Here is a 139,686-nt window from a genome sequence, read left to right as displayed (position 1 = left end):
TAGCATGTGCATCTTGAGCCTAAAGCTCTAGCAGGATTCGAACTCTCAACCTAACAAACACCAGCACTAGGCATTATCCCACTCAGCCACTGACAATCATACACATTGAGCGGTCACATTCAAATGGTGAAAATGTGTGTTGGCAAACACACAACATCAAGAAAATTCCTAGCATACATTTGACAATAGAATTAAGGGCTTTATAAAAAAGAGTACAGATCTGAAAATGTGCACTGTTAATGGTATCCACCTAATGATGGTTGTATGGTTGTTATCCAAGAAAAAAAAAATTACTCATATAGGAATATAGGTGATATAGGAGAAATGGGCTGAGTGGTCGAACTTTATTGGCCTATATCTCTGAAATGGAACAACGTATCCAAATTATTTTGATAGCTTTTGTGAGGCTTTGTCTAAACATTGTCTGTGAGAATTTTGGTGAAGATTTGATAATTTTTGAAGCCTGTGAAACTTTTTATGATGTTTGGCTTTTCTCTGAAATTGTGGCAAAAGTAAACATTTTTAGAGCATAAGACCAGGGTGAAAAAGATGCATCTGAATGTAGAGATTAATATGATGAAAGAATTTTGAGTCTAGGTCAATCTGGTAAGGAGAAATAAGCGTTTTTGACAAGAGCGCCACCTTTGGGTGCAGTACCCCAAATTTGGGTTATGGGTAGTGGGGGGTACTGGTAACAATACTTGAAAATGTCAAGTTTCTAGGACTTACGGTTTATAGGAATATAGGTGATCTAGGAAAAAAGGCCTAAATGGTCTAACTTTATTGGCCTATATCTCTGAAATGGAACAAAATATCAAAATTCTGAGCGATAACTTTTGTGAGGCTTGGTCTAAACATTGTCTGTGAGAATTTTGGTGAAGATTTGATTATTTTTGAAGAGTGTGAAACTTTTTATAATGTTTGGCTTTTCCATGAAATTGTGGAAAAAGTAAACATTTGTAGACCATAAGACCAGGGCCAAAAAGATGCATCTGAGTTTAGAGATTAATATTCTGAAAGAATTTTGAGTCTAGGTGAATCTGGTAAGGAGAAATAAGCATAATTAACTTTTTTTTTCAATAGCGCCACCTTTGGGTGCAGTACCCCAAATTTTGGGTTATGGGTAGAGGGGGGTACTGGTAACCATACCTGAAAATTTCAAGAGTTTTGGAGTTACGGTTTAGGCTGCAGTATGACTTTTACAGAATTTTGGCAAAAAAATGAACGGTACAGAAACAATAGGGTTCCTGCAGCTACGCTGCTCGGACCCCTAAATATAGCTGCAAGCAGCAATGAGGGGGCCAAGCAGAATAGGCCGGAGTAGCCACGGCGACAAGATTCAATTCAGCAGATACCCGCCATCAACACTTTCAACAAGTTTCACATCAAAACATAATTGATTTTGTAGGGCTGAAACAGGGCTGAGTATTGTCACTGCCTCCGCCAGCCAGCCCCCCATCTAATCACCCCTGCCCGTCCCATCCCATCCTGCCCCACCCCGCCCTTGCACGAACGCATTAGAATTAACTGGATGGAACATGTTGTCATCAGTTTCAAATCAAAAAATAAAAGATTTATAAAAACACATCAGCAACTACAGATCAAAATGCAATATTGCTCATTACAGCGCCCCCTACAGGTCAAAGGTCACCAAACGTGTTGTGCGTCCTCCTAATGGGGTCATGAATCTATGTAGTAAGTTTGGTTATGATACATGGCAGGGTTGCTGAGATATGAGCTCACTTCCTGTTTGGCGGCTTCGCCACCAATTTCAATTGGCTGTTACGGAAGAATACTTTTGTCAATTGTTCCAGAAAGCAATATATTGATAGGTTATGGTCTGAAGATGGTCTGTGCCAATTTTGGTGAAGATTAGATGAAATTTGTGACCTGTGAAAACTTTTTGATGTTTTTGATTAAATCCAATATGGCGGCCGAATCAATTATGATGACATCACAAGTTGGCCTGGGTTGGCCTAAGGACCTCCAACAGTATTACCTGAAACCACTAGTGCATTTGAATTCTAAGCACAACAGCAGCTACAGGCCAAAGGCATGTTTCTTAATTACAGCGCCCCCTAGAGGTCAAATGTCACCAGATTTCTTGAGCGTCCCCCTGATTGGGTCCTGAGTCCATGGACTAAGTTTGGTTATGATAGATGAATGGGTTACTGAGATATGAGCTCACTTCCTGTTTGGCGGCTTCGCCGCAAGTTTCGATTGGCTGTTACAGCCGAATGCTTCTGTCAATTGTTCCAGAAAGCAATGCACTGATAAGGCATGGGCTGAAGATGGTATCTGCCAATTTTGGTGCAGATCCGCTGAAATTTGTGACCTGCGAAAACTTGTACGTGTTTTTGATTAAATCCAATATGGCGGCCGAATCAATTACGATGACATCACAAGTTTGCTTTGGTCGGACTAAGGACCTCCAACAGTATTATCAGACACCACTAGTGTGTTTTAATTCTAAGCACAACAGCAGCTACAGGCCAAAAGGCATGTTTCTTAATTACAGCGCCCCCTAGAGGTCAAAGGTCACCAGATTTCTTGAGCGTCCCCCTGATCGGGTCCTGAGTCAATGAACTAAGTTTGGTTATGATAGATGAATAGGTTGTTGAGATATGAGCTCACTTCCTGTTTTGCGGCTTCGCCGCAAATTTCGATTGGCTGTTATGCGCGAACGGTTTTAGTTCCGAAGACAAAATGCAATGCATTAATGAGGCATGTTCTGTAGATGATATCTGTGAAGTTTGGTGTCGATCGGACAAAATTTGTGACCTCTGATACGTTTTAAGTGATTTTGATGAAATCCAAAATGGCGGAAAATCCATCATGGCGGAAAATGACGTCATAGGGTGCGTTGAACTCGGCTTGGTCCAAGGATTCCAATGATACCTCATTTTTGACAATCGGGTCAACGGGTCAAAAGTTACGTGCGTGAACGCACGTCCAACTTTGGCCTGTTGGTGGCGCTAGAGCGCTAGAGCTGCCGGTATGAAACTTAGTGAAATTAATCATTGTACTGTCCCCAATCAGTGTGCCAAATTTCACAACTTTTTACCAGACGGTTCTATGGGCTGCCATAGACTTCCATGGCGGAATAATAATAAATATAGCTGCAAGCAGCAATGAGGGGGCCAAGCAGAATAGGCCGGAGAAGCCACGGCGACAAGATAGAACTCAGCAGACACCCGTGATCAACACTTTCAACAAGTGTCACATCAAAACATAGCTGATTTTGTAGGGCTGAAACAGGGCTGAGTATTGCAACGCCTCCGCCAGCAAGCCCCCCACCTAATCACCCCAGCCCGTCCCACCCCGTCCTGCCCCGCTCCGCCCTTGCACGCACGCACGCATTAGAATGAACTGGATGGAACATGTTGTCATCAGTTTCACATCAAAAAATAAAAGATCAATAAAACACATCAGCAACTACAGATCAAAATGCAATATTGCTAATTGCAGCACCCCCTACAGGTCAAAGGTCACCAAAGTTTTTGAGCATCCTCCTAATGGGGTCATGAATATATGTAGTAAGTTTGGTTATGGTACATGGCAGGGTTGCTGAGATATGAGCTCACTTCCTGTTTGGTGGCTTCGCCACAAATTTCGATAGGCTGTTACAGACCAATGCTTTTGTCAATTGTTCCAGAAAAAAATACACTGATAAGGCATGGTCTGAAGATGGTCTCTGCCAATTTTGGTGAGGATCCGCTGAAATTTGTGACCTGCGAAAAATTGTACGTGTTTTTCATTAAATCCAATATGGCGGCCGAATCAATTACGATGACATCACAAGTTGGCTTGGGTTGGCCTAAGGACCTTCAAAAGTAGTACCAGACACCACTAGTGTGTTTTAATTCTAAGCACAACTGCTGCTACAGGCCAAAAGGCATGTTTCGTAATTACAGCGCCCCCTAGAGGTCAAAGGTCACCAGATTTCTTGAGCGTCCCCCTGATTGGGTCCTGAGTCCATGCACTAAGTTTGGTTATGATATATGAATGGGTTGCTGAGATATGAGCTCACTTCCTGTTTGGCGGCTTCGCCGCAAATTTCGATTGGCTGTTACGCGCGAACGGTTTTATTTCCGAAGACAAAAAGCAATGCATTAATGAGGCATAGTCTGTAGATGATATCTGTGAAGTTTGGTGTCAATCAGACAAAATTTGTGACCTCTGATACGTTTTAAGTGATTTTGATGAAATCCAAAATGGCGGAAAATCCATCATGGCGGAAAATGACGTCATAGGGTGCGTTGAACTTGGCTTGGTCCAAGGATTCTAACAATACCTCATTTTTGACAATCGGGTCAACGGGTCAAAAGTTACGTGCCTGAACGCAAGTCCAACTTTGGCCTGTTGGTGGCGCTAGAGCGCTCAAGGTGCCGGTATGAAAGTTGGTGAAATTAATCATGAGACTGTCCCCAATCAGTGTGCCAAATTTCACAACTTTTCACCAGACGGTTCTATGGGCTGCCATTGACTTCCATGGCGGAAGAAAGTATAAATATAGCTGCAAGCAGCAATGAGGGGGCCAAGCAGTATAGGCCGGAGTAGCCACGGTGACAAGATAGAACTCAGCAGACACCCGGGATCAACAGGGCTGAAACAGGGCTGAGTATTGCCACCGCCACCGCCTCCGCCAGCCATCCCCCCCCACCTAATCACCCCAGCCCGTCCCACCCCGTCCTGCCCTGCCCTGCTCTTGTACGCACGCATTAGAATTAACTCGATGGAACATGTTGTCATCAGTTTCACATCAAAAAATAAAAGATTGATAAAACACATCAGCAACTACACATCAAAATGCAATATTGCTAATTGCAGCACCCCCTACAGGTCAAAGGTCACCAGATTTCTTGAGCGTCCCCCTGATTGGGTCCTGAGTCCATGTACTAAGTTTGGTTATGATAGGTGAATGGGTTGCTGAGATATGAGCTCACTTCCTGTTTGGCGGCTTCGCCGCATATTTCGATTGGCTGTTACAGCCGAATGCTTTTGTCAATTGTTCCAGAGAGCAATATATTAATAGGTTATGGTCTGAAGATGGTCTGTGCCAATTTTGGTGAGGATCTGCTGAAATTTGTGACCTGCGAAAATTTGTACGTGTTTTTGATTAAATCCAATATGGCGGCCGAATCAATTACGATGACATCACAAGTTGACTTGGGTCGGCCTAAGGACCTCCAACAGTATTACCAGACACCACTAGTGCGTTTTAATTCTAAGCACAACTGCAGCTACAGGCCAAAAGGCATGTTTCTTAATTACAGCGCCCCCTAGAGGTCAAAGGTCACCAGATTTCTTGAGCGTCCCCCTGATTGGGTCCTGAGTCCATGTACTAAGTTTGGTTATGATAGGTGAATGGGTTGCTGAGATATGAGCTCACTTCCTGTTTGGCGGCTTCGCCGCATATTTTGATTGGCTGTTACGGGAAAACGGTTTGAGTTCCGAAGACGAAAAGGAATAACTTTTGTGCGGCTTCATCTGAAGATCAAGTGTGTCAGTTTTGGTGTCGATCAGACAAAATTTGTGACCTGTGAAGACTTTTAAGTGATTTTGATGAAATCCAAAATGGCGGAAAATCCATCATGGCGGAAAATGACGTCATAGGGTGCGTTGAACTCGGCTTGGTCCAAGGATTCCAACGATACCTCATTTTTGACAATCGGCCATACGGGTCAAAAGTTACGTGCGTGAACGCAAGTCCAACTTTGGCCTGTTGGTGGCGCTAGAGTGCTTGAGGTGCCATCATGAAACTTGGTGACATTAATCATGGGACTGTCCCTAATCAGTGTGCCAAATTTCACAACTTTTCACCAGACGGTTCTATGGGCTGCCATTGACTTCAATGGCGGAATAATAATAATAAATATAGCTGCAAGCAGCAATGTGGGGGCCAAGCAGTTGAGCAGGAGTTGTCATGGCAACCCAATGTTGCTACATTATACACACACCCAATTAACCACCCGTCCCACACACACACATATACAAAGATAAACTTCCTCTCCCACACACCCCAATAACCCCCCATACATATGCATACCTCAAACATCACCAAATGTATTGTGCATAGTCAGGTTGTAGTCACAAGTCCACATACCAAGTTTGGTGTCGATACGAGAAAGTGTTGATAATTATAGCACCCCTAGTGGTCAAAAGTCACCACATTTATTGTGCGTCCTCAGGTTGTAGTCACGAGTCCATATACCAAGTTTGGTGTTGATACGAGAAAGTGTTGCAAATTATAGCACCCCTAGTGGTCAAAGGTCGCTAAAATTATTGTATGTCCTCAGGATGTGGTCCCGAGTCAATGAGCCAAGTTTGGTTTCGATACGTGAAAGCATTGCAGAAATATGAGCCCACTTCCTGTGATTATAGCGCCACATAGTGGTCAAAATTTACCACATTTCTTGAGTGTCCTCCTGATTGAGTCCTGAACCTATATACCTAGTTTGGTTTTGATATGTGAAAGCATTGCTGAGATATCACTTCACTTCCTGTTTGGCGGCTTCGCCGCCAAACTTGATTGGTTGTCACGGGCAACAGGTTTTGAATATGGTTCCAGAAAGCAATGCATTTATGAGACATGGTCTGACGATCATCTGCGTCAAGTTTCGTGAAAATCGGAGAAACTTTGTGACCTTTGATGCCTTTTAAGTGTTTTTGATGACATCCAATATGGCGGTTGGATCATTTATGTTGACGTCACATGTTGGCATGTGGCGGCCTAAGGACCTCTCAAGGTATTAACAGATATCACTAATATGCTTTAATTCCAAACACATGACCCGTTACAGGCTAAAACGTAATTTTGGTAATTATAGCGCCACCTATAGGTCAAAAGTCACCAAATTTATTGAGCCTCCTCCTAATTGGGTCCTGAGACCCTGTACTGAGTTTGGTGTTGATACGCGAAAGCCTTGCTGAGATCACTTCAATTCCTGTTTGGCGGCTTCGCCGCCAAACTTGATTGGTCACGACGGGCGATGGGTTTTGAATATGGCTCCGAAAAGCAATAACATTTGTGAGTCATAGTCTGAAGATCATCTGCGTCAAGTTTCGTGAAAATCGGACAAACTTTGCGAACTTTGATGCCTTTTAGGTGTTTTTGATTAAATCCAATATGGCAGCCTGATCAATTACGTTTACCCCATAAATTGACATCTGCGTTGAGTTCGGTCTCATCCAAGGATTCCAAATATACCTTAATGTTCAAAATGTGGTGTACCATTCAAACGTTATGTGCATAGATGTAATAAAAAATTTGAAATGTTGGTGGCGCTAGAGCACTCAAAGTGCAGACTTGAAACTTTGATAAATTAAAGATATGACTGAACCGAATCAATGTGCCGAATATCCCAACTTTTTACTGTATGGTTTAATGGCAAATTAGCGTTTCGTTATAATAATAATAATAATAAGAATACGTAGAATCACTATGGGTTGCCTCGCAGCTTCGCTGCTTGGCCCCCAATAAGAATACGTAGAATCACTATGGGTTGCCTCGCAGCTTCGCTGCTTGGCCCCCAATAATAAGAAAAGGTAGAATCACTAAGGGTTGCCGCGCAGCTTCGCTGCTTGGCCCCCAAATATAGCTGCAAGCAGCAATGAGGGGGCCAAGCAGAATAGGCCGGAGTAGCCACGGTGACAAGATAGAACTCAGCAGACACTCGGGATCAACAGGGCTGAAACAGGGCTGAGAATTGCCACCGCCTCCGCCAGCCAGCCCCCCCCACCTAATCACCCCAGCCCGTCCCACCCCATCCTGCCCTGCCCTGCCCTTGCACGCAAGAATTAGAATTAACTGGATGGAACATGTTGTCATCAGTTTCACATCAAAAAATAAAAGATTGCTAAAACATCAGCAACTACAGATCAAAATACAATATTGCTAATTGCAGCATCCCCTACAGGTCAAAGGTCACCAAATTTTTTGAGCGTCCTCCTAATGGGGTCACAAATATATGTAGTAAGTTTGGTTATGATACATGGCAGGGTTGCTGAGATATGAGCTCACTTCCTGTTTGGCGGCTTCGCCACCAATTTCGATTGGCTGTTACGGGCGAATGCTTTTGTCAATTGTTCCAGAGAGCAATATATTGAAAGGTTATGGTGTGAAGATGGTCTCTGCCAATTTTGGTGAGGATCCGCTGAAATTTGTGACCTGCGAACACTTGTATGTATTTTTGATTAAATCCAATATGGCGGCCGAATCAATTACGATGACATCACAAGTTGGCTTGGGTCAGCCTAAGGACCTCCAACAGTATTACCAGACACCACTAGTGCATTTTAATTCTAAGCACAACTTCAGCTACAGGCCAAAAGGCATGTTTCTTAATTAGAGCGCCCCCTAGAGGTCAAAGGTCACCAGATTTCTTGAGTGTCTCCCTGATTGGGTCCTGAGGCCATGCACCAAGTTTGGCTTTGATACATGCAAGGGTTGCTGAGATATGAGCTCACTTCCTGTTTGGCAGCTTCGCCGCAAGATTCGATTGGCTGTTACAGCCGAATGCTTCTGTCAATTGTTCCAGAAATCAAAGCACTGATAATGCATGGTCTGAAGATGATGTCTGCCAATTTTGGTGAGGATCCACTGAAATTTCTGACCTGCGAAAATTTTTTACGTGTTTTTGATTAAATCCAATATGGCGGCCGAATCAATTACGATGACATCACAAATTGGCTTGGGTCGGCCTAAGGACCTCCAACAGTATTACCAGACACCACTAGTGCATTTTAATTCTAAGCACAACTGCAGCTACAGGCCAAAAGGCATGTTTCTTAATTACAGCGCCCCCTAGAGGTCAAAGTTCACCAGATTTCTTGAGCGTCCCCCTGATTGGGTCCTGAGTCAATGTACCAAGTTTGGCTTTGATACATGCAAGGGTTGTTGAGATATGAGCTCACTTCCTGTTTGGCGGCTTCGCCGCAAACTTTAATTGGCTGTTACGGGAGAACGGGTTTAGTTCCGAAAACAAAAAGGAATAACTTTTGTGAGGCTTGGTCTGAAGATTATGTGTGTCAGGTTTGGTTTTGATCGGACAAAATTTGTGACCTGTGAAGACTTTTAAGTGTTTTTGATGAAATCCAAAATGGCGGAAAATCCATCATGGCGGAAAATGACGTCACAGGGTGCGTTGAACTCGGCTTGGTCCAAGGATTCTAACAATACCTAATTTTTGACAATCAGATCAACGGGTCAAAAGTTACGTGCGTGAACGCACATCCAACTTTGGCCTGTTGGTGGCGCTAGAGCGCTCAAGGTGCCGGTATGAAACTTGGTGAAATTAATCATGAGACTGTCTTTAATCAGTGTGCCAAATTTCAGAACTTTTCACCAGACGGTTCTATGGGCTGCCATTGACTTCAATGACGGAAGCGTAATAATAATAATAATAATAATAAGAAAACATAGAAACACAATGGGTGCCTTCGCAGCTTCGCTGCTTGGCCCCCAATAATAATAAGAACAAATAGAAACACAATGGGTGCCTTCGCAGCTTCGCTGCTTGGCCCCCAAATATAACCGCAAGCGGTGATTTACGGGGTCCGAGCAAAACGAACATGATGGCATAGCTTTTTAGTTTTACATATGCTTTGATTGTTTGGGCACAATTGTTCAAAAGAAACGTGATCGGATTTCGGTTATCGGATTTCAGTTACCGGATTTCAGCTATCGGATTGGATCAAATCTTGAAAATGGGTTGTTCAAAGGGAAACAAGGATCCTGAAATTGGATTAGATCACATAATCTATTGATGGTTTTGATCTGGATAAAACCTTCACTTTGTGTCGTTCCAAACTTTTGAGTTGGATTAGAATAAATTTGATGCATAAAATTAGGATTACCCTGTGCTGTAACATTATAGTGTGCTTACCTCCACAACCCAACAGTATTCTAACAATACTTGATTCTACAGGACTATTTATTTGTTGTGGATAAGATGAAGGGTTTGATAATGGAAGGCAGTGTTTCCCACAGAATTGAATTGTATTTGTGGCGGTGGGTTCTGTGTCGGAGTCAATAAGATAAACAGCGTATAATTATACAGTTATACTTGCCTTGCACTACAAGTCCATATTGACAAGTAGCTGTAATGCTGTAATGTTATAGTGTGCTAACCTCCACAACCCAACAGCATTCTATTCTAGTATGCTAACCTCCACAACCCAACAGTATTTTAACACTAATGCTTCAGGTGGGATTTGAACACTCAACATAAGGATGACCAGTACAAGGCATTATCCCACTAAGCCACTGTCAATCCTACATCTTTGCCAGTCACATTCACATGGTGAAAATGTGTATTGGTAAACACACAAGAAAAACTCCAAGTATACATTTGACAATAAAATGAAGGGCTTTCCTGAAAGAGAACACCTGAAAACGTTTGGAAATTCTGGGACAATTAGACATTTGTAGAGAAGAACAGTAATGGATGAAATATAAATATGATAGACTTAATGATGAAGGAAAAATAGTAAACAAAGAAGTTCCCCTATATGTCTTCGAGTGTGTCGGCATTCTGATTCTTGGCAACTAATGAGTGTGAATGTTGATTGCCTGATGTCATTCAGGTGCTGTTCAATGGTGTGACTCTTCAATAACCAATAGCATGTGCATCTTGAGCCTAAAGCTCTAGCAGGATTCGAACTCTCAACCTAACAAACACCAGCACTAGGCATTATCCCTCTGAGCCACTAACAATCCGACATATTAGGCAGTCACATTCACATGGTGAAAATGTGTTGGTAAACACACAAGAAAAACTCCAAGTATACATTTGACAATAAAATGAAGGGCTTTCCTGAAAGAGTACACCTGAAAACTTTTGGATATTCTGGGGCAATTAGACATTTATAGAGAAGAACAGTAATGGATGAAATATAAATATGATAGACTTAATGATGAAGGAAAAATAGTAAACAAAGAAGTTCCCCTATATGTCATAGAGTGTGTCGGCATTCTGATTCTTGGCAACTAATGAGTGTGAATGTTAATTGCCTGATGTCATTCAGGTGCTGTTCAATGGTGTCAATCTTCAATAACCAATAGCATGTGCATCTTGAGCTTCAAGCTCTAGCAGGATTCGAACTCTCAACCTAACAAACACCAGCAGTGTGTAATGAGTGTGAATGTTAATTGCCTGATGTCATTCAGGTGCTGTTCAATGGTGTGACTCAGAAGGCTCAAGGGTATGGAGTGATGACACGGAGATGGCAGGTTTCGGTGCAACACAAGTTAACTTTATTTGAGTTTCAATTCATCTGTTCTTTTGTTCTTTACTTGTATGTGTGCTGCATCAAAGAGGAAACAAACAGAAAATGGAGTAATCAGTGAAATGGGGTAAATCAGTACAGATCCCAACTCACAAACAAACCAATTGACATTTGAACAATAAACTGAAATCATATGGCTATATAAGGTACAACTAAACAATACTTGACATCCCAAGTCAACCAACATCACCTAATCATCTCTCACATGGGACTCCAACACACCAAACCAACAAACAAAGACCTTAACTTTACACATGATGGCAGAGCTACTCTACAAACTGATAAACATCACAAAAGTCATAGTGAGGGTGATTAAAGTGATGACTTACGTTAACTCAAAGACGCACACAGAGCAGGACACACTGGAGTGCTGGGTTGAGATGAACAAAAGAGCGAACTGAGGGCGAGCAAACAATTTATCCTGGTCTGAGCCCCTGCTCCGGAGCTACAGGGTTTCCCAGCGGGTAAACTTTGGAAAGATTTGCAAAGATTTGGAAAAGATTTTTGAAAGACTACAGTCTCAGACCCTCTCACATCTAAAGACAAGTAGTAGAGTTTTAAGTCACAGACTATGATTTTGCAATGACTAGGGATCTTGCAGGGTCACTATTTACAAGACTGCAACATGATTCCTTTAAATTATTACCCATTGTGCAATAGATAAACAGGAACTGAAAATTATAGCCTACTAAACTCAAAGTCGTATTTTCATGTTTCTGCAGCATTGTTTCATGCGTGACATCCTTAACCGATATAGAGTTGTTCTGTCAAGTGGAAGAGCCGACTAAATATGTATAAGAAATGACAAATATTATAAGAATAACAAATAATTATAGGCTACAGCTTATAATTATACAGTAATACTTGCCTTACAAGTCCATATTGACAAGTAGCTGTAATGTTATAGTGTGTTATCCTCCACAACCCAACAGCATTCTATTGTAGTATGCTAACATCCACAACTCACTAATGCTTCAAGTGGGATTTGAACTCTCAACCTAAGGATCACCAGTACAAGGCATTATCCCACTGAGCCACTGTCAATCCTACATGTTGGCCAGTCACATTCACATGGTGAAAATGTGTATTGGTAAACACACAAGAAAAACTCCAAGCATGGAGGGGCGATTAGACATTTGTAGAGATGAACACTAATAGATTAAATATAGATATGATAGACTTAATGATGAAGGAAAAATAGTAAACAAAGAAGTTCCCCTGAATGTCATAGAGTGTCTCGGCATTCTGATTCTTGGCAACTGATGAGTGTGAATGTTGATTGCCTGATGTCATTCAGGTGCTGTTCAATGGTGTGAATCTTCAATAACCAATAGTATTCGAGCTAGAGCCTAAAGCACTACCGGGGATTCGAACCCTCAACCTAACAAACACCAGCACCAGGCATTATCCCACTGAGCCACTGACAATCCTACATATTGGGTAGTCACATTCACATGGTGAAAATGTGTGTTGGTAAACACACAAGAAAAACTCCAAGTATATATTTGACAATAAAATGAAGGGCTTTCCTGAAAAAATACACCTGAAAACTTTTGGATATTCTGGGGCAATTAGACATTTATAGAGAAGAACAGTAATGGATGAAATATAAATATGATAGACTTAATGATGAAGGAAAAATAGTAAACAAAGAAGTTCCCCTATATGTCATAGAGTGTGTCGGCATTCTGATTCTTGGCAACTAATGAGTGTGAATGTTAATTGTCTGATGTCATTCAGGTGCTGTTCAATAGTGTGAATCTTCAATAACCAATAGCATGTGCATCTTGAGCCTAAAGCTCTAGCAGGATTCAAACTCTCAACCTAACAAACACCAGCACTAGACATTATCCCACTCTGCCACTGACAATCATACACATTCAGCAGTCACATTCAAATGGTGAAAATGTGTGTTGGTAAACACACAAGAAAAACTCCAAGTATACATTTGACAATAAAATGAAGGGCTTTCCTGAAAGAGTACACCTGAAAACTTTTGGATATTCTGGGGCAATTAGACATTTATAGAGAAGAACAGTAATGGATGAAATATAAATATGATAGCACAGCTATTATTGTTTGCAAGTGTCATGCTTATTTAGTGACCCATTGTGGAAATTTGAAACAAATTTCCCTGTGCTTAGTTATTTTGGCCACAATGGTGACTGTAATTCTTCAGGAAGAAAGATGGTTGACTAACGTTATTTCTGTTGAGGTTATTCAAAACGGAGGTAACTAACTTTAGCAGCTAGCCACCATGTGCTCAGCAGGCTAGATTCTCTGTTCAGGCAAATGCCTTTCAAAGTCTAGAGAAGGTTATGCATGGAATTATGTTTATCTAGTCCTGTACTGGAAATCAGGTTAGGTCGTTTTTCTTAAGTTTGTTTTGTCTGTAATCCCACCTTCCAGGCAAACGGACAATGTTGGTCAAAGTCAAGTTCAGAGGCAACCAGAAATTCATAAGCATTTCTGAAGCCAAGTTCAGTGAACTGCTTGAGTGTGGTAAGTCCAACTTTAATTTAAATGATTTTGTAAGTCATCTTAAATGAACTGATATTTGGTATTTTTTAATGTATGACCAGTGTATGAGTGACTTTCCCCCTAAAATCATATTTGAAGTTCGTTTTTTATTCATATTCAAATATTTTTAGGGCCCGAGCACCGACGGTGCGCGAGGCCGGGACGGCCTTGCGCACCGAGAGGTGCGAAGCCCTATTGTTTTTGAAAGGATTATTATTATTATTATTATTATTATTTGTTCACCTTTTTGCTATTTTTGAGGTGGTTAACATGTATGAAAAGTCTTGGAATTTGGCACACACATCTGGTATCACACTGGCTACACAGGCATAAAGGCTTGGCCCCGGGCGTGGCCCAGTGACTCAGTAGCGCCCCCTTAGGTGATTGATCCAGTGGTTGGCACATACTTTCAGCTAGACACACCAAATTCGGTAGGTGTGTGTATCTCCCCAAGATGAACAACTTTCGTATGTACGATGCATTAGCCACGCCCAACAGGAAGTGAGGTATTTGGGATTTTGTGCGGACTAAAATGTGATGAATTGTGATGCCAAAAGAGGATCTTCCCATCGGTGAAAACGCATGAAATTTGGCACACACGTCAAGAGGTACCATGAATATACAGGGGAAAAGCCTTGGCACTGGGCGTTGCCCAGGAACTCCATAGCGCCCCCTTATGTCACTGTGACTTGTGGTTGGCATATAGTTTTAGATACACACACCAAATTTGGTGGGTGCATGTAACTCCCAAAAACAATCAACTTTTGTATTAACATGCCATTAGCCACGCCCACAGGAAGTGAGGTAATTGGGATTTTGTGCGTTGTGGACATGACCAATTTTAATGTACTCCTCCTAGACGGTTGATCCGATTCATGTGAAAGTCGGTATACATAATGCCAATATGCTTCTGATTCTAAATTGTGAAGCTTTTTTTGATATATTGTAATTTAACAAAATGGCGAAACTATGAATTGTAATACCCTTCCACATAAACAATAAATGTGTCTTAATTCACCATGCATGGCTTGAAATGTTTTAAATTTCACAGGTTATTGAATACCATGGTAATGACAATATTCACAAGCCCATAATCCATATTTCGCATAGCGCCACCCACTGGCAACAAAAAGAATGACAAGAACACTGATGCCACATGATAGATTTGAACGTACTCCTCCTAGACGGTTTGTCAGATTCATGTGAAATTTGGCAAATATGATGGCAAGATAACGCTGATGTTAAATTGTGAAGGGATTTTTGATATGTTGTAATATGTTATGATTATAATATCTTGCACATAAACAGGAAATGTGTCATAAAGTCAAAGTGCATTGAATGAACAGTCTGAAACTTCTCAGGTTCATAGATATTAAGATTATGAGAATAATCAGAAACCCTATTGGCCTGCCTGGCATAGCGCCACCACCTGGCCAAACAGGAAATGTGTTGGAATGGGCAATTCCTTAACTGATTTATTTGAAACCTAGTAGGTATACAATATTGGAAATCATTATTGTGATGATGTGCACATATGTCATTCAGATGGCTAGCATAGCGCCACCATCTGGCCAAGCATGAAATGTGCCAGAAATGTTCTATGCTTTGAATGAATGGTCTGAAACTTAACAGGTTAATAGATATTATGATTATGATGATATCCAGACACCTAATGGGCCTGCCTGGCATAGCGCCACCACCTGGCCAAGGGAGAAATGTGCCAGAAATGGGCAATGCCTTAACTGTTTGATCTCAAACTTGATAAAATATTGGATATCAATATTCTGATGATGTTCACTTGTGTAATTCCCATGCCTAGCATTGCGCCACCATCTGGACAAGCAGGAAGTGTGTCAGAAATGTTCTATGCTTTGAATGAATGGTTTGAAACTTCTCAGGTTAATAAATAATATGATTATGATGACATACAGACACCCAATGGGCCTGCCTGGCATAGCGCCCCCACCTGGCCAAGCAAGAAAATGTGCCAGAAAATAACATGCAACTACAAATAGCACACACATCAAATATGTACATTACACAAACGCACCGTGTCAGTGCTTTGTTGGATTCCGAAATGTCACAGGTTGCGGACCGGAGGTGCTCGGGCCCGCCATTGCCGCTTGCGGCTATATTTAGGGCCCGAGCACCCGAAGGGCGCAAGGCCCTATTGTTTTTGTAAGGATTATTATTATTATTATTATTGTTATTCCACTTTTTTGCTTTCCTGTTTTTGAGGTGGTTAACATGGTCGAAACCTCTTGAAATTTGGCACACACGTCAGGTGTCATGCATCGCAGTTAGGTACAAGAGCTTGACCCCGGGCGTGGCCCAGGGACTCGCTAGCGCCCCCTTAGGTGACTGATCCCGTGGTTGGCAAATATTTTGAGGTGGTTAACATAATCGAAAACGCATGAAATTTAGCACACACATCAAGTGGTACAGTGAATAGACAGGAATAAAAGCTTGGCACCGGGCGTTGCCCAGGAACTCCATAGCGCCCCCTTACGTCACAGTGACTTGTGGTTGGCATATAGTTTTAGATACACACACCAAATTTGGTGGGTGTATGTAACTCCCAAAAACAAACAACTTTTGTATTAACATGCCATTAGCCACGCCCACAGGAAGTGAGGTAATTGAGATTTTGTGCGTTGTGGACATGATCAATTTTAACGTACTCCTCCTAGACGGTTGATCCGATTCATGTCAAAGTTGGTATACATGATGCCGAGATGATCCTGATTATAAATTGTGAAGCTTTTTTTTGATATGTTGTAATTTGACGAAATGGCGAAATTATTAATTTTAATACCCTTCCACATAAACAATAAATGTGTCATAATTCACCATGCATGGCTTGAAATGTTTTACATTTCACAGGTCATTGAAGACCATGTTAATGATAATATTCACATGCCCATAATGCATGTTTGGCATAGCGCCACCAACTGGCAACAGAAAGAATGACAATTATACTGATGTCACATGATCAATTTGAACATACTCCTCCTAGACGGTTTGTCAGATTCATTTGAAATTTGGCAAACATTATGCCAAGATGTCACTGATGTTAAATTGTGAATGGATTTTTGAATATTGTAATATATTTGATTTGATTTTAATATCTCACCACATAAACAGGAAATGTGTCATAAATCACAGTGCATTAAATGAATGGTCTGAAACTTCTCAGGTTAATAGATATCATGATTATGATGATATCCAGACACCCAATGGGCCTGCCTGGCATAGCGCCACCACCTGGCCAAGCAGGAAATGTGCCAGAAATAGACAATACCTTAAGTGATTGATCTGAAACTTTATAAAATATTGGATATCATTATTGTGATGATATTCACATGCGTAATTCACAGGCCTAGCATAGCGCCACCTTTTGGCCAAGCAGGAAATGTGCCAGAAATGCTCTATGCTTTGAATAAATGGTCTGAAACTTTTCAGGTTAATAGATATTATGATTATGATGATATCCAGACACCCAATGGGCCTGCCTGGCATAGCGCCACCACCTGCTCAAGCAGTAAATGTGCCAGAAATGGACAATGCTTTAAGTGATTGATCTGAAAGTTTACAAACATTTTGGATATCATTATTGTGATGATATTCACATGTGTAATTTTCATGTCTAACATAGCGCCACCATCTGGCCAACCAAAAAGTGTATCAGAAATGTTCTTTGCTTAAAATGAATGGTCTGAAATTTCTCAGGTTAATATATATTATGATTATGATGACACCCAGTGGGCCTGCCTTGCATTACGCCCCCACCTGGCCAAGCGAGTAAATGTGGCAGAAAATAAAATACAAAAACAAATAGCACACGCATCAAATATGTACATTTCACAAACGCACCACGTCGGTGCTTTGTTGGATTCCGACATGTCACGGGTTGCGGCCCGCAGGTGCTCGGGCCCGCCATTGCCGCTTGCGGCTATATTTATTAATAATATTGTAACCATTAAATAGCTTCAGTAATACCTATACATGGGTTTCTCGGCGACGGCACTATACGATGCGCGGGTCACAGGGGCAGAAAGCAGTTTAGATCCCACACGAATTTAAAACTAAAGTGATAATTAAGTGTACCCATTTTCTGAGTATGCAGTATGCACTTTATCCTGTCTTCTTTTTCATAAAATAGTCTAATGTGGATCTTGTTCTACATGACCCTTGGTATAGGGGTGTTAACTCTATGATAACTAATGCTGAGAAAATGTGCTCATTATGTTTGTATTCCCAGCATTCCAGAAGTTTGGCATCTCCCTCAGCCAATTGCCTGATGCGAAGCTCTTTGATGACTCCAACACTGAGGTTGACGAGGAGGTGTTTGGAGAAGTGATAGGTGCAAATACTGGTGTTTATGAGCTATCCATTGATGTTGTCTCTGAAGGTTTGTATTGTCTAATCAATGTCATGTTTGTTTGTTTTTAACAGGCTGATAGCTATTGAATTATTTTTCCATGTTGACAACTCAATGTGGGGAAACAGAATTATACTTTGTATTAAGAATGTCAATTATCTAAATAGGACATGGGTGTAGAACAGATGATGCAACCTGTATGTCCTTGGGTTGGATTTTTAGGAGACCTTTTTTACCTGTTATAAAAATGGTTGTCAAGCTTAACGTAAAATATTGCTATGCAGGTTTTGTTTCTGAGGGACCAGCTGTTGGCCAGCCGACACTAGATGCAAGTCGAGATGACTCTGATACGGACTCCACTGTCATTCTGAGCGATGAAAGTCCCCAGCGGAAACGGTCCAGACTAAATAGGTCTGATGCCCATGCTGTAAGTATCCTTTTTGTGGCATATTAGCTCCAAATTATTCAACCTTGTCCTAGCTAATTGAGACATTTTTCTCAGTACAACAAAATACCTAGAGTAAGTTCCCAAATGAAAGATAATTCATGCCCTGTTGCCAGCTGGAAATCCACAACCCTGCTTGCCCCCTGCAAAGTTCAATTTGCCTTACATGTGCTCACAAATAAGCATTTATTAGCAAGTCCTCCATCCTGCTGTCTTGAGTTTTGCTGAAAAGACGTTGAAGCTAAACAAATTTGCATGTGTGTGGTAGTCATGTGCAATGACTGCCGCAGGCTAAAATAAGAGCTCTCTATCTCATTGTTGTTTTCCTAGTTGGTTGACGAAATTCTTCGCAAGAAACCTGGTGGTGATAATGTCATTAGGGAGTATGACAGAACAAAAACGTTGTCAGACGCCACACGGCGGAAAATGGTGAACATTCTAGTAGCTGAGATGGTGGAGAAGCATGGGTGAGTGTCATGAGTGATGAACACATAATCTCCTCTTATGCTATGCATGTATGTAATTAATTAAACAAAATGTTTGTTTCCTCAGAAAAATGCCATCACGCAATATACGAGAAATGTATGCGAGGGGAATTATTGAGCTCTTTCCATACCTGAGGGATCCCCAAACCAAACATGGCTATGTAAGTTGTTTGACATTTGTACACCCCCAACACACACACACACTCGTCCATACATGATACTCACTTGTTGACCCTTCACCTATTTGCAGCTATGAACAGCCTTTTAAACTTTTGTTTCACCGATAGGAACATTACTATGATTCCCAGAGTGGCCATGGTTACCTCAGTTGGCGAATAAAGACAGTCCAGAGAAACAGCTCGGACAGGAAATCAGGAAAAGTCCAGACATTTGATGGAGGTCCAACGGCACAAAGACAAGTTGCAGGCACTTCACAACACTCTGATGAAGACTGCATCAATGCAATCTCCCTGATGAAGCATAGTGCCGATGAAGAAATAGTCAAGCAGAAAATGAAGAGTACCTTTCGGTATCGAAGGAATATGATTGAAGATCCAGACAGATGTGGCGATGTCCTGGCAGAATTCTCACGTTTCAAAGATGTGAAAGGCCTAGTAAGTAATTATTTTCAGGTGGATACATGCATCTATGGTTTAATTTGGGTAACGTTGACATTTCACAGTGGCCAAACTTTAAAATACAGTGGACATATTTTGAGAATCAAGTTTGCATTGATAGTTTTATTGTCTCAAAAACAACTCTCTTTTTCCATCCAAGATTGAACAGGACTTTGTGGAGCTGTTTGGAGCTGCAACAAGCAACAAATTTAAGGAGAGATGGCCCACCGCCTTCAAAGACAAAATCATCGCCCAAAGCAAGGGACTACACCGCACAGCTGAGCTCCAAGAACTCATTGATGTTGCTGAATCATCTGACCTTGCCAATAGTGATCATGAAGATAGTGGTAAGGATTTATACATGTATTGTTTAGTCTAAACTGCACCAACATTCTTTGGTTCAACCAGCCTATTGGTCATATTGTTTTGTGTGTGTCTGTTTGTGTTTTAGGATGGGACAGTGACATGTCTGCAATCCTCCTCCTCCTGTATCTATTTCCACCTTCAGCACAGGGACGCAAGCGACCTGGCAAAATTTCGGCGGCTCGAGCGGAGAAGCTTCTTGTGGTGTTTCAGAAGGTTAGCCCAACAGTGAATCAATGTTACATCCAGCAGTAAAACTATTGCATTAGAAATCCAGCCTGCACTACAGACATAATTCATTATAATGCTAATATGTTGGTTTTTTCAAAGCTATAGGTCTCTTCTACCAGGCCTACAATCAGCCATATTTAATATTTATTGCACCACCATCACTATCATAGAGCACCTCAGCACATCTATCTATCTATCTATCTCACTCTCTCTCTCTCTCTCTCTCTCTCTCTCGGAAGCTTAATATACTATTTTACATGGTCTGATCCCATATACAGGATATTTACATTGTACATAGATTATTTAGGATGAGAACTATGTAAATAAATTGTATATTACAGACTGTTCGACTGTACTAAATCAATTATGTATTGAACCATGTAAAATAGTGTTACATTGGATTTTTATGTTTTATGATTATTTATTTGAGATTGTGAGGCTCAGTAATGAGCAGCGCTATGCTTTTCAGGCTGCTCATTAATCAATTAAAACATCCAGATTGACCTGAAATTGAACAAATGTCTTTTGTTTCTGTGTCATCGACAGACAGGAACCAGCATACAACAACACCTTGATTCTATCGAAGAGAGAAGACAGCCATATCTTCTTGCCATCGGTACCAAGAAAAGTCGCATCCATGCCTACTACATCATACTGGACAAGCAAGCCATGGCGTGTCAGGCTGTGAGTGCTGTTGGAGCATTTGATGAACTTTTCAAAGCTCACTTTGTATTTGGCACATCCTACAACAAAGCACTGTACAAAATTTACACTTTCATTCAGACCACAATTTTTGAAATAGACATAGGGAAGGTTAGAGAGACTCCTCGGGTCGCTGAACTCAGAGCAAGATTGCTCCACTAAATTAGCTGTTGAGTACTACTAATCTATAAGCTAGGTGGTCTGTAATATGTGGATTCAAAAAACAACTGAACATTTTTAAAAATGTAACTAAGACTCTAGCAAAGTTGATTATTTGCAGTGGTGTTGACAATGATCTTCCTACGTTTTGTGAAATTAGAGACATTTTTGTACAAGATTAAATGGTTCTTTTAATCTGTGTTGTGTTACAGACATGTTGTTTTGATGAACATTTTCATTCATTTCAAGTCAGTTTCAAAGAGGTTAAGGAATGGAAAATTATCAGAGTAAATGAACTTGTGTACCATAAAACATTCGACTTGCAGATGACATATGGCACACAGGATGATTTCAAATATATTGTGCTGAATTGTGTCTTCATTTAGAAGTCATGTAAACCTCCAATAAAAACTGAAACTGAAATATTGAACACGTGTTTTATTATAATTTGACACTTGCCAGTGAAAAGTGTGACTCAATAAGTGTTATTTTTTACACCTATTGTTGAAAAGTGTGACTCAATAAGTGTTATTTTTTTACACCTATTGTTGTTAAATATACACTGGTGAATTAACACTGGTGTTAGAGTAAACTTGACACTATCGGGAATGGGACCATATGTTATCTTTAACAGTGTTAAAATCAACTCTATAGGAGTCAATTTAACACTATTAAATTTACTGTGTACACAAAGTGCATGTTTTGGACAGGGTCTTGGCCAGGTTCATATGTTTCTTACCTTGGTCCCTCCATAGAGACATGACTGCGTTTTGACAATTTCGGTAGACCTAGTGTTGCCAACTTTCTAATATGAAAATAAGGAAATGGGGGGGGGTATACACTTGGATGGTACCATTTGCTAAATTTTGTCAAAAGGATGCACTAAAATGAGCGCATAACATACTACATATATGCACAATGAGACAATTTGGTCAAATAAGCTCACATTCTCACGATATACAAAAAAATCTTGCAATGACGTCTCCAGGGCTCTGTATTGAATTAATATATAGCCTAGCTTAATAACACTTAAAGGAACCGTATGTAAAAAAAAAAAAAAAAAAATAATCATAAAATGGCCCTGATATGTCACTAGACATTAAGAAATCATGTTCATTTCAAATACTTATATCACTGACAACAGTAGTCCAGCCAGGATATTGTCATTTAAATAGTGAAGTTGCAGCCCTCAACTGATGTTGATGTTGTGTTTTGTCATGTCATGTTGTGTTTTGGCCTGATGCGCCACCCTTTCCCTATCTACTAATCACAAAGTCAGTAGTGTTTCGGCATCCAGGTTTGCAACCTCGAGTCAGCCGGGAGGGGGAGGGGACCGCTCTACAGTAATTTGAAAGTGATTGCAGTATCAGTGTTGGCCACAATCTTACATATGGTTCCTTTAATAAAGAAATAACTGTAGCCTACACTGAAAGAAAAATAACCGCTGGATTTACTTGAACACTGTAAAAAAGGAAAAGTCAGGGCTGTCCAATTTATCAAACTATATTATGTTACAATTACATAAAACAGTAGTTTTGAGTGAAACACAACCTTATTGTCTTTCCAATTCAGTAGGCCTAATCCATTTTTCTAATTGAATCACGTAAGGTTACAAGCATAGGCCTAATGGGACCAAAAGGAAAAGAGGCTTTGTCACAGTTAATTAAACAAATTCATGTTTTTCTTTCAGACACAATGTCATTAAGTTGAACTGAGATATTTTGCCACAGCAATGAATTTATCCAACAGAATCATCTAATGTGAAGCACCTAAGTCAAAGATTCTATAGTTAACTTTATCAACCGTCTCTGCCTAAGTGCTGAAATAAGGCAAACTAGAAAATGTAATGCCAGAGGAATTAACATAGTGGATGGAAAGCTGCTGGCTTATAATGTTGGTAGGGAGATTCCTGAAAAAAAAAAACACTGAATCACTTAATCTTTGAGTTCATACTAACCCTCGTACCAAACAAACTTGTGTGTCAAAGCGTTCTTGAGATATAACACTCAAGGTGTTTTTCACATTGACCTTTGACCTCCAACATCAACTCACTTAATATTTGAGTCCATACAAACACTTGTACCAAATTTGAAGCATCAAGCCGTTCTGGAGATATAATGCGCTAAGAATGAGATATGGCTGTGACTTTTATTTTGACAGACAGGAAACACTTAAACAGGATCTGTAGTTTTAGAGAGCGCCAGATTGAATGCATTAGAAGCTGAGACTGTTGAAATCACAGGTGACACCTGTGCCAGTGTTCTAATTAGCCCGGGAACTTCTCTGGGAGCTTAACTCATTGAGTGCCTTTTCCTTCCCATATGCGTTGAGTGCCAAAAACGTAATATTACGTTTTTAGCTTTTTTTTTTTAATTACGAAACTAGATACTCTAACACACCTTATATGTGATTTTGGGAACTCTGTGATGAATGGAAATGAAATATATGACGATCGTGAAACTAATGAAAACGCACAATCTGGACATTTTATCTGGACATTTTAGCATAACTCGGTTGCCGCTTTGGGTCGAATCAGTGACGCATGCACGTCAGGTCAAAACCAGGCCATTTCCGTGGGTCTATCACTAGGTGGCAGTCTTGCCAGGTCTCGCTGATCACTTCCCGGAAAGTTTACCAAGTAAGTAACAGGCAACACTTCATATTTCATGAAAGACGTTATATCTCCATTTCTAGAAAAAACAGCAATTTAGATGAAAACTAGCCACTGTTTAGCTTGGGATTTCTCAGGAACAGAGGCGTGTAGAAATACACGGTTTGCACCCACCGAGAGCTTAAAGTCTCACCTTTTATTCGAGCTATTGTAAGTGTTCATAGCTATAACAGAGAATATGCTGTGGCTGTACAAAAATCATCAACAATGGTCTAGATTGCTGGCACTCTAGGACAAAGCTCCTGAAAACAGCTTGGCATTCAATGAGTTAAAGAGTGCAGCTGGATTTAGGCCATTATGACATCACAGCCATACAAGTCTAAGGGGGGAAAATGAGCTTTTTGACATTTTTAATCCCCTATTTCTCAAAAACTATAACATTTTAAGAAAATCTGAAAAAGTAACTCTCTTGTCCAACTCCAGACCTACAAAACGGTTATTTCAACATGTCTGTACGTTAAGCGGTTAGAGTCGCATTTATTCTTGAAAAGGTAAAAAGAAAAAAGGTTATAAGAAGAAGCCAGGAGATTTCAAGATAGTGGATTCCATCCACTATAATGAACGGGATGCCTTGGTGTCGTGTCACCCATTTCATTATGTTCCCATGAGCCTTTGCAAGAACACTGAGACCATCACACAGCTAACAGTGTTGCTAAAAGTTTTCACATGGGTTTTCTTAAACAGGGTTATGCTAAAGACCAGTAACTTTTGGAGCTGAGTTGTAGCTTATGTTATGCTTTGAGATGAACTATGCTTTGTTCTCACCATTGAGTGGGTTAGGTATTAGGCATGCACAGTAATAGGCTATGTTGTCATCTACAATGAATACGTCTAGCCTACTTCTAATTCTGATTCTGAATCCGACTTGAAGTCTTTAATATCAAAGTTATCTTCCTTGAACATTGATGTTGAAACTTTAAGTGCATCTGCATATAGCCTACTCTCAGTACATGTTACCTGTATAACTCAATGACTTTGAAATTACATTAATATTTTGTGTAAACTTAATTTAAACAATTTCACTGGAATTACTTGATCAAATTGGGTAACGTACGGCATGAATCATTTTTTTTTAAACCGAAAGATAAATGCTGGACTAATTTCATTCATGTGCAACTGATGTAGCCTACACAATAAATTCAAAACTGAGCAAAAGCATCTCACTATCACCGTAACGAACTATCTGTGATGACAGACAAACGGGATAAATGACAGCAGCAAGGTTTCCCTTATCTCATACAAATCGTGCATTCTTCGTTCAATAGTCTAACTTATTATACGGATTTGTCAAGGATTTGCACTGAATTGATTCTCAATAATACGGAACACATCTTTCCCCTTTCTAATACGGGACGATTCCGTATTTCCGTATTTTACGGAACGGTTGGCAACCCTACGCTACTCGAGAGTAACGTAGTCATGCGTTGGCTATGCAGAGACCCACGAAATGCTGGATTAACCTGTTCTGCAAGACCAAGGAGTATAGTCTACAGAATGGCAGAGCAGAAAGAACGCTCGGACAGCATCTATAGCTACTGTCTGTGGGAAGTTTTAAACCAATGCCTGTGTAGCATGTTCATCTCAGTCTTTTCACTAGCCGTGCATTCGGATCAAGATACCTTTAGGACTATCTTTGCCATACAGTTTGCTGCTGTGATTTAATCTGGACACGGCTGAAAGTTTGATTTTCAAATGCGAAAAGTAGATGAGCAGGCTGCGCCATAAGAATCCTGACCTAAAGAGTCACCCGAGGTGCATTCTTCAGATAAGGTAGTGTCCTCGCTCAACGACATCGCCTAGATTTACCTACTCGGTCGACGTCGTCAGGTGTTCAAGTAATTTGGTTTATGTAGCCTAATATTTGGTTTGATAGCTTACTTTATTACACAGGGGAACACTAGTCTACTCTAACCAAAGGGTAGCTAAACATGGATTGTTTTTAAGGGACCTTTTCTGTAAAATAAAGAACCGACTTGGTTGGCTATATCAAGACCTGCACAGTGAGATCTGAGAATTTAAGTGAGTAGCTTTAAGTGACAATACCATTTATTGATTGTGTTGGACTAAAAACAACGAAAGATTACATTACATTTGCCACTCTAGCTGTGCCTATATAGGCTACGTGTATCGTTAGGCCAATTAGTTAGTAGGCTAAACTATGAATTGTTAATAATTTCTGATTATTTTCAGCCATGGGGGGTTGTTGGAGATGGTGTCAACGGAGCTGTGTGTGTTTCCTCACCGAAGAGGAAAGACGGGCCATCTTTATAGACATGGAAATTCAAAAAATCCTCAAAGACCAGAAAAAGCGAGAACGCAAAGAAATAAAAGTACTACTTCTTGGTATGTAGCCTATTTTACAGTTTTACCCCAGTACAGCTGTTGGTCATGTTTTGATAACTTCCGCATATGAGCTGTAGGCAGTCATTGTGACTGCACCTTTCAAAATAGTCTGGCTATTTATAAATCATAGCGTTTAAGAGGGTAGCAGTCATTAAAGATCTTTGATTGTAGCCTACGCCTACCTACACGTTAACATTTTTAAAAATATAAGAATTAGCATAGCCTATGTATGATAGCTGGAGTAGGCTAACGGGGTCAATGCCCATCACTAAATTTCCTTCAAAACAATAATTTTATTCTATCGAGGGCCTTGTCAATCAGTGCAAGCTGGCCTAGCTAAATGTAATGATTCAGTTATACCGAGAACATCCATCCTACAAAGTTTGGACAAGCGACCGGACTAATTCTTTGCTCTTAATGAACCTAATTCCAGGTAGCCAAAAGTTTTTTTCCCTTAAACAAAAAAAAAAAAAAAAAAAAAAAAAAATCAAAGATCAGAGTCCTTTGTTACCTAAGGCCTAGACAAACTTTGAGCAAAATATGAGTTGGTGCTGCGACAATTTTCCTGGATTCTGCTTGGTTTGACATGGATCCCAAAAATGTATCTTTTTATGGGATGTTTTCCTATTTATGTATTGCACCATGCAGTTGCTTGGCATTAGAACGTTCAGGATGTTCTATGAGAGGGTGGAAGTAGGCTAACAAAATGTAAACAATTAATAATGAAGTGATGAATATGGATGCAAACTGTAAAGTAGAGGTAAAAGGGTTGTGAATTTAAAAAAAAATATTGTGATAAATCATCAAGCGATTTTATTAAGTTAAGGCGATTTGATGAAAACAGCTGCATGATAAATTGCCATCATCATTTATTATTAACAACACAAAACGGTCATTTATCATTCAAAGGAAGCATTCTCATGGGTGGATGTAACATAAATTGAATGCTAAACGTGGAGGTGTTCAAAAAAGCACAATGCGAATTGACTAAGGAATGTAGAAATTAATGTTAATTGTAAAACATTACCATAAACTGACAAGTGATTTGATTAACTAACGCCTACTATTTATCATTGACAATGTCTAACTGCATTTATCGTTAAATGGCCAACTACATTTATCGTTTACAGCAAGCAAATTCACAATTTAAAATTAAAATTCACCACCAAAATATATTACTTCCACCTTGTACCTGGTGCACATGACATGATGACAGTACCTCAATTCTCCTTAAACATGCACATCAGCTAACATCACATAAGTATACTTATTCACCATTGCATACTTATATAACAGTAGCACTTATCATACATTTGTTCTTTTTGTGTCAAATATTCAATCTACATTAACCATAGATCAGGGGTCTTCAACCTTTTTCAGCCCAAGGACCCCTTGGCTGAGAGAGACAGTGAGCATGGACGTTTTGAGCGAGGGAAAGAGGCTTCTTATATTTTTTTACTCCACTAAGTGTTTATGTTGAAACCCAAAATAGACATTTTACTTCACCAAATGCTTAAAAAACCAACTAACATCTATTTTTATGTGCTAAGGTTGTTAAGAAGACATCGTCGGCTGACTGCAGTACAATGCTGTACATCCCCATGTATTTTAATGGCCAAGTAGCCAACTTTACGTGTTACTTTTCTCAGAACTAGCTTTGCATCTACAACTTTTCATTTGAAAAAATAGTTTTCCAGGTGCTCCAATACACACAATTTTTCTTTTGTCAGAGACATTTTTTTAATGTTATTTTAACAAATCTAAAAGGGTGTGGTTACGGTACATCTCTGATTGACAGCTCTTGCTGCAGACACGACCTGACATCTCGCCCCGTTAGCGTAATGTCAGCTGAGAGTTAATAGCGTTCATACAATCTAACCTAAATTAGTGTAGCTGTTATTATTATGACCGCCACACTAGCTAAGTGGTGGTCATATAGGCCTATAGACTCTATATATATATATATATATATACTCAGGTATATATATGGTAACTTGGGGACAAAAGACAAGTGTTATGCAAAGTCGACTTTTTGTAGAACATTACGCATTAAGTCCAATTAATTTTCATTTCAAAGTACAGCGGGGAAAATAAGTATTGAACACGTCAACATTTTTTTCAGTAAGTATACTTCCAATGAAGCTATTTGCTTGAAATTTTCACCAGACATTAGTATTACCTCAGATAATCCACCCATATAAAAAAGTCCATAGGTAGAGTGGAATGACACAGGAAAAAAGTACTGAACACGCCTGCTGAAATGTCTTACTTTGTGTAATACTTTGTGGAAAAGCCCTTATTCGTAATGACAGCTTCAAGGCATTTCCTATATGACGAAACTAATCAGTCACAGTATTCTGGTGTGAGTTTGGCCCATTCTTTTAAACAGATAGTCCTTTAATATTGAAGATCCCAGGGGTCCCTCTTGTGAATCCTGATCTTTTTGAAGTCAGGGCCTTGATTTCCTTTCTCTGAAACCAATTGAGAGTTTCCTTTGCTGAATGGTTTGGATCATTGTCCTGCTGGAAGGTCAAGCCATGTCTCATCCTCATCATCCTGGTGGATGTAAAGATTCTCCCGGAACAAAATGACTCCATTCATCATTCCTTCAACTGTATGAAGTCTGCTAGTACCATGAGATGAAAACAGCCCACACCATGATGCCACCACCTCCAAACCTCACTGTTGGTAGGGTATTTTAGGGTGATGCATAGTGCCATTTCTTCTCCAAATATGGTGTGTAGTATGACATCTGAAAAGTTCAATTTTGCTCTCACCTGACCAGAATACATTCTCTCAGTATTTCATAGGATTGTCCAAATGTTGTGTAGCAAACTTTCAACACGCTTCGACATGATTTTCTTCAGCAATAAAGTAATGCGGGATGAGCGTGCATAGAGGCCATGGCGGTGGAATGCATTACCTATGATTTTCTCTGTAACAATTGTACCTGCTGCCTCCAAGTCTTTCTGGAGCTTTCTCCGAGTGGTCCTTGGCTCTTGGGCTACTCTTCTGACTATCCTTCTGACTTCCTGGTCAGAAAATCTTGCAAGGAGATCCTGTGCATGGCCAGTTGATGATGCAGTGATGTTCCTTCCACTTGCAGATAATGGCTCCAATACTGCTTGCTGGATGATTCTGAAGTTTTGAAGTGCATCTGTAACTAGTTCCATTGATATGTTTTGCAACAATAAGGTTGCAAAGATCTTGGGAGAGCTCTTTGCTTTTACCCATCATGAAATGTTTCTTGTGTGACCCCTTGGCAACAAAAAAACTTTTTATAGCCCACCAGTATGCCCAGCTTATATCAATTTGCACAGATAGGAGGGATAATTTATCTCAACCATACAACCATCATTAGGTGGATACCATTAACAGTGCAAATGTTCAGATCTGTACTCTTTTTCAAAAGCTCTTAATTCTCTTGTGAAATGTTAAATTGGAGTTTTCTTGTTGTGTGTTTACCAAACTCAGTGGGATAATGCCTTGTACTGGTGATCCTTAGGTTGAGAGTTTGAATCCCAGCTAGAGCATTATGATCAAGCTGCACATGCTGTTGGTCATCAAGATTCACATTGAACAGCACCTGAATGACATCAGGCAATTAACATTCACGCTCATCAGTTTCCAAGAATCTCAATGCCGAGACACAGAGCTTCTTTGTTAACCATTTCTCCTCATAATTCACTCTGTCATATTTATATTTCTTACATTAGTGTTTAATGTCTTTAATTTCCCCAAAATTTCAAAGATTACTCAGATGTACCCTTTTAGGAAAATTCTATTGTGAAATTTGGGCTTGGAGCTTTCTTGATGTTGTGTGCTTATCAATACACATTTTTACCATGTGAATGTAACTTTCCAAAGTTTAGGATTGGCTGTAGCTCAGTGGGATTATGCCTTGTACTGGGGATCCATTAGCTACAGCATTATGATCTAGCTACACATGACATTCTACTATTGCTCATTTAAGATTCACATCATTGAACAGCACCTGAATGACATCAGACAATCAACATTCACGCCAAAGATGGTTGATTACGAAGATACTTCATGAGAGGCCATTTCCTGTCCCTGGAAATTTATGCAAATAGGGTAGCAGTACACGCCCCCGCACATTTATGCAGTGATCGGGCTCTCTTTTTAACATTGAGGTCTATGGCAGAATCCAAGAATTTCCCAGAATTTGTCAAAGCCTTATTTTTCTGAGCAATGGATGCACATTTCGGACACGGTATCATGATCTCCAAACCCTCCTCCCTATTTCAGTAGAATGTTGTGATAGTATGACCCTCCAGTTGGGAGAAAATCAACATTAATGAAGGTGTACACCAAGTTTATTTTGTACTCTGGCTTGCCTGGCGTGGAACCGAGGCGTTCAAACGTAAGTCATACGTCAGTGACACGCCCCTGTGCAGGCGGGAACTGAACCAGAGCCCGTCTCTGGCTGAACTCCACTTTGCCCTCATAGACATGAACTAGGACGACCCATCTTGCTACGCATTCATTATCTTTGTTCACGCTCATCAGTTTCCAAGAATCTCAAACAGGAAGTCAACTTTTATCTCAGCAAAGCTTTCACGTATCAAAACCAAACTCGGTACATGGACTCAGGACCCACTTAGGAGGAGGCTCAAGAAATTTGGTGACCTTTGACCACTAAGGGGGGCGCTATAATCACAGGAAGTAGGCTCATATCTCAGCAACGCTTACACGTATCAAAACCAAACTTGGTACATGAACTTGGGACCCCATCCTGAGGACACACAATCAATTTGGTGACCTTCGACCACTAAGGGGGCGCTAGAGTTACAGGACGTTAGCTCCTATCTCAGCAATGCTTTTACATATCAAAACCAAACTTGGTACATGGACTTGGGACCCCATCCTGAGGACACACAATACATTTGGTGTACTTTGACCACTAAGGGGGGCACTATAATCACAGGAAGTAGGCTCATATCTGAGCAACGCTTACACGTATCAAAACCAAACTTGGTACATGAACTTGGGACCCCATCCTGAGGACACACAATCAATTTGGTGACCTTCGACCACTAAGGGGGCGCTAGAGTTACAGGACGTTAGCTCCTATCTCAGCAATGCTTTTACATATCAAAACCAAACTTGGTACATGGACTTGGGACCCCATCCTGAGGACACACAATACATTTGGTGTACTTTGACCACTAAGGGGGGCACTATAATCACAGGAAGTAGGCTCATATCTGAGCAACGCTTACACGTATCAAAACCAAACTTGGTATAAGAACTTGGGACCCCATCCTGAGGACACACAATCAATTTGGTGACCTTCGACCACTAAGGGGGCGCTAGAGTTACAAGACGTTAGCTCCTATCTCAGCAATGCTTTTACAAACTGCAACCAGGTTCGATACAATGAAAGTAAACAGGCTCTTCGTAGACAGGCTCTGGTTGAGGCCACATACCCCTCGTCTCGTTTACTCATGTAAGTTGTAATCTCACCAGAAGTTGCTGTAGATCTGTAGAACATTTACCTCTGCTACTACATAGGCTACGCCAGTCGTTACTTTTATAAACATGGGCCAGTGCCATGGGCAAACGAGATGTAGCTGAATTCATAAATGACAAAGCCATGAGAAAGGTGATTTTCTTACGTTTCAACAACAAAGAAGCCGATCTGCCATCATTGTGAGAAGTTCCCAAATTTGTCGCTAATCGCTAAAAAGGTTTTCTATCGCTGGGGATGGCCAAACGTCGCTAAATAGGTAACGCTGACAATACAGGAGAACTAGTTTAGCGCTTCAGATCCCTGTTCCAAGATGGCGGCGGTGTTGACGCATGCTGAGAAGCAGAAGGCGACATCTAGTGTATATATTTATGGGTGTGCAACGCATTCATTCATGCAGGCCTGTGGTCATGCATGCGCCCTTAAAATAGCATCTGCATTTTGGCCACAGACTTTAGACCAGGGAATTCCTGGTCTGTGGCGGAATTGTTTTCTGAAACTGCAAAATATCAACAGTGAACGTTTGTGCCGGAACACGCCCCGTCTTTTCGCTGAACCGCCCCCGTAGGCGCAATCGAATTCCCTAATTTGCAGGCATGTAGGCCTACCTGTGGAGGGAAAATTCCAATATGCGCTGACTGCAAAATAGGAAAGACAAACGCGCGAGTATACAAAGTCAATTGCGTTGGGACGGAAGATAGAGCCCTTAACGTTTTTTGTAATTCTATTCTAGCATTTCATCAGCAAGAGGCAAGTGGTTCAAATTGTACAATTGCAGTATTATTTGATATATAAATCATATACTATATACAGTATATGATAGAAGTAATGTGTTGCCTGTTAACAACATTTTGGATAATCTTTCCTTTTTTAGGGACTGGAGAAAGTGGCAAAACAACATTCATCAAACAAATGAGAATCATCCATGGCAAGGGCTACTCTGAGGAGGACAGACGAGCATTTGCTAAGTTGGTTTTTCAGAATGTTTTCACAGCTGTAAAGGCCATGACTGGAGCCATGACCACACTCAGGATTCCCTATGCAAACCCACAGAATGAGGTAGTGTATACATACAGTGGCCTAATTCGTTTCTACAACATGAATCTGGGGATTTCAGTATCACATGAACTGTGAGCATATCTAAGCAATTTGGGTTACTTCTTTATTACATGTCTCTGTCTGCTTTCATTTCAGATGTATGCTAAGTGGGTACAAGATGTGGACATCAGACAGGTCACTCAGTTAGACAGAGGTTATGTGGATGCTATTCAGCATCTGTGGGCAGACACTGGATTCAGGGTCTGCTATAGTCGCCGTCGTGAGTACCAGCTTCTGGACTCCACTGAATAGTAAGTGACACAAAATGTCAGAGACTGCTGACAGTTGTTATCACTTGTGTTAGGAGATGGCCTCGGTCACATGTAATGTCTGTTAATGTTAGATATCCCTGTGGGAATGAGATTTTTCTCATTTTTGTTGTGATCAAATCAATAGAACTCATTAAAGGGGTGGTTCAGGATTTTGGACATAGGAAATTAGGTCCTATGTCCAAAATCCTGAACCACCCCTTTAAGTAAACCAACATTATACATTGAGGCTTTCTTCAAATGTTAAAGGAGAATTCCGTTGATTTTTCACATAGATCTCTGTTTCCTGAGGTCACCGAATACTAGGGGTGTCACGATTTCGATTTTATATCGAAATCGATCAAAATTACATCTCAATCTCGAACTTCGAACTCAAAAGTAGAATTGACGATGCAGCCTCACCCCCAATGTCATGTCCAGCATGTATGCCAAGACACAAACGCACACACACATGCTGATCTGCGGCGTCAACACTCCTCTAATTTTAGGCTGCAGCCAGTTAAAATATACACATCAACCTACCGAAATCGAAGCCCTTCTTGCTACTCTGAAATGGAAGTAATGTGGAAGTATTTTGTCATTCATTCACGTCAATTAACACAAACTTAGCCTACTCAACTTAGCAAGTGAAAAGATGATCGAGTTACAGTCCAAAATTACTTTAAGGCTTAAAATGCACATTGATATTCCATGAACACTAACCTTGGGTCTCTTCGGAGTGTGCTGAAACAATGAAATTATCATTGTGTTGTTTCATTTCACTATGTTCACCTCTGTTTAGCCTAATGTTCTGTTTACATTACAACCTCACGGTTGGAACAGTTTCAAAATAAAAAGCGGTTTCAAAATAAAAGTCGCCCAAAACAGAAAAGGCCAAAAAAAAGTAAATACCATATAAGGAATGCATTAATAGTAATATTAAAAAAAGATCAAAAATCAAATCGAATCGAATCGGCACTTTAAAATCGAAAATTTAATCGAATCAAGGATTTGGAGAATCGTGACACCCCTACCTAGCTCGAGTTGCTGCAGCCATGCGGACATGTTTTCTTCTTTTCCACACCGACAGTACTTGGTGACCTGGAGAAACTGAGATCTATGTGAAACATCGCTGGAGTTCTTCTTTAATGCTTCGGTACTGTTTGGGCCCTAATTTGAATCATGGACAATATGCAATGTCTTGAGTCTAGCTAAAGCTAATTTATTAACTAGGCAAAATCTATTTGCTAGTATAACACCATGAGCAAGACTTTAAGAACAAACACTGATGAGTCAGCTCAATGCTACAAAATGGCTACAAAACAAGTTCATGCACGTGAACTTTGCTTGCTCACAGACTTTGCACTCTGTCAACATTTAGATAAGGGCCCATAATTGTGTCATATTAAGAGTAGACATTTGACAGTAATTGTCACATGTGCAAAGGTTTGGGCACCCATTGAAGTAAGAACTTAATTCAAACGTTTGCATTTCCATAATTGCAGTTAATTACAGTGCATGAAAATGCACTGTACTGTTCTTCCTAGGCAACAACAACTTCTTATTATTATTCCACTTACCACTTTTTCCGTACGCAATTTCTCTTGAACAGTTTAACTTAGAAACTTTGTAACGTAGGTATTCAAACGGACCAAGCTGCTATGTCTTTTTAACTTTGAAACTTTTATACTTTTTAAACTAAAAACTTTTTAAAAATCCCCATAGACTTAACATTGCCGATTGTGACATCATAATACGGCCGTTAAGCAATTAGAATCCTATGGCAGGTGTTCAGGCCACCTGGATCAAATGCCAGTCTCAGGCTTTAAGCATACAAACTGGCCCTATTGACCTCTCCAGAATAAGTCCCGCCTCCGTAACTTCCGTATCCATCCAACTTCCGGGCGTGGATTGTCTATGAGAAATAACATGGCGTTTCGAAATATCATACCGGTAAAACATCTGTAGGTAGCGAAGTTGAAAAAGCTGGTGGGCAGATTGACCTACACACTTCTGCCATAAAGTTTCCACTGGATTTTTTGATTGTCGGTGCCGTTTAAGTAGTATACTATAGACTATACTACTTAAACGGCACCGAAAATCAAAAAATCCAGTGGAAACTAGATGGCAGAAGTGTGTAGGCCAATCTGCCCAGCAGCTTTTTCTACTTTGTCACCTACAGAGTTTGACAGGTACGATCTTTCAAAACGCCATGTTATTTCCCATAGACAATCCACGCCCGGAAGTTGGATGGATACGGAAGTTAGGAGGCGGGATATATTCTGGAGAGGTCTATTAAGACTACACATCCTGTTCAACTGCTTCCTCTACCAAAAACTGTTTCAAAATAAAAGTCCTCACTACAATATTTCACTGTTAAACAATTTAACCCTTTAAACTACTGAACTTTTTAACTGTTCAGCCATTGTAACTGTTACTTGTCATCAACTATGACTCCTACCCACTGTAGCTAGTTAGCATGGTTAGCATGTTAACATTGTTAGCATTTTTAGCAAAACTGCTAAAAATGATTAGCTAAGTTAGCTAAGTAACATGGTTAACATAGTTAGCATGTTAGCATAGTTAACATGCTAGTTAGCATAGTTAGCATAACTGCTAAAAATGATTAGCTAGGTTATAAGTCACATGGTTAGCATAGTTAGCATTGTTAGCATTGCTAGTTAGCATTGCTAAAATAGTTATCATTTTTGACTAAACTATTAGAAAACATTAGCTAAGTTAGCTAAGTAATATGGTTAGCATAGTTAATATTGTTAGATAGATAGATAGATAGATACTTTATTGATCCCTAAGGGAAATTCAAGTTCAGTTATACTAACAATATTTCAATTACACTAACAATACTAACACATTTCAGTTATACTAACAATATTGTTAGTATAACTGCTAAAAATGAATAGCTAAGTCACATGGTTAACATAGTTAACATTGTTAGTATAACTGTTAAAAATGAATAGCTAAGTCACATGGTTAGCATGTTAGCATTCTTGGTATTTTAACATAACTGTTATAAATTATTAGCTAAGTCACATAGTTAGCATTGTTAACATAGTTAACAGCATTAGCATTAACATAAAAAAAAAACATTAGCTAAATTAACTAAGTTAAGTAACTTGGTTAACATTATTATCTTTGTTAACATAGTTAGCATAACTGCTAGAAAACATTAGAGCCATTCCAACTGTCAGTTATCGTCAACTATCTACCTAAATAATTTAACCTTATACTATCTAGCTATTTAACTGTTCAGTCATTCCAACTATATTAAACCTCATCTACCAAGCAACCAATATAGTTTGTTTTTACTCTGTATGATATTTTACATCATATTTTTAGCATTTTCATGCACTGTATTTCCTTCAGGAAATGCTTTTCTAGTTTTCTTTCCAATCTTACATTCATTAAGTAAAAAAAAAATGCACTAACATTGAAGAAATTGAATTTTGAAGGCTGCCAGGCATTGACTAACCCCCTAAAAACTCCAACATATCCAATATGTTCCTCAGAATTACATGTGCATGGCCTTAAAATTGCTTAAAAGTGCAGTCAGTGATTGCCCATGACATCACATTTGTTTATGTTTACAGTATGTCCATGTTTACATTTCTTAGCAGACACTTTTGTCCAAAATGGCATAGATTACAGGGCCTAAATTTCACTGCGGGATTACGGGTATTGCGCATAATTTGTTCAAGTCCCGCAACTTTAGCCATCATAATGCGAGAAATTCCCGCATACACTTGTCTGATGACGTTAATATAATCATGAAGTGGCGTGAATGCGGTGCTATTGACCGGATGGATCAACTATCGAGTTGAATTGAACATAGCCTCATGCATACGCAGACACACATACACACACACACACACACAGAGAGAGAGAGAGAACCACTTTGCGCTTACGCAAATAGGCTACGCAACCATGGCAAACTTTTACATCTGGAAAGAGCTCCTTGGTAACTATCCTGCTAGCTCAGGTCACGTCAACACTTGATCCCAGAAAGATTGTCTTCGACGTGTTAGTGTTTTTGAACATTTATTTTATCTAATGACATAGAAAACATAATGAATTGCATCCACATATCCTTATGCACTATGCACAACTGTTATTCACTAGCGACTAGCCTAAAACCGTCAGGCTGAAGGGAGGCTAATTACTGTCATGTATTTCTTAAAGTGATAGGCACTCAATTACACCTACTCATCACCAATGTGCACTCAATTAGACCTACACATCACATTAAAGATATGCCTAAGTGTAATAGTTTAAACGTCAGTATGAAGCATTCAAATGACTAAATATGTTTAGCTACTAGTAATTACTAGTAAAATACTATACATTAAAAAATACATTATTAACTAAATACACTCTATATGAATTAAATAATATAGAATAGAAACATATCACATAAGCTATCATTTTCAGTGTGTGTTTGTGTGTGTGGAGAGAGTCAAGCAGAATCTAGGATGGCAACTGTTGTGAATGATTCCACTATAACCTAAGGGGGGAATTCCCCCCCATTTTGAAAAATGAATTTTAAGCCCTGGATTATATTTTTACCAAGGACCAAACAAAACACACTCCTCCCTTCAGTATTCCCAAAGAAACCCACTTTGCCCAATTTTCGGAACCTGGGCTGCCAGGTTGGGATGATATAACTTAAAAATGTGACAAAATTTTTTATGCACAGCTCCTTTTCTGCTGTGTTATCAAGATCATAAAGTAACCAGTGAAGCATGAGTCCACTCACTGCCTTCACCTGAAAATAAAGAAATTCAAAGTTGAGAGCTACAGTACGTTGATGGAAGTATTCTACTGTTGGTGTAGGGGGGACTAGCGCAGTGCCCGTTCATGCTATTCCTGTAGAAAACCCGTAGCCCAATTACAAACCCGCATATAGGCCTGCTATACAAATAGGATGATGGGAAAAACATAATTCCAGCTAAGCATTCAATAAGGAATATTTAATATTATTATTATATTATATTATAATTAACATGCAGTAGTCTAAGCAGAATTTAAGCATGGCTGCATTTCACATTTTTAACAGATCTATATGACATAAGCGTAACAGTAGGCCTAACAGCTGTTTTGAGTTAAGACTATGTTTAGCTTAATTGAATAACTTGCTGATAGAGAAGACAAACGGCATTTTGTGGAATGATGCGTCATGAAATTTGCAGTGGTGGGACTTTCACATAAAACAGTCTCTGGTATAAGTGACATCACGCTCTGCCACTCTCATCGTCATGTGTGGTATTCTGAAAATTTGGGAGTTGTCGCTTGTTTCGATTCGGGTCCATGCAGTCCGTTTGTTGAAAGTCCAAAGACAGTCCAAAGTAGGCTTTTCGAAGTGTCTGTTCAATCATGTTTACGTTATTTTTAATAGCCACTGCATACCCATGTGGGTTGGCGTGTTGTTGCTAAATCCACAGAATGATTTTATGCAATCAAACCCCATCCAGATGCAGTCTTTATATTGTTGAAGTCAGACATAATAATCATCCAAACATCTTAGTTAACCTGCTCTACACAGCACTCACTTGACTTTCTACCCGTGTGCACTGATTCAGTGATGCCAAAAGTGTGCTTCAGCCCTCTATGGTGCTGTGCTGTGCTGTGTGAGAGGGGGAGTGGCTACAGTGGCAAAAGCCAATGTGTGCTGCTTTTGAAAAATATTTAACAATATATTTTGCACCTGCAACGTTTGAAATCTAAATCAAAAGAATGGTTTGAGAGATGCGAATAAAACACACACAAACACACACACAGAAAGACAGATAGATGGTAGGGCTGTCAATGTTAAAGCTTGAATCGTGCGTTAATTATGGACCAAGTATAACACGTTCATTTTTTTTTAATTGCAAGATTTTTTTCATTTCGTCATATGTTCTGTTATCAACAATCCCCTTTGGCTGCTACTATTTTGACCCTTTTTCTTGTCCTCAAACTGCCACACTGACACTTCCTAGCAAAGTTCCGCTCTAGAATCTTTGCTTCCTAGTAGGCTTCTGCCTAGCCCTCCTCCTGTAGTCATGAATAAACACCAACGCAGTTCTGAACTCCCGGTCAGCTGAATGGCTCTTTTAAGCGCTGTGGACACGAGTGATATGAGTGCGGCGCACTCCCCTTTTGACATTCAATTCCATTCGATTCTGTTATTCTTCTCAATACAACTCTGTACAACAGCATTGCACTTTGCCACCACCTAAATTATGATTCAGATCTATTTTGCAGGCACCACTCGATAAAATCCATTGTTCATCCAGTGTTTGCCAGTTAAAAACTGATTTAACTCATCTTGGTGCCGGTGTTGGCTCAGTCCACATGGAATTAAAATATCACCGAAGCACTTCAAGTTTAAGCTGTAATCTACTACGAGCTAAACATTGTTTACACTCCTACACTGTTACACGTGAACTGAACATAGTTAAGGGACTAGGCTATTTCTGTTAGCACTTTATTGAAATGTGCAGGCCTACATTTTGCACATGTACTTTTGCATATTTCTCAATATGAAAAGTTCCTTATTTTCAACTGAACTCTAAAGATAATTAATATAGGCTATATGGAGTATGTTTTGTTTGCTATGCCCTTTATGTGTGTACATTTGTGCATGCCCTTCTGCTGTAGCATTTATTTCAGTTTATCAGCTATATTTCTGCGTCGAAGGCAAGATTTTCTTCAGCATCTTGACACGACGACTAACTGAGTTCCTTCGGAAGAACAGTTATATTGACACCTCTGTTCAGAAGGGTGGGATTCCTGGAGTGGCTGGATGCCTGGAACATACAGGAGTGGTAACGCAACTCATCAGAGAGGCTCGTGAAGGGAAAGGAGACTTGACCGTACTGTGGCTGGACCTGGCCAATGCGTACGGCTCCATACCTCACAAGCTTGTTGAAGTTGCCCTGCTGCAACATCACGTTCCCAAAAAAGTCATAGAACTTATCCTGGATTATTACAGCAACTTCAGGCTAAGAGTCACCACCGGATCGGGCACATCGGACTGGCATCGACTTGAGAAGGGCATAATAACAGGCTGCACAATCTGTCATCCTGTTCGCACTCGCCATGAACATGATCGTCAAGTCAGCAGAGGTGGAGTGCAGGGGACCCCTGACAAAATCTGGAGTACGACAGCCCCCTATAAGAGCGTTCATGGACGACCTGACTGTCACCACCACATCTGTCCCGGGCTGCAGATGGATTCTGCAAGGGCTAGATAAGCTCATCACATGGGCAAGGATGAGCTTTAAGCCAGTAAAATCAAGATCTTTGGTGCTCAAGAAGGGAAAGGTGACAGACAGGTACCGCTTCTCTGTGGCTGGAGCCACCATCCCGTCCATTACCGAACAGCCAGTCAAGAGTCTTGGAAAGTTCTTTGATTGCAGCCTCAAAGACTCGTCATCCATCCAGAGAACCAGCAAGGAGCTTGAGGGCTGGTTGAGATGCGTCGACAGATCTGGCTTGCCAGGGAGATTCAAGGCCTGGATTTACCAGCATTCCATCCTGCCCCGCATCCTGTGGCCTCTGCTAGTATACGCAGTACCCATTACAACTGTAGAGGCCATGGAGAGAAAGATCAGCAGCCACTTGCGAAGATGGCTTGGCCTACCCCGAAGTCTGAGCAGTGCTGCCCTGTACGGCAGTAGCAACACCTTGAAGCTTCCATTCAGTGGACTCACTGAACTCGAGAAGCCCTGCAGTACAGGGAATCCAGGGATGAAAAGGTGGCATCGGCTGGCATCCAGGTGCAAACAGGCCGGAAATGGAGGGCAGACGAGGCTCTGGAAGTGGCAGAGTCGCGACTGAGGCAGAAGGTACTGGTGGGGTCCATAGCCTCAGGACGCGCAGGTATTGGCTATTTCCCATCAACCAGGGTGGACAAGGCCCAGGGAAAACAGCGGCAACATCTCATCCAGCAGGAAGTGCAGGCAGGCGTGGAGGAAGAACGAGCCAGCAGGATGGTGGGTATGGGACAGCAGGGAGCTTGGACTAAATGGGAGAATGTTCTGCACGGAAGATCACCTGGCCTAGCTGCCCTAAAGCCCTTGGAGAAGGGCACTACCGTTGGCGCCACGACCAGGTGCTGAAGGCGGTTGCTGAGAGTATAGCCAAGGCCATTACCACCACCAAGAACCACAGCAAGCCTCAGTCAATCAGATTCCACAGAGCTGGAGAGAAGCCCACTATCCAAGCGAGGGTCAGGTCAGGTCTCCTCACTACCGCCACAGACTGGCAGCTAGAAGTGGACCTGGGCAAACAGCTATCCCAGCAAGAATAACAACAACACGGCTCCGACCAGATATGATCATTGTTTCTGATTCCACCAAACAATTGATCATTCTGGAACTGACAGTGCCCTGGGAAGAATGCATGGAGGAGGCTAATGAGCGGAAGCGTGGCAAGTACCAGGAGCTGGTGGAGGAGTGTAGGAGCCAAGGAGGACGAGGGTTGCAGGGAGGTCCCTCTGCAAAGTCCTCACCATGCTGGGCCTCACCGGTGAGGCAAAGAGGAAGGCCATCAGATCTGCAACTGAAGCCGCAGAAAGAGCCACAAGATGGCTTTGGATCAAGAGGGCTGATCCGTGGAAGAATGCTGCTGGGACACAGGCCGGAGTCTGATCAACTCCGGGCGGGTCGCCTGGGCGAGGGTGTCTGATGTTGAAAGACCCGAAACACCCAGTGACCCCAGGTTACATCACTGATGATGTGTTCCAGCGCATCAGCAAGATGTATCTTTCAACTGAAGAATACAATGTGTTGCCACAGGCCCGCTGCACATCTTTTGAAATTGTATTTGAAATAATCAAATGTCTTAACCCTCTAACCGCCCATGTCGCAATATTGCGACAAGCGTCATTACTGAATAAAACAGACGATAGACGCGAGTACAGTGTAAAATCTCATTTGTACTCTTGACCACTAGTCGGCAGACACCCTGAGCTTCGATTCAAGCTCAACCTTTTTTTTCAAAGTTTCCAGGAAGCATGCGAAAACACGCGAGAAACACACGAAGAAGACGTGCATTTCCTCCATAACGCGGAAGCGATGCGGGCCATAGTTTTGCACAAATTGAAGCAGAAATACACCAAATGTTGAAAAAAAAATTCACGTGTGATGAAGTCTTGGATCTGTTATTCACCTATTCTGATTCTGAAGGAGAATATCTGCCTTTTGGAGAATATGATCGATCGTCTATTGACTGATAGTCACGGTGCGTCTGTGAATGGAGGTACGTCTTTGCGACAGTGTCCACTAAGCATACCATACTTATTTCGACCGATTTCGACCCTCTGCCCAACATAGCTGGAGGTGCCAGTGGCAATAGTGATGATAGTGTCCGTAATGGACGTGGTATAGACAGCAGGGGTTGTAAAAATAGGGCTCTGAAGAACTACAAAGTCACCCGCGATATGGAACTGATTTGACCAGGCTACTTTATTGTATAGTAGCATAGGGTTTGTGATTATAGTAATAGTTTACTATTGTTGGTTTACATGTGACTGTATTCCTGTTCATTTGTTATGTCGGTGAAATGACAAAAAAAGAAAGAAAAACTGCTCAAATATGTTCAACATCTAGTATTTACTGAAATGTGCATAATTCACGGTGGTTACCATCCAGTGACGTCATAATATGCTAATTAGATTAGTAAATTTACCCCCTTCATAAACTTCTGTTCATATTAAATGATTTTCACATTTACAGTAGGACTTTATCTCTGACCACTTGCAAGCCATGGCCTTTTAAAAATTTTATGTACAAATCCAATTTATTCTTTTTAAACCCTGGCGGCTAAAGGGTTAACTAAGTTGCTCTCATTTGATTCCCAATCAAGATACACTGGTAAAAATGGCTTTACATTGTTAACATGGACTTCTGGAATGTAATGAAATGTAAAATAATAGAATTTTAATCATGTGATAAAATATGTGATTAATCGAGATTAACTATAGAAATTATGCGATTAATCACTATGAAAAAAATAATAGAAAGATTGCATTTCAAACGGATTAAAAATGTAAGTATCAGAACTGAGAAAACTGGGAAGAATGCAGTTGTAGAAAATAGAAGGTTTTATTGAACAGAAGGCGACTCTAAACACAAAGGGCAAAAGCAGGAGTAGGTTGGACAAGTCCGTAGAGAACTGGTGGGAGAGGGCATCAGGTTTAATGTTTTTGGACCCTGGTCTATAAAATCAAAACGAGTAAAAAAGAGGGCCCATCTGACTTGCCATGGAGTCAGTCTTTTTACATCCTTGATGTACCCCAGGTTTTTATGGTCAGTCCAGATTTGAAACGAATGGAGCGACCCTTACAACCAGTGCCGCCATTCCTCCAAAGCCAGCTTGGCAGCTAGGAGTTCTTGGTTTCCTACAAATGCATCAGTTGATTGATGTATTAAATTGTGTCCAAGCCAACATTGTTTGAGGGCAGGCACCCTCTCCCTTGCACAAAATGGTTCAGTCCGCCTTCCCCTGCTAGGCGCATTTTTGAAGTAACGTTCATTCTGCCGAAGCGGCAATGCAGACGGTCACGGTGTGAAGATGTCTAAGTCTAAGAAAGCTAAATCCGGTCCCCAGAAAAGAAAAGAGAGGCCAAAAAGGGAGAAAAAAAGAAATGAGGGAAAACAAGTGTTAACAGCCTTCTTTCCCAAGAATGGTGAGCCCAATGTGAAAGCAATAGTCTACAAATGAAATGAACTCCTGAAGGTTACAAAACACTTCAATACCACCGCGAATCCGCGATTATCAGTGCTAAAACAGCATTAACACAAAATTAGAAATAACATGATGCCTGATTTATAGCCTACCACAACATTTCAATAGCCTACTAATTCGAAAATTATTATGAGCTAATAGCTTAACTTAGTAGGCTCAATGTTATATAGGTTCATGAGGAAAGGCTGTCAAATTAGTAGCAAAGCTAACTTGTGAAACGCATCACACTCAGTTAGCTATAGATAGCTGTTCTCTCAGCCAAAAGTGTTCAATTTGTATAGATAGCTGTTGTCTCAGCCAAAAGTGTTTTCATTCATTTCATGTTCTAGCTTTTAAACATTCTTCAAATAAAACAGAAATTCAGTGAAGTCTTGGGTAATAAGATTATTTTCTGTTATACAGTACATATAAGAGTTGTTAGATTAATTCAATGTGTGATTAGATAGTAGTTAATTGTGAACCTCATGCTTCATGCTTACAGCCGGTGGTTGGTTGGGGGGGGGGGCCCATGGCCACCATTTGTGCATAGGGCCCAGAATTTGGTGCTACGCCCCTGCTCAAAGCTAACGTTAGAATACTGTTTGGATGTCGAATTTAGGATGCTTAGCCTACTTACAGCTGCTTGTCAATTTCGTTGAAGGGCTCATTTTATTGACTCTGACAATGAATGTTTGCAAAATCCCGATGTAAATGGAAAAGTGTTTTCCAAAATTCAAAAGTGCTTGTCCCAAAGAGAAGTACGAACCTTTTTTTGGATGGATGGATGGGTGGGTGGATGGATGGATAAATGGAGCCTAGTTGTAGGCCTAATGTTTAATGTGAAATAAAATAAGTAGCTTAAAAGGCAACATTCGAAATTAGGAGAAATAAGGCAAGATATGAGTAATTGGGGAGAAAAACTGAGTAACCTTGGCTATTTTTAAGATCTTAACGTGAACTTAAAATAAAATTTGAGCTGAGACAAGGATGGATATTCCACAGCTGGTTCCTTGAACCCCTCAATTAGCCAGTTTAGTTTTATTTTTTTTGTTTTTTTATGTTGAACCGAAATCCTGGAACATCACGTTGTTGGGCAGTGAATGGATGTCATGATGATAACTGCTTATTTCTGCTTATGAAATGTCTTGTTAGGTTGAAGGACGTAAAACTTGCCAATGGTGATACCAAATCTTTTTTATTTCCTTTAATGGTCCTTCCTGTACTAGAATTAACCATTTGCTATCTTTGTGATGGCTTATTTGTTGCAGATACAAGCACATTTCCTTTGATTCTACCCAAAATGTATACTTAAAGGTGCAATCAAGGATTACGCAGGAAGTCGCGTTTGTTTGTATTTAGGTTTATATTTAAATGTATTATTTTGTACAAAGAAACATTATATTTTAACCAAGGACCAAATGAAACATGCCAGAGAGGTATCTCACCCCTTCAGTATTCCCAGAGAAATTTCACGCAGGTTTTCGTTTTTGTTTGGGGGACATGCTACCCCCGCTTTGTTTGTTTCCAGTTTTCTGACCTGGGCTGCCTACAGAGACCAGGGCTTTTTACAGTGTACTCACGGAATGGCAGTTACTGGTCGTGAGGAGATGATTGCTGAATGTGACAAAAAATTTTATGGGCTTGAAATCGAGTAAAATCCCTGACTGCACCTTTAAAGAAATATAGATATACTCTCATGATTAATAAGAAATCATTTCAACTTTGTGTAGATGTGAAATATGCAATTTGACATACAGTAAGACATTTTCTGATTAGAGTAGGTATCATCCTATCTGAAAAGATCTGTGTGATGCTTCTTCTAAAACCCTCTCTCAATAATAAAATTCTTACACTGTTATCTGACAATACTGATGTACCAATAATATTGCGCATCCCTACTTTGTTTACTTCTTTTCACTTGAAAAATTACCATAATATATATTTTGTTCAGGGTTGCCCAACCTTTTGCATACAGTTTGTACATACAGATGTACAAACTCAATTGTTCTAGCCATTGAAACATACATAGAAAGTAAGATAAAGCGGGGGAAATAAGTATTGAAGGCATCAATTTTAGTTTCAGTATGTATTTTTCCAATGAGGCTATTCACATGAAATTACATTAGTATTAACTCCACATTAAATCCACACATGTTAAGGAATCCAAACATTAAAATCCATGAGTTATGTGTAATAAAGTGAAATGAGACAGGAAAAAATATTGAACACACTGAGAAAGAGCACTTCACGAAAGCAAGGAAAGGCCAGGAATGAGCTAAAATCTGTTAATAGTAAGTAATTATACGTCCTATTTGTGCAAATTAATATCAGCTGGGTTAGTATATATTAATGGCCTATAAAAAAAATTGTGTCTCTAAAAAACTGGCAGACTTAAAGGTAAGATGAATGGAGCTAGGGCTGGGACAAAAAATATGTCGACGCAAAATATAAGCGTTGATTCGTCAAGCATAACGTTTGCTGCTAAATTTTTTTAATTTTACACCTTCAGTGTTTTCCATACGTTGACTAATCTGTGGCTGGGCACCACGAAATCAAAACCGGCCACCACACATTGATGTTGTATGTTGTAGGCCTACTATTTAAATTAAAGATAAGATAAAATAATTTCATTGAGCTGCACTTTTTACTCACACAGCCTTTCCTCGCCCCGTCCGCTCTCTCTCGTAACGAGCCCGCTGCTCCTCCTCTGCATATGTGCATTTAACAAAATATTCACGATTGTTAAAGGATTGTTGTTGCCACATAGAAGCACTGCATAGAACACAGTGCGTCCCCTTAGAATTATAAGGTTCTATCTGACATTTTTGTCAAAATTGAGTTATTTACATATTCTTATTCTGTGACACCTTAAGAAGATGAGGTGAGGTGTTTCTTGTAGTTGTATGCATTTTTGGACATTATATCTGAAGAGGTTTGTTCCACTTATCAGTATAAGTCTATGGAATTCTAAGACTTTGAAGCTCAATATCTCAGAACTACTCAGAACGTAGATAGAACCCTATAATTCTAAGGGGACGAGTGGGCTAAATTGCTATTAAATCCGCTTAGCATCATGACCATGCTGTGCAAATTTGTTCAAAACTGCTGCATTAAAGTTAAAGTAAACTCTGCTAAGGTCTTATCACAACATAGTACATTGAGGAGACTAAACTAAGTTAAGTTACAGTATGCAATCAAGCAGTATCTCAAAGCTAACGTTAGAATACTGTTTAAGTTTAGCATGCTTACTTGCAGCTGCTTGTATTCGTTATCATGCAGGGCTCATTTTATTGAATGCAAATTCCCAATGTAAATGGAAAAGTGTTTTCCAAGACTCAAAGGTGCTTGTCCAAAGGAGAAGAACGAACCGTTATTTGAACTAACTACGTTATGAATTGCATCCACACATCAGCATCCTTTTAACTATGTTAATGTTAATTGCAAGGATTCCCACACAAACGTCTTAAAATGACAGGCACTCAATTAGACATACACTACTGAACTTTATTGAATGCTACCTCTGACTAAGAATGCATTACTTTGCACTTGTATAGTCTTTTATTTTGGAATCCTAAGAGCAATAAACATATATTGCCATGTTAAAGAATTAATGTTTTTTCATTCAGATATGCCTAGATAGCCTAAGTTGCTATTAGTGAATTAATGGGGAGATAATCGATAATCGAATCGAAATCGAATCTGACTGAAAAAATGAATCGTTAGATTAATCGATTCATCGAAAAAATAATCGCTAGATTAATCGTTTAAAAAATAATTGTTTATCCCAGCCCTAAATGGAGCCATTATTTTCCAAGAGAATCTTGCCATCCACTAGGAGGATGAGGATGAGACGTGGGTAGACAACGATCCAAAGCAATATACAGCAAAGGAAACTCAATTGGTTTCAGAGAAAGAAAATCAAGGCCCTGACCTAAATCCAACTGAACATTTGAGGAAGGAACTAAAGATCAGTTAAATTTAAAGACTATCTGTTTAGAAGAATAGTCCAAAATCACACCTGAATAATGCGACTGATTAGTTTCTTCATACATGAAATGTCTCGAAGCTATCATTACAAAGCATTTCCACAAAGTATCGAAGACACTTCAGTTGGCACGTTCAGTACTTTTTTCCTGTGTCATTCCACTTTATTACACATAACTTTATTTAAGGACTTTAATGTCTGGATTTCTTTATGTGGATTTCCTGAGGTAATACTAATGTCTGGTGAACTTTTCATGTGACTAGCCTCATTGGAAATATACTTACTGAAAAAAACATTGATGCGTACATGCAAAACGTTCTAGTCACAAATATAACCTCAGTTGTCTGAATGCCTGTGGCTATATTCTAAAACGTAACAGAATTTAATTAAAACAGTTCATTGTAGGACTTCATTTAAAGGGTAACTGAAACATGAACAAGTGGAATTTATATGTCTGTAATGTTTGTAAAGCACACAAATATAATGCAAATCTCTTTGTCTCCACTGATACAGCTTCATGACAAATCTTGAGCGTATAGCTGGCCCTGACTACATCCCTACTGCTCAAGATGTCCTTCGGGTCAGAGTGCCCACTACGGGCATCAATGATTATTCCTTTAGTGTTGAGAGGATAACACTCAGGTAAATAAAAAGCCTTGAAAAACAACTCCAGTCTAAGAACAACCTAGGGTCTATATTTAGATGATAAAGAGTGTTTACTTTCATTTGGAACCAAAACAACATTCATTTGTGCAGTTTTGAGTAGTAAGATCGGAATATTACAACTTGCCTTTGGGGGCAGCTTTGCTATGGGGCCTGCTGGAATGAATGCTATGGTACGCACACAAAACTGTTATATCCATAATAAGTCTTGAATTAGTGAATTAGCTTATAACATTGTGTGCTGATAACCAGCAACTATAGATATGCCTAAAGAAAACAACGTGCGTGCGTATTCTCTCTCCTGCTTAAACAAAAGACGTGTGCATGCATATAGTTCTGCATTAAGTTGATTTTGATAACGTGTTTACAAACTTTACAGAAAATTGTAAATAGCATACTGTCATTCAGTGATGTTACTATGGAGAGGCTCTCTACAGACAATCTTAAGTATTTTTACCTTTGTAAGAAAAAAAACCTTTGTTATAAAAAAAGGACATTTGCCATCTTGCTAGAAGTAGTCAGTACAAGTCGATTACTGTCAACAGACACCAAAAAGACGAGAGTTTGGTAATGGACTTGTGCGGACTTTCTTCTCACAAAATGGCACGAACTGGAATAGTAATAGTTAGTGCACTGACTGCACAAACAGTCCTTTATAAAACTTTTTTCTTTACACTTACAAAGGTAAAAATAGTCCAGTTTGTCTGCAGACACTCTCACTCTTTTTTTTAGCATGCTGTAGATAATGACTTAAAAGAGTGATTTACTTGTATGTGGCAAAGCTGCCCCCAAAGTTTATGCTATAAATTATATAGCTAACATAGCGATTTTTTTGTTGGGGGGGGGGTGTATTTCTTATTCCATTCCACAACTACACCTATGTTTAATGGATTTGTTGAAAATATATACAGCTCCTGAAAAAATTAAGAGACCACTGTACATTGCTAAGGGATATTCAAATGTGTATATATTTACACATATACACACCATGGCGGTAGCTGCTCTTTGGAAGAGGGGAAGCTCTGATAAAAATGGTAAATTATTAAATTAATATTATTAAGGTGCTATATTGTTGTTTAAGGGGAAAAGTTATCCCAAAACCCAGATTAGACCAAACAGTATAGAGTTCAGAGACATTGCAGCTGGCTTGGCTACATTTTGCTAGTTCACTTTGTGGGAAGTTTAAATAGGCTATTTGGGAGCCTACAGTTATTTCTCTGTGACTATTCTGTATGTTCTGTATCTGCCTTGCTGTTTTATTTTGAAGTATAAGTATAAGTATATATACTCTTTTGATCCCGTGAGGGAAATTTGGTCTCTGCATTTATCCCAATCCGTGAATTAGTGAAACACACACAGCACACAGTGTACACACAGTGAGGTGAAGCACACACTAATCGGCGCAGTGAGCTGCCTGCACCAACAGCGGCACTCGGGGAGCAGTGAGGGGTAAGGTGCCTTACTCAAGGGCACTTCAGCCGTGCCTACTGGTCGGGGTTCGAACCGGCAACCCTCCGGTTACAGGTCCGAAGTGCTAACCAGTAGGCCATGGCTGCCCCATCTCCCCTGGTAGGGAAGACTATCAAATTGCTTTTAAAATTCAAATAAACATTAGCATAGCCAGGCTACTTTGTGTGTGGATCACTCTCAGCACCCATTCTAGTAGGTTTGCAATGTGCATGTCTTTAAAATCATTCCCACAATAAATATTATGTTTTTATGAGTAATGAGTGAACTTGTTGATAAAGTGAGTAACTTTTCATTACAAAGATATTGCAAGAAAACAACCACAGTCATTTTTACCTACTCATGCATTGGATTACTTGACCCTTACATTGTGGGTTTAGCAGTAAAAATCAACATTCCAGTTTATTCAGAAGTTGAGATATTACCCTTTTAGGTAACACTTTATAATAACTACACACAATTCAAAGCGGAAAACCACCAGCGATCATCATCTATTTGAGTTCTGTTCATGATAGAGTTCCCAAAATCGTCCTATTTTCGTAATTTAAAAAAAGATAAAAACGCAATTTTGCGTTTTTGGCACTCAACGCATGGGAACAAGAAATGCAATATTGCGTTTTTGGCACTCAATGTGGTAAGTATTAACAATTAATTTATAAACACATTTTAGACATAGGCTTACTTACTATGAACAAACTATAACTGTGTGTACAAATACTTTATTTATGATAATTAACATAGGAGCAATGCTTTACAAATAAGGAACAAATGATTTCATTTATAAGTGGTTGTTTCAATATTTATTAAGTATAAATCATGTACTTACAAACATATTTTTTGGATAGGCTTATGTACTATGAACAAAATGTATAACTCTGTGAACCAATGCTTTACTGATGATAAATTATGTATGAACAAGAAATTACTAATGATGAACAAACTTTTAACTAATAACTAACAAAGGCTTAATAAATTATGAATTGTGTGTAGTTATTATAAAGTGTTACCCAATTTGACATTTTATGGCGGCCATTTTTTAAACTTCAATATGGCTGCCATATAGACATCTGATCAAATGCAAACATTGATTTTCTGACTCCTTATACAATAACCTTTCCAAAAAGGTTTAGTTTACCTAATCCCAAAAAAATTCCCACAAAGGTTTAAATCTGAATATAAGGAACCTGACTATATAAATGCATATTCCGATCTTACTCAAAATTGCAACGTTGTTTTGGTCCCCAACTATCATCCTAAAATAGAACTATACATTTAATGTTACAGATTAAGTAAGCCTATTCCATTTCTCTATCTTATGATAGGAATAGGAAATGCATTGAAAGTATGTTGTAGTATGTTTAACAATTTAGTCAGAATGTAGAGGTCTAAATCACTTAACATACATGCCTCATTTCATCAAATGTATTTATTGACATGTAGCAACAACGTTATTTGATTTAGACTCTTTTTCATGTAACAATATGTCATGATAGCTGTCAATCAGGGTACAATGTGGTGTGTGTTAGGGTGTGGTCACATGGAAGTAGCCAATCATAAGAGGCCAGTGCTTCCCTTAGTTCCCACCCCAAACTGCCTACTGAGGTTGTTTTGTGTGTGCACAACTCTGTGTTGTGTACTCGCAGCTGTGTTGTGTACTCGCAGCTGTTTTTTCCTTGCTCGAAGCTACCTGAACTACCCTTACCTATTACCGTTCATTGTGTTTGAGTGTTTTGGTTGGATTTAAACTCCACACTATTAATGTTAATGCAAGGGTCTTCAACCTTTTTCAGCCCAAGGTGCCCTTGGCTGAGAGAGACACTGAGCACGGCCCCCCATCTCCGCCCTACTCTGTCCTGCCCCAAATTTAGGCCTGAAACTTAGTTTTATATTTGAAACTAAGTGTCAGTCACACACACACACACACACACACACACACATCAACATGTACATTATCTGTATTAGGGGTGATTTATAGAACTTGTTTAAATTTATTCTGTTAATTATTGACATTTTTTCTACCTTACACGGGGCAACTTTTTGCGCAATGTTGCCGGGCAATGTTACTGAGTGACACTTTCCCATTGACATTGGGCAACATAATTTTTATCTGAACGATTTAGATACTAATGGGCAGGCTTGGAATTTCACCATTCTGGGGGCAAGGCCACTTGGCCTTCAGTTGGGCATATTTGGTGGGGGGCACAAAGGCCACATGTCAGGGCACCAAGGCCAAAGTTAACTATACAGTAGTAGGCTATAAAAATAATCAAAGTTTTATTTAGCCTATTCACTGCAGTAGACCTGCATCACTGTATGAAACATTACAAAAACATGAAACATGACATATTACATAGAACTGTAAATCATCTGATCATCTAATATTTACAGATATCTAGGCTATATATAACATTTATTTTATATTTGGCCTGTTATAAAATCATGTATTGAACAATTTAACCACAACTCAGCTTTAAGAAACTCAAATAGCCTAGATGCTTAGAATTTTGTTATCATTAGGCTAAGGCTACTTTCACAAACTCTGATTTACCAATATCTAGGCGATATTTGTAACATTTATTTTGTATTTGGCCCGTTATGAAATCATGTGGAACAATTTAAACACATTGTAAAACTTGAAGCCCAAATTTGGAGACATCCATGCATGCCGAAATTTACTGCAAATTCAAAACTGGATTACTCTGGAACGGCTAACTGTACAGGGGATTGCTTTACACCTTTGTGTTCGGTAAGGTCTGCTGTTTATTCTGATATATGGTTTGTCGTGTGTTAAAAGAAGGGTTCGTGAAGTATTCCACCGAGATGAATGGTTTGGGAGATCATGGGACGCAAAACCTTCAGTAGAATGTATGATTAAATTGAATTATATTATTTACTTTTCTCGCGAACCGTTCAACTCAGCAATTATCGGGTAACATCGTTTAAAAGCTGAGAAAAAGCTCTTTCATGTGATACTTGTGATGTCTGTGTGATGAATAGGCTACTTCGCGAGTAGTTCAACTGAGATGAATGGGTGAATTTGGACGCACTTTCTTTCTTGCGCTGTCACTTTCTCCACAGCCACAGGCTAAATAATATTTAGTATTAGTAGCTATTAGTAGGATGCAAAGCAGAATATTGAAAGAAGGGGGCACCAAGGCCACCGTGGCCTGTAAACCTCTGATTTTCAAAGGGGCCTCACGGCCAACGCAAGGCCATGGCCGTCGTGGCCGCCGTGAAATTCCTACCCTGCTAATGGGCAATATTTTTAGATCATCCAATCAGAGTACTAGCTATGAATCACTTGACCATCTGTGTGCTTCTGAAATTTTCTGAAACAAAGCATCACAACAGTGAAGTGAGGAAAAAGAGAGGCTTCTTATATATTTTTACTCCATTAAGTGTTTATGTTGAAACCCAAACTGGGCATTTACCTCATCAAATGCTTAAAAAAACAACTAGCATCTATTTTGGTGTGCTGAGGTTGTTAAGAAGACATAAACTGGACTTGGACTCCACTACCGTGATTTTACAGAGTTCCTGCCATAATCTAACGCGCGCAACACTGGTACTTACGACTAAAAAATTTGATCTCAAAATGTAAGTTTATAGAGGCCAACTGGAATCAACATGAATAGACACAAAATGAATACAAAATAAAAGTTGAACTCCCTGGACTGACATTAGCATGCATATGCATCTTTTCTGATTTGTTGACAGTTCCATTTCATTCAATTGTGCCTTGTGTGATCCAATTGTGTGATTTGAATTATTGTATTCAGTTTGAGAGAGTGCTCTGAGAGACCGTTATTTACTTCAGTAGTGCATCCATCAAACCTAAATAAACAACAAACTTCACCAAGAATACCAAAGAAAAAAAAACGTAAACCCTGCGTGTCTGTATACACTAGGGTTGGGCACCAAAACCCGGTTCTAGTATGGCACCGGCGCCGACGCAAAGGGTAGTAACGACATCAAATAACAACATGGATTTTGGTGCCTCATTTCGATGCCACTTAAATCTCTGGTGTGATTTTTTTTTAATACGAGGCATCACTGCATGTCATGTGCTGTCATAAAAACACATCCAGATACAGTTAGTTAACAAACGCTAGATGTATAAGCTTAAAGCAGAGGGGTGCACCACATAGGCTAGTGTACAGTGTTTGACAGCTCGCATGAGCCCATACCAAGTAGCCTACTTTAAAGCAATATCACAAGCTCTTGTCAAAATCTATGACAAGAGCTATGAAACAACATCAACAGCATACTTTACACAATAACCTTGCTAATGCACTAATTGACATCTATTTGAAATGTTATCAGTAAACTGAAAACTCACTGTGTGTTTCGAACAACATTTACATGACATTAATCTTTCATGTGCATGAGGCCCATATAGCATCACAATGAATATAAAGATAATGCTAAAAGTTTACTTGCAAAAACATTAATATGTAGCTTACAAACATACCTCTGCATTGATATCCCCAGAGCCCATCTACGGAGAGCCTGGCCACTCCCTATTAAGTTCCATTGTACCGAATTTTGGTTGCAGTTCCACCAGAGTTCCACTGGGGGCGATCACCATAAGTGCAATATGAATGGGAGTCTATGGAGCTAGACGGCTAAATTTGTCTCTTTCACCTGACTGTCGTTGAGAAATCTCAGATTTGATTGTAGTTTTTACAAGTTCAACATGGGTTATAGGTCGAAAGTTGAATGAACGAGTACTTATGTCCTTTCGATTTCTTACAGGTTGGGTCGTTGACGTTGTTGCCCATAACACGCTAGCATTGTGCTATATTATATATATATATATATATTTTGAGGGGTACAGCTCCATAGACCTCCATCCATTCTGCACTCGTGGACGAGCGCCCTCACATGGAACCAGAGAAGGAACTGCAACCAGTTCAGAAACCGGAAGTTTTCCGAGAGTGGAAGTTCTCCCCTTATTAGACATTCTCTGATATCCCTGAGCTGTCAAAGAGACTACGGAACCATCTTCGTATGTTATCACTAATTAAGCTGCTCTGACAGGGGGTAGCCTATGTTAGCGCATAATTGCTGTTAAAATGTGTACTAGCGCTGGGAATCGAGACACCGACATACTGTATAGGCTAACATGTTTAAAACTATTGCCTGTTATGGGAGAAGACATCAAATTTCTTGAAGCATTTGGGAACACACTGAATGAACTTGAAAGCAGTGAGTCCCTTGACGTTGGATTAGGTTACTTGCAAATGCCGTTCTCCATGACCTGCCAATTCCATGGCAAGCCGTTTTAACATACCTTATGGCAAGCTGCCTACAGTACACTGGATAAACTTGAAAGCAGAGCTTACCATTGTGTGTGCATCCATGGCAAGCTGTTTTAACATTTAAATGTATTATGCGTGGAAGCAATGAGATATTGATAGTAAATTGAATATAACTGTTTTACTCTGCCGCACCCACATAACAAATGAACATGAAAACAGTCACATATAAACCAACAATTGTAAACTATTACTATAACCACAAACCCTTTGCTACTATACAATAAAGTAGCCTGGTCAAATCAGTTCCTATCGCTGGTGACTTTATAGTTCTTCAAAGCCCTATTTTTACTACCCCTGCTGTCTGTACCACGTCCATTACGGACACTATCATCACTATTACCACTGGCACCTCTAGCTATGTTGGGCAGAGGGTCGAAATAAGCAGGGTATGCTTAGTGGACACTGTTTTAATCAGTCATGTTGTTTGTCACAATTTTGCAACTTTGGCGGTTAGAGGGTTAACACACAGGTTTGATAGTGAATGTCATGTATCATGGAAGTGTGAAATTTGCTGTTGACTCATGTAGTCATGCATTCTTTTGTTTTAAAAGGTAGTCTGAGACTGGATTTTGAACAAGATTAAACATGTTTTGTAGTGCTTTGGTCTTTCGTGATGTGTCATTTGTATGTTTTTGATGATTCTACTATTAACTCTGAAGTGGCATTTAGGTCTCTAGCAATTCAATGAGGTTAAGGTGAGAAAAGTGCATAATTTTTGTTAAGTAAATGGTAAATGGTTGTGTAAGCAGTGATAATTTCTCTCTTGCTCTGCTTGTGACATAGGATTGTGGATGTGGGTGGACAGAAGTCGGAGCGACGTAAGTGGATCCATTGCTTTGAGAATGTGACGTCCCTCATATTTTTGGCCTCCCTCAGCGAGTATGACCAGCGGTTGGAGGAAAATGATATAGATGTGAGAATCATTTTTATTTTCATATTCCTATGGCTCTTTTTTAATGTCACAGTAACCCTGCCATGTATTGTGGCTATTAGGTAAGGCTAATCTGAGCTGATTTAATTTGCCGTATTAGTTATCCACCTCTTTGTTTTATACACCATTAACAAGCATTAAAGGAATTATCCGGAGTAAAATGCACTTTAGATCGATTTACGGATGATTGGGGGTACATACGTTGAGTTGACATCAAAATCATGTCATTCGGATGTGTTTTGAGAAAGTTTGATGGTACCGTTTTCAGTCACAACTCGTAGCCTGGAAGTCAGCGGGGCATTTCAATTGCGCCGCTACAAAACGATATTTATATACCTCTTCTACAGTTCAAAACAACATAACACTTACGTGGTAGTGAGTAGAGGGTCCTTAAAGCCAAACCGAAGTATCCCAAGGTCTTTATGTGGTCGAATAGAGAGTCCAGAATGAATTTCATCAAGCCAGTACCTTTCCGGAAAGTTTGCCATATTTGCCGCCACCTTCAGGGGAAAGTCCGTAGGAGTCTTATTGCTGAGTGTGTTGTAACACGCTCTGGAAATTCAAAATTTCGTCGCAGTCTTTTTTAAAAAAAAAAAAAACATAGTCCAGTATTTCTTTCGAAATTGAAATGAAGTTGTATGTTTGGACTATTTTTTTTTTTTTTAAACGGCGACGAAATTGTGAATTTCCAGAGCGTGTTACAACACACTCAGCAATAAGACTCCTACAGCAAAGATGGCAACATTTCCGGAAAGGTACTGGCTTGATGAAATTCATTCTGGACTCTCTATTCGACCACATAAAGGCCTCGGGATACTTCGGTTTGGCTTTACTGACCCTCTACTCACTACCACGTAAGTGTTATGTTGTTTGGAACTGTAGAAGAGGTATAAAAATAGCGTTTTGTAGCTGCACAATTGAAATGCCCTGCTGACTTCCAGGCTACGAGTTGTGACTGAAAATGGTACCATCAAACTTTCTCAAAACACATCCGAATGACATGATTTTGATGTCAACTCAACGTATGTACCCCCAATCATCCGTAAATCGATCTAAAGTGCATTTTACTCCGGATAATTCCTTTAACAAGCTGCTTGTTAACTAGAAACAAATATGCTTGTAAGGAACTTTAAAAGGCTGCTTATTAACACTTACAAGCTGCTTATTAACACTTACAAGCTGCATGTTAACTGTTAGTTAATGTTATTAAAGGATAACAACAGTTAACTAACTGTTAGTAATGAATTGTTAACTGCTTATTATGCACTGTTAATACCTAATAAGCACATGTTATTCTAAAGCGTTACCCATTAATTTACCTAGCTGAACTGGTTAAACTTATTTAGCAAATGTAGTGACAGCCTACCAACTACATTTTCAGATACTTTTTTGAAAATTATAATAGAAATAACTTGTAGAAATAAAATGTCCTGTCAAACATGTTTTATATATTCTATGTGCTGTATAAATATATTATGTATACAGCAGTTAGGTCTGGTCAAACTATTGTTTATTTCTGATTGGACTAGAGACATACCATAACTGGCTATATCTCAGGACATCCCCACTCTGACTCACCGCTAGTGATCACTTCACACACTTTGAATTGTCTGACCTGAACATTCCATTCATTCAAAAAGATAGAGCACCAATTTCATAACGTCATTGAGTGAGAAAATGGAGTGAATGAGCAGGGCCATGAAGAGACCTTTGGAGGAATAGGGGCTCAAACTGAAAAAAGGGCACATGGAACAAGCAACAATGAGAGTCTTTGACATAGGCTCCGTCCTCGGTCCAGGGGCCTCATGTACAAAGACTTGCATAGAATTCCTACTAAAACATTGTGTACGCGAAAACCTGGAAAGTAGAGCATGCACAAACAAATTCAGATGTATGAAACTGTGCGTACGCAGGAATCTGCACAACTTTTCTTTGTACATCCCAATTAACATGAAATTAAGCGCACATGCACGAGCATTACACTCCACCCTCTCTCCTCCCTCAACCACTAATTTTAATATGCTAACGAGAAGGCCACTCGTGAGTGCAGACCTCCGCAAAGACAAAATGGCCTATCCAGCAATATTAATAAGAAGGAAAACTAATTTGTGGATCTATCCGTACTCGAACCTAAATGTAATAATTGAAATCAATTTTAAAAAAAAGTTTATTTCCACGAATGCGAGGTAGAAGTGCTCTTATCCGACGAAATGGCAAGAAACTTACGTCTTTATCATCTGTAATTAATCTGTAACAAAAAAACTGTAGTGGCAAAGCGTGGCAGTGGCTACTAGGGTCAGAGACAGTGGCTGATTCATTGGTCAGTCTGCAAGTAGGTGTCAGGGTTCGCATAACGGGGTTTCACTAGTTTGCCCGTCGATATGATTGCAGCGTGTGACGTATGGATAAGGAGTAGGGCTGTAACGATACACCAACCTCACGATTCGGTTTGTATCACGATTTTTGACCGACGGTTCGATACGAATCTCGATTTTTCTTTTTTTTTTTTGGGGGGGGGGGTTATTTTATTAAATAACATTTTAATAGCCTCCCTTCGAACACCAGAGGATTACAATATTTTTCTGAATGACTGATATTTATGACAGCACACTTTATGCAGATTAGCCTATAGCCTAGGCCTGCTGTTTTTTATTACAACTCTACCTCTTTAATTCAGCTGTCTGGTTGAAGCCTGGAAATATTGTAAACAAAGTAGCATAGTTGGCTAGCTTAGCCTATCATAGTCTACTGATTGGACTGTTCAGTTTTCCCATGTGTGTTTAAGTTTCAAGGTAATACTTGTTCTCCTTGGGACAGGCCCTTTTGGGAAACGTTGGTATTGAGATGATCAGTCAACTTCAATGCAAGAGTTTTAAACAAATATGTGCAGCATGCTAATGATGCTAAGCGGATTTAATAATAATTTAGCTAGTCGTCTTCTATGCGTCCTTGCTTTCACGATTGTGAATGTTTTGGAGAGGGAGGGAGAGTGAGAGGAAGGGAGCGCGAGAGAGAGCGGGGCAAGGAGAGGGGGTTTACTTCTATACTGTTTGGTAAAGTTGCACACATAGTCTACAATGAAAGCAAGGAGAGGTATGAAATTATTATTTATTTATTTGTTTGTTTTTGGACAACGTAGGCTACCGATAAGTAAAGCGGGAGATGTGGGTTGCTTTTGCGGCCGCGAAAGATGCAAAGCACTGCGTGAAACACTAGAAAGGTGTGTCGCGATTCTGCCTTTTCACACAGTATCGTTGATAAATGTCGCGATTTCGGTTTTGAATCTTATATCATTACAGCCTTAATAAGGAGGTCAGCTTAAATATCCTGGCGGCGGTAGACAGGTGAGTTAATTGCTGTCAATGATCCCTAAGGGCTCCTCCCGAACTTTGTTTAGAAAACATCATTTCACTAGTTCGCCCGTTGATATGATTGTTATGCTGAGCGTATAAACTATGCACTTGTTTGGCATGGTAGCTGGCCGTGGTCCTGGAATGCCTGAAGCGGAGATCGTGATAGAGCGATGGCCACTTGCACCCCAAAAGCAGAAGCAGAAAAGAAATCACCCGTGTGGAAGTATTTTGTCGTTCATTCACGTCAATTAACACTAACTTAGCCTACTCAAGCAAAAGATGATCTAGGCCTAGTTACAGCCCAAAATTACTTTAAGGCTTAAAATGCACATTGATAAGTACATATTCCATGAACACTAACCTTGGGTCTCTTCGGAGTGTGCTGAAACCAGGTGTTACGGTCTCGTAGACGCTAGGTACACAGGAAAGGGTTTAACTACACTAGTCTAGGGGCTATCAAACCGTCCTAGCATCCGGAGACCCTAACTTAATGCGTGTGATTTAACGTGGAGGTATAAATGTAAGATGCTAAGGGTGTGTGTGTGTGTATATATCCCAGGGGAGAGAAGGCTTACCTCCAGATCAGCACAAGCCTGGCACCAGTGCCAGTCAGCACAAGCGATTGATTGTACGTTCAGGAAGGTGGATGGTAAGATCCTTCAGTTCCCTGTAGGATTCAAGAGACCACGTCCGATGGACACGACGCTGGTTTGGAACTCGCGCCACACGATGCGGGCAGTCGCAAAGAACCACGAGAGTTCCCTCTCCACCCAACTTATAATGACATGCCCTAAACACGCAGCCAGCTCCCCCTGGGGTATGGGATGTGAACTAGGAATTATGTAGTGTCTCAGTGCAGCTCCTAACCTTGAGTTCTGCACTAGCCTACTGTAACACCAGGGGGTCAGGATTTGAAGGGTTAGCTTCAGCCACTTAGCATGACATTTGGGCGCCGACATTTTTGAAAACATTACATGGTTGCAACTTCCGGCACCAGTTTTTACATGCTGATTAGTAGATGACAGCTCATGCACGAGTTTAGTGTTGGGCACGAGCGTCCTCGCACATAATTGGATGTTACTCCCCAAGCCTTGTCTCGTCGTTTCAGCCAGAGCCAGTGGCTTGCTTTCTCCGCTTCCTCAGAGAGCTCTTTGGTGGATCTGCTCAGTGTGGCTCCACGTAGTCCCAGGTCCTTGAGCAGGCGTGATGTAGATCTGCCCACAAAGCCTCTGGCTCCCACCTCACCTCCACCAGGTACAGCCTCGCACTCCATCCACTTTCTCTGCACTCCGTGACTAGGTCTGCATACTCTGCCTTCTCTCTCTCATATGCGGCTTCCAGTCCCTCCTCCCATGGCACTGTCAGCTTGATCAGAATTGCTGACCTCACCGCTGCAGACCACAGCACCACGTCTGGTCTTAATTAGAGGGTGACAATTTTTCGGGACTCCCGCGGGTCACGGGATTCCCGCGGGTTTTCCGCAGTACGGGAGTAAATTTCACTGTTGGTAACGTGATTGGGACGGGACAGGAAATAATAAACGGGAGCTGGCGGGAAGCCAGAGATTAACTTAAAAAAATGACGCTGCAATGCAGTGAGTGCGCCCAAAGACGTGAGGCATTTCGTTTTAGAAAAGAGAACCAATTACAACCCACAATACGTTTGTTGTTGATGTTGGCGATTCTCGTTGAGTTTAATGTGTCATGCAATGTTGGGGCATGGCACCTCGACGATCGTATTCCTCAATATATTTATCGCATAACCCTGGCGGAACACAAAAAATAGTTTTGTTTACCCATATATGCTTCGCTGGTTTAACGTGATGAGAACGGTGCAAACTTAACTGATGGGTTAGCCTACTGCAGATCTACAATTCTGACTATGAAATGATTTAAGCATAGCCTACAGCAAAGTCCTGTAAAATATGTAATTTTAATGTAGCCCAAAATTTAAAGAAAAGTTATACAAGGCTTTCTGCCCTACCAAAATGTATGGTCACCGCACGCTACTGGGTAACAGTCGGATAACTTTAGACATCAACATAGGGAGCGGGAAGGGATTCGGGAGTCTTTCTCTCGGGATTTTGCGGGACAGAATTTTTTTGGGGGGGCTGTCACGTGATCGGATATGACGGGAGTATTTGTGCGGGCTCGGGATGGGACGGGAGTGAAAATTGATTCCCGTGTCACCCTCTAGTCTTAATGTGGTGCTGCATATCTCCTGTGGGAACTGGAGCTGCCTTCCCATTATTAATTAAATAAACTGAACTATAAATATAGTGCAAGGCAGTTCAGTGCAATTGCAATATATTAATAACTATATTGTAATTGTAAGGTTGAAATATACATAAGGTAGATGAGCAAAACAGTGGTGACTGACTTTGTTCAGTGTAAAGGTGGGGGATATTTCTGAGCGTTCAAAAGAGTGACTGCTTGGGAAAAGAAGCTGTCTTTGTGTTGGCTGGTTTTGGTGAACAGTGCCCTGTATCGCCCACCAGAGGGAAGGAGGTTGAACAGTTTGTGACCAGGATATGAGGGGTCTAGTATCCTGAATATCCAAGATATTTAGGCTTCTCCTAAAGTCTACTGTCATCTCCATGGTCTTCTTGGGGTTTAACTCCAGGTGGTTTTGACTGCACCATTGGACCAGCTGTTTCACCTCCTGCTTGTAAGCAGACTCGTCACCGTCCTGGATCAAACCAATTACGGTGGTGTCATCTGCAAACTTCAGGAGTTTTACAAACGGGTTCCTTGAGGTGCAGTCATTAGTGTAGAGGGAGAAGACACGCCCCTGTGGGGCGCCAGTGCTGATGGATCGGGTTTTGGATGCTGCTGCCTGTCAATCAGGAAGCTGATGATCCACTGACAGCTGGTGGCAGGCACTGAGAACTGGGTGAGATTCTGATGTAGGAATGATCAGGAATGATGCCGAGGCCCCAAGTCCACAAACAGGATCCAGGCATACAGTACGTTCCATATTGACGGCATCATCTGCCGACCTGTTTGCCCTTTAGGCAAACTGCAGGGAGTCCAGCAGGGATCCTGTTATGTCCTTCAGGTGGCTTAACATCAATCTTTCAAAGGATTTCATGACCACAGGCATCAGGGCGACGGGCCTGTAGTCATTTAGTCCTGTGATTGAGGGTTTTTTGGGGACTGGGATGATGGTGGAGCATTTGAAGCAGCAGGGCACTTCACACAGCTCCAGGGACTGGTTTAGGATCTGCGTGAAGATTGGCGCCAGCTGTTCAGCACAGACTCGCAGACAGAAGTGGGACACACCATCACCATCCTTCTTGATCTTATGCTTCTGAAAGAGCCAGCACATTCTCACAGATTGTTAGCGCAGGTGGGGGGAGGGGGTTGGGTGTTGAGGGAAAACCGCGTGAGGGGTGTGATAATGGATGCTTTTCAAACCTGCAGTAAAAGTCATTCAGGTCGGCCCCAGCAGTGGCGCGACTGGCTGGGGCACCTGCACCGTACGTCGGCGACCTGGGTTCGATTCCCGCCCCGTGGTCCTTTACGGATCCCACCCCGACTCTCTCTCCCACTCACTTTCTGTCAATCTCCACTATCCTATCTGATTAAAGGCATAAAAAGCCCAAAAAATATACTTAAAAAAAAAAAAGTCATTCAGGTCATCAGCCAGTCTGGGATTTTCTGGGGGGATGGTCTCTAATCCGTGATCGGTTGCAGGCCTTTCCAAACTGATGCAGGGTCATTGGGTGAGAGGCTATTTTTTAGTTTCTCACTGTAGCTTATTTTGGCTACCCTGATCTCCTTTGTCAGCTTGTTCCAGGCCTGCTTATATAAGGCCCCGGTCCCCACTAGTGTAGGCCTCTTCTTTGGCTTGATGCAGCTTACTAAGATTAGGAGTGAACCAAGGTTTGCTGTTGTTGTGCAGAACATCTTGGTTTGTACGCAGATGTCCTCGCAAAAAACTGATGTAAGATGTGTCAGTGAGTTCATTGAGGTCTGTAGCTGTAGCTTCAAAAAACGCTCCAGTTGGTGCAGTCAAAGCAAGCCTGCAACTCTTTGATTCCCTTGTCCATTTCTTTACCGTCTTTGCCACAGGTTTAGACATTTTAGTTTCTGCCTGTAGGTTGGGATGAGATGAAGCAGACAGTGGTCGGAGAGTGCTAGAGTTGCCTGGGAAATGGCGCAATAGGCATCCTTTAAAACTGTGTAACAGTGGTCCATTGTGTTTTTGTCCCTGGTGTGAATCTTGATATGTCTGTATATAGGGAGTTCCTGATTGAGTTTGGCACTGTTAAAAATCCCCAACAATAATGGCGAGACAGTCCGGGTGTTTTTTCTCTATGTCTGTTATGTTGTCGGCTAGCTGTTGTAGCATTTAATAGACTTAATAGGGTTCTGGCTGGCTGCAGCTTCAAATGTAGAATAATCAGAAAAAGTAGTCTACAAGATAGGATGAGTTAACTAAAGGCTCTCTTATACAGGTATGTTTTCAGGTCTTTTTAAAGATATTCACTGAACTACACCTTTCTATCAGGTTTTGCTAAAATTGTACCATTGTAATTGTTGACAGACGCACCACAGTAGCCTATAGTGCAGTAAATGAAAGCTCTTGATAGCGCATACCACTAACATATATAAAAACAATGTTTATGGAATACAACTAGACAGGTACTTCTGATTGGTATTGCTGTTTACTGTTAATCTGTGATGATCTGAGCACCAGTCAGCTACAAAATGAAGAGGAAACACTGCAGAAGAAAGTTAATGTTTTTACAATAAACTAAGCTACATCAACACGTTGCAGCAGCCATTTTTGATGTTTACTGAGTGTAATCTTAGGTAATGTCATATATGAAAACTAGTATTGCCAGGCAATATTACAATGAAGGGTAGTATTGCCGTGGCAATACTGGTGACGGGGGCCATGAGTGGAAAGTTGTCTGACAGACGCATCTAAATCAGACCAGACGCTATCAATGGTTACAACAATGGTATAATCAGATAGTACAGTGTTTATATCTCGCTAGATTTTGACAAATCTAAGTAAAACAATGTCAAACAAGTTATATTTCATCACAATCAGCAGCCGTTGCGAGTGTCATCTGCCATCTTGACATTGTGTATACCATATTTGACATGAATCTGATGAATCTAGTACGTCAAAAGTACTTCAAAAAAGTATGTCAAGTACGTCAAAATTGATCATGTGTCATAACGCACAAAATCCGAAAATATCTCACTTCCTGTTGGGTGAGGCTAATGCAATGTACATATATAAGTTCTTCGACTAGGGGAGTTACACACACCTACCAAATTGTGTCCATGCAGGTGAAACTATATGCCAACCACGAGACTCAAAAACATAAGGGGGCCAAGCCTTTGTCCGCAAGTGTTTTATATGACACCTGTTGGGCATGGCAAATTTCATAGTTTTTGCTCATGGGAACAGCTTCAAAAAACGTAAAGTACAGCAGAAGGAGACAAACTACTATAATAACTCTTCCAAAAACAATGTGGCTTTGCATCTTGGATTTTTTAATGACTCACCTGACTAAATCGAAGTGATTTGATTGCCTGCTTTTACCAACATTTGAGCAATTTTCCAAAAATATGGATTGATCTAAAGGTTATTCTGTAAATGTTATTTTTGCATTGAACATGACATTTTATTCATCATTGTTTCATTTTAACCAGAACCGCATGGAGGAGAGCATGACCCTGTTTTACACCACCATCCACTCACCCTGGTTCATCAGTGCCTCCATTATACTCTTTCTCAACAAGAAGGACATCCTGGCCGAAAAAATCCAGACTTCTGACCTACAAACATACTTTCCAGGGTTTACAGGTACAGTAACTTTAGAAATATTTGCTTATGATTACATACAAATTAAATTCCAAGTCAGCAGGGTTTTATGTGAACTTAATGAAGAGTTAAGATTTTGATTGGCTGAGTGTAATGGAACCGAGCGGGAGTTACCATTAACCAAAGTGGGTGTTGCCAAGGAAGCAGAGGCAGTAGATGAGGATGGACAATAATTTAATGATGTGGCTTGAATACAAAGACCAAGCAATACGCGTCCATAGGAAAACCTACAGGAGGAGGGCTAGGCAGAAGCCTACTAGGAAGCAAAACCGTAAAAAGAAAAAAGATAACAATAATAATCTTCAAGGATTTCAATGAAGCTCTACAGGTGACTATCTTCAATAGGCTAGTGTCAAAATTCTGCTTTAGCCTCTATTCCCAAAATACAGAGGACCCAAGCCCAACACAGAGTCATAGTACTCATGTTACGCATTACATAAACATCAGACTAGACAGAGGGGAAACATATACGTGGCGGCCTGCACCATTAACATAGACAAGTACACAATAAACAGCTAGGGCTGTCAGCATTAACGTGTTAATCGCACATTAATTAAGGACCAAGGACCAACACGTTCAATTTTTTAAATCGCATCCCGCCTAAGTTTTTTTCATTTCGTCATTTGTTCTGTTATCAACAATCCCCTTTGGCTGCTACTATTTTGACCCTTTTTCTTGTCCTCAAACTGCCACAGACACTTCCTAGCAAAGCTCCGCTCTAAGATCTTTGCTTCCTAATAGGCTTCTGCCTAGCCCTCCTCCTGTAGTCATGAATAAACACCAATGCAGTTCTGAACTCCTGGTCGGCTGACGAAGTGGAGATACATTATTTTCATCGGACAGTGAGGATATATTTAATGTATGCATTGGCATAATTTTTTCCTTCCACCATTGCTAAATATTCTGTCCTCCTTTCTTTTCATTAAACCCTACTTCAGGAAGGAGACGTGATGCTCAGGCAGCCATGGACTACATCTGTGGGATGTATAAGCAGCAGGGCAACAGCCGAGAAGACAAGAAGGAACGCAAAAACATCTATTCCCACTTCACCTGTGCCACAGACACTAACAACATCCGTATGGTGTTCAACGATGTGAAGGACACAGTGCTGATCAAATCATTGGCTGAATATGGGGTCATTTGAGGGCTGGGACTTGAGTGTGAATGTCTATTTCTTTTATTCTAAAACCACTTTCCCTGTTTTCCTGTTTTCATACACTGGATATAGATTTAATTAGACAAAGAATATATATATAATGTCTTTGTCAGTGAGCCAACCAAAATAGTAATTGTGCAAACTGAACTGAGGCAATGGATGTTTTACACAAAACTTCTAATGAATTCATTATTTTGTTTCAGTAGGGAGCCCCTATTTTTTTCTTTCTTTTTTATGTTACTGGTGTGCATAAGAAAGTGTCTGGTAATCACTGGAAAAGTTTCTGGTGAGCACAAAAAACATTTTTTTTAATGTTTTGCCTATGACCTCTTAGGGGCTCTGAGTTTTTGGTGAGCACGAGAAAATTCTGGTGCGCATGTGAAAGAAACTGGAAAACATTTTTTTTTGCACATGCCCCTTCAGGGGCGCTGTAGTTTCAGACAAAACGGCTCAAGTATTTAATTCAGTTTTGCAAAGCTGCACATTTTGAACATTGCATATTATAATTATCAGGAAATCTACCTGCTTTATTGGTCACCAAAAAAAACAAAAAATCAATGCTATTGTCATACAGTTCCTACAGTAAACTGAACCTGTTGTAGTGCCTTCCATTGCACTAGGCTACAATATAATATTTTTTTCCTTGGATTTTTAGAATCAAATAAATATTTGGATAACATTATGTGCTACAAAGGTAACATGAATGTATAGGGCCCTCATTTAAATGACAGTCGAAGTGCAAAGTCAGCCAGTGAGTCAAGTATCTCATGCATGGACTAAAGCTATTGTGTGGAATGTCTTGAGCATTTTTTGCATAGGGCCTTGCTCATGATATTAAAGGGGAACTTGGCAACTATTTCAATGTAATAAACCTGTTTAGAAATCATTTGGATGGTTAAATGACCTGTTCCGGTGAAAATGGTGACTTTCCCCGCTGCGCCTAGCGTCCCCAGACGGAAAACCAACCTTGCAACATTGAGACTACCGTCCCGGAAAGAGAAGTGAGAAACAAGAAACTCGTTTTAAATCGTGTTTCTTACCTTGTAACATCCACATAGTTCTGCCAAACTTATGCTAACCGTTCGCTAGCTTGTAAACAAATCCATGTGCTTTATCGTTACCTTTTCCCACAGTTTGAAATAGCATAATGCACAATTTCTCCAGCAGAGGGGGAAATCCTGCCAAGTTTCCCTTTAAATGAGCAAATATGGTTTGCCTGGTTAAAGTGGAAATGAAGCAGTGAGAACTGTGACCATTTTTTGGTTGCTTTTTCATTTTTGGAGATACATGGATTTTCATTAAACCTGAAATTCAAGTAGTTTCACTGGAAAATGACATGTAGATAACGACTTTTGCCACTAGGGTGCGGCCATGTTTTAAAAATGCAGGCGCTGTCATCAGAATGGTTAGCGTTTGTTTGTGGATGTTTTGGCCATTAGCGGACTTTCACTTTATTTCAATATGCCTACGCAAATTCTGTTGATGTTTGTTTTTGTGTTTGTACAAGAACAAGGGCCGCTGTAATGTAGCCTGTAGGCCTATCAGAGACAGTACTTAATTAGATTTAACTTCAGTCGCAATAATGTGTTAACTTGTGGATTACTGCGACCTGAAAAAATGCAGTTGCATCTGAATTGGTGAATAAACTCGGGGGAGCGAACTTCTAATGTGTGAATAAGAGGTTTCTTTTTGTGATTGAGTAGTATCGATGATTGCATTTGTTTCGCTAAAGTAGTAGTGGAAACTATTTGCACAGACTTGTGAACCTGGTGAGAACCTGTTGTGGGTACGCTAGCCTACGTCTGACTTGTGTAGGCTACTCTGTAGTAGCCTAGGGCCCAGTTCCCCGAAAGCATCTTAAGCCTAAGAGCGTTGTTAAGTCCCTCTTACGAACGTCTTAAGATTTGCCGACTGTTTCCCGAAACCATCGTAGCTTACTGAGGTCACCAACAGTACAGAGGAATTACACTTTAGAATACATAATCCAACTTACGTTCCCATTCTTTATTGTGTTTACCTGTATAAAATAGCATAGCCTACATTTAATGGTCATAATAATGTGATGAAAAGCGGACAAAAATGCAATCAAGTTATGAAACAAGACGTTGCCAGAATAGTTTGCCATTATCTTTGCTAAGTGAAGGCTATATTTTATTAGGCCTATGAGGTAAAAGCAGAGAAAGGAACATGTGGTTTAGTCTGTACTGCATCAAAATCTAAGCCTACACATTTCCTCACTTTCTTACTCAACTTCTTTCTTATCTTCAAACGTGTTCTTAAGTGACACTGCGAAAAATTATTGCATGGTGCAACAATCTAATCTTAAATAATTAGGCTACAATTATTTATGTCTGTGTTTGGTATATAACCTACTTGGGATGCTTACATGCAGATGTCAAAGTGTTTCTATTTTCGTATACATGAATTTTTATGCAACGTCACGAAAACATGCGTGCGCAACCAAGAGGCAGAAAGCACCATAGAACAGCATAGAGCAACGCAAAAGAGCAAACGAATAATATGAGTGTTTGTGCTGAAAACTGCAACAATTCGAAATCACGATGGTTAGAGAATGTTAAATATGTTCAATATCCCTAACGGAATGCATGTCTTCGCCAAAAATGACAAAATACGATGTTATATTAATAATGCAAATGAACGTCAAACTTTGAAATATAATCTGAAATGAGATGTTATTATCATTGAGACAACAGGGGTATACAAAAAAATCCGTTTGTAGCTTACAGCAGCTGACTATTTAGGTTAAGTTTATAACGTTGTGGACGGCCACCAAGCGTCTTCTGCCTCACGGCTGCACGCGCATCTAGTTTTGTTGGTAAACGGGAAACCCGTGTAGGCTAGATCCGAAGTTAAACGGTAGGCCTAGAGCTGTGACGTGCAGTCACCTGACATCACCATTAAATTAGAGGATATTTCAGAACTATTAACGTGGACAGCTCCCCTTTCACGCTAAGAGCAGTGTGTCAACAACATCCTCACATGGCCATCGGACCAAAGACAGATCCCCTGTTGGGTGCCATTCCAACATATCCTTTGTTGTGTCAGTGTGCCAGACATCTATGGACGCAGTGCTCGCCAATACAAACTTGATCAAAAGGACCATGACAAAATTATGCCACTGCTTCCACAATTTCTTGGATAATAGTTAAAGACACTATTCAATTCAATTTTCTATTACATTTTATTTGGAGAGTGACAGCGGCAAGGAAAAACTCTTACACTATGTAACATTCTTGTTATTTAGTTCTTTAAAAGTTTGATGGCGGGTCTCTTTCATGGGGGATAAGGGGTTAATCCGTGACAGTCTCAGTATTTAATTGTTTGCCATCACTGAGCATAATAATAAGTTATTTCCACTATTTTCATGCTTTATCATCACTAAATTCTCCCTGATCTACATTCCAGACTTCTGGAAACAATGTCCAAAATGGTGCATTATGAAGAATAAAATTCATATTATGGAGCTTCATAGTCAAAAATGTTATTTCATTAAAAGAAAGAACAAATATGTATCTTTATCTGGTATAAATCCCATTAGGATCATCAAGTGCCCACATGGTCATTTGGGGGTCCAAATATGGGGTTCCAAGAGTCACCTCTGCCGGAGAGGGTTTTTGGACCCCCATAAAACCCCCGCCAGTGGTACCATACCCTTCAAATTCATTTTGGCAAGAGCAAGGTTCCCACATATAACAAATAATCCTGTTTAGAATAAATATGATCAGTAATTGTGGTGCTAAGGCCACCCAAAAAGTGAAAAATCACACATGCCTTCAACATTTTTTAGGACTTTGGTGACCCACATCTCACCCAAACAGTAAGGAATGTTGATTCTGCCTCCAGAATTGTGTAGTACAGACTACAATGAACTACCACACCAGTTTCCTTCTACCACTATTAGAACAGACGTTATGGGCTTCCAAAAATGGCAAAAGATGAAATGTGAAATTCCAATGTGTCAATTACGGCCGTGGCACCCGAAATTCAAATGGACGCCACGAGCAAACTGTTTGAGATATTGACCTGAAACTTCAGATTCCCTCGTTTGGTAACATAAGGCATATTTTCACTGCTTTTCAGCAGTGGCGCAACAGGCTACAGCGCTCATACTATGTACGGGTCCAAGTGCCCACGGGGACCCAGGTTCGAGTCCTGTCCCGATCCCACCCCATCTCTCTCTCCCACTCCTTCCTGTCTATCTTCACTGTTCTATCCGAATAAAGGCAAAAAAAAGCCCCAAAAAATATAAAAATATGCTTAACTCATGAGTGCTTTTCCTTCCCATGCGTTGAGTGCCAAAAACTTAATATTATGTTTTTAGCTTTTTTATTAAATTACGAGACTAGACACTCTAGCACACCTTATATGTGATTTTGGGAACTCTGTGATGAATGGAAATGAAATATATGACGATCGTGAAACTCACAATCTGGACATTTTATCTGGACATTTTATCATAACTCGCGTTGCCGCTTTGGGTCGAATCAGTGACGCATGCACGTCAGGTCAAATCCAGGACATTTTCGTGGGTCTATCACTAGGTGGCAGTCTCGCCAGGTCTCGTTGATCACTTCCCGGAAGGTTTACACAAGTAAGTAACAGGCACTTCATATTTCATGAAAGACGTTATATCTCCATTTCTAGAAAAAAACAGCGATTTTGATGAAAACTAGCCACTGTTTAGCTTGGGATTTCTCAGGAACAGAGGCGTGTAGAAATACACGGTTTGCACCCACCGAGAGTTTAACGTCTCACCTTTTAATCGAGCTATTGTACGTGTTCATAGCTATAACACAGAATATGCTGTGGCTGTACAAAAATCATCAACAATGGTCTAGATTGCTGGCACTCTAGGACAAAGCTCCCGAAAACAGCTTGGTATTCAATGAGTTAAAAAAAACAAAAAACGGCAGAGCTGGGAGGAGATAATTTAATCTAATTTAAAGCATAATCAAGATTATGAAAGCCATCTGTGTATCGGTGTTGCGTTAATCATTTATGTCGTTTGGCCATCCTTTTCAACTCACATCACTATAAAATCCCATAAAAATCACGGTTCCCAATGCATGGAGCCGTGAGCTGAAGTTGACGGAGTGTGTCTTTCTGTGTGGAGACTGAAGTCATATGAAATGTGTACTCAAATTTACCTTAAATTACCCCTGAAAACATACCAAATCAATGGGGGCAGCCGTGGCCTACTGGTTAGCACTTCGGACCTGTAACCGGAGGGTTGCCGGCAGGGGTGCAGCTACCCATTTTTTGAGGGGTATGCAACAACAAATTGGCGCCCCCCCCCCCCAAAAAAAAAAAACACAAACAACTAGTAAAAGTAAAACAAGTAAAACAAAAGGCCAATAATGTATTACATATTATTATTTTTTAAGAAATTCTGCCGATTTGAACTTGAAGTTAAATGTCGCATTGTAACTTTAAGAGAGTCTAAACGGTTCTCATAACGTCCTTTTGCCAGCTGTTGCTCACAAAGGATAAGGCTGATTCAACTGTAGCCTTTGTTTGCGCCACATTGACAGCACAATATTAAGTTATTACAAAGGAGTCTTCATTGTTAGAAAATGGAATCATGTAATGAGTTGTTGCTAGTGTGACATTTCTGTTTGCAGTTTGCCATTAAAACGGCAGTATGAGCATGGTAGCCACCTAGCTATCTGAATGGAATATAGGCTGTTTCAATCGGCATATGCTTAGCAAACGCTAGTTAGTCTGGTAACATGAATAACATGAACATGAAACGAAGCACAGACGTCACACTTTAAATCCTACCTGTTGCTTTTTACCCAGTGGCGCAAAAAGTGGGTATGCGCTAATGCGACGCATAGGGGCGCAGCACCATGGGGGCGCCAAAACGATGGTAAAATAATAATAATAATAATAATACTTATAATATATTTGTATATTCTCTAAGTAGCTACTGTTGTACGTTTCTAAATCATTTCTGCATTTCCTCAATGTTAAATAACATTTTAGATAACTAACAGGCTAGAGTAGGCGCCCTATCTCATAAGATTCTATCACCAGGCCACCTGCACCCTATCAGTTTCTCAGGCTAACCTTTTAAACTATCCAGCTATTTGACTGTTCAGTCAGTCCAACTATATTAAACCTCATCTACCTAGTTCAGTCATTGCAACTATATTAAACCTCATCTACCTAGCAAATAATTTAACCTTTTACACTATCCACCTATTTAACCGTTCAGTCATTCCAACTATATTAAACCTCATCTACCTAGTTCAGTCATTCCTATATTAAACCTCATCTACCTAGTTCAGTCATTCCAACTATATTAAACCTCATCTACCTAGCAAATAATTTAACCATTTGAATCCTATGGCAGGTGTTCGGGCCACCTGCATCAACTGCCAGTCTCAGGCTTTAAGCATACAAACTGGCCCTATTAAGACTACACATCCTGTTCAACTGCTTCCTCTGCCAAAAACTTTTTCAAAATAAAAGTCCTCACTACAATATTTCACTGTTAAACAATTTACCCTTTAAACTACTGAACTTTTTAACGGTTCAGCCATTGTAACTGTTACTTGTCATCAACTATGACTCCTACCCACTGTAGCTAGTTAGCATGGTTACCATTGTTAGCATGCTAGCATGTTAGCATGCTAGTTAGCATTTTTAGCAAAACTGTTAAAAATGATTAGCTAAGTTAGCTAAGTAACATGGTTAGCATAGTTAGCATGTTAGCATGCTAGTTAACATTTTTAGCAAAACTACTAAAAATGATTAGCTAAGTTAGCTAAGTAACATGGTTACCATAGTTAGCATGCTAACATGTTAGCATGCTAGTTAGCATTTTTAGCAAAACTCTTAAAAATGATTAGCTAAGTTAGCTAAGTAACATGGTTAGCATGCTAGCATACTAGTTAGCATAGTTAGCATAACTACTAAAAATTATTAGCTAGGTTAGCTAAGTCACATGGTTAACATAATTAGCATTTTAACATTGTTAGCATGCTAGTTAGCATAGTAACTTGGTTAACATTATTATCTTTGATAATATAGTTACCATAACTGCTAGCAAACATTAGAGCCATTCCAACTGTCAGTTATCGTCAACTATCTACCTAAATAATTTAACCATTTAAACTATTCACCTATTTAACTGTTCAGTCATTCCAAGTATATTAAACCTCATCTACTTAGCAACCAGTATAGTTTGTTTTTACTCTGTATGATATTTTACATCATATTTTTTGCATTTTCATGCACTGTATTTCCTTCAGGAAATGCTTTTCTAGTTAAAGTGCATGAAAATGCACTCTACTGTTCTTCCTAGGCTTCTTCTTCTTATTAGAGTGCATGAAAATGCACTCTACTGTTCTTCCTAGGCTTCTTCTTATTACAGTGCATGAAAATGCACTGTACTGTTCTTCCTAGGCTTCTTATTACAGTGCATGAAAATGCACTGTACTGTTATTCCAAGGCATTTTATTATAGTGCATGAAAATGCACTATACTGTTCTTCCAAAATTTCTTATTATAGTGCATGAAAATGCACTATACTGTTCTTCCAAAATTTCTTATTACAGTGCATGAAAATGCACTGTACTGTTATTCCAAGGCATTTTATTATTATTATTACAGTGCATGAAAATGCACTGTACTGTTCTTCCTAGGCTTCTTATTCTTATTATTCCTCTTCTTCTAACGCAGTTAATGCAGCTTCAACCGTTTAACGTAGAAACTTCATTCAAACATTGACGCGTAGGTCTTAATTAGGACATGTGGGCTTTGTATTTTTCAACTTTGTAACTTTTATACTTTTTAAACTATTAATTAAAAACTATCAAAATTTTCCCATTGACTTAACATTGCCCTTTATGACATCACAGCAATTAGAATCTTATGGCAGGTGTTCAGGCCAGCTGGCCCAACTGCCATTCTCAGGCTTTAAGCATACAAACTGGCCCTATTAAGACTACACATCCTGTTCAATTGCTTCCTCTGCCAAAAACTGTTTCAAAATAAAAGTCCTCACTACAATATTTCACTGTTAAACAATTTAACCCTTTAAACTACTGAACTTTTTAACTGTTCAGCCATTGTAACTGTTACTTGTCATCAACTATGACTCCTACCCACTGTAGCTAGTTAGCTAAGTTAGCTAAGTAACTTGGTTAGCATAGTTAGCATGCTAGCATGTTAGCATGCTAGTTAGCATTTTTAGCAAAACTGCTAAAAACGATTAGCTAAGTTAGCTAAGTCACATGGTTAGCATAGTTAGCATGCTAGCATGTTAACATACTAGTTAGCATTTTTAGCAAAACTGCTAAAAATGATTAGCTAAGTTAGCTAAGTCACATGGTTAGCATAGTTAGCATGCTAGCATGCTAGTTAGCATTTTTTACAAAACTGCTAAAAATGATTAGCTCAGTTAGCTAAGTCACATGGTTAGCATAGTTAGCATGCTAGCATGTTAGCATGCTAGTTAGCATTTTTTACAAAACTGCTAAAAATGATTAGCTAAGTTAGCTAAGTCACATGGTTAGCATAGTTAGCATGCTAGCATTGCTAACATGCTAGTTAGCATAACTACTAAAAATGAAAACATTAGCTAAGTTAACTAAGTTAAGTATTATCCACCTATTTAACCGTTCAATCATTCCAACTATATTAAACCTTATCTACCAAGCAAATCATTTAACCGTATAAACTATCCACCTATTTAACTGTTCAGTCATTCCAACTATATTAAACCTCATCTACCTAGCAACCAATATAGTTTATATAGTATATATTTTTTGCATTTTCATGCACTGTATTTCCTTCAGGAAATGCTTTTCTAGTTAGAGTGCATGAAAATGCACTCTACTGTTCTTCCTAGGCTTCTTCTTCTTCTTCTTCTTATTACAGTGCATGAAAATGCACTGTACTGTTCTTCCTAGGCTTCTTATTACAGTGCATGAAAATGCACTGTACTGTTATTCCAAGGCATTTTATTATTACAGTGCATGAAAATGCACTGTACTGTTATTCCAAGGCATTTTATTATTATTCTTCTTCTAACGCACTTAATGCAGCTTCAACCGTTTAACGTAGAAACTTCATTCAAACTATGTTACGTAGGTCTTACTTAGGACATGTGAGCTTTGTATTTTTCAACTTTGTAACTTTTATACTTTTTAAACTATTAATTAAAAACTAATCAAAATTTCCCCATTGACTTAACATTATGATTATGACATCACAATACAGCCGTTAAGCAATTAGAATCCTATGGCAGGTGTTCGGGCCACCTGTTTCAACTGCCAGTCTCAGGCTTTAAGCATACAAACTGGCCCTATTAAGACTACACATCCTGTTCAACTGCTTCCTCTGCCAGAAACTGTTTCAAAATAAAAGTCCTCACTACAATATTTCACTGTTAAACAATTTAACCCTTTAAACTACTGAACTTTTTAACTGTTCAGCCATTGTAACTGTTACTTGTCATCAACTATGACTCCTACCCACTGTAGCTAGTTAGCATGGTTAACATAGTTAGCATGTTAGCATGCTAACATGTTAGCATGCTAGTTAGCATTTTTTGTAAAACTGCTAAAAATTATTAGCTAAGTTAGCTAAGTCACATGGTTAGCATAGTTAGCATGCTAGCATGTTAGCATGCTAGTTAGCATTTTTTGCAAAATTGCTAAAAATGATTAGCTAGGTTAGCTAAGTCACATGGTTAGCATAGTTAGCATGCTAACATGTTAGCATGCTAGTTAGCATTTTTTATAAAACTGCTAAAAATGATTAGCTAAGTTAGCTAAGTCACATGGTTAGCATAGTTAGCATGCTAGCATGTTAGCATGCTAGTTAGCATTTTTTGCAAAACTACTAAAAATGATTAGCTAAGTTAGCTAAGTCACATGGTTAGCATAGTTAGCATGCTAGCATGTTAGCATGCTAGTTAGCATTTTTAGCAAAACTGCTAAAAATTATTAGCTAAGTTAGCTAAGTAACATGGTTAGCATAGTTAGCATAGTTAGCATGTTAGCATTGCTAACATGCTAGTTAGCATAACTACTAAAAATGAAAACATTAGCTAAGTTAACTAAGTTAAGTATTATCCACCTATTTAACCGTTCTATCATTCCAACTATATTAAACCTTATGTACCAAGCAAATCATTTAACCATATAAACTATCCACCTATTTAACTGTTCAGTCACTCCAACAATAGTTAGCATGCTAGTTAGCATTTTTTATAAAACTGCTAAAAATGATTAGCTAAGTTAGCTAAGTCACATGGTTAGCATAGTTAGCATGCTAACATGTTAGCATGCTAACATGTTAGCATGCTAGTTAGCATTTTTTATAAAACTGTTAAAAATGATTAGCTAAGTTAGCTAAGTCACATGGTTAGCATAGTTAGCATGCTAACATGTTAGCATGCTAGTTAGCATTTTTTATAAAACTGCTAAAAATGATTAGCTAAGTTAGCTAAGTCACATGGTTAGCATAGTTAGCATGCTAACATGTTAGCATGCTAACATGTTAGCATGCTAGTTAGCATTTTTTATAAAACTGTTAAAAATGATTAGCTAAGTTAGCTAAGTCACATGGTTAGCATAGTTAGCATGCTAGCATGTTAGCATGCTAGTTAGCATTTTTTGCAAAACTACTAAAAATGATTAGCGAAGTTAGCTAAGTCACATGGTTAATATAATTAACATGTTAGCATGCTAATTAGCATAGTTATCATAACTAATAAAAATGATTAGCTAGGTTAGCTAAGTCATATGGTTAGCATAGTTAACATTTTAACATTGTTAGCATGCTAGTTAGCATAGTAACTTGGTTAACATTATTATCTTTATTAACATAGTTAGCATAACTACTAGCAAACATTGGAGCCATTCTAACTGTTAGTTATCGTCAACTATCTGCCTAAATAATTTAACCATTTCAATTATTAACCTATTTAACTGTTCAGTCATTCCAACTATATTAAACCTTATCTACCAAGCAAATAATTTAACCATATGAACTCATCATATTTTTGCATTTTCATGCACTGTATTTCCTTCAGGAAATGCTTTTCTAGTTATTATTATTCTTCTTCTAACGCACTTCTACCGTTTAACGTAGAAACTTCATTCAAACTATGTTACGTAGGTCTTACTTAGGACATGTGAGCTTTGTATTTTTCAACTTTGTAACTTTTATACTTTTTAAACTATTAATTAAAAACTGTTCAAAATTTCCCCATAGACTTAACATGGGCTGATGACATCACAATAGAGCCGTTAAGCAATTAGAATCCTATGGCAGGTGTTTCGGCCACCTGTTTCAACTGCCAGTCTCAGGCTTTAAGCATACAAACTGGCCCTATTAAGACTACACATCCTGTTCAACTGCTTCCTCTGCCAAAAACTGTTTCAAAATAAAAGTCATCACTACAATATTTCACTGTTAAACAATTTAACCCTTTAAACTACTGAACTTTTTAACTGTTCAGCCATTGTAACTGTTACTTGTCATCAACTATGACTCCTACCAGAGAATGTCTAATAAGGGGAGAACTGCCACTCTCGGAAAACTTCCGGTTTCTGAACTGGTTGCAGTTCCTTCTGTGGTTCCACATGAGGGCGCTCGTCCACGAGTGCAGAATGCATGGAGGTCTATGGAGCTGTACCCCTCAAAATCCACTTTTCTCTGGATATAATTTTTTCCAAGTAATTTGAATATTGTTTTCGAAAGGGGAGGCAAAGAAAATATACTTGGTTGAGTATTATATTTTTTAAAGTCACTTAATTGTTCTAAAAAGCCTTTCAAACGTGTCAATGACGTCATTCATTAGCACAATGCTAGCGTGTTATGGGCAACAACGACCCAACCTGTAAGAAATCAAAAGGACATAAGTACTCGTTCATTCAACTTTTGACCTATAACCCATGTTGAAGTTATACAAACTACAATCAAATCTGAGATTTGTCAACGACAATCAGGTGAAAGAAGCAAATTTAGCCGTCTAGCTCCATTGACTCCCATTCATTCTGCACTCATGGCGATCGCCCCCAGTGGAAATCTAGTGGAACTGCAACCAAAATTCGGTACAATGGGACTTAATACGGAGTGGCAAGGCTCTCCGTAGACGGGCTCTGCTCCTACCCACTGTAGCTAGTTAGCTAAGTTAGCTAAGTAACTTGGTTAGCATAGTTAGCATGCTAACATGTTAGCATGCTAGTTAGCATTTTTAGCAAAACTGCTAAAAACGATCAGCTAAGTTAGCTAAGTCACATGGTTAGCATAGTTAGCATGTTAGCATGCTAGTTAACATTTTTAGCAAAACTGCTAAAAATGATTAGCTAAGTTAGCTAAGTCACATGGTTAGCATAGTTAGCATGCTAACATGTTAGCATGCTAGTTAGCATTTTTTACAAAACTGCTAAAAATTATTAGCTAAGTTAGCTAAGTCACATGGTTAGCATAGTTAGCATGCTAGTTAGCATTTTTTGCAAAACTACTGCTAAAAATGATTAGCGAAGTTAGCTAAGTCACATGGTTAACATAGTTAGCATGTTAACATGCTAATTAGCATAGTTATCATAACTAATACAAATGATTAGCTAGGTTAGCTAAGTCATATGGTTAACATAGTTAACATTGTTAGCATCCTAGTTAGCATAGTTACTTGGTTAACATTATTATCTTTAACATAGTTAGCATAACTACTAGCAAACATTGGAGCCATTCCAACTGTTAGTTATCGTCAACTATCTGCCTAAATAATTTAACCATTTCAATTATCAATCTATTTAACTGTTCAGTCATTCCAACTATAGTAAACCTTATCTACCAAGCAAATAATTTAACCATATGAACTCATCATATTTTTGCATTTTCATGCACTGTATTTCCTTCAGGAAATGCTTTTCTAGTTATAGTGCATGAAAATGCACTATACTGTTCTTCCAAAATTTCTTATTCTTATTTTTCTTCTTCTAACGCGTTTAATGCAGCTTCAACCGTTAGACGTAGAAACTTCATTCAAACTTTGTTACGTAGGTCTTACTTAGGACATTTGGGCTATGTATTTTTCAACTTTGTAACTTTCATACTTTTTAAACTATTAATTAAAAACTATCAAAATTTCCCCATTGACTTAACATTATGATTATGACATCACAATACGGCCGTTAAGCAATTAGAATCCTATGGCAGGTGTTCGGGCCAGCTGCATCAACTGCCAGTCTCAGGCTTTAAGCATACAAACTGGCCCTATTAAGACTACACATCCTGTTCAACTGCTTCCTCTGCCAAAAACTGTTTCAAAATAAAAGTCCTCACTACAATATTTCACTATTAAACAATTTAACCCTTTAAACTACTGAACTTTTTAACTGTTCAGCCATTGTAACTGTTACTTGTCATCAACTATGACTCCTACCCACTGTAGCTAGTTAGCTAAGTTAGCTAAGTCACATGGTTAGCATAGTTAGCATGCTAACATGTTAGCATGCTAGTTAGCATTTTTAGTAAAACTGCTAAAAACAATTAGCTAAGTTAGCTAAGTCACATGGTTAGCATAGTTAGCATGCTAACATGTTAGCATGCTAGTTAGCATTTTTAGCAAAACTGCTAAAAATGATTAGCTAAGTTAGCTAAGTCACATGGTTAGCATAGTTAGCATGCTAGCATGTTAGCATGCTAGTTAACATTTTTAACAAAACTGCTAAAAACGATTAGCTAAGTTAGCTAAGTAACATGGTTAACATAGTTAGCATGCTAGTTAGCATAACTACTAAATATGAAAACATTAGCTAAGTTAACTAAGTTAAGTAACTTGGTTAACATTATTATCTTTGATAACATAGTTAGCATAACTGCTAGCAAACATTAGAGCCATTCCAACTGTCAGTTATCGTCAATTATCTACCTAAATAATTTAACCATTTAAATTATCCACCTATTTAACTGTTCAATCATTCCAACTATATTAAACCTTATCTACCAAGCAAATCATTTAACCATATAAACTATCCACCTATTTAACTGTTCAGTCACTCCAACTATATTAAACCTCATCTACCTAGCAACCAATATAGTTTGTTTTTACTCTGTATGATATTTTACATCATATTTTTTGCATTTTCATGCACTGTATTTCCTTCAGGAAATGCTTTTCTAGTTACAGTGCATGAAAATGCACTGTACTGTTCTTCCTAGGCTTCTTATTCTTCTTCTAACGCAATTAATGCAGCTTCAACCGCTTAACGTAGAAACTTCATTCAAACTATGTTACGTAGGTCTTACTTAGGACATGGGTGCTTTGTATTTTTCAGCTTTGTAACTTTTATACTTTTTAAACTATTAATTAAAAACTGTTCAAAATTTCCCCATAGACTTAACATGGGCTGATGACATCACAATAGAGCCGTTAAGCAATTAGAATCCTATGGCAGGTGTTCGGGCCAGCTGCATCAACTGCCAGTCTCAGGCTTTAAGCATACAAACTGGCCCTATTAAGACTACACATCCTGTTCAACTGCTTCCTCTGCCAAAAACTGTTTCAAAATAAAAGTCCTCACTACAATATTTCACTGTTAAACAATTTAACCCTTTAAACTACTGAACTTTTATCTGTTCAGCCATTGTAACTGTTACTTGTCATCAACTATGACTCCTACCCACTGTAGCTAGTTAGCTAAGATAACTAAGTAACTTGGTTAGCATAGTTAGCATGCTAGCATGTTAGCATGCTAGTTAGCATGCTAGTTAGCATTTTTAGCAAAACTGTTAAAAACGATTAGCTAAGTTAGCTAAGTCACATGGTTAGCATGCTAGTTAGCATTTTTTACAAAACTGCTAAAAATGATTAGCTAAGTTAGCTAAGTCACATGTTTAGCATAGTTAGCATGCTAACATGTTAGCATGCTAGTTAGCATTTTTTGCAAAACTGCTAAAAATGATTAGCTAAGTTAGCTAAGTCATATGGTTAGCATAGTTAGCATGCTAGCATGTTAGCATGCTAGTTAGCATTTTTTAGCAAAACTGCTAAAAATGATTAGCTAAGTTAGCTAAGTCACATGGTTAGCATGTTAGCATGTTAGCATGTTAGCATGCTAGTTAGCATTACTGTTAAAAATGATAAGCGAAGTTAGCTAAGTCACATGGTTAACATAATTAGCATGTTAGCGTGTTAATTAGCATAGTTATCATAACTAATAAAAATTATTAGCTAGGTTAGCTAAGTCATATGGTTAGCATAGTTAACATTTTAATATTGTTAGCATGCTAGTTAGCATAGTTACTTGGTTACCATTATTATCTTTAACATAGTTAGCATAACTACTAGCAAACATTGGAGCCATTCCAACTGTTAGTTATCGTCAACTATCTGCCTAAATAATTTAACCATTTCAATTATCAACCTATTTAACTGTTCAGTCATTCCAACTATAGTAAACCTTATCTACCAAGCAAATAATTTAACCATATGAACTCATCATATTTTTGCATTTTCATGCACTGTATTTCCTTCAGGAAATGCTTTTCTAGTTAGAGTGCATGAAAATGCACTCTACTGTTCTTCCTAGGCTTCTTCTTCTTCTTCTTCTTATTATTCTTCTTCTTCTAACGCAGTTAATGCAGCTTCAACCGTTTAACGTAGAAACTTCATTCAAACTGCATTGCGTAGGTCTTACTTATGACATGTGGGCTTTGTATTTTTCATCTTTGTAACTTTTATACTTTTTAAACTATTAATTAAAAACTGCTCAAAATTTCCCCATAGACTTAACATGGGCTGATGACATCACAATGGACTAATTAACTTGATTTGCACCTGGTATCATCTTCCAGCTGCTCATCTAGGCCCCATCAAAGAATCAGTTCAACTGATTGCACCTGTATCAACTGCTTTCTACTGAACTAGACCAACTCTCTCTGTCTCTCCATTCTACAAGGATATAAGACACATTTCATCCAACATTTCTATCCATTCATCCTCTTCAAAACATTCACTCATCCACCCATTAAACTATCCATCAACATCCATTAAACAATCTGCCTATCAACATCCATTCAACTTTCTGTCTATCAACATCCATTACACTATCTACATTTAACTTTTAAACTATATACTCTGTCTCAGGCTTTAAGCATACAATATGGCTCTATTAAGACTGCCGTTAAGCAATTAGAATCCTATGGCAGGTGTTCGGGCCAGCTGCATCAACTGCCAGTCTCAGGCTTTAAGCATACAAACTGGCCCTATTAAGACTACACATCCTGTCCAACTGCTTCCTCTGACAAAAACTGTTTCAAAATAAAAGTCCTCACTACAATATTTCACTGTTAAACAATTTAACTTTAACTGTTCAGCCATTGTAACTGTTACTTGTCATCAACTATGACTCCTACCCACTGCAGCTAGTTAGCATGGTTAGCATAGTTAGCATGCTAGCATGTTAGCATGCTAGTTAGCATTTTTAGCAAAACTGCTAAAAATGATTAGCTAAGTTAGCTAAGTCACATGGTTAGCATAGTTAGCATGCTAATATGTTAGCATGCTAATATGTTAGCATGCTAGTTAGCATTTTTTGCAAAACTGCTAAAAATGATTAGCTAAGTTAGCTAAGTCACATGGTTAGCATAGTTAGCATGCTAGCATGTTAACATGCTAGTTAGCATTTTTTGTAAAACTGCTAAAAATGATTAGCTAATTTAGTTAAGTCACATGGTTAGCATAATTAGCATGCTAACATGTTAGCATGCTAGTTAGCATTTTTTGCAAAACTGCTAAAAATGATTAGCTAAGTTAGCTAAGTCACATGGTTAGCATAGTTAGCATGTTAGTTAGCATTTTTTGTAAAACTGCTAAAAATGATTAGCTAAGTTAGCTAAGTCACATGGTTAGTATAGTTAGCATGCTAATATGTTAGCATGCTAGTTAGCATTTTTTACAAAACTGCTAAAAATGATTAGCTAAGTTAGCTAAGTCACATGGTTAGCATAGTTAGCATGCTAGCATGTTAGCATGTTAGTTAGCATTTTTTGTAAAACTGCTAAAAATGATTAGCTAAGTTAGCTAAGTCACATGGTTAGCATAGTTAGCATGATAGTATGTTAGCATGCTAGCTAGCATAGTTAGCATAACTGCTAAAAATTATTAGCTAAGTTAGCTAAGTCACATGGTTAACATAATTAGCATGTTAACATGTTAGTTAGCATAGTTAGCATAACTAATAAAAATGATTAGCTAGGTTAGCTAAGTCATATGGTTAGCATAGTTAACATTGTTAGCATGCTAGTTAGCATAGTTACTTGGTTAACATTATTATCTTTGTTAACATAGTTAGCATAACTACTAGCAAACATTGGAGCCATTCCAACTGTTATTTATCATCAACTATCTGCCTAAAAATTTACCCATTTCAATTATCAACCTAACCATTTAAATTATCAACCTATTTAACTGTTCAGTCATTCCAACTATAGTAAACCTTATCTACCAAGCAAATAATTTAACCATATGAACTCATCATATTTTTGCATTTTCATGCACTGTATTTCCTTCAGGAAATGCTTTTCTAGTTATTATTATTCTTCTAACGCTTTTTGTGCGTTTAATACAGCTTCAACCGTTTAACTTAGAAACTTCATTCAAACTGCGTTGCGTAGGTCTTACTTATGTGACTTCAGCTATGTATTTTTCAACTTTGTAACTTTTATACTTTTTAAACTATTAATTAAAAACTACTAAAATTTCCCCATTGACTTAACATTAGATTATGACATCACAATAGCAATTAGAATCCTATGCCAGGTGTTCAGGCCACCTGGATGGCTCATATATGGCTCTGGCCAGGCCACCTGGATCAACTGAGTTTCTCAGGCTTTATGACATCATAGCAATTAGAATATTGTGCCAGGTGGCCAGGCCACCTTGATCAACTGTCAGTTTCTCAGGCTTTAAGCATACAGTCTCATTCTATGCTATAAGCCTGAGAAACTGTTCAATCATTCCAACTATATTAAACCTCATCTATCTAGCAAATAGTTTAACCTTTTAAAATATCCACCTAATTAACTGTTCAGTCATTCCAACTATATTAAACCTCATCTACCTAGCAAATAATTTAACCATTTAAACTATCCACCTATTTAACTGTTCAGTCATTCCAACTATATTAAACCTCGTCTACCTAGTTCAGTCATTCCAACTATATTAAACATCATCTACCTAGCAAATAATTTAACCATTTAAACTATCCACCTATTTACCTGTTCAGTCATTCCAACTATATTAAACCTCATCTACCTAGTTCAGTCATTCCAACTGTATTAAACATCATCTACCTAGCAAATAATTTAACCTTTTAAACCATCCACCTATTTAACTGTTCAGTCATTCCAACTATATTAAACCTCATCTACCTAGTTCAGTCATTCCAACTATATTAAACATCATCTACCTAGCAAATAATTTAACCTTTTAAACCATTCACCTATTTTAACTGTTCAGTCATTCCAACTATATTAAACCTCTTCTACCTAGTTCAGTCATTCCAACTATATTAAAACTCATCTACCTAGCAAATAATTTAACCATTTAAACTATCCACCTATTTAACTGTTCAGTCATTCCTACTTTATTAAAACTCATCTACCTAGCAAATAATTTAACCTTTTAAACCATCCACCTATATAACTGTTAAGTCAAATGATTAGCTAAGTTAGCTAAATCACATGGTTAGCATATTTAGCATTGTTAGCATTTTTTTCAAAACTGCTAGAAAACATGAGCTAAGTTAGCAAAGTAACTTGGTCAGAATAATTAGCGTTGTTAGCATAACTGCTAGCAAACATTAGAGCCATTCCAACTGTCAGTTATCGTCAACTATCTACCTATATAGAGCCTTTAAACTATTTGTCTATCAACACACATTAAACTATCAGTCTGTCAACTACTTTTAAACTATCTACATTTAACTTTTAAACTTTCAACATTCATTGAAGTATATGTCTATTAAACTATCTGTCTATTAACAACTGTTAAACTATCTACATTCAACTTTTAAACTGTCTACTTCTAAACTATCAACTTTTATTAAGCTATGCTATGTGTGTCCTAGCTTCATTTTCATGCACTCGTAATTCCCTGGAATTACATTCTCTAGTCTGTTATTATTCTTCTTCAGACCAAATTCGACGTTTAATGACAATAAAACCACTGAACCGTTTGACGTCATTCAAACACTCCTACAAAGGTCTTGTAACGGACAATTGTACAATGTATTTTTTACATTTGTGAACTTTATACTTTTTGAGATATTTACGATAAAAGAGCAATAAATTCACATTGACTTAACATTGACCGCCTTGGCGGCAACTTTTAGCATTCTGACGTGACCTCCAGCTGAAAGCAATATCAACAGCTGAACGCGAGCTGCCTCTGGAGCTGTGAATCTGCTTAACGTCTTCGCCTGCTGTACCGTGGTCACTTTATTTGCTCGAGGCACATTTCTCTAATTACAGACAAGGTAAGTGTTTCGGTTTTTGGTATTTGAGTCATTTATGTCGTCAAACATTATGTAACGTTAGCGTTATATGTATGAAATGATAGGTCACAAATAACTAAACTAACGTTATAACGTTAGGTAACGTTAACGTTAGTGAAATAGTTGACGTTAGCACCTTGCTACGTTGATATGTATTATGTAAGGAAACCCACTGTTAATCAACGTTAATATGTCGTCAACTTTACAGTGACCTATTAGCCTTAGGTTTCGATAGCTAACGACAATCAAACGTAACCCCACTAACACAAAACGTTAAGGGAACGTTCAGGAACGTTAGTGTATGGTTCCCTAAATGGTAGTTCGAACCAAACCAAAAACTAACGGTTAGGGAACGTTACCTAAGGGTTTCTTAACGTTCCTAAACGTTAAGGGAACCAACCAACCAAAACGTTCTCCTGTGGTTGCACAGTACCTTCACACAACGTTCCCGTTTAGTTGTTATTGGTTGTTTTTGGTTGTTCTGAGTGCACCCCCACGCCAGTAGGGGGAAGACGCCTGGTCTGCATTCAGAACCGATTGCAGTTTCACGTTGGATTAAACAAACAATAATACTTCGGTAAATAAAATATAACATTTTTATAATAGTTTTCTGCTATCACTAGAATACATTCAGAACATGTTTCATTTGTTCCTGTAGCCTACCATTACCATTTTACATTCACACATTTTACATTATTTGCATTCGAGGCTTCTGATTAGGTGGCAATGACGTCAATGGTAATGCGTCTCTATTCATTCCAATTCCATGCCGTGTTAAATGTGTTATATGGCATTGTGTGATTGATTGCGCCTCTATCAGCTTTAGAAACTGGAGACAATAACAGCTATAGTCGATACTAACACAAGCTCCATTTCAGTTTTTGAAGTAACATACAAAATGTTTGCAGTCACTTGATTTAGATCCACTCAAATGATTGGTCTTATAAAATCTAAGTAAGGTAAACATCATATCAAGATAATATTTATTTTAGGCTAATATCAATTTTACTAAATACAAAATATATACTTTTGTGCTTTTTTTTACGTATTAGGTGAACTTTAAACAAAAATCTATCAATAGAACACTTTTCACAACTAAGAAAATTCACTTCTTTCATTTCACAATTCACTTCAGTTCAATCAGACAGGCTCTCCCTTACACGTAGGCCTACCCCCACGCCAGTAGGGGGAAGACAGCGCCTCTGCTTTCAGGTGATCGATTGAAGTCTTGTCCTGACTTCCGTAAACGGGCTCTGTTTGAATTCCGTGATTCTTGAACGCCGCTGGAAGAAGTCTTGGAATGGATTACACTCGTCTTGAATTCGATCTCACGAAAGTAAGTGAAATATGTTACAGTTTCATGATGTAGGCCTAGTGGTTGTAATGCAAGAGTTTGAGGTTTAACCTTAAGTCCTTTCATTTGAAGGGCTTTGTTATATTCCGATTCTGCCAAGTTTGTAATTTACCAGAGCACATTGCTCGTTTGTCTTTGTTTGAGCTGTTCTCAACGTGTTATGTTTTGCAGCATTGTATGTTTTGTGTCATCGTGTTAACCTGCTCACGTTGATGTTACAAATAATAGCACTAGGCTACCGTTTCTTTTAATTAGTTTTAGTGTACAGTCAGTCCTTTTAGGCAAGTCACTCGGCAGCAGTGGTGTAGGCTAGTGGATATAGGCCTACTGTAAGTAGCTGGATCTAGGCTACTGTGATGTAGGCTAGTTAGCTGTAGTGGGTAGGCTATACTGTGATCAACCCCAAATTAATCCTAGTCTATTTTAAGTGGGTATACTGAGATGGTGATGCTTTTTAAGTTGGTATAACCTACTGAACAGTCCTGCATATGTAGGCTACACTAGAGCCATAGAGATGGCTATAGATAATGTCAGAGAATGTCTAATAATCTGACTGATAATGTATAGGCTACACTGTCGGCGGCCATTTTGTAACACAGTTGATCGGATAGACGATTCAAGTGAATAGACCTCTGAATTTTGCCTTCAAAAAGCTGAGATCCGGTAGCCTATCTTGCAATTTTTGCTATGGGAAAATAACATGGGGAGAGAATTATTGCACTCTCCCGGGGACGAAGAAGTCTGAAATGCAGACATTTTGCTCAACACACGTTTGTCCTCTGCCTTCGAGTGGTAGGCTAACTGTGATCTTCAACAGGCCTACGTTAAGACAGCAACTTAGATTTTTGCTACCCCAGACCTAACTTGCAATGTAACTTGTCATAGGTAGTTAGGTTAAATTAACACCCTGATCTCCTTATAGGCAAAGATGGCAGTTTTGGTTCCTTTTTGTAGGCGAACTTCAGAGGTCTGTTGGGAAGCATACAGGAAGGGGCGGAATGTGTGTAGTAGGCTATACACAGCTGCCATACTGGCTTTACAAACTAAGCCCATGCATTTCTATGGATGCTGTGTCTCCCCATTAGAAATTCTCTGGGCTACAATACAAAAATCAAGTCAAAAGCTGGGCCAAATATCCAGTCAAGAAAATCTGGTTTTGTACAGATGACTGATTGCTGCAATACTATCAATAATAGTTTTCTCTATATGGAAATACTGCTTTGCTCTACTACTGGCTCACAAAAACGTTGTTCTCTTAACGTAGATTCATACACCAAAGCTATGGAAAAATGTCAGCGGCTGATGGACACTTCTAGCATTGAGGCGGAAGAAGATCCGAGCGTCCACAAAAGGCAGTGCATGGTCACGTGATGGTAAGACCTCTTAAATACAGACTACATTATTTGCACAATTCAAATATTCTTTTTGCAATCAGTGCAGATTGTATGGTCTTTTATTTCAGATGAATCCGTTCCGCAAGCAAGAAAGCATTCCAGGATGGTGCGTGTGCCTGGAAGCCCTGTCTGTAAGTTAACATTTATACATGTATTATTAAAGAAAACCAGTTGAGTCATATTTCCTACCATGGAACTACTGACATTCATGTTTATTAACCTAGTGCATATCATGTTACTGTTCTGATGTATTTGTCTCTTCCTGCCTTTTATTAGGTCAGCAGATGTCACTGCCTCCACCACCTGCATGTGAGTTTTTCTTTTTAGCGATTGTTTAATGTAACAGCATAGGTTTATCTTTTGCAAATGTCATGTGCAAGAAACCTACCATAAATTAACTGACCAATATTCATATTTACTTTCTTTTTAGATGAGTCAACACCACACAGGCAACCAGCTCATTGCCCAGAGCTGGATGGGTCTATTATAACGCCTGCCACTTCATATTGGGACCCAGTTGAAGGTACAGTGTCTTTGAATTTTCCATTTCCAAGTAAATACAATTTCATGACAAGGAACTTGAGAGTAAGTAACTTTTTTTTTTTTGTAAACAGCACAAGTGACTCATCACACAGAGGGAGGTGGCTTGGCCATGGAGACGGAAATAAGAGGTAAGAACACTCACTTAATCTGTTCACATATGCAGGTATATAATGTATTTAACAACTAAAACTAACACCATCCATTTTCCATAGCAATAAGGACAACCATTACCGCATGGCACAGCGAATGGACGCATTTGAGGAGAAGATGGATGAGCTGCTCGTGCTCTTAAGGAGCTCCCAGTCACCTCCCTCTGCTCCAGTCAATGACATATTGCTGTCGTCCTGCTCGACAGTCACTGAGCTGCAGGAGAGGAGGAACAAAATGCCCTCCCTCCAGGACTTGTACTCTGGGACCTAAGCGGGCAGAGACCATCACCAAAGACTCCACATATCCTGCACACACACTCTTTAACTTCCTCCCCTCTGGCAGGCGCTACAGATCCCTGCACACAAAAACAACCAGACACAAGAACAACTCTTTTCCCACTGCCGTCACTCTCCTGAACTGCAGATAAGTGGGGTCATCCCCACTTTGACCGTTTACCTGCCCATTACATACTTTATCATTCCAATATAAGTCTTGCACTCTACATTTGCACTATTACTTTGCACTCAACAGCCCACTCCATGTGTACTTGTATTGGTATTATGTCTTTGTATATTGTGTTGGTATCTGCCACAACGTATATTGTTGTCTATTGTACAGTGTGTCTATTTGTTGAATGTAGCACCTACCAAAGTCAAATGCCTTATGTTAATATACTTAGCTAACACTAAGTCTAATTTATATATATATATATATATATATATATATATATATATATATATATTACAGTGAGGCCTTTTATATTGTTTTTTTTGTCTTTTGATAATTTTATATTAAAGTTATAAGTTCCATCGATTTTGCCTGTTCATTCTTTCCTGCTAATATATAATAATGCATTCTGCATGCTGTTTAAAGTAATTGGTATGCAAAGGTTGCAATGTTAGGGGAGGGTTCCCTAAAGGTTGCAATATTTAGGGAAGGGAACGTTCCCTAAATGTTAGGGAACGTTATGGGAACAGTTAGGGAACGTTAGGGGAAGGTTTCTAAAGTTTGCAACGGTTGGGGAACGTTAGGGGAAGGTTCTCTAAAGTTTGCAACCTTTAGATAACGTTAGGGGAACGTTCAGGGAACGTTTTATATAACCAAGAACTAACGTTTCCGGAACGTTCAGCAAACTTTCCATGGGAACCAAAACTTGCTCAAAAACTAACCTTAGGGTAACGTTTGGGAACCAAAAACTAACGTTTCCGAAACCAAAAACTATGGTTCCCAGAACGTTTTGGAAACCATAAATTGTTAGCTGGGAATGCACTAACGTTACATTTGTTCATTAGGCCTACTAACCAGCAGCGTTTTAACTAGAACGTTAACGTAAACCAGAGAAGTAGGCCTACAGATACTAGGCTCTGGTTCTATTCAACATCAGGTCACTTTCCACAGGTGTATAGAATCAAGCACCTAGAATAGATTATGAATGCAGACTGCGTGGTGCTTGATTATAGCCTAGGGCTAGGCTGTGTGAAGGGACCTGATGAAACCCATCATGGGTTTCATTCATGGCATGAATAACGTCAGCTACTTGTTGATGGTCATAACGTTATAGCTTCTACCATTCACATTTTAGTTAAAGTTAACAAATATATGCTCCTGTTTTTATTTTAACAAATGTTTAACGTTGTGCACTGCTTGTTTGTGTATCAAATAGGCCAGGCTACGCTCCTGATTCTTAAGTAGCCAAAGTAAACACTATCACGGTATACTATAGTTCGTCTATTGATGGGTTTCATCAGGTCCCTTTCCACAGGTGTATACAATCAATCACCTAGATTATGAATGCATTGGTGCTTTATTAATACTCCTGTGGAAAGGGACCTTATAAAACTAAAGTCTTGTTAAAACACACAACAGAAGTTGAGCTATAATGTTTGTGTTGTCAACATAGGCTACAATGTTTACTTGGCCTACTCATTTCTGCATTGTTCTGGTCTATAAATTAAAGTGTAGCCTGGCACGTGAATCAAACTTTCCATTTGTAGTACATTGTAATCTGTAGGAAAAAATGTGGCTGACAGACCTAGCAAGCTGTTTAAGTTATAGCAGTTGGTTATCAAGATACTTAGTATCAGAATGATCCGTCCTTACTCATATGATTATCAACAGCAACAACAGACCCTTTGCCTGCAAAGTTTTCTAAGCTGTTTACGTATATGATTCTATCACCTATACTAAAACTGAAAACAATAAAACACACAATTCTGCTTTGTTTGCAATTTAATATTATAGGCTAGTATTTAACTACCAGTAGCTTGATGGTGCAACAATTGTATTGTAGGCTTACTCTACCTTTTTTTAATCGTCCTAGAATTGTTGAGAGAATTGTTTAAAAAGCTTAAACTGTTAGTCGTTAGGTTATAATGTGTCAGCCTAATGTAATGTAACAACTTCACTAAAATACCTTAGTTGTATTGAACAATTGCAGACATTCCTTGTTTTGGTATAACTGTTAAACTTGTTTGCTTTTGCCTTTTAGGTACCAGACCAGACCAGTGGTGATGACCGTGTATGACATTACGTGTGTGGCTGTCTGTGTGCACACCTGTCAACCATACATCTCTGACAATGTTGCTAGCAACATACCTACTAACATACATTCTTACAAACATGTGACCATATCTCAACATATCTGTGCACATACCATTTAACCATACTGAGACGTATCTGAGATCTACACTGAGACATTCTGAGAAATATATTGTGTGAGGACTATACTCACTAACTATATGGAACATGTATACCTGTGAATCATATTTGTCAACCATTCATACCTTTGAATCATACCTGTGCTGTAACATCTCTGAAACATAGTTGTGCTGTTAGACCTCTATTTTTATAGACCTGAGCTGTGCTGTGTGAAAAATAAGATTCTAACCTAAGTTCTGTCTAAAACTGATCATCTGAAGGGCTGACTCTTTTATTCTTAATTGTATATATCACCATCAAATTTGACCTAATACCATTTACTGAGGCCTCTAGCTGTTGCTGCCAGTTCAGAGTTACCACTGATAAATAGATCTGTCTTAGGATAATATGATTGGCATTATCAAGTTCTGTGTATATACACACAACTGTGATTTTTACTTCAAGCTTACATTGGTAAGTGTTCATTAGTGTATTCTGAGTATCATTCTGCTGTATTAAAACAAAGAATGTTGATCAATATTGAATTGACCATTTATTTTTACTGACTGTCATATACTCTAAGCTAACATCTAACCAAGTAAGTGGTTTTCAAGAATACTGTAAGACTGTGTAATCTGAATAATCATACTGTAAGTAATATAATGTTATACACATCTTTTTTGCATTTACATGCAATGGTAATTCCCTGGAATTGCATTTTCTAGTTTCAGCTTGTTACCTGGCAGATTCTGAAAATAGAATAAAAAAAATTCAGGTGGCATAAAAAAAACTCGGCAAAACAAAGTTGGTGAAGTGGTCTGATTCACTGTAATTCTCTGTTCCACCGCGTTTTGGCGCTGTTGTCACTCACAAGAAAACAGCTCGTGTTAGTGACTGTTAGTTAGTGACTGTATTTCTGTTTCAAAGGACTAAAATTGGGATAATTATTGTAAGATTTTTTTTGTGTATTGTTTTTTTTTTTTGGTGAAGCACTGCTTCACCTGTAGTTTTATAGAAGCCTCCTCTGCCTTAATCCCATGAACACACAGATAACACCAACCTTATTTTGTGCTTTTATTCACGTTTGTTTAAAGATTTAGTACGTATAAGCCCTTTTCGCTCCCCACTCGATGCAACTCCATTCAATCCAAGTACGTGCAGCACATAGAAAGTTCCCGGATGTGCCGGTTGTCCATACAACAATCTTTGGTCCATGTTTTGTTGTTATTGGCAACCAGGTCAAAAGACGCCTAGCTCTCTCTGTATATCAAAGATTATAGAACAGAGCTCTCCGTTGTGTATTCTTCGTGGCTAACAGTTCGCCAATTGTCCCCCCTCCCATATCAAGTGCCGAAAGTAGAATTCTAAATGTTACTGTAATTCTAAGATATAAGATGCCACCCAAACGACAGAGGAGTACCACAACTGCAGGTGTCTCACCGTCAGTGGTTGGAGCTAAAACGTGGGAAAGCGGACTCATTGCCGCAACTCTCGAGGAGGTAACTTAACTTGACATCAAACAAACCTAACGATGGTTAGCTGCTAGCTTCTAGTCCTGTAACGGTAACGTTAACGACAGCCATGGTGTTAACGTTAAGTGTTGACTTACAGAAAAGGAAAAACTTTTTAAAAGGCGAATAACGTTGTTACCAGCACCAGACAGGCAAATGGTCAAATTCACCATCTGACGTTAACGTTAATATTACTCAAGAGTAACGTTGAATCGTACATTTGTATCTGATGCTACGTAAGGGATAACGGCCGCCGAGGTGTCCTGTTATACGGAATTAATGGACGAGGGCGAGGGGCGAAAACTCCCCGACGCGCAGCGGAGTTGCCTCCGCCCAAGTCCATTAATTCCGTATAACTGGACACACCTCGAAGGCCGTTATCCCGCTTATCACCCGGTTGCCACTGTAAACACTGTAAACACGCGGTTCTGTTTAAAAAGAAGCTCACTAGTTCAGCTTGTTGTACAACTTTAGCATGGACAGTTAGCTTGTTTAGAGTTGATTCCATTGTTGGGAAGCCTACAACCAAAAGATTCTAGAGCGCTGCAACCGTCGTCCTACTATGGTTGTTATAGTTATTCATAAGCATTGATATGGAACGGTGTCCTGTTATTCAGAATTAAAGGCCACCCGCCAGCCAATCAGAAAAGAGTATTTCTTCTCTCCGGGTGATAAGTTACGTTAACAGTTAGCTACCAGCCAGTTTCATATTTGATGGTGGTTGGTGCTAATAATGTAGGCCCAAGTTCAACTAATATCTTTCTCTCTCCACTTGTCATCATAACCTAGTAAGCTTAGCTGCTAGTCCATGAGCCAGGGGCCTCATTATAGAAAAATATCCTAACTGCTTATCCTATCTTAACTTAAGTTTCAAAGATAGGAAAAATCCTATCTTCCTTATACATTGTGTATTGCTTGTCAAAGTTTTCATTTAATTAAGTTATTTAGTGTAATATGCTTTAACAGTCATGTTCCTCATCTTGTCATAGGCTAGGCAACAACTCAACAAGACTGTTGCAGTCAGTTTTGGCAGTTATTTTTAATTTAGGACAGGGTCTGTGCTAGGGCTGAACGATTTATTGCATTTGCGATAATATCGCGATATGATGAAACACGATTTTCAAACCGCAAAGTCTGCGATTACACTTTGTAATATGTGACGTCACCAAAACGCATTTATAGAGCTGCACAGTCCCGCCCACAGCCAAAACGCGGTTAGGTGCCGGATGTAAGATTCCCATTTATTTGTCCCATTGACGTTTGGAAAAATCTGTATCTAAAGAGTTTTACAGCATGTCTTAGGCTAACCAGCTATGGCATAACTCATAAGCATACAACATATAATTTCGAGTGAAAAAACGAAGAGAAAATCCAAAAAAAGTCAAAGGTACAAGACTGTGTACATATTTTCATTTCCGAGCGAAGGAACTACTCATCCCATAAACCACCGCTCCTCACTGAATAATATAAGCAATGCACGAACCGCGCGAAATCATTTCAAAACCGGCGACAGCAGGCGAACCCTTTCCTCCAAACAGTGATTTTTATATAGTGAATGTGCAGTTAATAGCAGTTATTTCAGGAGTAATCGTGTAAATAATAGTGTTTTGATATTGAATTTTATATTTATCATCGTATATTTTATATCGTGTGTGAAAGCGGTTAACGTTAACGGCAGTGCTTCCTAACGTTACCTGACTCATCCTATGCTGTCATCACTGCTCAGTCGGGCTGATGCATGGACTGGTGTTAATTCCTAGGTTAATGATTGATATGAATCATACAGTATGAAGGCTACAGTAGCCTAGCTAATGTTAACTAGCACTGCTAGCAGCATTAAAGTTACCAACCTCCCTGCTTAACTCACCACAACTTTGTAGGTCTTGTCCCTCATGCTGCTGACCCTTACAAAACCCACAAACTGACTCTCGGACACACAACAGTCAATAATGTGACCCGATTTAAAGTGGCTTTCACCCCTTTGGACACTCACTAAAACATAATATATTTCATACCTGTGTTGCAGCATGTAGGCTAAGGTTAGCTGCATTATGTAATGACATACAATGTCGGAAATGCTAAAGGTTAGCCTGTCGGCTAGTGCTAGCCTACCTGAAAAGTTTGAGTGTTTAAACTAACATTTACAGTGGTCTATTTGATAGTGTATTGGCCCTGACTAAGTTCGTGTGATGTATAAACCAGAATCCTTGTTGATACAAGTACTAATATTCGTCAAGAAAGTTTTTAATCACATTAAGATTTTCGCCATAGGCAGTAAAAAACTCCGCCATGTTTGTCAATATTTTTCCGCTGAGAAAGTTTCAAACTATGACCATAACGGCCTTTCCACCAATCATTGGCATCACTGTGGGATTGTTCAGGATTGTGGGTAATGAAGTACTTATCCAAGAGATCGCGAATAAAAGGCATTTATCTCAAAACAAGGTTAGTGCCCCACGAACTCTTGGTGTCTATAGGAGCATATACAATCGCTTAGTACAACCGTAGCTGGTTTTAAGTCTACCACGTGCAGTTAAGTTTTTATGGCTTACACCGCAATTGTCAATGGAGAAATTGCATTGAATTTTTACATCCGGCATCGGCTGTGGGCGGGACTGTGCAGCTCTATTGCGCTTGCCATATATTTGGTATTTTCTGTAGCTACTGCTGTCCGTTTTAAAATCATTTCAACATTTTCTCAATGGTCTATAACATTTTAGAGGACTAACAGGCTAGAGTAGGCGCCCTATCTCATAAGATTCCATCATAGAATTTTGACATAGAAGAGGGAGTGGGGGCGCCGTGAGTGCTGGGTGAGCAGATAGGCCTACAAGTAGTGAGTTGCCGTCTATGGGAAAAGATGGATACAGCAAAAAAAAAAGCTGTTGACGACTAAAAATAGAAAATGAAAGAGGGAAAAGGAGATGGCATGTCAAGGGATGCAACAGCAGTTAAATAAGTGGACGGTGAAAGGCAACAGGTAGTATTTAAAGTGATGACGTCTGTACATGGAGGCTTGCAAATATGAATGTTAACAGACTAACTAGCGTTTGTTAAGCATAATGCCGATTGAAACATAGCCTATTCCATTCAGATAGCTAGGTGGCTACCATGCTCATACTGCACTTTTAATGGCCAACTGCAAACAGCAGCAACTCATTACATGTTTACATATCCTAACAACGAAGGCTCCTTGTAATAACTTAATATTGTGTTGTCAATGTGGTGCAAACAAACAAGGCTAGAGTGCCTATCAGCCTTTGTGAGCAATAGCTGGCAAAAGGATGTTATGAGAACCGTTTAGACTCTCTTAAAGTGGCAATGCACCATTTATCAATACTTATCAAGTATAACATCAAGTTAAACATCAAATTGGCAGCATATCTTTAAAAACATATTCAATAGACACTCATGCACAGTAATAGTGTAAATTATTGGCCTTTTGTTTTGCTTTAGTTGTTTGTTTTTTTTTTTTATTTTTGGGGGGGGGGGGGGGGGGGGCGACAATATTGTTGTTGCATACCCCTCAAAAATGGGTAGCTGCGCCCCTGACTGGAGTACAGTGACAGTGGGGGCATTTGCGATATCCAAGGGGGTTCGCGGCGCGGTAATAAATTGATGCATAATGTTATCTGCAAGTAGTTGACACAGCTAACCACCAAAAACCCAGCTGTTCTAACATTAGCTTACCAGCTAAGGCTTTAGGCTACATACATGCTGCTAACTGCTGCTAACTTTGCCTGTTTAAAGAGTTTTGTCTCTGCGATTGGCTTTGTTGTGATATGAACAAACTAGTTCATTTGCATGCATGCATATTGCTGTGGTGTTGATGATGCTAACCTTTAGTTAACACCGAGCAGAACGGTCATTCGGCCGCATTTATTTGCGCTGCAACAATCTACAGTTAGTTTGTTCCGATTCACGTGCAAGTAGCCTACAGAGGAGAGGAGCGAGTCTGTGTGTTTGTGTGCGTGTGTGTGTGTGTGTGTGCCCGCGCGTGTATGGAGAGCACAGGACAAGGAGAAGGTGTCAGTGCCACTGCATGTAGACCTAAGTGTTAACTAACGAAAGAAGATCATATTTACATGAAATAGAAACAAAATAGAAACGTATAAGAATCATTAAATGTTTACAAGGCTGGAAGTTCAACAAATATAGGTCTACTAATGTGATTAAAATAGTTAAATAAAAAATATTTCATTCATCAATCTTATTCAATGACCTAATGCCATCATAACATAGGCCTGGGCTCCAGGAAAGAACAGTTTATGTTTAACTTATCTAATTTTGTGGTGGTCATACTATAGAATAATATATTGCTTGTCTTTGTTGAATAAGACAGAAGATAAAGAGCTTAAAAATAATTGCATATCGCATCGCAATCACAATATTGGTGAGAAAAATCGCAATTCGATTTTTTTCCAAAATCGTTCACCCCTAGTCTGTGCCATCCTAAATTAGGATTCCTAAGTTAGGAAATTCTTGAGTTAGGATGGTTCTGTAATGGCCAAATCTTAAGTTAAGATAGGATCTTTTCCTAAATGCAGTTAGGAAACATGCTTCTGTAATACCAAAAAATCCTAAATGCTATCCTAAACTGAGATAAGATAGGATTTCATAGTTAGGAAGTTTCTGTAATGAGGCCCCAGGGCCCCAAATTTGGGCCATCGGTATCATCTGGGGGGAATAAGTCTCATAGTGATTTTTGGCAAGGTATAGCACTACACCCCTAGTACTAGAAAAATCACGATAGCAGTGCAGGGGTGGTAGTGAAATCACTTTTTCAGCTCATGAAGTTACTAACCCCCTAAGATAAATTCTGTTTTTAAAAATCTGGTGTATCTGGTTTATGCTCATGGTAGGGATATTGTCAATATTATATAATATGGTCAGAGCCCGTCTACGGAGTGTCACAAGAATGGTTGGTACAACATTCTATGCTGTTTACACAGCGGCTGTCATAGCCTCACAGTTAGCTTACTGCCTCAACAAAATGGATATGGAGGAATGGGATAGACCCACCAATGAGGACAGGCGTCCAATTGCCTATGCTTTTGAGCCAGTAAGAGCAGTGGGAGTTTTAGTGCCCCCCACAGAGCCTGACTATGGAGGAGAAATAGATGATCGAGAGAGAGGTGTATCTGAGCACACAGAAAACAATCGGTGGTGCTTATGTGGGGGTTGTGTCCCTATGTTCACTGACATGGCACACATGGAGAGTGTCTGCTGCCAGGAAATGAACCTGGGACATCTCATCCAAAATAACAGATATATCACGTCCAATCCTACGTGCCAAATGCTATCATTAAAGCGAGACGTTGGAGGTCGCAATGCGGTCGCTGAGGGACATCCGAGCCGAAACACTGGAACGCCCAATAAACAGCAGTTAACCAACTAACACACTCTTGATAGGTTGTGCGGAGGGGGTAGGCTAGGGGACTACACTGATCACCTGAGACTACACTAATTTTTACACCCATACTCAGTTGTTCTGCAATGTATTATCATGGTAGAAGCTGCGATACAGTACTAGCATAGCATAAAATAACAAGCACACTGTAACTAGCATAGCATGAACCCTAAAATCTATGGTTGCTACAAGCGGCACATCCGTGCATTTATTTACTTAAAGTGAACAGCTTGTTATTTTATGTCACCTTACATAAACAAATAAAAACTCAGACACCTAGCCTACAGTCCATAAACAACGTCTACCCACAAAACCATGCCTGTCACAATCACAGACCTAGGCTACTACAGAGTAGCCTACACAAGTCAGACATAGGCTAGCGTACCCACAACAGGTTCTCACCAGGTCCGCAAGTCTCTGCAAATAGTTTCCACTACTACTTGAGCGAAACAAATGCAATCATCGATACTACTCAATCACAAAAAGAAACCTCTTACTCACACATGAGAAGTTCGCTCCCCCGAGTTTATTCACCAATTCATCAATGATGCAACTGCATTTTCAGGTTCAAGTTGTGCGAGAACATCCAAACACATTATTGCAACTGAAGTTAAATCTAATCAAGTACTGTCTCTGATAGGCCTACAGGCTACATTACAGCGCCCCTTGTTCTTGTACAAACACAAAAACAAACATCAACAGAATTTGCGTAGGCATATTGAAATAAAGTGAACGTCCGCTAATGGATAAAACATCCACGAACAAACGCTAACCATTCTGATGACATAGCGCCTGCATTTTTAAAACATGGCCGCGCCCTAGTGGCGAAAGTCGTTATTGACATGTCATTTTCCAGTGAAACTACTTGAATTTCGGGTTTAATGAAAATCCATGTATCTTCAAAAATTAAAAAAAAAGCAACCAAAAAATGGTCACAGTTCTCACTGCTTCATTTCCACTTTAAAGATGAACTGAACTGAAAGAATCAACATTGATAATGTGTTGATTATGACAATTAAAAATAAATGACACTAAAAAAATAATTTAAAAAATCAATACGAAGCCTTTTTTAAGCAACACCAAAATTGCGTTTGTTAGTATTAGAACGCTGCCAGTTTCAATGACGTCACTGGCATGGTAGGACCTGAGAAGTTCTATTCATAGAGAAGGAGAGACGCCGGTGCAGCTCAGATGTCTTCTTAATTTTAATTTATTTGATACAAGGTGCAGAACAAGACTAACGTTTCGATGTAGTCACATCTTCATCAGAGTCCTATTCAGTTCTATTGTTCTAAGTTCTATTCATACTTTGCAGTCACGTGACTACCATGGCTACCTGGCGGGCAAGAAACGCTAACAAAATGGCGACGAACAGTGGCCAGCCAGGGGAATTGCAGATTTCCAATACTACAATCAATTAACTATTTAGACCATATGTCACCAAATGTTCAAATAGATATCAAGAAAAGATGAACATACTCGGAACGTGTGATCCATAACGTTACACAGCACCCGCTGATGTTTTCATTGCTTTGAAGCTGGCAAAGTCTCTACCAGACTTGGAGTTTGGAGATATTTAACTTACATATCTTATAGAGAATCCGTCACCTTACACCGCACAAAAAATGAAAGCCTACAAAAGTACAGATAGCTATCTTTTTATCAAGAGTGGATGGGTTAACAACGCTGTCGTATGGGAGGTGAAAAACAGGAATATCTTCATAAAAGGTGAGTGTTACTAGTTAGCTAACGTTACCCGTTTGCTAATGTTTGCATGTTTGTAGCTATAAATTACACAAAGTGACATCTGTTCCATCGTGTGATGAAGTCTTCATCTGAATATGCACACCCTGCCTGCCGGCGAATGACAGCTTGATAAGTAGTTTAAAAAAAAAACGTATGCCAACTGTATCATATATGGCTAGCAGGATGTCAACATTGTAGCCTACCTGCTTATCCACTCCACATAGCATCAGACAACAGACAAGAGCAGTTGGGGCAGCGAAATGCGTATAATCCTGTTAGCAATCTGTTAGGTTGTAATGTAGTGGTAATAAGTGTACGATAGTATGCATGCAAAGTAACTGTAAGTAATAAGTAGACGCAGTACAACAGTAACGTGTCATTCATTCACCATGTACTCTTCTTCATATCAAATCACGTACAGATGATAACGCGTTCTCGCCACCTACTGGCGAACGTGTAAGCACGTTTAGTTAAGATAAATGAAACAACATCAGCGAATCATAAATCTGAAATTATCCATTATGTCAACTGTCTCTATGACAGGAGACTTCATGACCGTCACTTAGAAGTGAAACCCAGCAGGACGCACAGCTTGCAGTTCGTCTGATTAGTATACCCACGTGATGCCACATGTAAACATATATGGTAAAAAAAGGAAAGAAATGTGTAGCTTTAAAAAATATGTTGTAGGCTACTGTGCTTGTGAATGATATACTTTATCTAACTAAAACCTTTTTCTATGTTAGGTACATCATTCCTACAGCTTGAATGAATCACCTCTGACAACTTGGGTTGCTGTGGAAAAGGAGGGACTGATTCGATTTGGCCACTGCACCTGTATGGCCGGGTTAGGTGAAGTGTGCTCACATGTAGTGTACATCAGGAATCTGTAAGAGACTGTATGTACATGCACAGAAGTTGTTTGCAGACTACTGATCTTAGTGTTTTGAATTGGAGGTGGTGTCTGCAAACAGGAATTGGCAAAACGCAAGCGTGCACAAAGAAAACAAATGAAAAGTGCTACACTGTTAGACAGACAATTACAGATTTATTCAATAAATAAATAAAATGCACATACATAGATAAATAAAACAGATGAATACAAATAAATACAATGCACAAAGGTATTTAAAGTGAAAATGTAATACATGTATTATTGTAATATACAAAATGTCATATATTCATTATTATTATTATTTACAGTGTGTGTTTGTATAAATAAATCATTGCATATTTACATTGTATTATTGTAGTATTTAACCAGAAGGAATGATTGAGGGTGCCACATTTGTAAGGGCACAACACACATGGACTACTTTGTCTAAAACTGTTGTTCGGCCTCCCCATCACTTAGATATGAATATGACTGTTCCTTGTGGGGATATGCCTATTAGGTATTTTATGGTGTGATGATGTTTATAGGTTGAATATGTTTGTGCTCTTGCTTCTAAGTCTTTGGGTTTTTCTATAAAAAATTTGAAACAATCAATTATGCAGGCACATCTAGGGTAAGTTTGTCTAAATATCATGGGCATTGACAGCCGAAGCTCTTCTCTCTGTGGCCAAAATAAAAATGATGGGACAAGCTTTCCATGTCTTTCTCCCTTTTCCTCGTTTTGGTGGCAGAGGTGTGAGAGAAGACAGACGGAACCCAATCAGGGGACAGCGGATCATCAGATTTGGCACCTGAAATAATAAAATAAGATAATATAATAGATAAAACATGTTATTGCCACACAAAGTTTTGGGTATTTTCAACATTGAGTCCTGTAACGTTAGTTCCAGGTCTTTCTAGTAACTATCTGTTAAGTAAGTCTGTTAGCAAGCTAGCTGCATAAGGGACTGGGATTACAGTAACTAGCTAAATTGTGTGAAGCAGACAAGTTTTTTTTTTTTTTTAATAATCGAGCAGTAATAATTCCTCCGTAAATAATCTAGCTCTACTGTTGTTGGGTCATCTCTGGTTCTTATTGAAAACCATAGATATCACAAACCTCAAAACAACCTATCACAACTTTTGTTGTTGTTAGCAAAAGACGACAGCTCTATAGCCTAGCTTAGACTCATAACACAAACAGCTGACTCGCGGAACCAGCTGGTGGTGTTGATTAACGAAACTACAGGGTAACTTAAGACACGATTAATTACATGATCATACACCCATTGTATTCAAACAAATGTTGAAATTACCTTTGATGAAATGATCGATCACTGCACAGACGTGTAGGGCCTATACTGTGAAGGTTGCCATGTCCCATTCCTGAAACGATTTCACGTCTGATAGCCTGTATCCATAGTTGTCTTCTCTCTGAATTCTCCTTATCAGAACCGGTAAAAACATAACCCCGGCTTATCTCCTCGGCGGTTAGTGCATCCAATCGCACAACAACTATCTGGCATGTTATTTACACCTCAAAACACCAACTTTTGTATAGTAAAACTGGCGACGTCCTGGCCAGATCCTAGACTAATTTACTGGATTTCGATGCTGGAGAACGACGTTTTTGCCCGCCAGCCAGTGGTTGTGACGTCACGTGCAAAGTATGAATAGGCAACAGCTGCAGCATATTATGTATACACGAAAATTTGTAATTTTAATGGCATGGGTTACAAATTTGAGCCTGTGAGGGACAGGCCTGTAGTGTCTTGACTACCACTAGATGGGTTTCAGGCTCCAGCTCAACCTTCAGTAGGATCATTTGGGTGAAAATGACTGTGTGGGCGCTGCCGGAGCATGGACACTGGAATCTATCTGTTGCAAAGCAGTGGCGAAACGTAGGGAAAATGTTCAAGGAAGCCAAAGTGACGGGAAAAATATGTTTATTTATGTATGTGTTTATTTTGGGGGGTATACATTTTGTGCAATGTACAACATAGCAGGGCTGCCAACTTTTCAAAAAACCTTGGAGTGAGATTTGGTGGGGCCAACCAAAATTTTGCTGCGTACATTTTTGTTTGGCTCATTCAGCATTATACCGTACAGTAAAAAAACGTACATCAGTGGTTCTCAGGTGTAGGGACCAGGCATGGACGGATTATGAGCTTTCGGGCCCCTGGGCCCAGATGTATTAAGGGCTCCCCACTAATTGTCGCATATGTGGAAGGGGGGTTTGGGGGTACTCCCCCAGATTTTTTTAAATTTGTTTAATGTGATTTCCTGTATTCTAGTGCATTTTGGGGATGGGCAATACTAAATTCAATCAGATTCATAGCCTACATCCTGATGTGTTGATATTGAGGCAATGATTCCATGCAAAGGCTTGGGCTTCAGGCCCCCCTGACACCTTGGGCCCCTGGGTCTGGGCCCGGAAGGCCCGTGCAGTAATCCATCCCTGGTCCCAGGGTCCCAGAGTTATATGAACATTGGTATCAAAGGGATAGCCTACTACTAGGACCATGGGCGTCGGAGGCATTGTGAAAGTGGGTTGGATATTTCAGCGGGGGGTATGGGGGTCCTCCCCCAGAAATTTTTTTTTGGACTAGATGCATTTTCCTGAATTCTGGTACATTTTAACAGGTTATTTAGATACTTCTATATAACAAAATAAAGCCAGCCTACGAAATTAATAAAAAGTAAATCATGCATAATTTAAAAATAACTCAATAGGCTACTTGGCTACGCAATAAGGTTTCCATTACAGCACCGCGGACGTTCAATGAACGCATGAAAGCGGATGGTTTGTTTGAAATCCCGACACTCTTTCAACTACATGGAACGTAATAGTGATCATCAAATACCTCCCCAGATTTCAGTGCCCATCAGTCCCAACATTTAACAATATAATCAAACAGTCCAAAAGTAAATTAAATATCAAACTAAACCGAAAATGTCATGCTTTTGAAGGCCTACCAGTATGCCGCTCCAAGAAACGCATGTCTCAAAATAAAACTCGCATAAGAAATAAAGGGCTGTCTCGAATACAACCCTGCCCCTAAAGGCCTGTACTTTGTCTTAAGACCCCGGCCATAATTTGAGGATTTACTGTATCTAAGTAGACAAACTGGCTTCAGATATCCAACAGAGTGAATAGAGATTGTGCAGTCTTAGCTGTGGTTAGTGACGTGATGCTGTTAATGGGGAGTTTTACATAGCCTAGCGTAAACCTATAGGTTATTATTTATTTGGCGTACCTATAAGGCTTTTTACCTTATCAAAAGTGAGGGGGACGACTGATCTCTTCAACACTGCGGGGGATTTGGCGCTTGTCACTGTGTGTGTGTGACCGAAGCGGAATGGGAGAATGCGTGTAACAACAAAAAAAAAAGTTTATGAGCGATTTACGCGCAAATGGGAGAAAAAGTGTGTGTGTGGGGGGGGGGGGGGGTCCAAACTAACAATTTTAAAAAGTGGGTGGGTGTTTTGTAAGAATTTAAGAAATGTTTGTATATTTTAACTTTTAAATGCATCAATCAGGTGCACTTTCAAAATAAATTCAGAGGTCAGACTTGCTTATTTTTATGGAAATATTTGTGCTGTAGCCTAAGCTATTTTGCACTTCAGAATTATAACCATGCACACACAGGTGGAATAGTTATAGTGATATTGTAATAAGTTCACAACCACAAAAACATATGCTACATTTCACAGTTCAGAAATGTTCAAAAATGTGTGTACATTTCAGCACTCCATGAAATTATGCAGAAGTGGTCACCTGTGTTATTCAGCTAGTTTATTTAAGATAATATATTGGTCATTGTAATGGCCATAGCCTATAGCCTACATGCTATTCCTTTTTCAGGATGTACCCATATCTGCATGATGTGAATGTTTGCATATGGCTTATGTCAGGCTTTATATCAATATTTGTGTCTCGTTATTTGATTTTCTTCATATTTTTGTATTAATGTCACTAGGAAGCATGCCAATATAAATATATTCATTTATCTGTAATGGGATTGGCTGGAACCTGACAATATAAGAACCATGATAGTGGGATAATCTATGGCTGAGCAATTTACAAAAATGTATGTAAGCCTACTGACAAATAGTTTACATTAGAATACATTATAATTTCGCCCCAATGAGGCTATGTAGAAATGTGTTGCAATTTCAAAACCGGATTACTCAGGAACCACTTATTGCACAGAGGCATGCTTTATATCCTCGTATTCGGTAGGTTTGCTGTTTATTGTGAAATAGGGTTTTCCACGTGTTGTGTGAAGGGTTAGTGAAATATTAAACCGAGAGTAATGGGTAAATGCAAATATGATTAGCCTAAATTGCACGTCGGTTCAATGTTAATTCTCTCGCGAACCATTTATCACAGAAACTTGGCGCTAATATCATTGGAAAGCTTATCCGAACGTTCACATGATGTGTGATATCATATGTATAGGTTTACCTATACATATGACCTACCAGGTTGACACAGCGTGAAAAATACTCAATAATACTCAAAGCATACCTGAAGCCGGGGAAATGCGGGGGGGATGCGCCTGGGATGGCTTCTGAAGTAGCATCGCAAATGAGAGAACATTTTGAAAATTCCACAGACAGGGGGTGCTCTTGAACCCTCTCACCGTCTCTGAAAGCATAACCGTGGCTCAACAGGTAGATCTATAGATAGGCTAAACTCATTTTTCAGGCATCTGACCGACCGGGTTGACACTTCAGCGTGAGAAATCGGGGGTGTGGCGTGTGAGCGTGTGAAACTAATCAAATGCGTGTGTCTCACGGCCAATGCGTGAGAGTTGGCACCTATGCATAGATACATTTTGTGCGGCACAACATAGGCTACTGTAGACCTAGCCTACAGGTCATGTAGAAAACTGGACGAGGGGCGCTTGAGACAGCAACACGCACGCTGTCTCTGTCTCCCTCCATCCCTCACACACATACATTGCCTACTGTACATCCTCCACACAACTGCATACTCACTCACCACCACTACATTAGGCCTATGCGAAGGCTACGTGCATATACAAATAAGCTATATAACACGCATTGTCACGTCAATGTAGGCTAACGCAGTATGGACTACTGCACTCGTAACAGCAACTCACACGGGCTCTCTCTCTCCCTCCCTTGAAACTGTTAAAAACTTCGTTACCCCAAGTTGACCCCAGATACACGGAGGATACACGAGTTTGCCGTTTATTTTAGGCTAACGTTAGTGGAGAGTTTGCAGATTTTTACCTTGTGGATGTTGATATTGCCCGAGTCTCTTGGATAGCAGCACTGCGAGTTCAACTCCCTCGCATCAACAATCTGCCCTGAGACGGTGAACAACTGGCTTCAGGGTGAGTAGAAAGGGACATTGGATTCTGTTTACAGACCCGCTGTGGTTTAGTTACCAGCTAGTAAAAGCATTATTATCGATCTGTGATATCGTCGGAGTCATGGTTTATACTCTCTATGGTCGGAGTGCTAGCTTGTGGAGTTTGACATAAGAGTGTTTCCAAGGTGTTAGCTGCTAGCCCTTTCCTAGGTTGGATCGTATGGTAGCCTATCTAACACTGGACCTCATCTGAGGCTACTTCGAGATATTATTCCAAAGGGGACAGATAGGCTACTGCACTTAAAACTTTAAACGATTGAACGAACCTTCCCAGACTTTGTAATTGCGACCAGTGACTGCATTGAATGAACGAAGCCGAAGTTTAAACTTAGGCTCCATGGCACATAGACTGTGGGCTCGCCCTTCTATGAATTGAAAAAGACTACAAGCTGCTCCACCGAGTTTGCGATAAAGTAAGCAAGAAAAGGTTTTTTTTAAGTCAGGATATGGCAAGTCAATGGCATTTATTCGTCCAAAGTTACAGACCAGTTTCCATAGTGCACATCTTATCAATGTCGTGTGTGTTTCTGCTCATTGACAAAATAGCGTTCAGTATGATTCATGCCAAATTAATTTCCCCTGTTAAAGTGTTAACCTTTGTTTCACTAGTTTGGTTTCATTTTGTATGAGATTTTGTGATGTAGGCTAGCCTATGATAAATGGCTTATGGCCAATATGTAACTCAGCTAGGCCTAATGTTAGTTTCCTCAGCCATGTCAGCTAGCCTCAGACTCATTATCTGCTATGGCTGCTAGTGCTAGTGCAGAGTAGCTTACCATGCCAGTGACGTAGCCGATTGTTGAAATCCAACATGGCGGCGCCCGTGTAACAACAACACCACTTTCAACGTACAATTTTATCCCTTTTAATAAATTCAGCCATTTTAATCATTGTACCAATGAGAAGAATTAAAATACATCTGTTATATCACTCTAGCATTGTGCTAATGAATGACGTCATCGACACGTGTGAAAGGCTTTTTAGAACAATTAAGTGACTTTAAAAAATATAATACTCAACCAAGTGTATTTTCTTTGCCTCCCCTTTCGAATACAATATTCAAATTACTTGAAAAAAAAAATTATATCCCGAGAAAAGTGGATTTTGGGGGGTACAGCTCCATAGACCTCCATTCATTCTGCACTCGTGGACGAGCGCCCTCATGTGGAACCACAGAAGGAACTGCAACCAGTTCAGAAACCGGAAGTTTTCCGAGAGTGGCAGTTCTCCCCTTATTAGACATTCTCTGATATGGTGCTTGGTATAATTGGAAAGGGGACCTTTTAGGCTTTCATTTAAGCCTAGTGCTGAATCTGTCTGACAAAGAACACCAGGAAAGAACACCAGGAACACTCAACCACTTCAATACTCAAGGCACTCTGATGATTCAGAAAATGTACAATAGGGTGGTTCACAATATAATAGTATAATTAAGTGCGATATAGAATCGCATTTTGCCTTGTTCCTATTGACATTTTGAACATCTGTACCAAAAATTTAGCCAATAGGACGCCAGTAAAGGGTGGCACACTTTTTGCTCAACCTAAGAATGCATAACTTTTGCAGGAACCAGAAACTTGAACAAAATAAAAGATAAGTATGGTCATTAATAATCTCTCCCTGTACTTATAAATGAGTAAAAACATTACAACAGTTCAAACACTATTCGCTGTATGATGACTTTGTTCTTTTTGATACTTTATCTCTGTGTTCTTGCACAACACAGAGCAAAAATTGCTTTTTGTCTTCATTTCGCACAGATTGTTGACAGCATTTAATAAGGGTAATGCCTCTCTCTTCGCTGTCGTTGATGACCTTCAAGGAGTTAACTTTGTTGTGATGCAGTTTCTCATCTATGAGAATGGACCTCACATCATCGGGGTTACTTCTGCCATCCATTTGGCCTTCAGTAAGAACCTCAAAGAAATGGATTGAGCAGCAAGTGACGAGGCCAGAGATGGTAGCTGCTCTTGAGGAAGAAAGACTTGGCATCAAGTCTTTGAGCATCTTCCCAGGGCGTCTTTCAAGATTTCTCAGCATTGTCTCTTTTTCTTCAGCATCAACACAACAACAACAACAACAACAACAACACGTTACATTTATTTAGCACTTTTCTCATCACTCAAGGCGCTTCACAGGGAAGGGGGGACATCACTAACCACCACCAATGGTAGTGAGCTGAGCATCAAAAAATGCCAGGGCGACGAGTTCTTCTGACAGGAACCACAAATGTCGTCCAATGCTTTTCAATGCAGCATCTGCAATGGTTTTATCCGGATACCAATACATCATGCATTGTGTGTGTCAATATTGTGAAAAAGTGTGCCACCCCTAAATGTGCAGCAATTGACTCCATTTTTGGTACAGATACTTACAGTACAATGCCAATTGGAACAAGACAAAACGCGATCTGGCAAAATTTGGTGAAAATTTATTTGTGAACCACCCTAATGTACAATATAGCCATGCTATTTATTTGTGAGAGCCTTAAATTAGACTTGTGTAGCCAGCACAAGTCTTCAAAATAGAATGGACAAATGGAATACCCTATTAGTCCAGGGCCAAATGGCCTCGTTTTTGAGATACCTCCACCCGAGGTAGAACAAAACACAACCATGTTTTTTTTATATCTTTGATATGTCTAGTTTATGAAATGGTTTGTTGTATAAAAATATTTTACTGCACAACTAGTTTTTTTTGGATGGTATTTGAATCCTCCCTAAAACTGGAAATTGTGAAAATTCCAGATTCTACAAAAAGGACATTATTTGCTTTGACACATAATATCTTTGAAAGTAATGATCAGAAACTCACCAAATTTGGACTGTATGTCCCCAGGTCGTTGGCCCATACAATGAAGTGATACATTAACCATTTTTATTTAACACACACACACAAATCACAAAGGGGGTCTGATCAGATTTAGAATCATAGAATCATAGCCTCAGATTTGGTGTCCATTTATAAAAAAATATCTGACAAATATGGGTTTTGTTAGGTGAAAAGAGACTGAAATCAGAAACTAACTAACTATACAGTTACATATTATACCATAAACCAATGTCATTTTTCACACACTCATGAACATGGCCCTTAAATAAACAATTAAAAATATATACATTTTGGCTCCTGCAATACCAGATTGTATCATATGCAAGGTCATGTAGAGTGACATTTTTATCCAAAGCGACAAAAAAGGGAACAATAAAGGTACCTAGGACTAGGACATGTTATTGCAGCAATAAGCTTAAGCACTACTCGCACAGAATGGGATGACCGTTCAAGCAAAGTTAAGTCAAGGGAAGGAGAAGAGACATAGTCTATCGGTAAGTGCTAGATTAAGCATGCCCAATTGTTTGTAGTGCTAGCAAAAGAGTTGGGTCTTCAGGAGGTTATTGACGATAGAGAGGGATGCCCCTGCTCTGGTAGGGACTGGGAGTGTGTTCCACCAACAGGGAACTACAGATGAGAAGTTGGGATTTGAGCGCATGGGTGGCAGAGCCAGTCGGTGTTCATTGGAGGAGCGTAATGGTCGGGTGGTAGCATATGCCTGTATGAGGGTATTCAAATAAGTGGGTACAGAAACAGAGACTGCTTTGTAGGCAAGCATTAGTGTTAAGCATTTAATGTGGGTAGCTACAGGTAGCAAGTGGAGCTCGATGATCAGCAGGGTAATGACGACGACAACGACACATTCTCAACACTCAAAGCGCTTCACATGGAAAGAGGGACCTCACTAACCACCACCAATGTGTAGCACCCACCTGGGCAGCCATTATGCACCAGAACGCTCACCACACACCAGCTTGAGGTGGAGAGTGAGGGAGTGAATGAGCCAATTACAGTGGGGGATGATTAGGGGGCCAGATTAGTAATTTAGCCAGGACACCGGGGAATCCCCTACTCTGCGATAGGTGCCATGGGAAGTGCCATAATGACCACAGTGAGGCAGGACCTTGGTTTAACGTCTCATACGAAGGACGGCATCTCCTACAGTGCAGTGTCCCCGTCACTGCACTGGGGCATTGGGATCGATCTTTTTGGCCAGAGGGAAGAGTGCCACCTACTGACCACCCACCAACACCTCTTCCAGCAGCAAACTAGTTTTCCAAGGAGGTCTCCCATCCAAGTACTTACCAGGCCCACACCTGCTTAGCTTCAGTAATTCAGCTAAGACAAGGTATCCGTTGGTCTGGCTGCTGGCACATTTAACGAGTGTCCTGTGAGGTAGGATTCAAACCAGTAAAGTGTTGAGCCAGAGATGCCCATGTTTGAGAGTATGGAGAGAAGGAATACAGTGGCTAACCGTACCAAAGGCTGCTGATAAGTCAAGCAGGATGAGGACCGAGCACTTGATCTGTTGCTCTGGCTTCTTTTAAGGCTTCTGTCACAGACAACAGAGCTGCTTCATATGATAGGCGTAGGGCTAGGTTACGGGGATGCTGGTGAGACGCCACTCCGTCTGGCATCATGTTATTATTTGTTTTTATGTAATGTTCGTAATTTTATGTAACAGGGATGCAAACTCCTCACCTTTCGGCGAAATTCGCCGTTTTAAATCCAAAATGACTGACTTACGTGGTTTGTGCAGAACGATGAGAAAATATTTAGGGGGGGTCAACGTGAGCTGAGTTTACTATTGTGCAGACGCAATCACATCTTGGTGTTGCCAGAGCGCCATTAAAAATTTCAGCAACGAATGTTAGGCTGCGAATGTGCGTTTACTAAACATCAGCAGAAGCTTGTTGCTGCAGAGGCAACGTGAACAGAACGCTCGCGCAGATATAGCCTCCTTTTGTGAGCGCAGATAGGCCTAGATGCATCTGAAATGTCAGCTGGAATGTGAGCACGGCGAGGAGAGGTGCCTAGAGATGTCACAGGTGGGCTAGTTGAAACTTTCAACTTCTGTTAGCAAAAGACGTTGAGATTAGTGTAGCAACGTAGCATTGGCGGTTTTGTTTTAATGTTGTTAAAGTTAGCGATATGAGACAGAAATATAGACACAACGAGTTAATTTGATGAATAGGTTACATGCTGTACTTGGTCTAGATCGGCAAAAGGTGAAGCAAATACACAGACCTTATCAGTATAGCAAAGGCTAATGTGAATAACATAAAGAGTTAATGTCTCCTAAACTGGGCTGTGCAAAACTTTTAACTCTTTAATTATTCACATTTAACTCTTTATTATTCACATTAGCCTTTGCTATACTGATCTTTGCTATACTGATCTTGCTCAGAGACAAAATCAGTGTTGATTGACATGTCTTTAAGAAACGTTCAGTGACCTGATCTGAAGTAGCCTGTGCCTATAGGGTAGGCTACAGTTTAACATGTAGTGTGAACACTATTCACACAACACAACTTTATTGGTTGGTTAAACAAACTAACTAGCACAATGCCACAATCTGTAAGTAACCTAGGCTGCAGGATAACACTTGTTATGAAACAGTGTGCCCTCCACAACACACCCACCCCCCTCTCCCCCAACATTATAAATCAATTGCACCATATTGCTATGTAGCATAGTAATGTTATACACCATTTGAAAGCTTGGACACTTGGGAATCCATATATGACAACCTTTTTCATGTACAATCTGTATAGTGCTTTACATTGTCAGATTAATCTTACTATGTCTCAATTAAATTGTATCAAATTGCCCTCCTCCCCCTCCGGTGCTTCCCTACTGTACCTTCTAGCTGCAGTGTGTATCCTTATCAATAAGATAGATGCAGCAAGTTGGGTATTGAAATAGTCACAGGAACTCATATTTTTATCCATTGTTTTATCCAATATTTGTTGTGCAGATGTATAATCCATCTTATCCACACCCATTGAACCAACAAAGAAAATGCAAAGACATTTCTGTAATTATTCCATAGTGTAGTCATTCCATCAGAACCTCTGACAAACAATCCAAATAGTCCAGAAACCACACAGTAAGGCTTTTATTGTCAGTATGCATTTTGGGCAACCAAAAGTCCTATGGGGAGTTTCCATTGGGCATTTTACAAAACGCATGAGCATACCTTAGCAAATAATGGTCAGAATGACTCATTTTTCATTTTATTTTGATCTACTTTTGCACATGGCTTCACAGGACCTGGTCTATACACAAAAATGCCCATTCCATAGAAAGTTAAAACATTTCAAATCGATTTTACAAATGAGTCTAGTCTACCCTATTTTATATAGTGTTAGTCTGAAATAGTGTGTGTCTCAAGCAAGGTTCACCTGGTTTGGTTCAACAAATATTCAAACTTATCATCTTTATTCTAATACCATGCCTACTATGTCTTCATGTCCAATAGGCCTGAAATCTTCAGAAATGTCTGAACTTCAGGCACAGAGAAAAAAGAAAGAAAGAAAACTTTATTGCTTAGGAGGAGAGGAGGGCCATGCTGAAGCATGCTGCCAAACAGTGCAACGGGCCCCTCACACTTAAGGAGAAATAGGAGAAGACACTTTTTTTTATATTCACTTATTTTTATCATACATATTAGAGCCCGACCAATCTATCGGCGGGCCGATATTATCGGCCGATATTAGGCATTTTCCAAACTATCGGTATCGGCATTTATAATGGCCGATAAATGAATATTTTAAAAATAAAATAAAAACGGACGAAACACCCTTCAACCATGTCATGAGTGTTGGCGTTGTATAGTTTGTCCTCCAGAGGGCACTCTACATCGTACCTGCTGGCAACACTCGTGTATAACGCGCCACACATCCTGCAACCGGCTGATCCAGCCAGAGTCGGGCAGAGAGAAAGTTCATCAGTGAGATCATCAGTGAAGTGTGTTCATGGTGATTTGGTCACGAGACATACATTGCTTGAAATAACAATTAAAAGAACATCCCCATCAGTTCTCTTAACTCAAATAAGCATGACAAAATTCGTGAAAACAATGTCCAGTTTTGCTGCTGTTAAATAAGCCGAGAGTGAAGCGGAATTAGCTAGTAATTACGTTACGTTGTTACAGTGTAGTTGACTGTCTGTCCTTTTAACTTTTGACAATGTGACTGAAGATGTATTTCTTTAATAGCGTGACAGTTATAGCAGTGAGACGTATTATCTCTCCCCGGCCTGTTATTTTGAAAGCGTATGTTTTACAATTTGCAGTATGACGTTATCCATTGCTAAATTAGTGCTCATCATAGACTAGCTAACCACAAAGCTAGCTAATGCTATGAATATCAGTGGAAGACCGCTAACGTTAACATTAATGAGCTTGGAAACCACAACGAACTTATTCTGCCTAAATAAAGTAATGATTTATTACTAGTATATCTGTAGTTACAGTCCCTGCATTGTAAAATGTAAATTAGACGTGAGAGGAGTGAACATTTAGACATAGAGAAAAAGTATCAAACGTAGCTTGTGCAAAACGTAGCTTGTGCATAAAAGTTAGCTTTTCTTTTACACGTGTGTGAAATCCAATGATGCCAAGTGTGCATTTCAGACTGTCGTTCAGCCGCAGCAGAGTTACATAATGGATTTAGATCACTAAATAGTAGGTTTTAGAAGACAGGCAGCAACAGATGATTGAAAATTGTTTGATGTAGCTTGATGGAAATAATTTTAAAAGTGCAGGTAAAGGGATAAGCAAGCTGACATTGTAATTATAAGGTAGCTTATAAGGCAATAGGGACAAATTATTACACACGCACACTCAAACATTTAAGAGTGACCCTTATCTTGTTTAATGATAATACAAATGATGATGATAGTAATAATGTCATCATTATTTTTTTTAATTGTTAAGTCTTAGTTCAAAGTTATATTTATGAAACTTGTTAAGTTTCTATTTTTATACATTTTATTTATCAGAACTTTAATATATTTCGATGTTCCTCTGTTCCACTGTGACAATATTATTTAAAAATGTAACACGTTTTTGAAATGCATTATCATATTATTTTAGTCAATACTCATAAATAACTACAAATAACTAATGTTAGGGAAATCTGTTAATGTTTTGTTGCGCGTTTCTGAAAAAAAAATATATATATCGGTCGATATATCGGAATATCGGATTTTTAAATCAACAAATATTTGTATCGGTATCGGTCTTCAAAATCCTTTATCGGTCGGGCTCTAATACATATGATATTTTTGGCCACAACAATTTTTTTAGTGATTTTATAGTTTGTTTTCTTTGTAAATCTCTGGTTTTGGGCCATTTCATACTCCGTGGAAGCTATGCACTATTGTCACTTCGCGTGCCCTTCTCACCTTTTTCACCCTTGACCAGTTTGCATGCCTGATGTAATGTGCAAAGCAGCACACTTATTGTTCTTCTTAAGTTTTATTAAGTGTGCTTGCAAGCACACTTATTGTTCTTCTTAAGTTTTATTATTATTATTATTATTTTTATTATTATTTTTCCCGTCTCCCTAATTTTTTGTCAGCTCTAGCGCCTAGGCCCTTTAAGACAGAGACACCGTTCCAACTTTAAAACGTCCGGTCAGTACCGGTGTAAGTTGGTCGCGAAGATGACGTCAGGTGGGCGTGTCGTTCGTCCGCCATATTGGATTGAACAGAAAGCGAAACTAAATTTTCACAGGTCACAAATTTGGTCCGAACGCCACGAAACTTGACGTACATTATCCTTGGACCAAGCCTCACAAATGTTAGCGGAAGGATTTTTGATTTTCGAAAGCGTTTGCCCGTCACAGCCAAACGAAATCGGCGGCGAAGCTCCGAAACAGGAAGTCGTCCATATCTCAGGAACACTGTCACATATCGATACCAAATTTTTTATATGAACTGGGGACTCCAGTGTGAGGGTGCATAAGCTAAAAAAATAAGAAATATTCCAAAAGTTTCCATCATTTGGCAAACCACCCACAGGTATTTGGTAACTCTCACCATTCACCTTTTCACCATTCACCTTCTATCACAATGGGCTTTTCTCAATACAAAGTACGCTAAAGAACGGTCTCCCGTTCTTGAAAGTTCGAACTTGAAAAGTTAAGATCGTGAGTCCAGACTCTGGAGAACGCGAGGACACAGGACGCTCAATTTGCAGTTTGGGACAGCAGCGTTCTTGCCAACGGCAGCTTCTCTCGGAACAGCTCAGGAGTCTAGTCATTTACCTATTGGTCTACCCAGTATTTCTGACATTTACAGTAGGCTAAAATATATAATTCACCAGCTTGTTTAAGTTTGTTTCTCATTGATTTTTTTTATTAGGCTAAATATTAATAACAATATATTCACTTGCCGATGGCGGGAACAACGTTTGAAGTTCGCAGTTTAAGTGACAGTTATGATTAACGTTAGTTGTGAAGCCTGTAGCCTACCGTTTATAGCCTAAACATGGATCGGATTGTAGCAGCAATTATGATAGGTAGGCCTATTATGTATCAATGCTGCCATTTCTCTTATGTGAGTGTCACGGCTGAGCTGACGTAATGCATTGTGGAATCTTCAAGCCACCAAGTCACCACCCGATGCATCCTTGATAAAACCAACGATTCGAGAACACTTCCGGGAATGTTATGCGTTCTTGAATAAATGCGAACTTGTGAATTGGAACAGTACTTCGGCGGTGATTGATGACGTTTCAGAATGATTTTCAAGTTCATGAGAACACAAGTATAGAAAAGAACGCATATTGAGAAAAGCCCAATGCCTTCCATGTATGCACAATGTCTCTGGGCAACCTTGCCCAATCATGAAATCCTTGCTCTGCCATGGGATAGTATGGACTTACGAACTGAAATAGCAAGGAGAACAGTAGCTATATATAGCTTACATAATAGAGTTGTTTTCACATTGACTGTTTTCAAATTACATTTTTCATTATTGTTACATATCATGATGGGAGAGTATTAGTAAAAATGTTACAAGTATGCAAATGCATATGTTTACGGGCATTTAGGTTTTACTGTGTTGTTTTGTTATAAGGACATGCAAGGCATTCTGGGCCGTAATGAACAGTGGTCGGCAGCACTCCATAGGCTACGTATTAATATGAATAGGTGTTTCTGTAAACCTAGGGACAATAAACAGCTATCTCTGTTACAAAAACGAGGTGGCAACGTTGTATTACATTTCACTAGTGTAGCCTACTTGAAATACGGTGTGAGATTCACAAGTAAGGAAGGTGCAAATATTATGTAATTTATCATGGGAAATTATTGGAAATGTTATTTCTTGTTTATTATAATTGCAAACCACACACATCCATTCGGAATCACACGTACACATTTAATACTGAAAGACTATCATTTCGTTTATTTGATGTTGCCTTAGCAACACAGCCTTCAGAGCAAATATTCTAGAACAGGGCTTCAGAGAGACACGTTTTGAGTTTGTGGCCAAGAACCTAAAATATCGGTTTCCATGTGCTGGATGGTGTGCGTCCTTTATGAAAGTAAGTGTTTTATACAGTTAACGTTACAGACATAATGAGTCATGTTGTAGTGGTCAACATAAATGTGCCCCTTCTGTTATTAGAATGCTAAGCGGAGAAGCATGCTAAGCAGAGATTTAGTATCATTAATTTCTTGTGTGGCTAGCTACAGGGAGGAGGAGATGTAGTGCTATGTTGCTAATTGGGATTTATGTTGTTTAGCGTAATGCCATGGTCATTTGATATGAGATGCTTGCACTCGTAACTTCGTCACGTGTAACTTTAGGACTGGTATTTTTTTTTACTAACAGTAATTCATGAAGCACTTTAGCCCTAAAAGTAGCACCTACGTCTGTGATGGCTTAAAAGAAGTGGCAAGGACTCCTAACGCGATGTTTTGAAATGCATCTACTATTGTCTACAGGAGCTTCCAATCGCGAGGGAACTTGCATTGTAGGCATAACTAAGGGATGCAATAACACCACCAACAACCAAAACTAGCCTACTCATTGTCAACATGTACATGAAATGTAACGTTTCATGTGAATCAAATTAAAATGTTTTCTTTGCAAACGTAGGCATAGGCGTATGGTGACAGATTAATTTAATAATGCTGCTGTGTGAATCACGGTAATCACGGTGAATAAAGTGGCCACTTCTTAATGGGACCCACTGTATGGAAGTGGGCTAAGTAAAATAGAGATGTTTTAAGATAAGGTTAATCAGAATTCTACAATATGCCCGCTTGACAACGGCAGAGATAGAACTGGCCTTTGGCCATAGCAACCATCCATTTAGAACGACTGGCCTTCATAGCAACCAAAGATCTGAGCTGTGTTGCAATGTGAGGCAAAGTATAGAAAGGTGATGAAACATACAGAGACAGTTCAAGAAATATAGTGCAGTGTAGACAGTAGTATACAGTTGATTTACAGACGGTGGTTTAGATTAATATGAAGTATTCCTTTATTCTGAGATAGGCTACATAGGCTCTCAAAACAACCCCAGGCTCACAAAACAATCCCAAACAGACATAAGGTCTTTATAGAGCAAATCTATATAGATTATTTGTCAAATAAACCAGTAAAACATAATTTGTGGGATGGAATATATAACATTCACACTCATAGCTCATATTTTTTTTTAATAAATCAGTGAAAAAGTATCCTGACAAACAAGCAGCTTTTTAATGCCTTGGTCATATTTCATAATTTCAATTCCTCTGTAGGTTACCTGATAGCCCAGTTTGAGAGGCGCAAGACGCGTGACATTATTTATTTTTTGCAGCCAATCACTGCTGTCATTTTATTTTATTGATTTGATCTCAGTCATAGAAGCTAAATTCGAAGGCAGGCCAAAGGTAAAATCCAACGAATCGCATTCAACCCGCAAGCCAATAGTTGAATAGCCCTCTCCTAGAGCTTTTGAGATATTGCCACTGCTCCAACATTGAAAGGCACTGTTACAATGCCTGGATCAAGCCAGGTTCAGCATAGCGTATGCCACTGTCCGCTCACGTTGCTGACCGGACCAGGGCAAGCACACTTTCGCAGTTCCCGCCGGAAATGCAGTCTAGTTTTTCTAGTTAAATGTAATCACTCTTTATTTATGTTATTTTCGATAGTTTTTGTGTTATTCTTAGTCCTTTTTTTCTGATAAACAAAGTTGGCTGACATCGTCAACAACGTCAAGTTAACGTTAACTAGCTTCCATTGGGCTGATGAGCTTGCTAGCTTCCATTGGGCTGATGAGCTTGCCTTGGCTAGCCTGCCTTGTGTCTCTGAAGTTCCTCATTCATCCGTGAATGACGCTGCACATCCAATGTCTGGACGGAGGGATTGCTCAGGGCAAGGGCCTAATCTGCGCAAGATCTGCAGCTACCACGACCACCGAGCTGCGGCTGACATGCGAGCTACCATGCTAGCATCTACCATTAGGTGCCTGGAGTCTGGATTGAGTGCTAAGGAACTCTGTTGACAGCGTCAATCAATAACCATGAAACAACAGATTGTCGCTGTCTAGGACCACCGAGCTGCTAATTGGCAGGCCATCACAACTTTGGACTGTCTTGTTCTTCCAGTGCTCTCCAGACTGCCAGTGAATTCTCCGGGTTGGTCAGTTATAAAGAACTTTGTCGGCGTTGCATCGGTTGTAAAGACACAGCCGTGCGCAGTTTTCACGCGGGTCATCATTGCCTTTGGACTTTTTCAGCCGGTTTGGAAATTGGAATAATTTAACATGATTTTTTAAACTTTTTATTTGTTAATTTGTTTGTTGTCTGTCTTGTATGTCTTGGTGTTACGGGTACGCTGGCGACTACGCCGCTCTGTCCGGCATATTTTGTCTTTTTGTTATGTGTCTTGTATGTGGAGCGCTTTGTGTTGCACTCTTGTGCATGTTAAATGCGCTATAAAAATAAAACTGACTTGACTTGACTTGACTATGTCCCACCTGCAGGTCTATCTTACATCACAAACAATTCAATGGACATAAAAATTTGCGCCTGGGACACAAATGCCATGGTGACAGTAAGGCATAAAACTATTTCCAGGGCATTGCAACCAGAATAAGAGATGGCCATGGCTTCCATTAAATTTCTACTTGGCGGTGTATCAAGGTTTTGCTCAATCTATTGCTGTTTTGAATTGTCAGAAGTTTCAAAATGTTTTATTGTATGACATGGATGAAATGGTTACATTGTGGACAGCAACAAAGGGTCACAGCGTGCTTGAAGTTAGGACACAGGGTCCTAATTTGAACGATGGGCAACTCTAAGTCTAATTAAAGCTAATTTAATAACAAGGCAAAATCAATTTGTCTGTTGTTTATCATAGATATATACACTAGATGTCGCCTTGACTACTGCTGTTCATTGGAACGAATGCGTCAATCGAGACGCCATCTTGCTTCAGTGATCCACTCCTCTATAATGCATTAGCGTCAATCTGGGCAAAGATCTAGCGAAAATAAAATCACCATAAATCGTCAAAATCTCAAGCAATTATCTAATTTTTTGGGTTGTTCCAACTGACAGGCATGTATTTATGGTTGAGTCTACAGAAAACTAAGCTTAAGACGATAATAAAGATACATTTTACCCGTCTAGCCCCATAGACTCCCATTCATTCTGCACTAGCTAGCGGCGGCCCCTAGAGGAACAATGAGTAAACTGCAACCAGGTTCGATACAATGAAAGTAAACAGGCTCTTCGTAGACAGGCTCTGGTTGAGGCCACATACCCCTCGTCTCGTTTACTCATGTAAGTTGTAATCTCACCAGAAGTTGCTGTAGATCTGTAGAACATTTACCTCTGCTACTACATAGGCTACGCCAGTCGTTACTTTTATAATCATGGGTCAGTGCCATGGGCAAACGAGATGTAGCTGAATTCATAAATGACAAAGCCATGAGAAAGGTGATTTTCTTACGTTTCAACAACAAAGAAGCCGATCTGCCATCATTGTGAGAAGTTCCCAAATTTGTCGCTAATCGCTAAAAAGGTTTTCTATCGCTGGGGATGGCCAAACGTCGCTAAATAGGTAACGCTGACAATACAGGAGAACTAGTTTAGCGATTCAGATCCCTGTACGAAGATGGCGGCGGTGTTGACGCATGCTGAGAAGCAGAAGGCGACATCTAGTGTATATATCTATGGTTGTTTATCAGGGGCCATGGTGCGATACTGGTGGGTGTTCCAAATGTGGATTTTGTTTTGTGTGTTTACTCAAACACAGACACTGACATTATTTTCTTTTAGGAATTTTGGAAGCTGAACATTTCCTGGGTTGTAGTGGAGTGTCTGGAGGATGTGTGGTATCTATCTGCACTTGCACTCGCTGTGCAACAACCACTACGTAGACAATTCAGCATCATCTCTTGGGACACAACTTTGCATAAAGTATGAACTCCTATCTTATTCACCTGTGATTATTTCCTAATCAATTAAGAAATACAATAAAATATATTAACAATGTATGGTTTAATAAACACTTCATATTACAGATTAATGAACTGGGAAATCCGAAAGTTAAGAAGATCAAAGACATACCACCATTTCATGAGGTAGGACCCTGGGGAACCCCTGCTTGTTTTTTATTATTAATATCTAACTACTTTTACTATTGTAAGATCTACATGTCTGTCATTTATAATTATGAAATATAACAATCTATCTTCAAATATAACTGAAATGATTCTATGGAAAACTTCATGCGAAACAAATTTGTGTGTAACTTCCTATGGGGACAGAATTAAGCTGTGATGCATTTTAAACCATAAAGTAGCGACAAAAAAACACACGTTATATAAATTACATAACTTTGTAGTGTGTAGTGCGCACCATGTTGGTGTGCAAGGCTACCATGTTGTGGAAACCACGCAAGGAGAAAAAAACATATTTGCTATTTTAGTGACATGTTGCAGGGCACAATGAAGCATAATTATTTATTTATTTATTTATTTATTCTCCAACACACATCCCCAACATACTTACAGCACACTGCCCCCCCCCCCCCCCCCACCAACACACAGCACATTGTCTCATGAGGAAGCTTCTCCAACACACATATTGCACACTGCCCTCTCCCCACATACACAGCACACTATCCCATCTCCCCTGTCATCCCCCCAACACACACTCCAAGACCCCTGGCAGTTGGATTAGCCCCTTGAGCCGTGGATCTGCCCAAGGTTTCTTCCTTGGTAAGGGAGTTTTTCCTTGCCCCTGTTGCTCTTGGGTGCTCCTTGTTGATGCCCACCCCCCCAATCCCAATCCTCCCCCACCTTTCTTATGCAGCCTTTGCCACTTAATCTACTAAACCCCTCTTCTACTGCACTTTTTACCCCCCCCCCCCCCCCATTAATGCACAAATAGGCTGACACCAGACATAATTTCACTGCATTTTTTACTTCCAGTAACTATATGCATGTGACAATAAACTTCCTTGTATCCTTGTATCCTTGTATTTATTTAACACCTAGAGCAGGGATGGGCAACTTTGGTGTTGGTAATGGGGGGCAACACATTTCTCTCCTTACTTCCAGTTCACTTCACAATTTCACATAGTTCACTGCTTATTATACTTTCCCCATTATTGTGGGCAATACATGTCAAAAAATATTTTTTAATAAGTAAACTTTAAATCTTTGCCATTCAAATAGTTTAATTTTCAGTTGACAAGTAGTGTGACTTTACATATTATCAGCAGTGTTTTAGCTGTCAGAGAGTCTCTCTCTTAATTTTATGTGTTTGATTGTTGAGATACTCTCTCAGGTGTAAGTGTTAGCAAACATGCTGGACATGGACAATGCAAAACGAGGGGAATAGGAGACTCGGGTACTCTGAATAAAATGGCATAAAACATCTACATATTATGTAGCCTCAGAGCAAACTTACACATGCGAAAACCTAAGCTTCAAATTCTTTCCAACTCTTCAATCAGTTCATGGCCTTTTGTAGTGATCTAAATAATTTACTACATGGACTTATTTTGCAGCATATGTTATTGATTTTTAAATACATAAAATATGACTAAATGAAAATGAGCTAACTAAAATGTACAACTGTATTAAATGTATTGAAGCTGATGGAGTATGCCAAGACTACACTTGATGCTGGGGAGGAGATCTCCACAGAACTTATGGCCAAACTATTGAAGTTCCAGCTGTTGTGTATGAAGACCTCAGACCTTCAGCGACTAACTGAGCAGAAGGTTAGATAAACACACATGCATGTGTACAAGTGTGCAAGATTCTTTTTTTTGTCTCAAAGCCATTTATTTTTCAGAGATAATTATTTATATGCATGAGGAATGAGACACTGCTGGATATTGTCAAACTGTGTATAAAGTACTTGTTTTCATGTTTCACACCACTTTTCATAGCTACAGTCAAATAACAAAAGATCTAACACCACTGCCTCTATTTGGGGCTCCCAAAAACATTGTGTATGTCATTGTGGTCATTACAAACAGCAGTTACATAATACAATTTGTAATAGGTACTAATGAATTATCACCTCAAAAACACACACAAGAGATAATATTCATAGGAAGATATGTCATTTAATAAATTAATAATATATTATTAAATACCAGGGATGGAAATATTTTGTCCACCTGCCAACTTTTTAACCAGCCACTAGAGAAACGGTATGAAAATGTGATATCATGATTATAGTAACCAAAATTATCACGGTTATCGGCATTATTGTGATACGATTAAAATGTGCTGAATTTTGCCCTAAACCTACCACCTGTCAACAAAACTAATCACATTCATATGACATAGTGTCTTGTCATAAAAGCGGTGTGGCTCCTTTAAGACTCTTATTCCATGGGCCAATTTCTGCCTCAATCATATATTTTCTTTTAGTCCTGTGGCATCAAGAAACATCAGAGACACAAAACACAAACACTGGAATACTGGCACAACTCTAAGGATTCAGGAAATATGTCATTCTGAGCCTTATATTAGATGTCAGAAGACAGTTTTATGAAACTAAGACCAAATATGATAAATGATTAAATGTTTTCTCACCATCTTTCTTTCTGGACACCATAAACACCATCTTTATTCCTTTGAACCAATTTAACAGTGAACAATTCATATGTTAACAGTGTTTCCCACAGAATTGGATTCAATTTGTGGCGGTAGCTGACTTTGACAACGGGGGGGGTGGGTGGGGGGTGGTATTAAGATCGTCTTGGTAGTGTATAGGTCTAATTGAGTGCCTGTCACTTTTTAAGACGAGGGAACCCTTGAAATTGTAACACAGTTGAAAGGCTGCTGATGTGTGGATGCAATTCATAACGTTTTTTACATAGTTAAAATAAAGGTTCGTACTTCTCCTTGGGACAAGCACTTTTGAATTTTGGAAAACACTTTTCCATTTACATCGAGATTTTGCAAACATTCAGTGTCAGAGTCAATAAAATGAGCCCTTCAACGAAATTGACAAGCAGCTGTAAGTAGGCTAAGCATTCTAAATTCGACATCCAAACAGTATTCTAACGTTAGCTTTGAGATACTGCTTGATTTCATAACTTAACTTAGTTTAGTCTTTTCAATGTAGCCTACTATGTTGTTATAAGACCTTAGCAGAGTTCACTTCAATGCAGCAGTTTTGAACAAATTTGCGCAGCATGGTCACGATGCTAAGCGGATTTAAGCAATTTAGCCAGACGTCTTCTATGCAATGCTTCTATGTGGCAACAACAATCCTTCAACAATCGTGAATATTTTGTTAAATGCACATGCAGAGGGGCAGCTGGCTACGAGAGAGAGCAGGGCGGGGCAAGGAAAGGCTGCGTGCGTAAAAAGCGCAGCTCAATGGCAATGCAAGGATTTGACCTTATATTTAAATTAAATTAAATTTAATTAAATTAAACATAGAATATTCATCTGTGGCGGCAGATTTTTATTTCGTGGCGCCCCGCCACAGATTAGTCAATGTTTGGGAAACACTGGTTAAGTTGTGTGGATTTTATATATAGTTTATTAAGTTAGTTTAGAATTAACATACAGTGGGCTCTATCTTCCACTCCATCGCTTTGTGGGCGGATCTTGGGCACTGTTGCTATTTTACCGGCGGGATAATGACTGTTGCGCCCGACGCAAATCTAAAATGGGGTGGTCTGTAGTAATGTAGCTACATTACTCATGGGTGTGGTTTGGGCGTAACGTGCAATAAACCAATCAGAGCGTCATCTCACATTCCCTTTAACAACAGGCACGCTTGTTCTATAGCGGATTGCTATTATGATGGCGGATTTGCCAGGCGCTGCCAGGAACGGTTCACAATGCTATAGTCAGTTGGGAACAGTTTGCTATTGATTTTTCTTCTTGACAAAATGTAATACAGAAATGTCACTTTCCGATGTTTTGGGATCACTCTCACTGAATCACGAGGTTATGAATGCATGGCGATATTTTTGCAATGTAATCTAACATTATCTCACTATAGACAATGCAGATCTTCTGTCAGATAAGCTCTCCTCTCCCGTGCTGCTGCTGGGGCATTTGGGTTAAATGGCATTGGCATGCAGTTCAACATCACGTCTCATTAAGTCCGCTAGATTTATACCTATTTTTTCACATCGGACACCACACTGATTTCCCTCGTGTAGCAATATTTGTCCTTGTAATTATGTATGGTTTGGAGAAATGGGAACTGTGTCGTATAGATGAGAGGAGCAAAGTGCATTGCGCAACACAGGCGCCCAAGCAAACGCTCCTGCAGGTGTAAGCTACAGCTGTACCTTACCATCAGGCAACTCAGCAACGAGAAACAGTTTCCAAGTTGACCTAATTTTCCAACTCTGCACAGTATCCCATTAACTGCATGACAGTAGGCTATTCACAATATTTTATGTAAAGTAGAGTTTGTAAACACGTTATCATCAACTTAATGCACGCACAACTTTTGTTTGAGCAGGAGAGAGAATAACAATGAATGGACGCAACTACAGAAATTGTAGCCAAGGCTACTTGCTGCTTTCTTTTACTATCTATGGTTGCTGGTTAACAGCACATAATAAGCTGATTTAAGCTAATTCACAAACTCAAGACTTCAAGGCCATCATGGATATAAAACGTTTTTTGAAAACAACGAAAGGATGGAGGGAACATAGCGAAGCTTGGAGTTATTTCAGATGGGCTACAACAGGTGTGGGCGAAATTGTGGTGCTTGTCAAAACCTTAGCGCAGCTGGAATAATGCTTATAGGCTGTTGTTAAAGCGCACACGATGTTTAAAGCCATACACAACAGTAAATTGGAACAAAACTAAAGGTAACTTTAGCCTTTATAGGGCTGTATAAAGTTGTCCAAATTAATAGGTCGTAATTAGGCGTTGTGATATTGCATGTAGATGTACATAGGCTACAAAATTTTTAGTTGACCAATGCACGAACAAAACCGGGAAACGGACAAATATTATCAAGGCTTTGAATGTTTCCATCTGTGCACAGGGTGTCTGTAGATCGGTGTGCATAGCATTCATTCCTGCAGGCCTGTGGCCATGCATGCGCCCTTAAAATAGCATCTGAATTTGCGCCACTGACTTTAGACCAGGAGGTTCCTGGTCTGTGGCGGAATTGTTTTCTGAAACTGCAAAATATCAACAGGGACCGTTAGCACCGGAACACGCCCCCTCTTTGCGCTGAAACGCCTCCGTGGGCGCACATGAACCTGTGGAGGGAAAATTTTAATATGCGCTGACTGCAAAATAGGAAAGACAAAAGCGCGAGTATACAAAGTCAATTGCGTTGAAGTGCAAGATAGACATACACTGGGCTCTATTGTATTTCTCTGTAGACCACACCGACCCAGACCATAGGTAAAGGCCAAATATATATATATATATATATATATATATATATATATAACTGATACATGCTTGTTTGTGCATAATCATAATGCAAGTAGTAGTAGGGGTTCTGTATTTCTGTTTAGGAAATCAAAAGTATCAAAAGTACTAACTTTTCATTAAATAAACAGTTAATGTACATGTTGAGACATTAGTTAAGATACATTTTAATTTATGGTTTCTGATTATAAGTTTCTAGTTAATCAAAATGATCATGGCCACCAGTGAGCAAGTAAATAACCGCAGGACAATCAGATTGACGGATGGGATAAATGCAGATTCCAAATTCCTTGTATACGCATGTATACTTGGCCTATAAACCTGATTTACATTTACATTGTACCAACACGCCACTCAGCTCCTAGTACAGACTTTGGTTATATCACATCTTGAATACTGCAACGCTCTCCTCACGGGCCTTCCAGCTTGTGTGGTGAAACTGCCCCTCTCTATCTTCAAAAAACTCTTGAAGACACAACGCTTCTAATACCTCCTCTCTTAGCACTTCTGACAACCTCACACACCTAATACGCACTTACCACACTCTTCCCCCTCTTCTTTCCTCCCACTCCTCTTCTTTATCTACTCTTCTACCACTTCTCCTCCTCCATACTTCTAGTAGTACTTAACCCTTAGAACCCGATTGACGCAAAGTGCGTCAAAAAACACACCCTTTCTTCTCTGTTACATTGCTCCGGAACGGTTCATCGCAGCGAGATGAAACCTTTATTGCACGACAGAGCAGAAGTGGGGCTTTCCAACGAGACTACACACTTGTCTGTACGATCAAGTATGAAAATTAAAAAAAATCATGAAATTGAATCAAATTGCATCATATTTACAGTCTATACTTCTCTGCGTTCACCTGCACACACATTACTCTAGTTTGAATTACTCGCGAACCCGTGATCGCATCGATATGGCAAGCATATCAGATGAAAGAGGAGGCACAGGGCTATCCATTGGTATCATGTTTATCGACCCTTCTGGCTCATAAAACCAGACGAAGTGACTGCAAAATAATAACGTCATGTACACAAACCAAGCTGCACACTCATTACTCACGTTTGAATTACTCGCGGACCCGTGATCGCATAGATATGCCACGCATGTCAGATGAAAGAGGAGACTTGGAGCTATCATTTGATACCAAGTACATCCTTCTGGGTTATAAAACAGAGGAAGTGACAGCAAAATAATAACTTCATATAGCTGGACTTACCCCACGTTTTTGTCTGTTCTTGTGGCAAAGCATGTTTATAATCCAATGCTATCATGTGTTTCTCTATGGCAAAGCATGTTCATATTCCGGTTTTGAGATCCTAGCAAATTCCTGCATGGCATCCAATTCAAGGCTCACATTGCATCCCAATTTGTTCAACAAATAAACACCTTTTGCCTTTACTTTGTTCATGGCAATGCAGTAAAAAGTTGAGAATTATTATGACTGCATACACACAGGCACGCAGGCTAACACGCAACCTCGGGTCAAGTCAGGTCAGATCAGTTCGTGTCACAGATATGGAGCGTAGAAAGGTCATTTTTCATCACTAAATAAAAAATGGCATTTATTTCAGTAAATCACACAGCAAATATTTCTGTAAATTGCTCAGCCCCAAAGTATCCCTCCAACATGGCAATTATATTGCCCGATTCAGGACAGTCTGCCCTACACACACATGAAATGCATGTAGAGCTGTGAGCTTGCTGTGGTGAGATACATGTCGAAATATAAGAATTTTTATAATACACTTTTTATATTTTAATTCTTTAAAAATCTAAATAAAATCAATGCTAGGTAGTGAAAATGCCCTAAAAACAGCTTAGGGTTCTAAGGGTTAATATGTGGGCACTCCTATCCTCTAGTTCTAGTATTGACATACAGTGATAACTCCTAGCTATATTCTCCTCGGCACTGTAGTTAAACGTTATTCTAATGCTGTAGCCCAATAGTTAAAAGTATAAATGTTAAAATGTGTAATTGTTAATAGCTTAATAATAAATTGTATTCTATTGTTGAAGTGTAACTCAAATCTAAAAATGCTTATATGTTATTACATTGCTGTAAGTCGCTTTAGACAAATGCATTTGCCAAATGAATAAATGTAAATTAGTCCATGAGCCAGCGGAGAAGTCGGGCCATGAAAGGGCACCAAACAAACAAAACCTTATTTTGTTTATCTATGCCCCCACATTAGCCTGGAAAATCCAGACCCTGGTAATCTAGAAAGATTAAGGGTCTGGCCACGAACAATGTAATGGCCCAACTCAAGGGGCGGCAACAAGCATGCATTTAAAAATCTCACTGCACGCAATTGGATAACACTAGACCATGTTTACTCTGAATGATTTCGGACTTCGACGCAATCGGATAACACTACGACCAATATTTACTGTCCTGTTGAAGCGCTGTCTTCATCCGTTTAGCTGGTTTAGCAGTTTAGCCGGGATGCAAGGGGTAAAAATAACATGCATCATTGCTCATTGCCAGAGTGTCTCTCAGAGACAATTCTATTGTGCTCTCGTGAGAACTCCAGGGTGAAATTTTGCCTGAAATTTCCTGAAATTTCCAGGGTACCCCCACATGACAAAAATGTGTGATGGACTTTCCAAACTCACAGCTGAAGATTTCTAGACCCTATTAAGTACATTTCCCATCAAAATGAATGTGATTTTATGGATTTAGATGTAAAAAGTGTACACCCTAATACATTTTGGTCTGTACCATGAAGTGAAAACTCATTCAACCATATGAGCCATATATTTTCTGAAAGCGTATACCCTCAGGATCTGATCTAACATGACATGAGACATGTCCCACCCTCCTCATTAGTATGCTGCCCACGCATAATACCTTAAAACTCCAAAAAATAGCCCGGGCTTTTATTTTCCCAAATTGCCAAACTGCACCGGCTAGTATTAGAGACAGGCGTCTATATGAGACAGGCCTTTAATTCCCTTTACACAAAACTTTTCCTCTGCAAAGATGGAAAATATTATCAAATTAATTATTTTAAACACACTGAATGTCTATCTGATGACAATACGGATCATCATTCATTTATTGTTGAGATGTTGTTCATTGAGATACAGTAAGATCCAAATAGCAGGGATAGCCAGAACAGATGAAACACGTTTTAGTTAAACGTAATTTACAAAGAGATCGTATCACACTGAAACCTCATATTTTGTCACAAGCAAATAGCCTATATCGGTCCTTTGTCAAATACAGTTGCATTATCAGCCCTGACCAAAACCGTTCAGGAATTATTTATGCAAAAGTGGAACGTGCTTAATTTTTCATTCTCCCTCCTTTTCGGCACGAATGAAACAGCATGAGAGAGCATGAACCATATTGTTTCTCCCGTTTTGTATTTGCCAAATTTGACAACAGTCTACATTTCAAATCATAGCCTACTTCCAGGCACGCGGGAACATATTTTTGACCAGCGGTGCTGAATAATAAAATAATCATGGATGTCCGACGATTTCTCCCCCAGCATATGATTCGAATTTAGACAGCTAAATACACCATTTCAGCGCCGTGTATGAGTAGGTCTAAGAGTGAGAAGTTTTATAATGCCCTGGGCAGCCACATTCCACTGCAACTATGCGCAGCACTTGCCACTCCGACTCATCAATAAAAACTGTGCGCGCACACACCAGTCCCATAGAAGCGCACTTGACTTGACATCATTAACCTATTTCAGTATATAGCCAGAGAATGTCCGTAGACATGCTCTGATATAGCCTAGTCCAAGGTAAATTCCTTTTCTGACTTTTCTCTTTATCGCCATGGCTGGTATTTGTTCTGGTTTTGTTGCCAGCATAAAAACAAGCTTACCATCGGCCTATCCGCAAATTTTAAACACAAGGGATGAATTGAACGATGACGATGTCGGACATACAGTATAGGCATAGTTCATATTGAAAAAAAGTTGGAACTCTAGCTTTTCCCCACCGCAGTCTTTTAATGCCATCTAATCATAATGTGCACAGTCTGCGCCATACTTAAGCCCAAATCACACCCAAGATTCGCGACGAGATGAGCTGCAACATTCTATTAACCAGCAACTTGATGCAACATTCTAAAACCTTGCAACTGTGACCAGACATGGTGAATGCTTTGCGATGGCTTGCAACATCTAATTCACACTGTAACCTCCTTTCTGTAACGGTTTCATGTCATTGCGAATCTTTGATGTGAATAGGGCTTTAAAAAGACGATGTGACAGGTTTTAGAAGATTAAATACAACCCAAAACTAAAAAACAGACCAGGCCTCTACTGGAGACCGGCCTTTAACCCAAACCTGTAGCCAGGCGTTTAAAAGAGACAGGCGTCTCTTTGGGACTCGGCTATTATTTGAAGTTTTACGGTACATTGGGTATTTGTAAATAGAGTATATGGCTGATAACTTTTTGGTCTGTACCATGAAGGGAAAACTCATTCAACCATACAGTATAAACTGTATTGTCTGAAAGCTTATAAATTCCGGATGTAATCTAACATGGGTAACATAATTTCTCACTTTCCTCTTTACTTTGCTGCCCCTTCATAATACATAAGGTATGAGTAAATCGGGTATTTGGCTGATATCTTTGTGTCTGGCCTTTAAGAGAAAACTAGTTGAAATGGGTATTTTGATTACTTTCAGTCAGGTTTTCGGGGAAAATCACAGCACTGAAACATCTCTCATCAAGGTTTTCAATGACATACGCCTCAATACAGATTCAGGTAAAACATCAGTCCTAGTGCTACTGGACCTTAGTGCAGCATTTGACACTGTTGATCACAATATTTTATTACACAGACAACACTGTAAGCCCTGATAAGTTGAGTTTACTCAAAAAAATTTTGGAAACTGGTTGCCTTAAAATGCATAGTAGATTGAACTTAAGACCTATTTCTTATATGAATTGCTTTCCCAATTACTATGTACTTATTATATTAAGTTTTTTAGAATTAATATTTATTTGATTGAACCTTTAAATATAGCAAAACACATTGTATTTTAAATTTTTCTTTTATTTCACGTAAAGAATTCGTCAGATTCTTCAAAATGTACATTAATAACAAATACACTGATGTGTTTCATTTCACATCTTAGCATTCACAACATCACTCACTACACTGTGAAACACTTTACTTGTCAGAAGAATCCATCATGTATACATTCCACTGTACAGTAAATAAGAATGTTTTCTTTTTTACATTCAAGAAGCTTAACAAAAAAAAAACTACAAATAAGATCAGCCCTGTAATAAATTAAGTTTACCTAATGCACTTGTTTACAATGATACTAACAGTAATCTGAGGTTCTTATGTTGGCATAGTGTTTTTTTTTTTTTTTTGGGGGGGGGGGGGGGCTGTTTAAATTAGGTACACTAAGATGTTAGATGTAAGTGTAAGGGGGGGGGGGGGGTAAGTGATGTAAGAGTAAGGGGGGTGGGGGGCAAACACATCATTTGTTTGAAAAGTGAAAGATGAGGCTGTGTAGTTCAACCTTTGAATTTTGGCTGCAAAGTTCTCCCTACCGATAATCAGAGCGAAAAGGAGATAGAAGGCTTGAGGTAGATTGTCCAGCTCATCCATAACCACAGTTCATTCCAAAATGATTCCCACTCTGGATGGGTTCAACTGTTGAGAACAGACAAAAAACATGGAACAGACAAAAAAGGAGAGGACAATCATACACAATGCAGGTTCACAATGTGACTGTCATACACAATGTTTCCTTACATTGTACTGCCACAGCAAATATATATATATATAAAAAACTTTCTAAATGGTGGCATCTCACTAGCCAGAAGCAAGTTGACTGTCACATACACAAGTAACAGAAAAAACAGAAGACAGAAATGCATATGAAATATGAGGACATTCATGACAATTTCATGGTAAGAAAAAACACTGAAATAACAGTTCATTAGCAATGTATACATGAAACCGAATTACTTACGGAGCAGGTCTTAAAGAAGGCAGCAGGATCATCGCCCAAGACGACTGGCAGTCCACGAAGAATCAGGCACCTAATGTCAGTTGGCTCAGTTGTCTGGAAGATGGTCGACATAAAGAGTACAACACAGGTTATTTATCATCAGAACTTCCCCTGAATGACAATCACAGGGATCAAAGGAGATGATATTAATGACACATAGAGATGAAAGAAACAGTGCGTAATAGTGACAAATACAAGCACACATTCAATTAGCAAACAAAGCCACAGAAGACGGGAGAAAACATGAAAACAGGGACGACACAAAGACGTGAAGAATGGGAATTCAAGTACAGAAAGGACAAGAGGAAAGAAGAGTAAATGGAGGAAGAGAAAGGACAAAGGAGAGATCAAGAAACAGGGTGAAGTAGACTTAGTCCATGAGCCACAGGCCCAAAAAGGGGCGTGTCACTACCACTTGGGGGGGCAAATTCTCACTATATTTTTCTGAAAGCTACATATCTCTGGAGTATAAAATGGTATGATAGCAAGTTGGATCTTGTAGCTTTGTGGCTGTACAGGCCTTCAAAGTTGACCTCTGATTTGAAAAAAGGAAATTCCGCCTATTGGCTTTTTTTTGTTAAACCACTCATAAGAGCCCAGAAAATAATCCAAACCTCATTATTACTGATGCATATGTGGTGTTTGATGTTGGCATACATATTTTGAATCATTATGTGATTTTGCCCTTCATTTTGGTTGATAAAATTCAAGATTTATGTGTAATAATGAGCAAATCTACATTTTCAGAGACACAACGTGTTGTAGCACTAATTGAAATGCCCACTCCCTCATTAATCAATGTATTTATACCCTCCTACCTCCCAGCAGAGACTTGAAATACAAATTATTACATAGGTCTGCATTGCTATGCTATTTACTATTTGTAAATGTACTATTCGGAAACACCCCAAAATTCACTAAATTAGTATTTTATTGAAACTACCCATAAGAGATATTCCAAGAGATCAAAACATCATGATTACCAATCACATATTACCTTTACATTCAAGGAATTCATACTTTGCACGTGACGTCACAACCACTGGCTGGCGGGCAAGAACGTCGTTCTCCAGCATCGAAATCCAGTAAATTAGTCTAGGATCTGGCCAGGACGTCGCCAGTTTTACTATACAAAAGTTGGTGAGGTGTAAATAACATGCCAGATAGTTGTTGTGCGATTGGATGCACTAACCGCCGAGGAGATAAGCCGGGGTTATGTTTTTACCGGATCTGATAAGGAGAATTCAGAGAGAAGACAACTATGGATACAGGCTATCAGACGTGAAATCGTTTCAGGAATGGGACATGGCAACCTTCACAGTATAGGCCCTACACGTCTGTGCAGTGATCATTTCATCAAAGGTAATTTGTTTGAATACAATGGGTGTATGATCATGTAATTAATCGTGTCTTAAGTTACCCTGTAGTTTCGTTAATCAACACCACCAGCTGGTTCCGCGAGTCAGCTGTTTGTGTTATGAGTCTAAGCTAGGCTAAGAGCTGTCGTCTTTTGCTAACAACAACAAAAGTTGTGTGATAGGTTGTTTTGAGGTTTGTGATATCTATGGTTTTCAATGAGAACCAGAGATGACCCAACAACAGTAGAACTAGATTATTTACGGAGGAATTATTGCTCGATTATTAAAAAAAAAAAAAACTTCTGCTTCACACAATTTAGCTAGTTAATCCCAGTCCCTTATGCAGCTAGCTTGCTAACAGACTTGATAGTTACTAGAAAGACCTGGAACTAACGCTACAGGACTCAATGTTGAAAATACCCAAAACTTTGTGTGGCAATAACGTGTTTTATCTATTATATTATCTTATTTTATTATTTCAGGTGCCAAATCTGATGATCCGCTGTCCCCTGATTGGCTTCCGTCTGTCTTCTCTCACACCCCTGCCACCAAAAGGAGGAAAAGGGAGAAAGACATGGAAAGCTTGTCCCATCATTTTTATTTTGGCCACAGAGAGAAGAGCTTCGGCTGTCAATGCCCATGATATTTAGACAAACTTACCCTAGATGTGCCTGCATAATTGATTGTTTCAAAATTTTTATAGAAAAACCCAAAGACTTAGAAGCAAGAGCACAAACATATTCAACCTATAAACATCATCACACCATAAAATACCTAATAGGCATATCCCCACAAGGAACAGTCATATTCATATCTAAGATATGGGGAGGCCGAACAACAGTTTTAGACAAAGTAGTCCATGTGTGTTGTGCCCTTACAAATGTGGCACCCTCAATCATTCCTTCTGGTTAAATACTACAATAATACAATGTAAATATGCAATGATTTATTTATACAAACACACACTGTAAATAATAATAATAATGAATATATTACATTTTGTATATTACAATAATACATGTATTACATTTTCACTTTAAATACCTTTGTGCATTGTATTTATTTGTATTCATCTGTTTTATTTATCTATGTATGTGCATTTTATTTATTTATTGAATAAATCTGTAATTGTCTGTCTAACAGTGTAGCACTTTTCATTTGTTTTCTTTGTGCACGCTTGCGTTTTGCCAATTCCTGTTTGCAGACACCACCTCCAATTCAAAACACTAAGATCAGTAGTCTGCAAACAACTTCTGTGCATGTACATACAGTCTCTTACAGATTCCTGATGTACACTACATGTGAGCACACTTCACCTAACCCGGCCATACAGGTGCAGTGGCCAAATCAAATCAGTCCCTCCTTTTTCACAGCAACCCAAGTTGTCAGAGGTGATTCCTTCAAGCTGTAGGAATGATGTACCTAACATAGAAAAAGGTTTCAGTTAGATAAAGTATATCATTCACAAGCACAGTAGCCTACAACATATTTTTTAAAGCTACACATTTCTTTCCTTTTTTTACCATATATGTTTACATGTGGCATCACGTGGGTAGACAAATCAGACGAACTGCAAGCTGTGCGTCCTGCTGGGTTTCACTTCTAAGTGACGGTCATGAAGTCTCCTGTCATAGAGACAGTTGACATAATGGATAATTTCAGATTTATGATTCGCTGATGTTATGTTTCATTTATCTTAACTAAACGTGCTTACACGTTCGCCAGTAGGTGGCGAGAACGCGTTATCATCTGTACGTGATTTGATATGAAGAAGAGTACATGGTGAATGAATGACATGTTACTGTTGTAGGCCTACTGTTGTAGGTCTACTTATTACTTACAGTTACTTTGCATGCATACTATCGTACACTTATTACCACTACATTACAACCTAACAGATTGCTGACAGGATTATACGCATTTCGCTGCCCCAACTGCTCTTGTCTGTTGTCTGATGCTATGTGGAGTGGATAAGCAGGTAGGCTACAATGTTGACATCCTGCTAGCCATATATGATACAGTTGGCATACGTTTTTTTAAAAACTACTTATCAAGCTGTCATTCGCCGGCAGGCAGGGTGTGCATATTCAGATGAAGACTTCATCGCACGATGGAACCAGAGAATGTCTAATAAGGGACGGGCTCTGATGGAACAGATGTCACTTTGTGGAATTTATAGCTACAAACATGCGAACATTAGCAAACTGGTAACGTTAGCTAACTAGCAGAGGTGGAAAGTAACGAAATACATTTACTCATTTTACTGTATTGAGTAGTTTTTTTGTGTATTTTGTATTTTTTAAGTAGTTTTTTAAATTAGTACTTTTATTTTTACTTGATTACGTTTTGAGTGAAGTATTGTACTTCGCTACATCACAAATCCCATGGGTTACTGAGTAAAAAAAAAAAAACGACAACCGAAAGGAAGGAGGGAAATTGTGCCCGGAACCACTAAAATGATCAGCATGTAGCATAGGGCATGAAACAAGCTGGTACCAAGTCTTTCTGAAAGAGATTGAGATGGAAGTGGATCACGAGATAGGCTACCTCAGATTAGGCCTGTCAAACTCGATTCCTTTTAAGGATCCGGGTTATTCTGAGTCACTCACTAAACTGATCCGGGTTGAACGAGTCACTTGAGTCAGTATTGCTAAATCGCAAAGAAATTCAGTCCTACGTTCAAGCAGTGCAGTGGGGTGCTTCATTTCGTTAAGTGCCTTCTCATGTTAGATGTGGATCCTCCATGATTTGAAACCAGGTTTTTGCAGTACTTGCATTTAAGCCTAAGAGTTTTGCTCTCCTGGTCAAAGTGCATCCACACATTGTTCATCTTTTTGGTGCTCATGTTCAGAAACTTTGATCTTATTGACAGAGAGGGTAGCCTATATTATAATAATTAATTATTTGCTGTTGTTTTGTTAACAATATAAAATTTGCCTAGGTCTAATGCTACTCTGCTACAATGTTTATTACCACTACGATACTAATAGTAGGCTACTAGGAATCTATTCTAATCGGTATTACTAGGCAACTAATATTATTAGCCTATTAATCAGCTATATATATATATATATATATATATCATGTTAGGTAGCCTAATATAATATAATATAATATAATATAAAATAGCCTAATATAATAGCATCAAAACCTCCGCCCACTCACGGGAAAGAAAGCAGTTTGAGCCAGACTGTTTATTTATTGTCTTAACCTAGCCTTTGCAATTGACTTTCAATGTAGACATAGAAACAGGAATGTAGAAATGCCCTGCAGTGAATAAATTATTATTATTGTTATTATTATTATTACTACTACTACTATTCTCATTAGGCCTATTATTATTATCACCTTGACACGAGTAGAAACTAGGCTACTTGCTCGTCTACAGATCCACTCATGACAATGTAGCCGGTTTCGACTGACTCGCACTCATAACAACATAACGTAACCGGTCCGCCCGGCTGATCCAAATGACCCAGGTAGGCTAGCCTACTCAAGCAACTCCATACAGAGCTTGCAATGTTTCGGACTGTCTTCGCGACCTAATTGCATTTTAAAGTAGGCTATGCGTGCAGAATATATGTTATTTCAGAAGTGAAAGCATAGCTTTTGTTGTGGATTTTCTTTTAACCTTGACAAGGAGTTACTCGCTCCTCTAAAGATCCACTCATGACAACGTAGCCGGCTGATTCGGCTGACTCGCACACATAACAACAACGTAACCGGCCCGCTTGGCTGATCCGACTGGCTAGCCTACTCTCCATACAGAGCTTGCAATGTTTCGGACTGTCTTCGCGACCTAATTGCATTTTAAAGTAGGCTATGCGTGCAGAATATGTTATTTCAGAAGTGAAAGCATGGCTTTTGTTGTGGATTTTCTTTTAACCTTGACGAGGAGTTACTCGCTCCTCTAAAGATCCACTCATGACAACGTAGCCGGCTGATTCGGCTGACTCGCACTCATAACAACCTAACCGGCCCGCCCAGCTGATTCGACTGACCCGGGTAGATAGTGTCGTGGAAATTATCCACTTCCCGAAACCTCCAATCCAACTAGCACTCTGATGTCAAAGACCCGAAGGAGAACACCAAGACGAGAAATGCTGAAGACTGTTGATCCTTTATTCACCGTATTGCAGTGAGAATACAATCCAAACAGCGTCAGGACTGAACCGTCAGGCAATAGAGTGATGAGTTGCAGCTGCTACCCCGATGAGATCTGATCTGAATGTGCCTGAGCTCTCTCTTTTATGCTCTCAGGGGCCTGAGAGGCGTTCCTATCATCAGGAGCGTCACCAGGCCCCTTCTAGCCAATCAGAACGTTTTGGGACTTGAGATATTGGTGGAAACTCCTTCTCATACAAACATTAAAAAATGTGTGTTGCTAGGCAGAATACATGTGATCAAGTTCTATGTGTAATCTGTTGCCAGGCAGGGTATGTTTTGATTTGGTTCTATGTGTCATCCCAACTTTGGTTTCACTTCCCCTCTCTGGAAGGTCCCTGCATCTCCTCTTCTGCTAGCCCCTTCTATTTATGCCCTTCTGGCAAGTACCTTTCTCTCCCAGGTCCTGTCTTGTTTACTTTCACTCTTAGCCTTTGACAGTTCAGTCTCATGACTTCCAGTAAATGTTGCATAACAGTTGCACAACCAACACCTTTATAGTAAATGGAATGTTTCCAATAAACCAGCACACACACACAAGTATTATTATTATGTCTAGATAAAATCACCACATATTCCCCCCTTTGAGGCTAAATTAGCCTCACTACGCAGCATAAGCAGTATTTAAACACAGGAGTGTGCCACAACCCCGTATATTGTCATGACACCTCAGGCTATATGCACAAGAGCAAGTTGCAGGGGCATGGCGTCTACCATTAAAACCCTTATACTAAACATGAAACCTTAAACCTTATGTCAGAACTAATGAGAATATGTGTCGGCATTACCGCCCTTATATGAGTAAGTACTGATATTAGTAAGCAGACCCTGAACGCCCAGATCAAGTGACAGAAGGACCAATTACTCGCGAGAACGAGTTGTGAAATCTCCCCATTTATCGACTGAAACAAATGGCTGGGACCCGAAACGGATACGTCCCCAAAGTGACCTGAAACCTCATATATTTCAACCAGTCACTTTTTGCACACGAGGTTAAGTAAAACCCCATGCTTCATGGCACTCAATGCACTAGGTATGGTATCAGGCATTGGCGCGGCCTAATCCGTCACTCATCTATACCCTACGGGCGCAAGGTTATTCCGCAAACCTTATATATAAGAGTAAATGATAAGTCAAGAGCCCTGGACGCCCAGAGCAGGTGACAGAACGACCAATTCCTTGTTATGAACATATGGCTGGGACCCGAGACGGATTTGTCCCCAAAGCGGCTAATGTGCTAGTCACTTTTGAGCATAAAAGAATTTTCATGCAACGGCCATCGGTGCCAAATCGGAGTTACATAACAACTTCATGATCCCACTCGTCACTCACCCATCCTTCTTCCAGGTATATGGCTCCTTAAGTAAATTCTTATAT

The 139,686-nt window shown here is 39.4% G+C and overlaps 2 protein-coding genes across 3 annotated transcripts; both read left to right on the top strand.

Annotated features, from left to right (window-relative positions):
* The first annotated feature begins 18,020 nt into the window (after positions 1-18,020).
* On the top strand, positions 18,021-21,195 carry LOC143117479 (uncharacterized). The gene is made up of 8 exons (XM_076279226.1): positions 18,021-18,172; positions 18,475-18,617; positions 18,966-19,102; positions 19,188-19,281; positions 19,408-19,734; positions 19,898-20,084; positions 20,189-20,316; positions 20,878-21,195. Exons 1-8 carry the CDS (start codon positions 18,055-18,057, stop codon positions 21,193-21,195), a joined length of 1,452 nt encoding a protein of 483 aa, XP_076135341.1. The 5' UTR covers positions 18,021-18,054.
* Positions 21,196-25,322: 4,127 nt separating this feature from the next.
* gna15.1 (guanine nucleotide binding protein (G protein), alpha 15 (Gq class), tandem duplicate 1) lies at positions 25,323-68,149 on the top strand. Of its 2 annotated transcripts, none has more exons than XM_076277782.1 (8): positions 25,323-25,633; positions 26,054-26,206; positions 32,572-32,756; positions 32,892-33,046; positions 48,267-48,395; positions 55,988-56,117; positions 65,161-65,314; positions 66,271-68,149. In XM_076277782.1, the coding sequence occupies exons 2-8, from the start codon at positions 26,056-26,058 to the stop codon at positions 66,474-66,476; spliced, it is 1,110 nt and encodes a 369-aa protein (XP_076133897.1). In that variant the 5' UTR covers positions 25,323-25,633; positions 26,054-26,055; the 3' UTR covers positions 66,477-68,149. The 2 variants fall into 2 exon arrangements, with proteins under 2 accessions (XP_076133897.1, XP_076133896.1); XM_076277781.1 differs by having other exon boundaries at positions 25,323-25,882.
* Positions 68,150-139,686: the final 71,537 nt, after the last annotated feature.

The sequence above is a fragment of the Alosa pseudoharengus genome, unplaced genomic scaffold (assembly GCF_046254945.1).
Source record: "Alosa pseudoharengus isolate Yale_2024_CS ecotype anadromous, Long Island Sound unplaced genomic scaffold, YU_APseudo_1.1 YU_APseudo_1.1_scf_11, whole genome shotgun sequence".
NCBI lineage: Eukaryota > Metazoa > Chordata > Actinopteri > Clupeiformes > Clupeidae > Alosa > Alosa pseudoharengus.
The sequence above is the reverse complement of the archived record's forward strand: the minus strand, read 5'-3'. Positions and strand labels throughout refer to the sequence as shown.

What these genes read in the sequence shown, in the direction of transcription:
- gna15.1 (XM_076277782.1), top strand. Translation starts at nt 26,056, where the DNA reads ATGGGGGGTTGTTGGAGATGGTGTCAACGGAGCTGTGTGTGTTTCCTC. An exon ending in AATAAAAGTACTACTTCTTG is followed by an intron (nt 26,207 to 32,571) that starts GTATGTAGCCTA and finishes TTCCTTTTTTAG; the next exon opens with GGACTGGAGAAAGTGGCAAA. An exon ending in ATACTTTCCAGGGTTTACAG is followed by an intron (nt 65,315 to 66,270) that starts GTACAGTAACTT and finishes ACCCTACTTCAG; the next exon opens with GAAGGAGACGTGATGCTCAG.
- LOC143117479 (XM_076279226.1), top strand. Translation starts at nt 18,055, where the DNA reads ATGTTTGTATTCCCAGCATTCCAGAAGTTTGGCATCTCCCTCAGCCAA. An exon ending in GAGATGGTGGAGAAGCATGG is followed by an intron (nt 19,103 to 19,187) that starts GTGAGTGTCATG and finishes TTGTTTCCTCAG; the next exon opens with AAAAATGCCATCACGCAATA. An exon ending in CCCAAACCAAACATGGCTAT is followed by an intron (nt 19,282 to 19,407) that starts GTAAGTTGTTTG and finishes TTTCACCGATAG; the next exon opens with GAACATTACTATGATTCCCA.